Source organism: Arvicola amphibius, chromosome 5 (assembly GCF_903992535.2).
Source record: "Arvicola amphibius chromosome 5, mArvAmp1.2, whole genome shotgun sequence".
NCBI classification, from domain to species: Eukaryota; Metazoa; Chordata; class Mammalia; order Rodentia; family Cricetidae; genus Arvicola; species Arvicola amphibius.
Genome location: NC_052051.1, coordinates 99,355,723 through 99,499,901, shown reverse-complemented (window position 1 = coordinate 99,499,901; position 144,179 = coordinate 99,355,723). Strand labels below are relative to the sequence as shown.

Below are 144,179 nucleotides of genomic sequence, written 5' to 3'. Positions count from 1 at the left end.
CATACTACTCCCAAGACTTGTCCTTTTCAACTGTGTCTTGTCTTCCTTCAACATCACTCCGGCTGCCCTTGCAGCCACTTCAAAGAAGCTAGGCTATGCCATACTCACTGGAATGTGCCCGATGGCTGAAGCAATCTGTTTTCCTGGGGCCTTATTTATATTTCCATGCAAGTTCTTTCCTCTGGACTTTTGCTGTTGACTGCCAGATAGTTTTGTCTTGGCCTTGTCTGTTCGCATTTGTCTCGGGCTCAACTCTCTCAATTGTAAACTTCTCCATCAGAGAAACTGGCTGAGTAGTTTTCAGCATTAGAAAGACAGGTCAACAGCATGGTCTTTGTCAGCACTGAGAGCACTCTGTATTGCCAGTCTTAACAAATTTTTATTGTATTTTCTCTTTTGTAAATCTTCTTTCCTTCCAAAGATTCTTATTTCAAACAGCAAATTGTTGGCCAAAGTAATTTTTGTCAGGTGGGAACTAAGGAATCTGCAAAGCAGCTCAATGACTAACCGCAGACTATGTACATTTCTACTTTTCTTTTAATAAAAATATTTATTACATTTTACATCTATGTGTGGTTGTGTATGTCCACATGTGTGTAGATGCAGTCAGACACCAGAGGAGGGTGGTATAGGATCCCCTGGAGCTGGTGTTTCATACAGTTGTGAGCTGCCCAACACGCATACTGAGAACTGAATCCTGGTTCTCTGCAATAGCAGCAAGTGCTCTTACGTGTTCAGCCATCTCTCCAGCATCTCTTACAAAAAAAACTAAGATGCTTTGCATGCTCATTACTCCAGCAAACAACAAAAATATATGGTAGTTAGGTATAACTTTGTATTAGAAGTCACGACAAAGGGAAGTGCTTCTGTATCAAGGACTACGAGACTAGCAGGAGAAAGCAAACAGGCAGATGAAACAGTCTCAGTGAGATGCCCCGAGAGCCCCTAAAATACACCGATCAGACATAGATGTGTCTGCTGGCTAACTCTCGACTGTTTCCAAAGTTGAGCTGGTGACATTTAGAAAATCACAATGTGTTCGAAGGTTGCTGGCAAGCTTTCCAAAAAAGGAAGGGAAAGAGGAGGAGGAAGGACACACATCACTAGCTTCTTGGAATTTCTGGAAGACAGGACTGACCATGGTGACCAGGAGAAAACAATGAACACTCTATGCTCTGAATGTGTCTTTTGTGGGAAAGTATTTGATGATGGCATGTGTTAAATATTACACAAAGTTTTAAAACAGGTAAACTCATTAAGGTGTAGTGAAGAGGTTAGAAAATGTTGGACCGCATCTTGAAGCAAAACAGTATAAATGGGCCCATTTGCCCATTCAAAATATATGACATGTCAAGATGTCTGAAACCCTCCAAATAGAAAATGAAAACAGACACTTACTGGACACCTACTGTGTTCTAGGCATGCCACACAGTTGCTGTCATTGAATCTCCACTCAGCCCTGCAAGGCAGATATGATTGTCCTCATTTGCTATGTGAGGAGGCCGATGCTCACTGAGATTAAACAGATCGCCTCAAGTCACTCAGCTGGGAAGCAAGAAGGGGAACGAGGTTCAAACTCAGTCCATTTGCCACCAGTGCCTATGCACTCACCGTTTCAACACCAGGGCTCCTGGAGAAACTACGTCAGCTGCCTCCAGCCCTCACACCCTTCAAGCTTTCCTTCTCTGTATATGGGCCTCTACCTCCGAGCCACCTTGAAACGTCTGCCTCCCTGCTTTACAGATCCCTACAGAGCTGGTCCTGGGTTTCTTCCTTCACAGCAAGGTACCACTTTTCATGTTACCTCTTTGTAGGTATCTGGATTTCTCCCAAGTGTCCTGTCTTAAGCTGAAGGGCTTGGGTACAAGGGGAAACTCTGGAGGTTTTCCTGCTCTTTGACCCATGCCTGGCTCTGCACATAATATCCCTAGTGCATATGTACGTTTAAATATGGGTGTGCAATGAACCGTGCAGAGTTCAGCAACATCTTTTGGCTAACTAGTTGACATTTTTGGTGGTTAATAAAAGTGGTCAGAGCCTGGGGGAGTCAATTACAATAAAGGTACTGAGCTAGAACTTCACAGGAAAGGAAGAAGAAAAACAAAGCAAAACAAAAAAGAGCTGAAGGAAAAGTCGAACAAGTGCACCTCAATAATCATTAGCTCCCATCACAACTAAAGCTTTTACACCAACCTTCTGAGGTTGTAAAGTCCATATTATGACAGCTAGTATAATTTATATACCATATATAGGCGGGTGCCCCCCCACACACGTACGCATCTGAAACAAAACCATAGATTCAACGTTGATAAATACGCTTAAATAAGATTAAAGTAAATTAAAGTTACTTGACACTAAGGTTTTTATAATCATCCCTGGCAGGAGTTTTTACATCCTGAGGTATCGCAAAATCAAAGCACCTCATGCTCCAGTGCTAGAACTATTTGGGCTTTCAGAGAATAAATGACCCAAGGACTTCACCAGAGGCACTTGCCCATAGGAGAGTCACTTCCTGGGGATCCACATGAAGCCCACAGGGGATTTCCATCACCTTCCCAGAGGGATCCTGATACTCAGAACACCCTGCCAGGTTCCTATATGGCATTTATCCTACATGGGGAGACTCTGTTAAGAGAAGTTTGAGAAATCTGAATGTGTGCTTGGGATGAAGCTCAGTTTGGTGGGGTTTTTTCTAAAATACAGAAAGTGCTGGTTCAATTCCCAGCAGAGTATAAACCAGGTGTGGTGGTCACTATAATCCTAGCACCTGGGAGGTGGAACATCTTCTCCCCACCTACATAATGAGAATTGGAGGTCAGCCTGGCATATATGTACATGAGACATGAAAGGGGGGTCAAAAATGTTACAAACAGAGCCAGGCAGTTGTAGCGCACACCTTTAATCCCAGCACTCGGGAGGCAGAGGCAGGCAGATCTCTATGAGTTCAAGGCCAGCCTGGTCTACAAGAGCTAGCTCCAGGCTCCGAAGCTACAGAGAAACCCTGTCTTGAAACATTAAGAAAGAAAGAAGGAAAGAAGGAAAGAAAGAAAGAAAGAAAGAAAGAAAGAAAGAAAGAAAGAAAGAGAGAGAGAAAAAGAAAAGAAAATTTACAAACAGTCATTTTCTTGTACTCTACATTACTGCTTCTCTCTCCTTTTACTTCAAGAAACATTTACATTGAAAAGGTACAGAAAGTCTGGGGATCATGGTGAATGCCTTTAATCCCAGCACTCAGGAAAGCAAGTGGATCTCTGTGAGCTCTAAGACAACCAGTGCCACACAGTGAGACTCTGTCTTAAAAAGAAAACAAATCAAAGATGAGTGTTTCAGAGTAGTTTATTTATATACATACCGGGATTTACTAGAAATAGAAGGAAGATATTTTAAAAAATAACTTATCAATTCACTATAATAAACCTATTATATGTTAAAATAAAGTACACTTCTATGAGAGTAATTACATTACAAGAAGCAGTACATCAGAATCATGTCATTGTCTTCATCTGACTAAAGAGATGGTAACTGGACTAGATTTTCATGTCCATTTATATATTCATTTTAGTATGTTTCTGTAGTAGGAGTACATAAAGACACATAGAAATGGAACGGTCACTTTAACGGCCATGTCAGAAAATTTTAAATATCTTTTTGCTACAACTCCAAAAGTCAGTATGTTATCATCTCTTTGACATCCCACATTATGTGCAATGTGGAGTCATAGATCATAGTATTAATTAATACTTTATACTCTTATGTTAATACTTGGTCTTGCTTTTCTTGAGCCTTTTGCTCATGTGATGTGTGCATGTGTGTGTGTGTATGAGAGAGAGATAGAGAGACAGAGAGACACAGAGGGAGAGTCTGTGCCTATAAAATCAAGTATTAATTTTCAGAAAAGATTGGTCTATTATTCAGTGGTAGAGCACTTAGCCTAAGATACGTGAGTCCCCTACTATTACATGGAAGGAGAGGGAATTTCTTCACTAACCTGTGCAAAGGTCCTAAACACTGACATGTATCAATATACAACATTTAAAAAATCTACCCATTAATAATGTCCTCAATCTCATTAGAAAAATATTTAAATAAAATTCAATGTGAAATACAGGCTTTTGGGGATTCTATGTATCATTGGTAATAAAGCTGTTAGTGTCATCCTTATCATGTCAGGTTCATTTGTGGGAGGAAATATTCTCCTACACACCCATCTCTGAATAGCTCTCAGTCATAAAATCAACCAAAGTCGTTGTCTGTGAGGAGTGGTTAGTTTAGCTTGCAACTCAGCAAAGGCACAAGTACTTTTGGTTTTGTTTTTAACCAGACAACCATTCAATGCCAGTAAGCAAAAAAAAAAAAAAAAAACAACAAAAAAAAATCTTCTTATATTTTTCCACACACACAATTAAAAAGTTATATATTAAGGGTCAAAATTTATTACAGTGAATAATTACTACTTAGCTTCCTAGAGTGAGATTGAATTGCTTTACGTTGTAAATGCACAGCACAACACTCAAGAATACAATGACTTCCCACTCATTGAATCACATTGTTGTGCTTTTTTATCTAGTCTATTGCAACTTCTTTTATTGTTTTATTAAAAAAAAAACTTGATTAGGACTGGAGGGGGGTGAGGGTAGCGTGAGTGGGGAGCAGGAGGGAAATGGGAGGAGGGGAGAAGGTGGAAATTTTGAATGGTATTATTTATAAAGCACTAAAAAATATCTAAAAAATAAAAAAACTCAAATGGCTGAGAAACACAAAAACTCGAGAGTTAAATATTAGGGGTTAAACCTAAGTGATCCACGGAGCAACAGAGAAATGCTCACCTGCTCTCTTCTCCACCTCCCCTATCAAAAAGATTGTACTACTTCTTATTCCTCCTGAGTGTGCCTCTAGCTTCCTCTGAGTCAGCCAGAAAACTCTATGATCCACTGGGGCACCTTAGTGTGGACTCAACTCTCCTGCCCAAGGTCCTATTCCATGGGCAGTCTGTGAGCAGCAGCATTAACAAATCTCTGCTGCACAAGACACTAGCAATTTTACCATCATGACTTTTGCACAATCAATACCAATGTAAACACAATGAAAAGGCAAAGAAAATCCTTACATCGTTTCTAAAATGAGTTTGGTCTCATGAATCTCTGAAAAGATTTCAAGTACTTCTAGGTATCTATAGACTATGTACTGAGGTCTAGAGTCCTATATGAACAATCCCTTCTCTCTGTGGCATCAGAAACGGTAGGACTCCATAGCAAAACCCCCAACTCCCAGCATTTAAGCATTTTCTTGCTGTATCATCAGTGTTACCATGGACAAGGTATGCATACTCTCTACATGTTTTTAGGAAAGTGTGTGGCACTGCTTTGCTGGCTACTGGGCCTGCCTGGATCCAGGTCCTTAGCCAATAATTACATAAGTTCTTATCTGGCCTCTTGTGTCCAGCAAAGTTGGATTGACAAAGCAAATACTGTGTCTCATTCATCAAAATCCTATCACAGGAGACAGGGCAGGTTTAATGAAGTAAACAATAAGGGAAGTGTTGACTTTTGAAAAACTGAACTTCCAAACAAAGTTCACCTCCATTTTCTTATTGCTGTTGCTACCTTAGGGAGAATATCAGAAGCTAATGGGACAAAATCTATGACAAACAGATAGAGTTGCTTGCAGAGACCATCATCCACTTGCTTTGCTGTCTTTATTTTTCTCTTTTTTGGGGTTTTTTTTTTTTTTTGAGACAAGGTTTCTCTGTAGCTTTGGTGACTGTCCTGGAACTAGCTCTTGTAGACCAGGCTGGCCTCGAACTCACAGAGATCCGCCTGGCTCTGCCTCCCGAGTGCTGGGATTAAAGGTGTGTGCCACCACCGCCCTGCCTTTTATTTTTCTCTTTAAAGACATATTGCCATATGCCTCATATTGAGAGGCATATGGGCTGTGTGGCTCCTCTTCAAAGATAGTTCCTATTCTCTTAGTACATCAGATGTCAAGGGCTTGCCTTAGAGTCACCAGAAATCTGTATGGGACTTGCCACACACTGACTGGCAGAAGACCTGGGAATTACTTCAACCCTTGTATGTCTTCGGCAGCATGGACTAAACAAAGTCACATGATCAAACTGATTTAAATTACCTAAGCAGATGCTTACACAAGATTCTTCAACTATAAATTGGGTTTCTTTGTTTCAGGGGAAAATTAACCTATCATCCAGCATTTACGTACCTCTGAGTGTTTTATAATTTATTTTGTACATACTTTCGCTCCCTTTTATAATCATAGTAACTATTGTTTCTAGGGAACTTCTTCGCCAGTCATCAGCTGGGGAACCAACACCGTTCTGGTTGATGCTAGCAAAAATTTGTAAGCTTCATCACTCCCCACTTACAGACGATAACACTGAGGCCTAGAGGAACACGTAACTCAGCCATGTAGCAGTAAACCACAAGAGGTGGGACTTGAGCATAGTTATCTAACTCCGAAGTTTGAGTCCTTTCCACTACAGCACACTCTTGGAAATTTAATTTTTATTCTTCTTATTGAAAATACTCCAAATTCTTTATCAGAAGTTTGCCTTGAAACACTGTGGTTTGCGATTTGCTGTTTTTGGAAAGCTTACGAAAAGATTAAGAGTCTTAGGATTGATGTTATTTTTTTAAGAGTCTCAGAGCTAAAAAAAAAGTGTCATCAAACCCTGAAATATTTGATTAGAGCGGCAACCCTGAAAAATTACTCATTTAAGGCCTTTAAGAAGCCAAGCATTAAACTAGGTGATAGGCTACTGAAAGACACTTGCTTTTATTTTTCCCCATAACCCAAGAATATGTTTACTTTTATTTTAATATTCTATTTAGAATACTACTTGAAGTACACTTAGTAAACTAATGAAATCTAATATGCTGATTCATATTATAAGCATAATAAAAATGTGTTCAAGAATCTTTTAAGTAAATTTGTAAAGACTATAGCTGTATTCTTGGAAAAATCTATTCTGCCTCTGTTGATATTTAATAGTGATATAGAAAGAATATGGGCTTGTAATTGCGATCCAACAGCTCTCTGGTTTCATGCATTTTATTAAAAGTAAGACAAGTCAATCCTTGTATCTGTAAGTGTATCTGTAAGACAGTATTAACCTTTGTCAAATGTCTTGGTGACAAATTTATAGTCAGAAAGTTGAAACTCTTTTTATAAACTCCTTTTTCTGTGGAAATGAATTTGGCTTAAAACTCCTATTGATTTTATCCCCATATCATTATCAAATTACATTTAAAATGTTATTCACTTAAGCATTCATTTATTAATTATTCCTTTTGCCAACTATAGTTTTTGATGTAAGATAAGCATCAATATAGAAGAAAAGAAAACAATCATACATGATTTGTGAAGTGTTTGTGTCTGCTGCCCTACTCCTGCAATTAAACTGTATTCACTCAGATGGGATACTTGGATCTATTGCATGATCAAAGCAAGTTTTATGTGTCAGGGCTTCGAAGAGTGGAAGCAGGTATGATTATTAATGCTAAGGCTGAGTCACGATAGTAGCTTACCCAGCTATCTACAGACTAAAGATGCATGAGATAAAAGTGATATAACTAAATGTTCGATTGCCAGCATCTGCAAATCTCCTTAGTATTTCACTTGGGTGCATACATTGAGGAATATTAGCTTTCAAGCATTCTTAGTGTGCTGATGTGAAGATATGCCTGGACTCCCTCTAGAACGTTGGTTCTCGGATGTGAGCCACCATCACAGTTACCTAGACAGTTTTAAAGATGTAAACTGTTGTCCTCTTCCACCTCCTCTGAAGTTTCTAATTCAGTAGATGTGGGAGAGAGTCCAAGAATCTGCATTCCCCCAGGTTTGGGGCTGATACTATTACTGATGGTCCAGTGTGGAGGACATTTTGATCACCTAATAGAACAAAAATCATGGTAGATATTGAGTTGCAAAATTTCATAATGAATCACTTATTCAAATGAACTGTTGCCAAAACATTAATAAGTGTAGCAGTGAAGGTGCTTGTAGCTGAACCTACAGCAGAACTGGGAAAAGAAGAAAAGAGGGACAAAATCCTCTAAAAATGGCTTCAATGATGGATCAAAAATAAGAAGAGGGAGGAGAAGATCTCGCACATCAGCTCATGTGGTCAAGAGGATAAACGTCAGCATGTCATCTTTGCACAGATGACTTCACAAAATCAGATTTGTATATAGGGGAATAAAGATGCTGATGGAATAAAAGAAACGCAAGAGCTGAGGCTACATCTGAGTCTGAAGGCGCTTGCTGAATGAGCATGAGGACTGAATTCGGTTCCCCAGGAAGCCGGGTATAAAGCAGGATGCACTCGCAGGCATCTATAGATGTAGAGGCTGAGGCAAAAAGAACCCAGTGCTCACAGTCGAGCCAAGTCAGTCAGCTCCAGATTCAGCCAGAGACTGTCTCAAAAAGGGGGAGAGTGATGGAGGATGCCTCTAGCCTTCACACGTACATGTACACATATGTATGTGCATATGGGCCTGCGTATATACAGGCACATATATGTACTGCACACACAGGCACGTACACATACACATACACACACACACACATACACACACACACATACACACACACATACACACACACACATACACACACACACACACACAGAGAGAGAGAGAGAGAGAGAGAGAGAGAGAGAGAGAGAGAGAGAGAGAGAGAGAGAGATTCTCTTCTTCCCCAAGGTAAGAAGACCACTCTGGGAAAGCTCTGAAGAACTTTAAGATGCCGTGCTGCCTTCCATCCATATGTAATAGCTTAAGTCTGATAAAGGTTAGCTTTATGGCGCATGGAAGAGATCACTAAATGATCAACTGCCAGAATAAATAGTCTAGATCCTTACCTGAACATCTGTCCTTGGGGCTGCAGTCCTACCTAGATTCCTTTGTCCAACTAGTCATGCAAACACATGTTGTCTGTAGGTAATGGCAAGATGCACACCCCCTTCCTGAAACTGTAGGTGATGCCAGACGTAACTCAGATTCCTAAAACCACAGAAACTTCAAATCAATACTAGTGTTCAGACACACCTCTTACTGCCAAGTCACTAGCACCCAGGGAAAGGCAAAGTCATCTTAAACAGCCCCCAACATCCTAAACGAGCTCTCTGGATCAGTCAGAGACCTTTTTAAGTTATAGATTACAGCAAACAAGAACCAGCCTGGATAAGAAATAATATTTTCGTAAGTTTAATTTGTTGGTTAAAAGAAGTCCAATTGGGCAGTCTAGAACCAGTGCAGTGGTTTCTGAACTCATGGGGAGCCCAGATCCCTACCAGCTTCATGACTGACCATCACAACTGACCACCATGGCCCATCACAACTGGCCATCACCAACCATCACAACTGACCACCACCAACCATCACAACTGACCATCACCGACCATCACAACCAACCATCATGACTGACCATCATGACTGACCACCATGGACCATCACGACTGACCACCATGGACCATCACGACTGACCACCATAAGCCTGTCTTTGTGATCTTGAGAATCATGCTGGGCACCAGCTGATGGAAGGCACAATCTAGCCACACACTGCATGCTGGGGCAAAGGCAATGTTCCTACTCCTGTCTAAATGAGGCTTCTTAAGTCTTCCCCCAGAAGCCCTTCTTAAATCGGGCTGTCAGGAAGCTTGGTAAATAATAACTTTCAGCAAGGAACCCAAGTAAAAATTAAAATTCTGTTAGTCAAAAGAAGACACTAGTGGATGACAACAAATACAAAGAGATGAAAATTCTTATTTTCCACCATCAAAAGTAGATGAAGGGGGCCCCCCTCATCACACAGCAGCACCACCCTGCCTGAGGACCTGTGGACCACAAGAGCTACCCAGAAAGGATCAAGGCGTAGACCTGGCACCCTGAGACTCCAGTGTCACACTTCAGGTGGTGCTTGTGATTGAGGGGTTACCAAGGACCATGCTTTGAGAAGCTCTGGAGCTCTGTCACCATTTGCCAGTCGGTTTTCTGCCACTGCCTGGCATGCTGTAGACCATCCCCTATTTAAAAACAAAAAACAACAGCAACACAACAAAAACTCGCCTTCTTCCTCTTTTTAACTCTTTTATTCTCCATAATTATATCTGGCAGACGGGCACTGTCTCACTCTCTCAAATCCTTGTTTCATTGGTACAAAACAATTTTGGATCAATGATAGATGAATTTTAGGAATGTAGTTAAGTCTTTCTTTGAAGGCAGGCAACCACAAGATTCCCCAGGAGGAGGCTAAGCTGAGCTCCAGGTTGAATCCCGGCCTCCTATGGCACCAGTGGCTGGAAAAGGCCGGTCAGGCACCTCAGTCAATCTAACAGTGAGTGATTAACAGTCAAGTGCAATCTCCAGTGCTTTATTCCAGCCCCTGCTCTGCCTCCTCTTTAACACTCAGGTAAATGTCAAAAATGCACCCAGGGATTATAGCTGACAAGGGGTAAAAGCCTTCATGTTGTCCTCCAAAGGTTAGGGTTCCCAGGCCTAGTTGGAAGTCCCAATCTCCAATAACCATTAATCTACTCTCTTCCGGTGGGAGTGAGCATATTTACGGCTGCAGTCACTAAAGGATGAAATAAAGATTAGTTTTTAGTTAGGAACGCAAAGCTTTTGAGATCAATACAAACTCACTGCTGAAATCAATCTAAAGTTTGGAATTTTTAAGTAAAGATTTACTAGGCTTTCTTGTACATTTAATTTTCCAAAGGGAAAATAAGATCAGAAATGTAACATAGTAATCAAATCGAGTAAACACCAGCTGACCTGGCTTATGCACATATCAAAGAAGTGTGAAAAGCAATAAAAATGTCCATAATGCAGACTGTAAATTCTCCAATAAACAGGTAAAACCAAAACACATATATAGATTTACATAAGAATCCTAGCAGATCCACTCGTCTACTCAAATATGTAAATAATCAATACACATTAATAATGAGCTTATTCATGCATTTCCTTATTACTGTACATATTAAGGGTTTCAATTATTTGTACTTAGACAGATAAATGCATAGCCTTATTTTTTTTTACAAAAGCTTTCAAAAAGATACAGAATTTTCCTGAAAAACAAAAGCTACTGTTTGGATGAAAAAATAAGTGGACTGGAAATACATGGCTTGTTATAGTCCTCTGCCGTTCATGTTTGATGCATGTATACAATTTATTATGCAATTTCTTGAGATTTGACAAAGTAATTGTCTGGCAAACCATAGCTTTAATGACATATTTCTGTTTCATATGAAAAGACTGTAGGTATTTTAGGAAAATGCCTTAATAGATCAACGTCAATATGTACTCGTCTGCTTGGTACATATCTATAGGTTGGGAAGATTAGGAGATTTTTCAGAGGACTATGATTCCATGTAGCAAATTTATTTCTTCAACAAAGTGCATGCGGCTTACAGCAAGCTATCACTCCAGGAATTATTTAAACTACCTTTGATCCTTTAGAGCAGGACTGCACCTTTTCTCAGGAGAGCATGGAGGAGTGAGCGGCCCCACAACTTATAGAGGAGACCAGAAAAAGAGTTCATGGAAGTAGACAATACCAGAGGTGGAAGCACCCATCTCAGAAAAAAAAAAAAAAAACAACTTAGTTTTTGACTGGGCTATTGTGATAAGAGCTTTGTGCTCTCTGCAATTATTGAAGTGTAAGATTATGAAACCACTTTAATCAGCTCTACTGCCAAAATTTGTTAAGGAATATTTGCCTGGCATTGGACTAGGGGTCAAACCTTTTTGCCTACAATGTAACCGTGTATTCCGTCACTCAAAGACAAGAATTCTGTTTCTATGGATAGTTGCTGCTCTCTTTGAAATATTCAGGAGGTGTTACAACACACTGTAGATGCTTTGTGTTAGTATTGACAACTTCTACCCAATGCTACACTTTGGAAAGTTACAAAGCACTGGAGGAATGTGTGGGTGTATGTGCTTAAATAGGAGAATCTGCACAGGAGATATGTAATATTGTTTACCTCAGTAAAACTGCTACACAGTGCTAAAATTATATTTTAACTAATGTCACTCACCAAAGATGGGTAAAGTATATCTTAAGTTTTAAAAATTTTGTGTATATACATATTAATTCCATTTACTACATATATGATAATACACATGAAGTGGTCACATAAATATGTATATTTGCAATACTTGCATATATCACTATATTGTAATACATTCCTTTTTACCAGAGGATCCATGTCGACCAAGATCCACTCAGACACCCTGAGGGTTGATGTCCCAGGGCCATTGCAATAGAGCAATATGGAGTCATGAAATGAAGGTGACTGGTTGCCATTCTGTGGATTTTGGATGCCAGGTTAGGAATTCCCATAGTGGAAGAGTTTCCGGGTCTCTGTGAATCTCTGAGCCACACTGAATGATGGGTATCAGTGACTATGTCTCATAACGCCACATGTTCTTCCAGTGTACAAAACTCAAAGCACCCCTTTGAAGACTCAATCTATCATCACCTACATTATATAACAGCACACTGAATATCTTCAGTGGATGAATGTATTCGAGAATCCTGATGTGTCAGCACAATTGGAAAAGAAAATCCAATTCTCTTATCCCAGCAGTGACAGGTTCACTTCCTAAGTGGCTCCAACTAGGAAGCTGACCCTTGCAGGGCACAGCATTTTCCAGGTCAGAAAGGGAAGGAAATTAATAGAACATAGGCAAGACCCCAAGGAAGCAGAAAGCTCTGAAGGTACAGCTCCAAGAGAATCAAATTCATACCTCATAAGAGAATGTTCCTGTACTATAGAGTTCAAAAGAAAACTGACATTCAGTCCTATTTCTTTATGTATCAAAAAATTCATCTATTTCCATGGGAACTTGATAGAGACTTGGTAGGCTTCTCAAAGAAGAAAATAGCATAAGGTTAACTAGTTAGCTACCTGATACAGGTCAACAATAATTTTTTGTTTCAATTTGATTGTATCTTCGCTGATTACTTAAAACTTTGTCATGCTATTTCCCAGGATAAAATAAAACATAAACAAATTTATTTTTCTTCTAACACAATTCATCTATTTTTGGTAATACTCCAGAGCATTTTATTATTAATATTTTTATTATTAATAGTTTAGAACATATCTCTGAACATCTCATCAGTAACATGATGTATTTGAAAATACTTTCTTCCCACATGAACTGCAAGATTTCAGATTTTCAGGGCCATGGAAGCATCTTTAACACCTCGAGATTCTTCAAGGATTTCTGCAATAGCCATACACAATCTTGTCAGAACAAACAGCTTCCTGTCCCACTGTCTTATCTTGATGATGTGTGAGTCAGCAAGGCCCACACGAGTAAGTCGGAATAGATCATTTCTATGAGAGACAAATGGGAGGAAGGAGGAGAGGAACAAAGGGTGAGAAAGGAAGACGAAGAAGGGCAAGTAGGCCTCTGGCTTCATCTGACTTCTAGAAAACCACGGAAATTAACTTAAACCAGTTATTTATGTAATTGAGCTCTACACAGCATCATGACAAAATGAAAATATTCAAATTTACATTTGTCCTGTTGTATTAGCCAGGGATGAATGCTACTATGGGATTTTGAATTTTTTAAAGCAATGTTTAGGTTAATGGATTGCTTTTAACAAATCAAATGAGATACTCAAGTTAATTCTTATTAGCTCAATCCACTAATACCTAAAATGTATATATTAAAGTTTTCAGATAGTACTTCTACAGCATGACACTACTATATAAAGAAGTCAAATTGCTTAAATGAAGTATTATGAGTATGCCGTTATGAAACCAACAGTAGAATGGGGTGGAAGAGGAAGCTAAGGAAGACAGAGTGGAAAGACAAAAGAAAGCAGATTTTATGAGAATGGAAGGTAGAAGAGTTTTAAACTAACATGAAAGAAGCCATAAGCACAGACAAGAATCTAAGATATAAACAGGCATCCTTGGATCTAGCCTCGCAATGAAAGTGGTCAATCCTATAATGCAACAATATTTGATTTTTAGCCTCATAACTATTTCACTAAAAACTTAGGTGACTCTTTCCTGTGAACTACAAAGATTTTTAATGGATGTTCTGACAGAGATAAACATCTTCATTTTTTAAGAATGAGCAAAGGAGGGAACATATTGTCACAAATAAAAAGAAAAAATTTGAGGGTGGAGAAGTTGATCAGAATAATTTGCAACTTTGGGTGATAATTCTTTATGATAAAAGCATGTTGTCCTGGTTATGAGAGGAATGTTCCATGCTATTTAATGAGCATTCAGAATTTAGCATCCCTACAGTAAAATATTCTACATTCTCTGAAAACTTTTGATATATGCAAAACAAATTTGGGGAACACATGACATCTGTTTATACACTCAGAATACTCGCACATGCTTGATCTGCCATCTGTATATGACCTAATTCTAAGGTGGTGACTGGATGAATTCCTCTGACCCCCAGCCTCCACACTGAATTCGGGACTCTCTCTCAACCCAAAGTTTCAGTTCATTTTGCTAGGAAAGTTCCCAACTGACCTTTTTTTTGTTTGGTTGGTTTGTTTTGTTTTGCTACGCATCTTCAGTTTAGCCCAAGACAGCTAGTTAGAGGAAGGAAATGCTCTATGTAGCCCCGCATACAGGGGAACTGAGTGGAAAGGAAGACTGCAGTGTGTAAAGTCACAAGTGATATGGGAATCAGAAACCTTGGTCACTGGCATGAAGATGAACTGACAACAGGCTACTTTTCAGAGTCAGGAATAGGCTTAGCATCCCACCATTAATAGTAAATAGCCTTATTTTTAAAAAGATTTAATTACATAAGACAACTATGAGCCATCAATGTTGTCAAAGGTAAAGGAGTGACAGTTTTAAATATACAAAAAAAATAACACATAAAACACATAACATTAAAGATCAAAGTCAAAGAACAGTGGTACTTTTGTTAAAGGGATCAGTCACCCTTGGAATAGAATTATAAATTATTGCTACCAAATGAAAAGCAGATGTATCCTATCTTCTACCTAGTAACTGTTGAACACAAGGCAGAGAAGAAATAGAAGGAAAACTAAGACAGAGTTCCCTACCTGTGCTGAGTTTTTGTCATAGTTGCTTTGGATTTTTGTTGTTATTGTTGTTGTTTGGTTTGGTTTGGTTTGTTGTTGTTTATTTACTGAGCAATCACCCCTACAGCAGTCTCTAAGCAAGTTATTTGTTCTATATAACACATCTTTGCAAAAGTCCAACATCATAAAATTCTTTGAGGTAGGCACTGTAATAATTGGCTTCCTGAGGGTGTTTAAATGCTAAGTTATATAATGCAAAGTGTCAGACCCATGGGGGTTCCTCCCCAAACCCTCAGAACACAGCACTAAGATTTGCCTTAGCAGTTCCCTAGAATCTCAGTGTTTGCTGGGTGTCTGGAGCATTCTTGAAGGGCCCATCGAGTGCCTCTGCATGTGTTGCAAGCAAAAGTTTCCTGAGATAACAGACTTTTTTAAACTGTAAGACCCAGATCAATACAGTCAAAAGTTTGACTAATGCCACTCTGGTTAGAAGTACTAACCAAACTCTTTAACTGTAAAATGTTACACACACCCTATTTCTCTCGGATAAATTTGAAAGTTTGCTTTTAAAAATGCAGTAACATGTTTATTGGGCAACTGTTTTGCATATAATACAGAGCTTTGAACGATGGAAGCTTTTGCCAATCATGATGCCCTTTTTTGAAGATTGTAGCTTGGTTGTGATGATAAAATAGCTTCTTTAAGTAAGTAAAAAAATAAGTAAATAATAAACAGCAAAAATACACGGATAGTACTAAGAAGAAGTTAGGGGCTTTCTTTTCTTTGCTACCCTAGTTTCTTATTCATTTGTCAATTATTAAATTTAGTTATTCACTCACTGTGTCTCCTTTCTTTTCCCTGTTTTCTCTATTAGAATGTTAGCCTTTTGAGAACAAGAATAAGTTTTATTCCCTATTCTGTAATCAATATTTGGTATGTAATAAATCCTTGATACATACTTGATGGAGGAAAGACAAAAAGAAAATAAATACTGAATGTTCATGGGAGGCAGTAGTAGACTGGCTAACCTATCAAATCAGGATGGACTGGCTACAACCTCAAGTCTACCTTTGAAAATGGAAGATTCTGAAATTTTTATCTTCTTTCTCAATCTTGGATTATCATCATTAAAATAATAATAGTATCTGTTCTTATCAGCTGATCTCACTAGGAACAAATAAAATCACCTCAAATAGTAATGACTTGAAACAACATGGCTCCATTTAGCTGAGGGTTATATGGACAAACATTCCAGGCCATCCTCCATTTGTTGCTTTGCTCTGGCTCATTTTTGCATCTGTGTTCAGTTACTGGGTGAGCTGGAAAATATTTGGCTCATGTCGGGTCTCACCTTCCAACCAAGCTAGCTTGGACTTTTTCACATGGCAGCTGTTAGAGCGAAAGTGTTGAACAAGGGAGAGTTAAAAGCATACAATGTTCCTTAAGGTGGCCTAGAGTCAGCACAAAGTCACTTCTGGCACATTCGATTGGTCTAAGCAGTTAACAAAGGAATGGGAAAGAGATCCAGTCCTTGTGGAGGCAGGGACGCTTTTGCAATCTACCAAACTTATTTAGCAAGAGGACTAAAAATCCAAAACATCCAAAGGATTTATAACAGCATCCACCACATAGATCACCAACTCAATAAGCAACATTGGTTATTACTGCTTGAAGCTGCCTTCAGAAAAGAGAGCTGGTTGAGAGTTCTGCATGTAGGGCTCAAACCCTCTTCTAAGAACAAAAACTAGCCATAAGTGCTTTACACATGAGTTGGTAGCATCCAGAGAGCAGCTAGCAGTGAGCAATGTCCCCAGAGGAGCTAGAACTGCATACATACCTGGAACTAGAATGTCTAGCACCAAGTCCAAGTCCTTGGAACAATAGTAAACCCGTGGCTTTAGCGGAAATTCTAGCCAACAGCACAATTGATTTTATTGTATCTCTGAGCTCTTTGCTCTCCAATAAACCACATGGTGCTGATGACCTGGGATATCTCAGACCATGTCTAACCAAGATATACAATTTTAAAAACCTAGACAGTTATGAATTGGGTTTGGGTTTTTCTTTCTCTCATTTTGAGGAAGCTGTGTGGCTTTACTGAATTTCATTCCACCCATAACATGGAACATCATTTCCCCATATTTGCATGGCATTCCACATAGCAGCAATCTCAAGGGTCAGATCTCATGAAGCAGTATTTATTACGAGAAGAAACACAGAGGCGGCCAGGCGCTGATGTTTGATGATTCCTCAGGAATCGGAATTAGAAAAGTCAGGAGGCAGGGAAAGAGTTTCAGCATAGCAGCACCTCATGCTAGGCACCCAAACATGGCTTGAATATTTCTTGTCCATTCAGTCCAACAAGATGGCTGTGGGTAACTGGAGCTCCCCTAAGCCTGGCTCTCTGTCATCTCAGAGGCCACCCAGAGTGCTCAGAGCTCTCTTAAGAAGTCAGTGATGGTTATTTTAGGATCTTTCCACTGTACCTTATTTAATGCAGAATCTCTGATGAATAATTTTGATAATCTGCCAAAGTAGGAAAACTGCTTAGATTAGAAGGCTACGTGACTGTGTGTATGTTGTTATTATGGTTGTTTTTTCAAAGACAATCCTTGCTTCTCTTCTGCCATGCAAAATCTACCCTGCCGAGCGCTCTTGAAGAGTCACGTCCTTCCTGCCATTTTAGAAACAATCGTGGCAGAGTTGCAAGCCGCTGATAGTGCTCAGCAGGATAGATCAAACACACAGATGCAATTTCTGTATGTTGAACAATGGAGTAGAGTAAAATTCAAATACTTACAATCGCTTAGGAGCTACCATCTGATTGCTGTAAATTGAATCTTTCATAACAGGATTTATTGTAAATAGTGTCATCGTATTTGTGGGTCCAGCAACCATTGCAGTCCAAGCCTATGCAGGATTTGGAAGACACAAGGTTTATATGATATACATGTTCATTTGTGCACAGAGTACAGGGGGGAGTTTTTTGGTTTGGGCATTCTTGGTTGCTTATAGAGGAGCTGTGATTATTCTTTTCCCTCTGAAAGTTTAAATATCGTCAAATTTTGTCACTTTAAGATGCAGGAGAATATGTGCCAAACACTTCATCTCAACACCAGCTTCACACTGAGAAATCCTCACCTCTGCTTCTTCCCTCCTCCAGCTAGATATTAGATGAGCACAACCACAGATAGACACAAAAGATAGATACAGACAGATTCTTAAAATGTGTTTTGTATGCTGTTGGGATGCACAAAGACTCTAACACTCATAATTAGTGACCTATATATACAAGTAGCAAAAAGAAAAAAAAGACTTAAGAATTTCAAAATGGAATTTGATTCCTAAAAAAATACTTTAAGCCGGGCGGTGGTGGCGCACGCCTTTAATCCCAGCACTCGGGAGGCAGAGGCAGGCGGATCTCTGAGTTCGAGGCCAGCCTGGTCTACAAGAGCTAGTTCCAGGACAGGCTCTAGAAACCACAGGGAAACCCTGTCTCGAAAAAAGAAAACCAAAAAAAAAAAAAAAAAAACTTTAATTCTTTTGTGATGCAATGGGAAGAAAGCTGTAATTTATCTGTCATTATTCATTGTTGGGTTGAGTTCCAAGTACTGACTGAAGTCCATAAAAGATCAAAGGAAACATAAGGGGAGCATGCGCTCTGCATGCATGGGAGTTTGGCTAGCACTCACATACTTAGTACCTTTTATTCTTAGTGACATAGAATCCCCCAAAAGCACTGTGTCTTCCTTAGCGAGACTCAAATAAGGGAAGTTCAAAAATGAAAAGAATTTTGGAAATAGTAGGGGCAGATAACTTGAATCTGTTTTCTTTCTGTCCTTGGTCCTAAAGAACAATGGTGATGACAACAACCAAAAGAGCCTGTCTTTTGCCTTCCTATAACTCAGTCTTGTTAAGTGTGAGAGGAGAATGTAGGACCCGAGCCGGATCGGAATAAGTAAGTCCAACTCTCAGATAACCCAGGAACCTGGACAGCAAAGGGCCTTTGAAAGGGCTTTGGTTCATCCCCCTTCATTTATTTGAATAAATATTCCATATGCATGCTAATGTTATCATTCTAGCTGGGAAACCCCCTATTTCTAAGTCTCAAAAGTTTCAGCTCCCCACCCCCCACTTAGGCAGGTGTCTTTCCATCTCTCACAGATCAAAGGGGGTGTGTAAAAAAAAAACAATGCTTGGGTAATAGATTTTAACAAATTTACTACCAGAGCACATCGGAGTGAATCATAATCTGTATTTATTGACAAACTCAATTCAATTCATATCCAGTTTTCTTTGATATTCATTTTATTCAAGGGTGTACCTTTCTTTTTCTGTTGCCCCCTTCAGTGTTGTGAGGGGGTGGGTGAGTGTTTCTTGGACACCTCCAGCTCCCATTGATAACTTAAATGAGGTACTATACATATGAGATGAACCTGGAGTCTTTCTGATGCAGCTAAGGTTCTAGAAGCAGGCTGAGGTTCACTCTGAATGCTAAGCAGGGTCAACAATGTGAGCCCTATGGGATGGTCCTTATTTATCAAGTGAGCCCTGAAGTTGAAAGGTTACAACTGTGAAATTGCAGCTGGGTCCCCTAACAGTTAATACTAGCTTCTGCAAACCAAAGACTCTTAATTGAAATACAAATCTGACAATATGATAACGCTTTAATAAAAATGTGGTTTCTTTACTCTTATGTGTGAACTTCAAAGGAGGTTGTTTAACCGGACAAAAATAATAAGAGAAAAAAATATGTTTTCCAACAAGATCATAAAGCTTGAATAGAACAGAGAGAAAAATAAAAGTCCTATCCTCTGTTCTCCCAGCTGGACTCCCCCCCCCCCCCATTCCTGGTGTGTGTCCTCAGCCCTCTTAGGCGAGGACTGGAATCTTCCAAGTCAGCCCCACACCCTAGATACCAAGACAGGCTAAAGTGGCATCCTAGCATACTTGGAGATCAGACAGCTTCTGCATTTGAGAGTGTGTGGGGGCTGGGGGCGGGAGGGAAAAGCCAGCATCCCGATGTTGTGGAAGCTGCAAACAACAGCATATACACAGACACAAAAAAGTTTGCATACTGCACAGAGCGCTTGAAGATCATAAATCTATGCATGAGAAAGATGTAGTGGAAATTTTGGGGGGGATTAGAGTTTATTTTTGTCATCTCTGTGAGACAGCTACTCATTCATCCAGATCACAGCTAAGAAAAAAGCTGGTCACAGAAATTAGCAGTTTCAGCTCAGCAGCGAAGTCGCCAGCCTGTGAAGGCAGAGAGAAATTGACTAATTAGCAATGCGCACTAAAACTTGACGGTTCTTTATAGAGAGAAGAGAAGAGAGAGGGAGAGAGAGGGAGAGGGAGGGAGGGGGGGCTCGCTTTTTCCCCTTCTTTCTTCCAAAGATGTTTGAAATCGCAGTCATTTACGCTCGACAATTTTTACAATAGCCTTGAGCCATAATTTTGCGAGTCTCTCCAGCATCCATCCCCCTGTATGGTCTCTCTCTACTGGCCAAGCACGACCATTTCTCTCCCCAACCGTGGATTTCCTATTACTCTCGTTACGACTCACTGAGCCCCAGGCCCAAGGATAATGATGTGTTGTTTCTTGGTAGCATAATTTGTCACACGTACATTTTTTCTTCTTCTTCTCTTGCAGAAAGCTCTGCTCCCTCTCTCTCTCCCTCTCTCCTCTCTCTCTCTCCCTCTCTCTTTCTCTCTTTTCTCCCTCTCCTATATTTTCTTGCTGTTGCTAATTCATGGTGATCAAATGATGTACGACAAAATAAATTGTACAGAGTGACTGCCTGGAGTTGGGAGCCAGAAGGTGTGTTCCCCTCCCAAGGAGAGAGCAGACCTTTAAAAAGGAAGGACAATTGATTTTGGGGGGAGCTTAAGTGAGCCCTGACTTTGCAGCTGGCTGACAGCAGGTAAGTTTCTGGCCTTGGGTCTACCTTGCCTGTATTTTCCTTGTCTTTCGGGTTGTTGTGGGGTTGGGGGAGACTTATGGGGGGGTTGTGGCAAACGCTTATAAAGAATAAAACTCCCATTGCAAGAAATAAGCAGATGGGGGGTGGAAGGAAAGGGGGAGAACAAGAAGGCAAAAGGCTTGGAAAAGATGGGGGGGTGGCGAGACAACGAAGCGGGGAGAGCTAGAGAGAGGTATGACCGGGGCTACTTCCAGGGAAGACTCAAATGTTTCCCCACAAGCCTGAGCTCTGGGGGCGGGGGCTGCTGCCGGGGGAGGGAGGTTAGGGTCCACCTGGAACAGGATGGGAAAGTGAGTGGAGAGGCGCCAGCCGAGTCTGGTAGGAATGAGTAGCCGGCGATCCAGAAGCGGCGCCGGGCAAGGCAGAGTGAGCCGCAGCGGAAGGGGCAGGTCCGGCGGGTCCCTCGGAGCCGGGTGGCGGCGGCGGTGGTCCCGGAGGGCGCGCGGCGGGACGCGGGCAGAGGGTCCTTTCCTGTTCAGCCCTGAAAGGTGCAATTACAGATTAAGGGCTCGGCGTGTGGATTTCACCTGGCCTCCCCCTCCCCGGCCTCTTACCACCTAGAAGCGGGCGGCTCAGACTTTTTAGAGAAGTACTTCCAGGGCTGGGGGAGTGGGGGTGCCCGAGTGGGGGACCTCTGGGGCTGAACCCCGGGAGTCACAGGGATGCTATGATTACCCAAAATCCTTTTGAGTGCGGAGCAGAGGCCCCCCGCACCGGACCGCACCCCCACCCCACCCCCACTCTACCGCTGTCACCCCTCCCCCAACACCTGCCTTCTAACTTGAACTTCTCATAGTTCCTCCAGTTAAAGCCACTGCTCCTGGTCCTCGAGAGTGAGACCGGTCCACACCAACCCCTCCTGCCCTCTAGTTTCCTGCTCTAAATCCAGCCTTGCACCCCAACTTGCCCCCAGTCATCCTCGGTGCCGCCCCGCACTGGAAGGGGAACTAGATGTCTGAACTTCCGTGCTCTAAAATAGCAAAGGTGCAGGGAGAAGGGAGTCAGGGGTGGCTGGGTGGTGTGTGTTAAAGGATTCTCTGGCCAGGTTTAAAGGCTTCTCTTGAAAATTAGCAAAACGGGGTGGCGGCAAGGGAAACCAACAGTTTGCGAAGCGGGGAAGCGGGCAGGGCCGGGATGAGGGAAATGAGCTAGAATTGATAAGGACAGCTCCCGCCTCTGCCGAGTCCACTGAGCGGGTCCCCATCGCGCTCCGCTGCACTTCCCTGGGAGAAGAAAGGGCTTTATCTCCTCCCTCAGACTCTGGGTCTAGGACTTTTTCGGGGTAGCGCGGATAATCGAAGGTGTCCCCAGCTTTCAGAGAGCTAAGAATCGCCCACCCGCAAGCCTGTCTTGCCCGCCTTTTCTCACCCCACCCCCAAACTGGGCCAACTAAGAAAAGCAAAGCTTCCAGCACCAGTTGACCTGGAACCGCCGCCGTCGGTCGCCTCTGAGCTCTCGGGGCACCCCTGACTTCCCACTCTCGGCCTTTCCCTTCATCCAGCCGGGCATGGACAAGAGACCACGAGGTGTCACGGCCTCAGCCTTCACTTTTGCCGCCGTTGCTGTCACCGTTGTCGCTGCCAAGAGAGGAGCCTGGGTGTTTTTAGGAAAGTGAGGGGCGAAGTGTGTAAGAGGTAGCAGGGACGAGAGGAGGACCCTTCTGGAGGCGCTCAGGATCCCGCGCCTTCACACCTTCCCCTTAGGGTCGGGTCCTGAGCGCACGCACAGGGAGAGCCAAGCGGAGCCTTGATTGTTGTTCCTCTCTCCCCTTCCCCATCCCGGCCACACCCCACACCCCTACTCCACCCTGCTCCCCCTCCCAACCCCCACCCCTGTCTGCCAGGTTGGAGGAGGGTTTAAAGCCAGGTGCCCGGAGTCAGCTCGCCATGTCCAGATCCGGTGACAGGACCTCCACCTTCGACCCCAGCCACAGTGACAACCTGCTGCACGGCCTCAACCTGCTGTGGAGGAAGCAGCTATTTTGCGACGTGACCCTGACGGCCCAGGGCCAGCAGTTCCACTGCCACAAGGCCGTGCTGGCCTCCTGTTCGCAGTACTTCCGATCACTCTTCTCCAGCCACCCCCCTCTCGGGGGAGGGGTCGGCGGCCAGGACGGCTTGGGGGCCCCCAAGGACCAGCAGCAGCAACAGCAGCAGCCACAGCAGCAGCCTCCACAGCAGCAGCAGCCGCCGCCACAGGAGGAGCCCGGGACTCCTTCCTCCTCCCCCGACGACAAGCTGCTGACCAGTCCCCGAGCCATTAACAACCTAGTGCTGCAGGGCTGCTCGTCCATCGGGCTGCGCCTAGTGCTTGAATACCTCTACACGGCCAACGTGACCCTCTCCTTGGACACCGTGGAGGAGGTGCTGTCGGTCAGCAAGATCCTGCACATCCCTCAGGTCACCAAGCTCTGCGTTCAGTTCCTCAACGACCAGATCTCGGTGCAGAACTACAAGCAGGTGTGCAAGATTGCCGCACTGCACGGCCTGGAGGAAACCAAGAAGCTGGCCAACAAGTACCTGGTGGAGGATGTGCTGTTGCTTAACTTCGAGGAGATGCGTGCCCTGCTGGACTCGCTGCCGCCCCCCGTGGAGTCGGAGCTGGCACTTTTCCAGATGTCCGTGCTGTGGCTGGAGCACGACCGTGAGACCCGCATGCAGTACGCTCCCGACCTCATGAAGCGCCTCCGCTTCGCGCTCATCCCCGCCCCGGAGCTGGTGGAGCGGGTCCAGTCGGTGGATTTCATGCGCACCGACCCGGTCTGCCAGAAGCTGCTGCTGGACGCCATGAACTACCACCTGATGCCCTTCAGGCAGCACTGCAGGCAGAGCCTGGCCAGCAGGTAGGAGACAACAAAGAGGAAGGCGGGGTGGGATGTGGGGAGCTGGAGAGGCCGGAGGGAGGGGAGGGGGCAGGAAGGAGGGGAGAACTGGGTGGGCTGGGCGGGAGGCTCCCGCACACGGAAAAACCATCTCAAACAATTCAGTTGGCATGGGGAAAGTTGATTTCAGAGTGTCAGGAGAGGCAACAGGAACCTGGTCTAACAGCATCCCTGAGCGGTTGAATGCCCTGGTTCCCAACTCTTCAGGGCAGGAAACACGATTGGAGACTAGGGTTGAAATGGAATAAGTAGGTGGGGCCCAAAGGCCTGGGCACTTTGGAAGAGCAACTCTGGACATTTGTCGGTCAGATCTTGTTCGGCACCTCAAGGTGGTCTTGTTCAACGAGGAGGAGCCTGTGGTGTCAACCGAACTTTCTCTTTTCTGCTTTGAGCCAGGAGGGGATCCCCAGGCCCCCAGGCCTTGCCAGCAAAAGAAAATCCCATAGTCTTCCTGTCATGTACTCAAGGTTTTACTGTTTGTTTTGGTTCTCTTCTGTAACTGAGCTCTGCTCTCTTCCTAGACTGGAACTCCTAAAGGGCATTGTCTATCTCTGTTGTTAGGTCCAACGTCGGGCATCCCATGGTCAAGCAAACTTTTTTAATCCTCCACAAAGCCCTTCCTTCTTACTTTGTAAAAGAGAGCAAAGCTAACCAGTTCTGGGTGGTGCACTGAGCCTTGCTGCTAATACCCGTCCCCGAGAACAGGGAAAGGACAAGTTGGTGGTTGGGAAGGACTGGGAGCAGAGTCTGCTTCTCCAGTTTATCCCTGTGCCTAGCAGGAGTGAGTCACAGACAAGTTAGGGAACTGTTGGTGCTGCCTGCCATGCTGCGCACAGCATTTCATGTCCAAAGGGAGAGAGAAATGATGCTTTGGTACAGTGCCGCCGATGGGAAGACTGCGGAAACTGACAACCGTGTTTGATTGGCTCCACTTCTAAAACCCTTCCAAATGAGCCCTAGCCAAGGGCTCCTTTCTGTTCTTGGATAGGAGGTATCTTATCCCCCCCCCCCCCCCAGCTTTTCATGATTAAGCATCCAGGTCTCAGATGCCAGGCCATGGTCCTAGCATAAACTTTTAAGTCGTACATGACAGAAGGGCATGACTTGAAAATCTGCCAAGGCGTAGTGCCACGCAGATAGCCGCCTGGGTCAGGGGAGCACTCCAGGAAACCTTAGGAGAGAGGATGGTTGGATTGTTTTTTATCATGTTTCTACTTGTCTGAGGTGACAGAAATGTAAAGGAATACAGCGTATAACTAACTGCGTTTGTTTGGGCAGCACTACTGTTAAGTTCGTGTCAGCTGGAGGAATAAGAACTCTTGAACTTGTAACAAATGCTGTTTGCTGACTTCTTGAATAGCTGTGCGAGAAGAGTTTGTGTGTCGTGATGTCAAAAGACGTCTATACCAGAAGCAGCAAGGCAAACCTCTCATACTTCAACAATGAGTACATGAGTTCAAGTCAGAACAAAATAGAAAATGGGTTATCTTAGGTGTGTTTCATATGTCTAAAGATCCAAGTGACATGCTCACTGTGAGGGGCAAGCATGCCAAAGGGTACTGGGGAGAAACAGTCCACTGTGTGAGATTTTATTGTTTCTGAATGACCTATAACTCTATTCATTAGCGCATATTCTACACAGTCAAGAATTCAGATGACATAGTTAAACTCTTGAGATTGCCTTTTACATTAAAAAACATATATAATTTAGGATAAATCAGAAAGCCAAAGAGGATAATAAATTTAAGATTGAACTTATCCTAAGAGCAATTTGGGCAGATAAGCTTTGTGCATTAGATCTGGTAAATAATTTCTGGCATGCACAATGAATGCACTGTTGTATGTAAGTATGCCCTAGGAATCAATGCCAGGGGAGTTCACTTTTAAAAGACAAAATCTTAGTCAAAATCCTACCTTAGCCTGGAATCAGCACACCATCTGGGGCCTGCTGGCTCTGTCCTCGTGGATGGCTAAGATACCAAGCTGCCTGGCTCCGTGACAAGACCTCCCAGCTTCACTGGGCCACATCATTTGAAGGCTATGTAGTGGTGTCTGACCACTGAATGCTTACAAGTGTCACGGGTGCTTCAGGGACCTGATACTTCTGCAGTAGGAGGAAAGCTGTATCTTCCCTTAAAAGGGGAAGAGATAGAAAAGAAAATAGTTCACCAAACCTGCTGGCAACCTCAGTAACATAATTTCAACTCCATCCCGCTATCAGTAGCTGTGGCATTTTCCATTTTAGGGAACAAACACATTATTATAATTTTAATTCACTGAAGAATAGAAAATTTTAACTTGAGTGTAGGCAAAAAATGTTCATAAGCTAAAACCCTTTAGAATTCCATGACCCCTGCGTTATAGCCAGTATGATAGAAAACTGTTTTCTCAGCCTTGCGCAGAGGTCAACGGGAGGTTAGATATGTACTGTACTGTTTCTGAGATCACACCACTTTTGCTGAAGGCAGCTGAACAGAAGGGCACTTTGTCTATTACTTTTCCTCTATCTGTAATTTTTAGATCCCAAATATGAAGACATGCCTCAAACTTAGAGAGAAAAAGGGGTAATTGAAATTGACCAGCTGATCATAATGAATGTAAAATACAAGTAAATAGAGTAGGTGAAAAAAATTCACGTGTTTAAAATATACATTGTATCTGTGGAAGGTAAAGAATTTGATATAATAAAATAAAACATGACTTTAAACATGATTAAGTAATTCTGAATTTGTATTATCTGGAAAAATGAGCAGTCAAGGAAGACTATATAGAAAAAATGGAATCAACTCTGTATCTTTCTCTAGTTGCTCAATTTTTCTGAGTATGTCATTTGAACTCCGGTTCATATTCTGTTTTAATAAAGTAAGCATTAGTACATTAAATGAAATAAGAAGCTTGCGGCCCCATCTTCAAGTAATTGGTAATTTAAAATGACAAGACTTGACAAAAGATATGAAATTTTAGACAAGAGGAATAAGTCTGAGTGGTTTATTGTATGGCACAGTTAATAAAAACGTATTGCTAAATTAGGTTAGAGAGCTTAACATTCTCATAAAAAATGAGAGGTAGTCAAATAATAAATGCATTACATAGCCTAACTTAATCTTGGTCCATTATATACATATATCAAAATATCAAAATATGACCCAAGATAGACATCTTTATCATTTTTATCACTGTTTTTTCTTTTAAATTTTGAAGGCGACAGGACTTGAATACCCATAAAACATTTTGAAATATGATTTCTTGGCTGTTGTCTTTAGGTTTGGTAAGAGATGTGAATATTTTTCTTCATTTCAAGAAAAGTATGAATTAAGCTCTGGGAAAGTTGCTGGGGAAGTCACTACTACAGTGCGAAGTTCTCACAGAAAGAAGTGAGCACGGAAGAGTAGCTAGCTGAAGATGTGTAGTGGAAAAGAAACTGAGTCGCATGTCCACTTACAGTCCTGAAGACCTCGGCCTAATTAGCTTGAATAACCAAAAATTTCTTTTTTTTCTTTGTATTTTTTTAATTTTAATGCACAATTTAGTAATAATTTCAGATTGGACTGCAGTAGTTAACTTTTGTCTGTATTTTCATTGCAGCTTCGACATCTAAGTTAAATGAAGGTTATGCTTACTGACAGCTGAATGAACTGAGATTGTGAAATAAGAAAGGAGATGTGCCACACTTCACTTGTGTGTTGGCCAGGCTATAGTTCCTGTGGACACAACACAGGAAGCACCTATAGTGGAAAACCTGCTTGAAGATAATAATGCACCTAACATATTGTCCTTTATAAAGCCCCGTATTGAAATGTATCTTCAAGCAATTATATCGCGTTTTTAGACAGAGAGCAACCCTATGAAGCTTTTACTTTTCACCTAGCATAGTCTATTTAAAGATTATGTATTAGTTAATGTTAGAATCTATTTAGACGTTAAGGGTTCTAAGCATCTGATTCCTGAAATGCCTTCCACTGAGGAAAGGCGGTGGCTAATATGCAAGGGTAGTTCCCGGCCCTGATGCCTACAAGCTGACTGCAGGACAGTGGCTTTATTGGCTCTCTTTCTGAGAACAGTGTGACAGACTCTGCAAAGCAACCAATCTGCATTCTCTAAATTGTTGTTTCCCTTTATGCCAATTTGATACCCCCAGATTAGAAGTCGTTAGGTAGTTAGATTTTGTATCAGAAGTTACTCAACCATTTACAATACAATTTGTTTATTATCTGAAACAGGGTCATTGATTGCAAAATTATATCACAGGTATGGGAGGCCAACAGTTCTCTCCTACAATCCAAAGGCAATTAAAAACATACTGATGTATTTTCTACACATAGATGACTTGCTGACAAAAATGGACATTTTCAAATTTTATTTCATGCTTGGATTTCCTCCTGTGTACAAGCATATTGAGGTTCACTCATTTACTTGGCTAATTTATTAAGTATCTAAAATTTCTTAACAGAAAAACACAGTCAAAATTGTGTTGCTGTAATTAAGTGTGGCAGCTCATGCCTGTAATCACAAACACTTGGGAAGCAGAGGCAGGAGGATGATGAGTTTAAGGCCAGCTTGAGCTACACAGTAAGACCTCACCTCAAAACAAACAAACAAACAAATAAATAAATAAATGACTGTAGCTACTTATACCATGTGCTGTTTAAAATACTTTATAAACATTAACTTTTATATTCTTATCATTAGCCTGATTTTAAAGATGAAATAGTTGATGTTCAGAGACATTAAGCTTAGTGGCCAAGCTTGCACAACAAGGTTAAACAACCACATAGCATGGCAGCTGGGTCTGTCTTCTTCTATACACTGTGCACTTCTTACTATAACCACCTCTACCCCAGGCTGCTATTCTGTGACTGACCTTGAACTCACATCTAGACTTAAAGCTTTCCTTTTGGGAAAGGTCAAACAGCAATGCACCTGACTTTAAAAATAATTAGGAAGGACTAAGGAGGTAGCTTGCAGCACACACGTGAATATCTGAGTTTGATTCCCAACACCCACATAAAAGCTGAATGGGACAGTGAGTGTTTATAATCCTAAAACCAGAAAGTCAGAGAAAGAGAGAGACAAACAGACAGAGAGAGTGTGTATGAAGTGGCTTTTTGCTGCCCAGTCAGGCTATCTGAATTGGTGAGCTGGAAGTTCAGTGAGAGATATTGTCTTAAAAAAGCAAAAAAAAAAAAAAATGACTAAGGAAGACACCTGACATTGGCCCCTGGCCTGCACATGTATGTGCATACAATACACACATGAACACATATGGGCACAAATATGCACACACGCATAGAACACACATATATATACACACACAAGCACGAACTCAAAGAAAAGTATCCTTCCTATTGTCAGCAACCCTTTTTTTAATAAAAAGCAAAAGAGTAGATTTTTTGGCTTTGTGGTCACCAGCCCACTGTTCCAATAATCCTGCTCTCACAGTACAAGAGTCGCACAGATGGTGAATCAGTGACTAAGTACAGGTATGCTGCAATAAAACTGCCTTTGGAGATAATGAATGTTCATTCATTCTCATGCCATTATTTTTGATCACTTAGAAACATGCGAAGTATCCTCAGGTTTGGAGCTTCACAAAACTAGGAGGTAGGCCACTTTACTCTTTGGGCTATGGTTTGCCAGCCTCTGTTATAGACACTTTCATTGTATCATTGAACAAAATGAACAAAAACTAACAGACATGGTAACACATTCCTGTGATCCTAACATTCAGAGGACTGAAGCAGGAGGTTTGCTACCTGTTTTAGGCCAATCTGGTGGAGTAGAGAGCACCAAGATAACCAGGACCATATAGTAAGACCCTGTCCCAACAACACAAAACAAAACAAATAAAACAAACAAATCACCTTAGTCTAATGAAAAGATTCCCTATTAGTCTAACTCTGCCTTCCATTTAGAAAGGTTTCATGACTAATTCTATCATTCCAGGTTAGAATTTCATGTTTTCACAGCAAAACTTAAGAACCTAGTAGCAATCCTAGACAGCTATAGCATGAGCAATCCAAAAAAAAAAAAAAGAAGAAAAAGAAAAAGAGTGAATTAGATGCTCCTCTTTTTCTAGCATATAAGATCCAGAACCTGCAAATGGCGAGCTTTCCCTCCTTCTCTCCCTCTCTACATTTCTCTCTGTCTGTCTGTCTCTCGTCCACCCCACCACCAGCTCATCTATTGTTTGTGGTAACTACCACCAATTAAACAACTACTAGACCTCTCACATAATACTTCTATTGTTCACATGTAAAAAACTCTTTCAGGAAATAGATATATTATTTGTCAATCATCTGAACAATATTGATCTGTAAATATTCAATATGGGGACAATACCAAGTCACTGTGAGTGTGTATTGCCCACATGGCTAAAATCAAATGCTGATCTTTACCTTCTACACATTGGCTTCACCTCACCACAACAGTGATTAAAGTTTACAATCTTATAACCCTTACAGCTGTCCAGTCAAGGGAAAAGAAAGAAAATTCACTAGGAAGCCGGAATCCCAGCCTACTGGTCTACCACATTTTAACTCTAAGTCCTGAGTATGGAGCTAGAAAATAGATGAGCCATTGCATTTCAAACACACAGGAAAACTTTCAGTCTAAGTATGAAAAATAATAATAAAAATACAGCCAAAGTCTGGCTGTGGTAGACCATTCCTTCAACCCCAGCAGTTGGGAGGCAGAGTCAGGCACAGATCTCTGTGAATTCAAGGACAGACTGGTGTACAGTCTACAGAACAAGTTCCAGGACAGCCAGAGCTACACAGAGAAACACTGTCTCCTGTCTCAGAAACAAACAAACAAATAAAGAAAGAAAATACAACAAAACTGCACAGTTCAAGCTTGAATAACAAATCACCTTCTCAGAATGCTTTGGACTAGAACACTCGTGTGTCAGCCCTGGTTTTTTGCTGAGGGGCCAGCAACAAAATTTTATTCATGTGAATAATTCCTAAAGGAGTTGTTTTCACCAGGCACAACAAGCCAGAACTATAAAAATGCCCACACACTTTAACAATGTAAAACAAGATTAACCCCTTGGAAGTGCTTTCTGACTATATTTTGTTTCAAGAAAATCATTTTATTAAATGTCTGTCATAATTGTTTATGCTTTTCATCATTCTAGAATCTCAAGAAACATTCATTTCCTATGCCCTTTGTATTAACTTCCAAGACATTTCATGATACTTAAATTACCAGTGATGATACCTTTATCTTTCAAAAAAAAAAAAAGAAAGAAAGAAAGGAAAAGAAATCAGTGGTATGCCGATATAAAATAAGTAGGAAGAACTGTTGGTTTTACTATATATAACATATAGGATATAGTTTCCTTTTTACTGAAAATATCAGAGGATTTTATCTGTTCACAAATGACGGGAATGGCTTCAAATGGTTTGCAGTATTAGAAGGAAAACAAATAAAGACAGAAAGTTGACAGCAGAGGGAATATAGAAGTCATGGGAAAGGGTGAAAGAATAAGAAGTAATAAGAAAAGTGCAGAGAAACAGAAGTCATTAAGAGACAAACTATGCAAAGAAGAAAGAAATGAGAATCAATAATATAGGAAGGTGGGCAAGGAGACTCGAGAGATTAAGGATTTGGCTTTAGTCAGGTAAATACAACTCAAGAAACATTTGAGTCCCCACACACTCAGCCTTACATACTTTAAAGTTATCAACAGAATCCACTGCAAAGCAAGGAACTGCTATTCCTTAAAATAACAAAAAGATAATGTTTACAAAGGAAAGTCACGCTATCTTATCCTCTGTGATTTGATTCAGCTCAATAATTATAGCTGTCTAATAGGTGTTATGTCATTAAAAGACTAAACGACTAAGATATGTCATTTTTAAAAAAGCAAACCTTTATTCTTTTGCTTCATCTGTGCTTCAGATGACCTGTGTAGTCATTTTAGAAGTGTCAGAGATCAAAGGTGACAGACAGCTTTGTCAAACATAGATGAAAAGTGTATTTTATGCAAAACTGTCTCAGTGCCCAGCATCCTTTGAGTTGAAAAGCAAGGTGACATTTGCTACCTTGGGTGGCTTCTCTAAATCTGCATGCATGAGTGGCTCACACCCACAAAGAGAATTTGGGGTGAGGCACTGTAAACTATCACTAAGAAAAAGCTGTGCTGTGGAATATCAGTTCATTTGTTGTGGACATAGGCAGGGCCCAACTCCATGCTGAGCTTCAACGCACAGAGCTGGACAAGATGGATACATGCCTCAGCTTTTGTAGCTTACAGGAAAAAGAAACAAGAGAAAGAGGGAGTCAGGGGACAAAGGTTAATCAAACTAGTGCTAGATAAGCACGTAGCAAATGCTTTTTTTTGTGAGGACATCGTGGAATAGAGGGTCATTACCGTGTCTGGCTAGTCAAAGAAGGCTTTCTATATAGAGAAGGTTGAAGATGAGGCTTGAATGATGAGCTCTCCAGGGTGACCTGGTAACAGGTATAGGGGAAGCTGGGAATGTGGGTAAGGTGAAGCCAGGCAAGCATGGGCAAAGCCCCCAGCAGAAGAGATGGGCATTTTCCAGGAACCAAAAGAGATAACCTATGTCCAGAGGCTGCAGAAGAGATTTCTCATCACAGAGAAAGATGCAGCCCCTGTGTAGGAACAGCTACCACGGAGGCTCATTCTACAGTGGAAAGTCAGTGTGCTTTTTAGCTGAACTGTGAAACTAAGCAAACAGTTATGCAAATGTTGTTGTTTTTGAATCCACAGAGCTAAATTACTGTCTTTGCTCCACTTTCGCAGAGTTCTACATCCAGAAAATGGGCTTGTAATATAGTTTGATTTCCCAGTGTTCTGGTTTAGAGCAACTAGTTAATAAAAATACAGAGCAGCAACACATAAAGAAAGAAAAGAAAAGAGGAGAAAAGGAAGGAAAATAAGACATACACACAAAATGCTACTTAGAATGATCTCCAGAGCAAGTTCCAGGACAGCCAGAGCTGATACACAGAGATTTCCTGTCTCAAAAAACAAACAGACAAAAGTATTTATAACTAATTTTAAAGCCACAAGAACCCAAATTTTTCCAAATACACGTTAGCCTATCAAAACAACTCTAGGAGGCATTTGTAATTTTATCTACAACACAAAATTTTCAGACCAGGAGAAGGAAGTAGAAGAGACCCAAAGGTGAAAGCAAGGACATGAGCAGGTAACAGGGTTAGAATTCCCGGTGGTTTCAACAACTGTCTTCAATCCATTAGAGAGGAATGTGACTTCTGAGATACTAGAGTTTCATAGGAAAGAGTTCTCTTTTTCTAGTCTCCTACACTTCAACTGCAGACTCCATCCACATCCTCAAGTCCGGCTCCTCTCCTCCCAGAGCGCCTCTGAGCAGGGCTGGCAAATTGCACCTGTGCAGGCACTCTCAGCTTCTCAGAGCTCAGCTGGGCCACCGTCTGGAGCCTGGCTCACTGGAGGCTGCAGAGAAGTGAACTGAAGAATTACAGTCGGTTTCACTTCCCTGCCTTATGTCCCTTCAGGTGCCTCGGAAGACAGGCCAGGCCAGTGAGATGGGGAGGTGGGGAAGTCAGAAAGCATCAGCATCCAAAAAGGAGGCCTTGAAAACAGAACCGTGGAAAAATGTGGACTGCTGGACGCGTGCATGTGTCTGTCTGAGCCCACAGCTAGTGTTGTTTGGTGGCTTCTGGTTTCCAGACAGTAACTTCTGTGACATTTTAAGAAAATCAAATGGATGTTTGTGTTGGAAATGAGGTGCTGGTCCACTCTTAGTCTGGCATGGAGTCGGGGAATTCTCGAATTGGGAGGGTCAACTTATTGCCCAAAAGAAAATAGCCCTATTTACAAACTCCCACTTAGAACAAAGCAACAGACTGTAATTTAGCCCTGATGTTCAGCATCTCTTAAAACCAAGTACCACAAACATATTGTGCAAAATGAAAGGACTGCAAGACAGGAGATAAAATATGGAGTCGGGAGGGGAAACTTGGGAAGGAGCACTCATGCTGCACACACGCGGTTGGCCCTCGGCTCATTCTCTTTCCCATGCTTTCCCAGGGGTTGGCTGGGGCCGTGAAGCATCCTAGTCAGCACCGGAGTATTGAAGAGGCAGAAGTCTGTGCCTACTAGCACAGACCAGTTTGGTAGATTGGTTACTATAGCAACTGTACCATCCCTGTCAGTGGCAATTTCTGTAATCTCTCTCTTTTAAGGCTTTCTCGGGCATCTGTTCCAAAATGACAAAATGGAGAAACAGAGGGATGACACAGAGACACAAGAAAGGTCAGGTTTATAGTGTAATTATCCTAAACAGTTTGTTGCATACTCCATGAGACCTAAACATCAGAGAGACATGGGTTCAAATCACACCTCAATCTTGTATATGCTTGGGTAATTTATTTAACCTATTTTGAGCTTTTATTTCTACCTAAAAAGCACAGATAATACTAGCTATTTTGCTTCAAGGCTGAATGTTTGGACCCTGAATATACAACATAGGTATCTTGGCCTATGAAGCCTGGCCAAGAAGTCTTGAGTCTTCAGTGGGCTTTATCTTATGGAAGAAGCTTTAGATGCGCACACTATTTATTTAGTTGTGGTTCTTTTCCCTTTTAGGTAGGACACATAACCTATCTAGCACAGAAACCATATCCTCGGTCCCATCACTGTGCTGCCAGCAAGATGCCTCTGCAGAGCATTGCCTGTAGTTCCCACTGTCTCTGGATTTATATTATCTTCGTTTTATCCACCTTTAAGTTGCCAGAAGTGCCCTGGTTCATCCCACAGTCAATTCTGTCCTCTTGATGTATGTCGACAGTCAGAAAAACCGGACAAACCATGGCAGCGTCATAGATAACAGGTTTATTAAGTTATAACCTACACAGTGTATGTACAATTTGCCCATCCAAAGTCGATCCTTTGATGGGTGTTAGAAGTCATCACTGCAGCTAACTTAAGCACAATTTAATCACTCTTCTCACTCCTTGAAGACTCCCATACCTGTTTGCCATTGGTCCTCATTGCTCACGAGCACTGTCTCCCCACCCACAGCAACGTGAGCATCCAAATACTATATGACTATCCCCTGGAAAACCTGGCCGTGAATCTTTACAGTGCCTAACCACCAATCTCACTTTGGTTTTCATAGATTTGTCAGTTCTGACATTTCACTGAAGAAAAATGGGAAAATACATAGTCTTTGATGGGCTTATTTAATGTGGCACAGCATATACATATATCTGCACTGTAACACGCAGTGTATGTTACTTTGTATGTTATAATGTACAACTGTAACACATTAGTCCTTTTTATACCTGAGCTGTTGCAAGCATATGCCAGGCTGTGTTTTAGGCTAGTTGACAGACATTTGGCCTGTGCAATTACAAATTACACTGCTATACATTCCCATCTACACATTTTTATGGAGCTACGTTGTTGGGTTTTTTTTTTTTGCTTTGCTTTTAATATTTCTTTTACTTTATGTGCGTGCATATGTGTCTGAATGTACGCATGTGCATCGCATGCGTGCCTGTGATTATCACGAGAGGCACAGAGTTCCCTGGAAATGGAGTTAACAGAGACAACGAGCTGCCAGGTGGGGGAAACTGAGTACTCCGAAAGAGCAGCAAGTGCTCTTGACCATTGTGCTCCAGGCCCTGGACTTGTCTATGTTTTTATTCAGCTGTGAGGAGATTGGCTTCTGTCTCATCGAGTACCTCAGCTGCTACAACAAGGTGAGCCTTTGGAGGGCCTGTGTGCGATTTTGCATGTGTTCAGCAGCGTGTGGAGTTGTAGTTTGTCCACGGCCTCAGCCACACTTGGCGTCTTTTGCTATGGACGCCCCTGCGAGAGTGAAATGCTGAGTCACCGTGGTTGGTATTTCCTTAGAGGCCAACACACTGAACGCCTTTCATTTGCATGCTGCTCACATAGTCCTTCTGAGAAACGTCTGTCCGGGTCCTTTGGTCATTGTCTGGCTGTGGTAGTTGTCTTGTTAATACTGAGCTCCCGGGGGTCCTCACTTAGAGACCCCGAAGTCGCAGCTGAGGCAGCTTTCTGCAGAAATTGGGGCTTATCGCTGACAAAAGTTGCAAAGAAAATTCATGTAGAAGTGCTGTGGACGCTGTCCTATGGGCTCCTCTTCGGCACAGGTAACTCTATCAAAAATATTCGTGTTCAATGTGACCACAAAAACTATTCATGACTGATGTTGGTATTGTTTGTTCTGGCTTTGGTGATTCGGCCATTGTATTTCTCAAGTGCTAGTCTTAGCTAACTTAGCAAAGCTTTCATTGAAAAATAAATTATTTATCACACAAATCATTTACTTAAATGCCCTTAAAAACACACAAGTATTTATTCCAACAGTATTTGTGGAATCATTATTCTAGAGAAATGAAGTGCATTTCTTTGACCGCTGAGACTTATGAGACACACTCCAGGTTAAGAAGAAATAATATCAAAAGAAAGCAAAATTAAATCCAGATTTTCTGAGTTTAACAGAGATGCAGAAACATTCCTTGTGGGTATCAACAAAGAAAGGCAAAACTCTAAGCTTTTAGTGGTGGTCGACCCACCCCCCACTCCCCACAGTCTACCAAGGCACATGCTGAGCTGGAAGTTCACCAAAAGAATAGCTTGGCAGCTTCCTCTTTGGTACAGTCTCTGCAGGTTCCTTGGTCTCTCCCTCAGAACAAAAGAATCTGTAGATTTTTAAAAGAAATGACTTTTACTGCTCTTGCTACCTGAGGTACTGTTTTAACACTGTGACTGGAGTCTGTGAGAATATCAGGGCAAGGCATTTTATGAGGCTTAGGAGGTTTAATGCTAATATTTCTAGACAGAGCAATTTCTGTTTTAATGATGAATTGTTATGGACAAATAAATTTTGTTTTCTGTTAAAATGCACACTCTAACATTAGAAGAATAAGATGTTGATCAGTTTGTAGAGTACATGTCTACCATTCACGGGTTTGGCCCCCAGAGCCACACACATCAGGCATGATCCCCCACATCTGTAATCCCAGAACTTGAGAAGTAAAGGCAGGAAGATCAGAAGTTCAAGGTCATCCTTTGCTACCTACAAAAATAAAATGTCAAGGCTAGCCTGGGCTATATGAAACCCTGACTCAAGATAGATAGATAGATAGATAGATGATAGATAGATAGATAGATAGATAGATAGATAGATAGATGATAGATAGATAGATAGTTAGATAGATGATAGATGATAGATAGATAGATAGATAGATAGATAGATGATAGATAGATAGTTAGATAGATGATAGATTAGAATAGATAGATAGATAGATAGATAGATAGATGATAGATAGATTAGATTTGATAGATAAGATAGATAGATAGATAGATAGATTAGATACGGATAATGATAGATAGATAGATAGATGATAGATTAGATTAGATAGATAGATGATAGATAGATAGATAGATAGATTGATAGATAAGATAGATGATAGATAGATAGTAAGATAGATGATAGATTAGATAGATAGATAGATAGATAGATAGATAGATAGATAGATAGATAGATAGATAGATGATAGTGCTAGCTCGCTCGCTCGCTCTGCTCGCTCGCTCGCTGCGCTCGCTCGCTCGCTCGCTCGCTCGCTCGCTCGATGATAGAATTTTTAAAGAAATAGGTACTGTAGGCTACTTTCATAGTTCTGAGTTTGAGATGTTGGGAAATTACAATTTAGATAAAGAATTCTTTATCTGGAAATTGAAGGGAATAAAGTATTCATTAAAAGTAAATGATGACAGTTTTTTTATAGTACCTACATTTGCTAAGGAAGTAACTAATCTGTAAATAAGTCAGGTTTTGCTATTGTAATGGTTTTGTGGTTGGTTTGAGGGGTGGGGTTAGTTGTTTATTCAGTCTATAGGGAACAGTGGTCCAGCCTGGACAGAGGCTGTAGAGGAGTTGCCCAATTCCAGAGAGAATGCCTAGAATCATGAAAAGCCCTAACCCGGCACTCAGGCCTTCAAGGAGTGCAAACCAAAGATAGGAGAAAGCAAATGCTACAAAACTAAAATGTTTAAACCCCATTTTTAATGCCCTGGAAGAAATTCAGGGCTGGGATTTCTCTAGAACTAGGGAGTGGCAGGCAGAGGTAGGAGGAGGAAGATTAATGAAACGGGATTCCTAGGAAGGCGGAACTCCCTGTGCAGCAAAGAACCCTGCTCATAGGGGCTCACAGAGACTGAAGTGGCAATCTCAGAGCCTGCGTGACTGTGTGCTAAGTATCTGCAAATATGATATGGTTGTTTAGCTTGCTGCTTTTGTGGGTCTCCTAACAGTGGGAGTGGGGGTGTCTCCGAATCGTGTCTCTCTTGGGAACCTTTTCCTCCTACTGAGATGCCTAACCTAGTCTTGTTACGAGGGTTGGTGCCTAGTCTTACTGTAACTTGTTATGTTGTGTTCAGTCGATATCCTTGGTAGGCCTGCTCTTTTCTAAAGAGAAATGGAGGAGAAGTGGATTTGGGGGAGGGAATGGGCCTGGGAGGAATGGAGAGAAGGGAAACTACAGTTAGGATGTGTATGAGAGAATAATAATAATAATAATAATAAATATAAAAAAGAAAAGAGCCCTGGCACTTTCCATCAGGGCAACCAAACTATAGTCCAAGGGCCAGAAATCAATAGGGTCCTATAAAGAATCTTCTAGACTATTATAGAAAGAACTTTTTTAGAGAATGCTTAGATTTTTTTTTCAAGGAAATTTTAGCGACAGTTAGGGTTTAAGAATCATTTAAAATTTCTGAAATCTCAAAGAAATTCATGTGTATACTTTTAAAGGTACTAAGATTCTACCACAAAAGCTTCTATCTGTTTCCCCAGCTTTCCTCTCCTTCCTCACAACATCACCATGGAAACTCACGCACACACAGCTTCAGGACCTTTGCATGGTCTAGGTGCTCCCTGTAGCGTGGGTGTCAGGACACAGGGCTGTCACGTGGAATAGTCATATGTGAAATCAGTCATACGTGTTTCATCTGGAGGGACCTTTTCATAAGTCTGTTCCCAAAACTGAGGATGGGACTCATTCACTGGTCCTTGTCAGCCCTTTGTGTGGATGGACGGTTCCTCCAGGGAGAGTTGTATTAGCCAGTTTGGTCTGCCATAACTTAGCACCACGGACTGGGCAATTGGAAGCTGCATGCTCAGAGTCAAGTACCACCAGGGCTAGTTTGGGGTGAGCCTCCCTTCCTAATTGGAAATCTCCTCTGTTTCTTATGTGATCCTTCCTATGTGTTTCATAAAGTCTCATCTCATTTTTCTTATCAAAAAGTAGTTCTGATAGATCAGGGCTTCCCCTTAAGAAGGCATTCAACATGACTGCTTCCTGCAAGACAGATGAGTGAGTCACATTTGGGTTTAGGATTAGGATGTCTGAATTTGAAGAAGACACAATTCAGTTCATCACAAATGCCAAAACTAAGACACAGAATTTAAAAACAGGAGAGAAAATAAGCTGGCTCAGCAGCAATTCCCCCAAAGTCTCCTACCACCTCCCATAATGCAACACTAGAAAGGGAGAAAATGCAGCTTCCTTCATCCACCACAGAAAACCCAGTACAAACCAGTCATTCCCTTAAGCAGCAACCCAAAACTTCCCGTAATAAAATACATCTTCTCTAATCCCACTCGAGAGTCCAAACAAATTATCACCTGGAATGGGGACCTTTAATGAAAACCTCCAGCGATTTTTGCTGCCAGTAGAATGAATCACACTGAAAAACCACAGGGCTGAAATAATTTGTGGCTCTTTTCCATCTCTCTGTAGAAGAAAGGAATGATAGTAATTTATTGAAAGGTGGGTGGGGGACAAATCTGTATGGAATTTGTGTCTTAAAATTCTGACTTATTAACATGAGAAAAAATGGAATTAGTCCTAGAGAAAGTTTTGAAATTATTAGTCCTTAGGGAATTCACTGCCTAGTGATGAAATTTCAGTACCTGCTGCCCTCAAACATTTGGGGATAATTCAAGCCTCACAGCAGAGTGTCCACAATTCAGTTTTAGGATCTATAGTAAACTTTGTCAGTATAATTTGTTTCCACGAGACAGGGATCCGATGGTTGGGACTCAGAGGCCCTTGGGAATGTCCTTCCAAAAGGGCTCATGGGAGGTCTCCTAGATAGCAGTCTTCCAGCTAGGGTTCTCTTTGGCACCCCCCACCCTTCTGGGGTTAGTGAAACATCAAAGAACTGGCTCCCTATAGGGAAAGAAAGGAAAAGGGGAAGATAAGAGATTGCTATTTCACTCAGAGCAGCAGGGTGTCCCTGAGCTGGATCCCAGGAGCCACACCTCATTGTGTCTGCAGCACACCCACCAGCTCCGCTCACTCCCTGGTGACAGATCTTCCTCAAATAAGAACATCATCTTCCTTTGCTTTAGCCCTAGGATGGTTTCAGAGAATCACCTCCCCGCCCTGCAAACACCCTGGGCCTCTTTAGACAATGCCAGTCCAACTCACAGACATCTCTGCCTTGTGAATTCCAGGGAAAGCCTGGAGTCAACATAGCCAGTTACTAACTAACTTTCCTTGCTGTCTCCCTGCACGGCTACTCCACCAGTGATTCTCCAGCTGGAAAGAGCTGCGTGGTAGGAGGCTGCTTAGGAGGCTGCTGGCTCCAGTGTCTCTCAGCCAGCTTCAGGGTCTCCCACCAGGAAGGTCTCTCTGGAGTTACAGTCATGGAGGAAATTGGGCTTCAGATCACAGTGAGACCCAACCATATCATTTTGTTAAAACATTAATTTTGACTAAGACTCCCAGAGACATCGTGTTAGTTGGATATACTCAATCCTGACCTTGACTTCTCCTTATCATTCCATAATCTTGCGTCTTTCTGCACCTTTTCGTGTGCACTGGATACCAAACTTTCTTCAGGCCAGAACGTCCCTCATGTTTCTTTTGAAGACAGACAGACAGGAGCAAGAGAGCACAAGAGAAGTCTCAGTAGCAAGATTTGTTCTTGGGAGGACACATAGTCTAATCACTGAACTTTCTTTGAGTTTTAAATCCAGGCATGAGTAGTGCATCGCTGGGGTGAGAGCCAAGTTCATCTCCTTTTGTCTGTAAACTTCAAAGACCTTGAAGGCTCCTTCACGAGTCTGTGTAGAATCTCTTCTCTCAGACAAGACCCTTCTTTTCTTGCATAAGAACTGAATGTTAGTAGTAAGTTGTGTGCCAATGAGTAGTGAGATCTTGCCTTGTAAATAGGAGGGTGAAGCTGAGAGCAAATACTTGCCATGCAGCTTCCTACCAGAGATGTGGGGAGGATTAGTGGGATTTTTTTTTCTGTTGCAACTGGGGCACTAAGCATGAGGTACTGGAATTCAGAGAATACAGTTAACCAAGCTAAGGAGCTGCTTCCGGTTCACAAAAGGCTGAGAGGATGGTTCAGCTGGTACAAGTTTGCCTTACAAACCTTGGGACCTGAGCCTGATCCCCAAATCCAGAACCCACCTAAGAATGCTCTACTTGGTGGCATGCTTGTAATCACAGCACTGAGGAGGTAGAGACAGGAGGTTCTCTGAGGCTTGCGGACTAGCAATTAGCTTAGTTGGTGAGCTTCAAGCCAATGAGAAACACTGTCTCACAGGAGGTGAACCATGCTCTGTCAGGTGACACCAAAAGTTGTCTTCCAGCCTCCACAGTCAGGAACACACACACACACACACACACACACACACACACACACCAATTAAAACTAAACCAATCAGTAAAAGACAAAATACAAAAATAAAACAAGGGTATTTGGGGGGGAAGAGGGAGGAGGGTCCAAATGTATAAGAAAGTGGTTTGCTGAGCCGGGCGGTGGTGGCGCACGCCTTTAATCCCAGCACTCTGGAGGCAGAGGCAGGCGGATCTCTGTGAGTTCGAGGCCAGCCTGGTCTACAAGAGCTAGTTCCAGGACAGGCTCTAAAAAAGCTGCAGAGAAACCCTGTCTCGAAAAACCAAAAGAAAAAAGAAAAAAAAAGAAAGAAAGTGGTTTGCTGGAAGTTGGAGAGAGCTGGGGATCTGAGGCTCTCTCCAGGTGGACCTGCCCTGACCTTGAGGACTGGGATTAAGTCAGGAGAGGGACTGCACTTCACAGGCTCAGATGAAGGCCTTAAGTCTGTCCCATCCCATCTGCCTCCGCTGTCATCAGCCAGCATGCAGGTTTGGCATGCATGTTGAAGGACACAGTCCTTCTGTGATGAGTATGTGTCAGGGACAGTGGTGGCAATGCCTGTGAGCTAAAGGGAGCCAAAGGGAAGAGTCAAAGAACATGGGGTGGGGGGGGGGTCAGCCACATATGCAATGTGCACAGCTATAACCAGTAAGGAGATGATATAAGTCAGGTACACCTATAACCCCAGCTCTTGGGGCTGAGGCAAGATCAGAATTTGAGACCAGTTTAAGCTATATTGGGAGACCCTATCAAAAACAAACAAACAAACAAATACCTATGGTACGTGCCTTGCAGGCATACAGCCCTGGGTTCAGTCCCCACTGTTGCATAAATCTAAGCATGATAGTGCAAGCCTATAAACCCAGCAGTAGGGTTGTGGAAGTAGGAGGATCAGGTCAAATTCATCCTCAGCTCTATAGCAACTATGAGTCGAGCCTGGGCTACATGAGACCCTGTCTCAAAAAAGAAACAACAAAACCCTAAAGGTAGTGGTGGTCTCATGATTGCACCAGTTGAAAGTGCAGAGTTGGAACAATGACCAGGTTTCAGAACTCTGTTTTTAATGTCCTGGCTTCTAGTTCTTATCCTGCTGCTGTTGAGAAGTGAGATGATTCTGGGTGGTATTTGAGAAAACTTTTAACACAATAGATGTGTACTGATGTTCTTTGACATCAAAGCATGTGATCTTATAAACACAACTGCCCAAAACAATACTTCTTACTGCTGCTTATATAGCAGGATCACCCAGGAAAATATTTTCTTATAGAAACAAACACCAACAATGACAAAATGACATTGGGTCCTACCTTAGCTCATCATAGCAGGAATGAGATGCCCCTACCTTAGCTGTTTTCTAAAAGTTTTAACCTTCACTGGGAAGGATTATGGTAGGCTAGGAGGATGGTTTTACAGTATTGTTTAGATGAACCACTATAAATAAATACTATAATATATATATGACTTAAATATATCGTATATATCATATGTGCATCCTATGTGATGCTGATAACTGAAATTTGCTTGGTCTCACACTGTCATGAGTAACTCCCATTTTGTGATACAAAACTGAACCAAAGTAAAGAAAAGAAATTACAGGGGCAATGGTCCATGCTTGTTATCCAGTACCAGGATGTAAAGGGAGGAGGATCAGGCATGCAAGGCTATTCTTGTCTCAATAACAACTTTGAGGCTAACCTGGGCTATATTTTGAATGTCAAGAAACAAAACCACCACCACCACCAACAACAAAATCTCAGCAAAACTCAAAGATAAAAAACACTGGAGAGAAAGGCAAATGTTTAAAAACAAACAAACAAGCAAGCAAGCAAAAACTTATAAGATGTGGTCATGACAACAGCAACTGTTTGCTCCTTCACTAGTAGGAATAAAATTATTATTTTATTTTATTCACTTTATGGAAGTGCCTAATAAGGGACTGAAGTGGAATCAGGAATCAGTCAATGTGACTGCTGGTTTCTGCTGAGACAGGCAACTTAAAAACAAGAAAACTCAGTAGGCTTCAGCCATCCAGACGTGTGTTGTTTTCCTCTGGAAGGCTGCCCTTTGTAACCAGAAGCACATGTCACATGTCCAAAGCAATTGATTGCCTAGTAAAACAGGAAGAAGGCAGTGTCTTATGTTCCAAGCCAACACAAAACCACAATGACCTAAAACCTCCCACTAAGCCCCACCTCCAGGAGATTCTAAAACTCTCCAACAGCTCCTAGCAAAGGATCGAGTGTTTGGCACTTGGGCCTCTGAACCTACATTTCACATGCAAACTGTTCTTTCTTCACCCTGATTTCCTTCCTGCCACTTGCCCGTTAGATATCCTCCTCCCTTGCCTTCCATTCAGTCGATACTAAAACAGGTGAAAAGCCAAAGATATAATCAACCTAATGTGCTTCTGACTTAAATGTACAGGGGACTTCTGTTTGCCCCATTCATTCCTGTATCCATCACAGTGTAGCTGCAGGCGCACAACGGCATCTCTGGAACACCTTCTGTGCGCTGTATCCTCTGCTTTTGAGCGTAGCCGGCAATGTTCTCAGCCCTCACACTTCCTTACATCCTAAGAAGTCTAGATCATGCACAGTACTAAGGCTTCTCCGGCAAGGGTGACTCTAAAGCAGAGGGTGGGAAGCCAAGACACGGCTGTCACACCAGAGTCACAGGAGAGCATTGGGAGAAAACCCTGGGGACATGCATGCCGATGTGAGATGGGACACGGAAAAGGTGCCCACACCCCTTCCTCTATTCTTCGGTCTGTTAAATGGGGATAATGGCACTGTGTTCGCCTACCTTAGAGAGACATTACCAGCTCTATTTAAAGGCTCTTCCCATGAAAGCTGCTGTGTAATTACCAAGAGCAGCTATGATAAAGAAACCTAAATACAACGGCGAATCAGCTGGAACCAATTCTCAGGGGAGTTTACTTCTCTGGAAATTTTTAAGAAAAGTGTAGCAGCTGCTCTTTGGGGAGTGCTGAGCCCCCATTCCAGGTTTATGTTTCTGGAAAGCTAGCCAATTTTTGAAGCTTCCTCCTGTCCAAGGACTCAGGGTCTTCCTTTGCCTGCCTTCCCTTATAGGCCTAAGTGATTTCCATCTGAAGTTACCTTTTCACTTCTGATTTTATATTTTTTCACATCGTGACTCACAACATCTCTTGCAAAGAAAATGGATTTCAAGCAAGGCATTCACCTACAGGATAGGAAAAGAGAGAAAACATAGATATTCCAACCCAATGGGGAAATACGCACCTCAGAGATGGCGGATGATGGTCATCTATGATAGCTCTGAAGAGGATTGAGGACTGGGACAGTGGCTGGTGGGTAAAACACTTGCTGACCAATTGAGGACCCGATTCTAATCATAAAACACCCGTTAAAAGCCAGACAGAGTGGCATTGTTGGTAATCCTAGCATCCCTATGGTAAGATGCGAGCCAGAAAACACCAACGAGACCCTGTTCTGAAGGAGGGGGAAGGAGAGGACTGATGCACAGATGGCCTTCCAAGATTTGCACACCTTCACACACCAGCTGTGCCGTGCACACACCTGCACACACAAAACCACAAACATACATACACACACACCGCACACACAACTTTAAAAGAAGAGGGCTGAAGTAATCGATCATTCATGTCAAGCTGTGCCAAGATTCACTGACAAACTATGGATCACATGGTGTCCGAAGGGCAAAAACAAGGACCCTGCTCTGACTTGCCAGAGAGAACTACTCCAATAGGAAGAAGTTGGTGGAGTTCACTGGAAGGAAGGGGTACAGAGCTGGTGAGATCACTCAGGAGCTGGCAGCTACTGCTGTCAAGCTCAAGAATGATGACCTGAGTTGGATCCCTACTGGTAGAAGGAGATAACATATTCCTACGAGGGCACACCATCACACAGGCATCCCCACGCATACACATGCAAAGTAAATAAATGAATGTCATTTAAAAAATCAAAAGAAACGACAGATGCAAAACCCAAAGAATATGGTAAGTGGGTAGAAGAGCCACGGGCAAATTAAAACTTGGTGACTTAGCTCTCCTGAGTTCATGGACTGCCATTGCAGAAAGGCCTGCCTACTAAAGAAGTGGGCAAATTGGATATATGTATAATATCTAGGTCAGCATCACTGTTAGAAGCTCATTGGTTTTATATTTTTGTTAATCTTGCATATGGATTATTAACTATTCTGGTTATTTCTAAATAGTGCAATATATAGTATATGAAAGCAATAAAAACTCCAGGATTCAGATGTTGTTTTCACATTAGAGCTCTGTTAGGTTAAAAATTATGCATAATAATAATAGCCATCATTTATCAATTGATCACTATGGGAGCTACATGAATTTTTTTGTATATAATCTAGATGTCAACTAAGAGGCTTCCCAGGTCTGGTAAGATTGCTATAAACCTCATCCAATCTCATGACTTGTAGAAACGGATTAGATGGATTAAATGTTTGTGTCCCTGTACCTTCAAAATTCCTATGTGAAACTTTATCTCCCATCATGACTGTCCTTCGGGTATGGGGTCTGTGAGTTGAGTCATTAGGATGTGCATGTGTGATGTAATTAGTGGACTCTAAAGAGGAGACAGGAAAAAGAATGCTTTTTCCTCCCATCCCCAAGTCCTACCACTTCCTGAGAAACAAGCAAAAGGTTGGCCACATCAGCTAACGTTTTCAACTTCTTAGTCTCCAGGCTGAAACATAAAGATCTGGTTTTCATCCGGAGGTGATTTTGTTACACATCCTGAACTAATTCTCATCCCTGTGGATTTTGGAGCCAGTGTTTTCCTGCCCCCACCAGGTCCTCCCACACATTGCTGCCATATTTACAGACAAAAACTGCTTTAAGAAAACCCCCAGCCTCAGTGGGCGTGGTCAGGACCACTGGAATTTGAAGATCATGGAAAAATGTCACAAATCCTTTCCATCTTTTCCAACCTCTCATTACTGGGTTTGTTTTCTCCCCTCACAAGGACAGTGTCATTCACTAAGGGACCGGCTTTAGTTACAAGTAATGACCATTTACTGTCTCATCACACCTGGATGGCTTCTCTGACCCTTGTAACATTGTTGTAAGCAGACAGGAGGCATCCAAGACCAGGAGTCAGTCTAGAGCTAGAAACCTCACACTAGGCAGAAAGAGAACCCTCGTGTGGCTTTGACTGATTCTTCACTCAAACTTAATTCTACCTTTTAAAGATGGGATAGCAACTATCTCATCTCATTTAGACTTCCCCTCCAAAATGTCTTGCTTTTTCTATCAACACTTTATCTAAGAAAAGAAAAAAAAAAACCTATATACCTCTCAATATTATATGTAGGGAATTACAAAGCAAACTTCTCAATGATATATAACATTCCAGAAGGCATAGTAGAATAATTTAATAGTAGTTCATTAGTAGTAATATTTTCTAATAATTAAAATAATCCAAACAGGGCTGAGGCCGGGCGGTGGTGGCGCATGCCTTTAATCCCAGCACTCGGGAGGCAGAGGCAGGAGGATCTCTGAGTTCGAGGCCAGCCTGGTCTACAAGAGCTAGTTCCAGGACAGGCTCTAGAAACTACAGGGAAACCCTGTCTCGAAAAACAAAACAAAACAAAACAAAACAAAACAAAACAAATAAACAGGGCTGAGGCAGTAATGTACTGAGTTCAAATCCCCAGAACCCATGTAAAGCCAAGGTACAGTAGTGTGTCCGTGTAATCCCAGTGTTTCTGTGGCAAAACTGGAAGCAGAGAGCGCACAGTCCATAAAAGCTTGAAGATCAGCAGTGAACAGCAAAGACACCTGAGACCCTGACTAAAATGAGCTAGAAGACAAAGACTGACAGACAGTGACCTCCAGGGGAGTGCGAGGCTCTGTCACTTCTAGTGGTCTGATTCGGTGGAGATGTCAACCACACAAATGACACACAGGGATTGTGTATATTGATGATGACAAAGACACAAAACGCTGCTTTGAGTAAATACTCCTTACAGCTAGGTATCCTGGTGTACACCGTTAATTCCAGCACTCCAGAGGCAGAAACAGGCAGATCTCTGTGAGTCTGAGCTCAGAGTCTGTTCTACAGAGAGAGTTTCAGCACAGGTATGGCTATGTAGAGAGGCCCGTCTTTAAAAGCCTAAATAAATAAAGTTTTAGTACAAATGGAAGAAGTAAGTTTGGCGCCATTCCATTAATTGTTGAAAATTCTATCCAAGCCTAAATTCATTTAACGGATTTATGTATGAATCTCAAGCTAGCAACCCAAACAGCAATTTTCAACATCAAATACTCCAACACAATCCAATCCAAAGGTATACCAATTAGAAAGTCTATGTTTTCCATTATTAAGTCATAAAATTTCTATAAAAACATAAAAATTTACCTATAGAGAAAATGCCATAGTTCTTAATACTCAGTAGCCATCTCTGAGCTGAGGCGTGCAGGCAGGTGTTGTGTAGCATGATAACATACACAGTACAAAGTGCACACATCCTGTGTTCAGAACGAGGGTTGCGGCGAGGTCACTCAATGCAACATGGGCGAACACTGCCTAAAACACCAGGGATTCTTTACAAATTTGATTTTGAATTAATTTTTGGTCATTGTAGACTCAGAAATCTTTTACTGTTGCCAAATTTTTAAAAAGAAGTTGTACTCTAGAACGTCTATGAGGGTTATTCAACATGGAGGATGTGTAAAATTAATGTTCCCACTACTTTCAACAAGACAGTGGATTGAAAAGTAAGGTCTATTTTGTTATAAATTTCTAAACAGCTAAAAAAATCATGTATTAAAAAAATAAGGGTTGGAGAGATGGCTCTAACAGTTCAGTGAGCTTACTATTTTTGCAGGGGATCAGGGACTGACTGTTGGCATACACATAGGGCAGCTCACAACTGCTAGTAACTAGATCCCAAAGAATCTGACACTCTCTTCTAAATTCTGCAGGCACCAAGAGCCCACGTGATACACATATGCAAACATTTAGGCAAAATATCACATACACATAAAATAGAAATGAACAATTTTTTTAAAAAGTACATTTCTGCATCATGTTGAGAGCCAAACCAAATCAGTAGCTTTGAGTCTGGATGTGTAGGTGTTAAGATCTTCACAAAGTCTGATGTCTTAGTTACTTTGCTGTTGCTCTGAAGAGACACCATGACCAAGGAAAACAATAAAAAGAAAAGTTGTATTGGGGACATCATGATGGGGACCATGACAGCAAGCAGGCAGACGTGGTGCTGGAGCAGTCACTGAGCTTCCATGTTGAGACAACAAGCACCAGGCAGAGAGAGAACCAAATGAAATGCTTTGGGCTTTTGAAATCTTCAAAGTCCATCCCCAGTGTCACACCTCCTTCAACAAGGCCACACCTCCTCTTCCTTCCCAAATAGTTCTACCAACTAGAGCCCAAGCATTCTAATATATGGGCCTATGAAGGTCATGTGCATTCAAACCACCACAACTGAGAAACACTATTGATTTTTTTATATGTATGAGTATATGCCTGTGTGTGCATGTGTGTGCATGTGCGTGTGTGTGTGTATGTGTGTTTGTGTGTATGTGTGTATGCATGCGTGCGTGTGCACTACACACATGTCTGGTGCCCTGTGAGGCCAGAAGAAGCCATTGGGTCCTCTGGAGTTATAGACAATTGTAAACCAACATGTGAGCACTGGGACCTGAACCTGAATCTTTTGGAAGAGTAGCAAGTGCTTTTAACTTCTGAGCAATCTACCCAGGTCCATATTACTGTATTTTAAAAATACACTCTAAGATTGCAAACTGAGAATTTCTACTATGAAGCTAAGATATTTAAGCCCCTCGGGTAATCCTGAGAACCTGTTAAACTTGGGTATCACTAAACATATATCCTCTATGTTTTTTTCCGATTTCATGATTTAATCACTTGTATGACCCTGCATAATGCCTTGTTTTACAAACATGAAAACTATAGAGCATCTATGAAAAAAAATTGTCCAAATGCCTATAAAACTGCTGAATTTTTTTTTTACAGATTAAAATTCTTCTTGTAATCTTAGGAACTTTTATCCATGTATCCTGAACCAGATCATTTTATCTGGCCTGTTTCCCAATTATGAAAGTTCCAAATCACTGAAATATAAATAAATGAGACTTTCCCACACTCAGAACACAAGTATAATGAAAAATCTGTTTACAGCAGGAGGTTCTAGGTCATCTTTCAATCATTCATCCCCTGAACCAAAGTGGGTATGCAGGAGAGTGCACACGCGCACGCACACCCAGACGTGACACATGGTAAATGTTGTGTGGTCACTGAGCCAGAATGAAGGAGACCTTCAAATTCCACCTCCTTCTTCACCGTATATTTTTGGCTACAAGAATCAAAGGCATCCAAATACTGTTGGAAGGTTCTGCCCAAGCTTTCTGTTTATATTTCTCTCATTTCGTATCTTTTAAATACTATATTTTGATCCTGGTGATGTTAAAGAGGGTAATAAAAGAAATATTTTTAAATAATAAAATCTATAAACTGAAAGTGTTAATGAAAACTACACTAAAGAGCTAAAACGTAAACTTGCCCTATTACGATGTCCCAATTTTTGCAGTAAAACAACACTTTTAGATTTTGCCTGATCAATTTGAACTGCTAGAGTTGTTCAGAAAAAAAGAACAAATCATTGAAATTATTAATACTGGGCAGGACAACTGAGTTAAAAAAGGTTTAGAAATGAACTGAATGAACATATAATATGAATATAAATGAATATAAACACAATGGTACAAAAGGTTTGAAAGGTGTCTGTGTCATGGAAGAAAGCTCTACATGACAAACGCAAGTCCTGCCCTCTGGTGGAAAATATGTAGCCGCTGGAGAAAATGGGGAGTCTTTTCTCCTGCGTAATTCTCCACTGCATTTCCCTCGAAGACTTGGTTGGGTGTGGGGATTTGTCTCATGTTAGGTGGAGTCTTTCAATGTTACTGGCTGCTAGCCCTTCGGTTGTTTCTTTGTTGACAAGGCTGGAGGCTTTGACTCTTCGTCAGCTGTTCAAGACCCCCAGTAGTGAAAGAAAATCTGGTTCTTAGAGAACCAAAGCACCTTGGATGCTTTGAGAAGATGCCTCAGAGACTCCAGGCACTCTTCTCATCCTTAGTTATGAACCAAAGGCAATGCCACTGTGGAAAACACTAGCGAGATTGGTCCGGAGAAACTGACCTGACCAGGGAATAAGATGACTTTAACAAACATACATGAGCCAAGCATGTAGCTCATTTGTTCATTTATTGATCTTATTTTAAAACAACACTTTAAAACATAAATATAAGATATACAAGCTGGGTGTGGTGGCACACGCCTTTAACCCCAGCACTTGGGAAGCAGAGGCAGACTTCTGTGAGTTTGAGGCTATCCTGTTCTACAAAGTGAGTTCCAGGATAGTCAAGGCTGGCACACAAAGAAACCCTGTCTTGAAAATGTGTGTGTGTGTATATACATATATACATATATATATATATACATATATATGATGTATAAATATAATATGTACTATATATAACAAATATATTGAGCCTTACTAATTTTTTTTAGCAAACCCTGATTTCCAGAGCTCTTTCTTCCATGTCAGCATGTGTAAAGTGGTCCTATATGGACTCTGGCAGCATGTATGCAGATGATACTAAGACAGCCACACAGTGTGACTTCCACTGACCAGACTGCCTTCATGAATTTACATGCGCCAAACTGCTTTCGTCATGACTTCTCTCACACAAATAGAATGCTTGGTCATTTAAGCCTCAAGTAGAAGATTAAAGAAGATAAAAAAGATCCATCTATCAATTTTGTGACCATGCATTTATGAAACTAAATGGCACAGGAATTACATGTGTATTACATGCAAATAAAAAAGAAGGATGTTGATGCAGATATTCGTTTGTCTCACAAGTCACTGATGACTGAAATTCCTAATGTAGGTCATCTTAGTTATTGTCCTCTAGTTATTTGTGTGTTCCAGCTAGCTATCTAGAAGACATCAGGGTATAGTCTGAATGTGTATTCACTTTGAAGAAATTGACTCCGTGTGTTTTTAATTTTGTTTAACTATATCCTCAAGATGGAAAAAAAGGAGTGTTTCGAGCTGCCAAATGTGTGGCTCATTTATCTGTTGGTACAGCTCCCTCTGTCGATGGCTAGCGGTGTAGTTCCTCCGAGAGGTGCCATCCCTGCTGAGGCATACATACTCAGTGCACTCAATTCATCCAAAGGCACCAGAGTTTCATTAAAGGAATTCTCTTGTTCCCTTCCTTCATATGGAAATGTCATTAACCGTATTAAGTTAACTCTCTGAGTATTAGGTTTCTAACCGACACAGAGAGCTTCTGCCCGGGGCCTATTTCACCAGGCCTCACAGATTCTGAGTCATGTCATTGGTTGCGTTTAGATTTAAGAGGAACTCCTTTGTATCTGTTGACTTTCTTCTTCAATCATGGCTGTTCCATTTCTTTCACAGCCAACCACCTTGAGTCTTTCAGGTAAATGAAAAGTTCAATTATATGTAAAGTGAGTGTTAAATCAGCAGGCCCCTTGTGGGGGTCTGGGCATGCTCTCCCTGCTTCAGTGGCAAGTGTGCTCAATCCATTACTGTTCCCGAGGATTGTACATCCATCAGGTCATGTGGGCCGGCCAGGGTGCATCTTAGAGCTTTTACTGCATATGAGACATTGCAGGCCTGTTCTCAGGAACTGCCAGGCAGACTGGGAATCACAGTCACAGTTAATAGCAGCGAATTGCCAGCTCTTGATGGGTGGGTAGTCACTCCTTTCAGTGGTTGCCCCCTGGGGGAGAAGGTAGAAAAACAGAGGGAGGGAATTAGACTGACTTTGCACAGTCGAGCAGGTTCATGCCGCTGGATCAGTGGCAAGCATTGGCAGGGCTCCACTCTGGGGAGGCTCACGACGACATCACAGTCTCATTTTTACGAATTGGTGCTGCTGTATTACCAGTGGAGCACAGGGGGAGCGCAGAGGGGAGGGTGAGCTGAAGTGGGGGGGGGGGGAGATGGGATGGAGGCAGAAGTCTAGGCTAAATTAAACAAACAAACAAAACAAAAATGCGTGCTCAGACGGGTCCACAGACCCCAGTTAGCCCCATGTTAATTGTAGAAAACTGGTATTTGAAGTTCCCTGGGTGATTAAAGGGTAGACTCCCAAACTCTCTGCATAACCTTAATTTTTTCAAGGTTCTTTGAGTGGAGAATGGCTTATAATAATGATTTTGACTAATACATTTTTTGACATGCAACTTTAATGCTTAGCCCGAGTACAACTCTAGAGCATTTCATGTGTACTCAGCTGTAAAGAGCGATGATTTAAAGGGCTAATATAAGGGAAAGGTCGTTCTAGAATGAACCTCTAACAAATTGCATAAAGGAAGCTTATTATTCCATGAGTATAGGGATATGAAGCTCTTCCGATCATTTTTCTGCTTGATTCAAAAAGAATTGTTGAGATACGAATGGGAGAAGAAGGGAAAATGAAACAGAAAATGCGCAAGCAAGGAACATTCTTTTGATGGTTATGATTCTGTTGCCACCTAAAAGACTCTACAATAATGTGCTTATTCATCTCCTCTTTTGTTTTGGGTGAAGAATTCGCTCTAACAAGAAAATGCTGCTGTTGGTTGGAGGGTTGCCTCCCGGACCGGACCGGCTCCCCAGCAATCTGGTCCAGTATTACGATGACGAAAAGAAGACGTGGAAAATACTCACAAGTGAGTGCCCTCATTTATTTCCTTGCCTGTTTATCTCAGGCTAGAGTTGTCTTGGTGAATTAAAAAACTGCGGTTAATCAAATCAGACACTGTATTGATCTTCTACCCTTTGGTGGTTTGTTTGTATATCATGGGAGATTCAGAGTAAAAGACTGAATTAACATTGCCTAGGTGGCCAATTTGGTAGTTGAACAGGCCCAAATTAAAGTTGGCCTGGTTTGTGTTTCTCTGTGTGTTGGGATGGGTGGGGGGGGGGGCAGACAGCAGAAATCTTCCCCCAGAAATGCTTCAGCTAGAGTTTCTGTTGTCATTGACATGAAATGGAAAGGTTGTTTCGTCTAAACACCAGTACGTTTTCTCATGTCAAAATGGTAGGTATTTTAGTTCATTATCTCTGTAACCAACATCCATTTGCTTTTTAAGTATCCTTGCCCAGCTTTAGTCTGGAGGACCAGGAATTTCCAGAAATGGCCTCCTTAGGCTGTGCCAGAGCTTGATAGACAGATATATTCATGGCTTCCCCCAGCTGCATTAAACTGTGCTTGCGAACGTCCAGGCAAGGCTCTCCTCTCCTTAAAGGGTGATTGTGTTTTACAGCAGAACTCTTGCCTTGGGCGCTGAGATTTGGAACATATTGTTGTATCGGTTTCGATGCCTGATCTGATGCAGTCATGGAGTCTGAAGTCATCGTTTCTGGAGTGCAGCAGGCGGCTCACACCAGTCCCCTCGTGGGCACAGTGGCTGCACTGGTCAATAAAACTAAATTTTAACTGTCAAAATTGCCCAGAGCTGTATAGATAAAATAATAAATGAACAATTTTGATCCATGAATCAAAGCCATACATTTAAAACCAACAAAAGTGAAAGTTAGCTTCCCTGTTGTGTATGGCTTTCAAGCATTTGTGTATTTTAGCAGATTGTTCTTGTAAAATCGCTTCCTTGGCTCTTCCTTGAAGCCCCTTCAAATAAGAGAAGAAGGAAAAGAGTTTCCTTTAAGAGCAGAATGAGAGTGAAGGCATATGAGGTGGAGCTAGAAACAATATACTTAGGAGCTGTCCTCCCCCTCCCCCAAACCTGCAGCAGCATGGTGCGGGCACTGCTTCGAGAAGGCTCCCTGGGTGGGTGCCACTGTACTATGGGTGTCTTAAGGAAGTAGCTGACAAGAAACAGCAAGATTAAGCAGGAAGAGGAAAAAATAAGTTAATGAAGTCTTAAAAATGCTTTGATTCTCCTTGGGTGAAAATACCATCTACCATGGGTTAGAGATCTTAGTGAGGGAGCCAGCTGTATTCTAAAGGCATGGGAAACTAAAGCTAGGCTGAATTCAGAGAAGCAGGGCTTTGACAGCACCTTTTCTGGTCAACAGAGAACTGGACAGGTGGCATGCCAACTCAAAGGGTAGATGGGGAAAGGACAAAAGATTTGCAGAGAGACAACCCTAAACACAGCATAAGATCTGAGACACTAAGATCTTTAACTTCACTAAGAAAAGCTAGTCGTTGACAAACCCATCTGCTTTCCCAACTACTTCACACTGCACCCAAAAGGGGATTTATTGAGACCCTCCATGCCAGGGAAAAGGATCTCAAACAGCATCTCCAGAAGGTCTTATGCTTGAACTTTTACATATATTTACTTGTTTGGTGCATGCATGCATGTGTTCGTGTGGTGTGTGTGTGTGTGTGCGTGTGTGTGGCGCGTGTGTGTGCATATACCACAGTGTGCATGTGGAAGTCAGCAGATAACCTGAAGGAATTAGTTTTCTCCTTTGATCATGTGCGTTCTGGGGCTCATCAGGCTTGGCAGCACGTGCCTTTATCCTCTGAGCAATTTCATCAGTCCCTTGTCTTTATTTTAAGCTATGCTCAGAGATTGTCAGGTTTCTTACCCAAACTGGGACAGTTTTCATATTCAAAAATTTGAAAGGTGATCTACTAATTATGCCTAACAGTAGCCATAGGCTGTAACATACAGTCGTCTCCTGATTTAAAACTTTCATATTGCCCACGGGACTCTACATTCGTGGCTGAAAAGCATGAACTTTCACATCTGGATTTAAACACAGATATCTCACTTTGACCATGTCCTACAAACATTCTGGATCAGTTTCTCATTTGTCAGTCATTGAGTGTTTTAAGGTAGCTTTGCACACATGCATCATCTAGCATGCAGCATGTACTGGATACATTGCAAGTGCTATCACTAGCTATTGTTAATGTTACTGCCAACGGAAGCACAAGACTTTTGTCTGTTTACTGGAAGTATGTCAATCTCTGCCATTTCTCCATGCAGAGTAGAAAAATAAAAATTCACTGCACTCCTCCAGAGAAGGAAGCCTGTTGTCCATAACTTTCATTGTGAGAAAGAATAATCCGCAGACTAAGAAATAATATTGGATGGCTCCCTCTCAACTCAACTCATCTGAATGAGATAAAGATACACACATTCTGACATAAACAAATTCCCACAGCGAGAACATGTGTAAGGACTTTGAGCCTTCCTTCTATCCAGAGGCGCACTCAGCTCTGAAATAAAAATATACTTTCCTTACTCTTCATGTTCCTGGGATTTGCGCATTAAAAATATACTCTATTCCCTGCCAGTCTGGGACCCTGTGGCCCCAAGTGACAGCATGGTTTTCACACTTGTTAAAGAAATGATGGCACTTTAATAATGGATAATTTCTGTTAGTTTGTATTTTTGAACTAAATTTGAAGTTCCTACAAATCAGAAAAATAAGTTATTGGCAGTACAGGGTTCCATGTTATCTTGGAATATGAAATTATAAATGGGGGAAAAAGTGTTTCTCTAGTAAACAAAAATATTCAGATTCTCCCCAAATCCGATGAAGCACGAGGGACTGTAGAACTTCCCACTGCCATTTTTTTTTGACCTAGAAGGGCTAATCTAGTTCTCAGAGAGGGCCTGATGGCAGTTGAGGGTGGTAACAGGGTCCCAGCTCAGGGTCTGTTTGTGATTGGAAAGACTGTTCCCATACAGACTAACAGTTTATCAGCCAACAAGCTCCTGATACCTGGGATTAGCTGGAGTTTTGGAGCCTTGGAGTATTTTTTCCACTTAGCTGGAGCAAGTTTTATGTTACTCTACAGCTACCCAGCCAGTAAAACACACAACACACACCACCACACACACACTCTGCCTGTGGAAGCTACACCATTTACATATGTTATATAACAGAGGAAATAAAAGGACTTAGGGACCATTACCTAAAAAATAGCAAGGGTTGTAGGTGTGTCTCAGTGATAGAGCATTTGCCTAGAAGGCAGAAGCCCCTAAATTCCGACCCTCGTATTACAAAATCAACCAACAAATAGGAGACTACGGTCTTGAGCCCCCCAAACAGCAACGGGGACAGTTGCTTTCCCCAAAAGACTGCCTTGCTCACAGGCTAATGGAGACCGACTGCTCTTTTATTCTGATTTAAAACAATCATTTATTATAACATTTTAGAGCTGAGGTCTAAGAACACTGACGGAGCTCTCCCGCCTCTGTCCCCAGTGCACTAGAAAGAACATCTGCAACTGACCGTGCAGCCCTTGGAACTGTGGCATGTTGGGAGTAGAAATAAAACTGGGAATCGTTGGTTCTTTTGCCCTTTGAGAACAAAAGGGAGATATCAGAGAGGTACCGCAGGTAAAGCACTGGCAGCTCTTCCAAAGGACCCAGGTTCCATTCCCAGTGTCCACATGGTGGCTCACATATCACTCCAGTTACAGAGGATCTGATGCCTTCTTTTGGCCTCCATGGGCACCGGACACACATGTGGTGAACAGACATACATGCAGGGCAAAACATACATGCAAAGTAAGTAACTCTTTAAAAATGAAATCAATTAGTAAAATTTAAAAAATAAAAGAACAAAAGAGAAGGAGAAATGCACTTTTATTCATTTCTATCTTGAGGAGTTCTTTCTTTGGTCTCTTACTCCTGTGTGCAACTTCCCATTTCCCTCGTAGTTTCTTAGAAAGCAGTATAGGGGTGAATACTGAAATAACCAGTGTAGGGAAAGCAGGCCTCCTGCCCTGCAAACCCTCAGTCTTTGGCACAAAGATCAAACCAACAAATTACCTTGACCACAGTGTCCCTAAGCTGACACAAAGTTCACACATGAAAGACCCTTAGCATTTCCAAGGGACCATGCTGAAAGGCTGGGGATCCGTTCATCTTCCCAGCAGGCTGGTTTGGAACTGACAGCTGGAGGGACTGCCCAGGAGCAAACCCTCTTTTACCAACAAGAGCTCTTCTTTATTATGTTTTTTTTATTGCTTCCTTTGAGGAATTACAGAAAAATGATATCTGGGTAAAGATTTACGCTGGCAGGAAACAGTTGAGTTTCCTTTCGGTAACACAAGGATAAAAATGATGGAGTTGACTTAGCTTGTTCCTTCTTTTCATAATTTTTAAATTTTAAGTTAATTTTACCTCAGCATTCAAAGTAATGCTTTTATTGTGGGCATGTTCACACATACATCCCATTACACTCTGTTCTTATTCATCTCCCTCCCCCACTGCTCTTCCCTCCTCCCACCTTCCTCGTCTCTGCTTGTTGGACCCTTCCCTTCTCCAAACAGCCACTACTGCTTCCCTGTCATAGTAACTCCATTACCCGCCTTTCCTCCTTCTCCTTCTTTCTCCCTCCCTCCCTCCCTCCCTTCCTCCCTCCTTCCCTCCCTCCGTCCCTCCCTCTCTCCCTCCCTCCCTCCCTCCCTCCCTCCCTCCCTCTCTGAAATGGCTTTTTCCATTTTCATCTCTCTCTCTCTCTCTCTCTCTCTCTCTCTCTCACACACACACACACACACACACACACACACACACACTTTTTCTAAGTAGCAAATAAGTAGTAATGAGAAAAAATAACTATATAGAAGATACTGATCCCAGCAGTGGTGGCACATGCCTTTAATCCCGCACTTAGGAGGCAGAGACAGGAGGATCCCTTCAAGTTGAAGGCCAGCCTGGTCTACAGAGTGAGTTCCAGGACAGCCAAGCTGTTATACAAAGAAATCCTGTCTCAAAAAAAAACTAAAAACAAAACCAACCGAACAAAAAGACAATAAACTTTGGTTCCCATAGATAAATATGTTTGATTATATTTTAATGTTCTACAATGAGGATGATGGAGATTGGTGTACATGCTGCTTTTTAGGGGGAACACCAACCTCGTGTACCAACACATTCAGTGTGGCTTCTTCCCTTGATTCCGTTTCTTGAGTCCAGTCAGCTTTTATCCTTTGAGTATATTGGGAATAAAGTTGGTCATAAAGCTAATAATAATTTCTTTAAAAAAATTTTAGATTTTCTCTGTTTATCGTGTGTGTGTGTGTGTGTGTGTGTGTGTGTCTGTGTGTGTACATCTGAGCATGTGTGATCAGAGTACACCTTGTGGGAGCCAGCTCTTTGTGTCATGTGCATCCCAAGAATCCAGCTCAGGTTGTCAGGCTTGTCACCAAGCACCTTTACCTGCTCAGCCATTTCAACAACCCCAAGAATTTTGTTTTGTTTTGTTTTGTTTTTGAGTTTTCGAGACATGATTTCTTTGTGTAGCCCTGACTGTTTTGGAACCCTCTATAGACTAGGCTGGCCTTGACTCACAGAGATCCATTTGCTTCTTGCCTCCCAACTGCTGGAATTAAAGATGTGTACCACCACTGTTCGCGAATGATGGTTTCTTATGATTACCGATTTTCAAGGAAAATAAGTAGTTCAGTTGTTTTATTGTGTTGTGTTTTTTGTATTTGTGTTTCCTTTTATTCATGATATCTTTCTTACCAGAAAACCAAACCACAAGTTATTTAAAAATAATCAAAACCCTAAGTAGGAAGATAATCCATGGATAGTGAATACTGCATTTTAGTAGAAAATAAGAAATCAATCATGGAGGTGCTTCCAGAATCTTTTGAGAAATGCCCAGCAAGAATGTAGACCTACTAACAGCCCTCACCAAACCACATAGCAAGGAGTTACTGAGTATCCACCTTGTTGGATGACCCTGCAAAACATGTATGCAATCTCAAAAACCTAAGGGGTCACTACAAATATACAGTGAACCAAAGAATGGATTAGAAAATACCAGGTTGCTGTGGGAATATAAAGTGGGAACCCCCCACCTAGACAGAGCCATAATGGAAGCTGTTTAAGGTGACCCTTAATTTTGAGGAAGATGATTGAAAAGTTAACGAGGCAAGAGGTGAATGGGAAAGAGTTTTGGCCTCAGGAAGGGTGTTTGTCTAGCATGCCCTTGGGTTCCCAGCTCCACAGGGAGAAATGAAATTAATAATTTGAATATGGCTACTTTTCTAAATTTTGATTTGGGTGTTGGTGAAAACATAAACATCAAAGGATTTTATATTGTGGCATGGCAGTTGTCTCACAGCTTGGAATTTGGATATCATGAAGCAATTGTTCCCATGGCTTTGGGCAAAAAGAGAAGGAGGAGAAATTTGTGCCTGGACATTTTAGATATGTGACCATCTAATTTTACCTTCAATGAGCTCATTCTAATTTGAAATACATGGCTGGCGCATTGCTATGTATCTTGAATCATTTGCTGGGTGAAGATTCACGCGCCAATGCATTAGTGGATTTCTCATAGATTTTTTAAAAAAATGTATGTGTGGTGGTCACTTCCTCCAACACTGTGTTTCAAGTAAGCTGGGTGTTTTAAAAAGCCAGTAGCTTGATTTGATCCCCTTGTTTATTCTTGGCTTATACTGCCTTTAATATAGTAATTGCTTTTCTTTTCTCCAAGAGTAGCATGTGTACAAATATTCCAACGCCTTCTCACACACAGGCTGTGGCATTGTGCTTTTGAGTGTTGGGTTAGAGGCATGAGTCATAAGGGCTCCTTAAATGTGCCTGTATCATTTGTAAGTGAACTATAGACCAAATCTAGGAACCTCTTAATGTAAGCACTGGTACACTCAAGCCTTCACACCCAACCAATTTATTCCCTACCCCAAAGAATTGTATTTTCTCTGCTACATTTGAGCCAAGACAAGATTGCCAAGCCCTTACCAAAATTTAGGACTTTCATGGGCACAACTAGCATTAACCAAGGGTATCATTTGTGTCCTAACAAAGCATGACAGAGATTAGAGGAGTGGCTAGAATGAGACAATTGCAGGATGGAGGCAATGGTGGTTCAATTTGGGGAGTTGTTGAGAATATCACTATGGAAAAGGCATTTGAACCGAGAGTTTAGAGGCAGGCAGAGGTTCAGGTAAAGATGATGGGGAAATAGATTGCTCATATAGTTAATAGTAAGCACAGGAGAGACCTTCAAGACAGAGATTCTAAAGCTGGGGGATGTTTCAGGTCAGTACAGCACTCACTTGCAGCCCGGAAGACCAGACTTCCACCTGAGCACTGAGTCAAAATAGATGTATAAATGGTTGACATTGTAATCTCATCACTGAGACAGAAGGGTCCCTGAGACACACTGACCAACCAGCTAAACCTAAAAGTGGTAAGGCCCGAGTCCCAGTGAGATATCCTGCCTCCAAAAGGTAGATAGGAGAAAAGACACCTGAAGTTAATCTCTGGCCACCATGTGCCTGCACATACATGTCAACACCTACCAGCAAACATGTGTTACCAGCACAAACACACATCTGCACCCATGCACACACACACACATGAATAACATTTGGAAAAGAAGATGCATAGATAAACTTAGAGAGTAAGCTGAGGGACTAGGAAAGATCCAGTTAAAGACCTTAGCAGATTCCAGCCACGCAGGAACTTCTATGACAGGCTCACAGTTTGAGTCTTTAAGTCACATGTAGAGGGGAGGTGTCATGCATAGAGTCACATATTCACTGTAGAGCACAAATAAGAACAATGCTCTCTAGGTCTCCAACAAACCATGGTACATCAGCCCATCTGACCACAAAGTGCAATTAGTCACCCAAGTTCAAGCACATGAGATTTAATCTCTGCTGAACCTCATGGATCCAATGTTCCTGGCATAGCACCATGTTTGTAAAATAGAACTAATACAGGCTAAATGAACCAAATCAATTGACACCTAGGAGTTTGGAATATAATCTAGTCTTATGAAGTAAATTGCACATTCTGATGTGTGAGTCACACCACACACCATGCCATGATTACATACCTGATTTCTGGCAAGTTCTATTCAGTGCAATTTGCCTGTATCTTGGAAGTTATGCACACACATGTGAACACTCATAGATGTGCACACATAGATGCGCACAGATTAACTCTCGAGAAGCAGGTAGATCTAAAGGGAAACACATCTCTGGCAGATGTTGCCTGCAACATGGTTTCTTACTCCTTGATCGTTTTTTTTTCTCATTGCAAAATGAAGCCAATTATACTCACTTCACAGAATTCTTACTAGAATCAAACTATCCAAATACATCTCCAGGTTCAATGTGTAGAGAGTGCAGCTGTTCCAATCAATTATATTAGTTTAGTTTAATTTATATTCTTTTAAGTTTAAAAAATTATATATGAGTGTTTTGTCTGTATGTGGGTCTGGGTGCTATGTGTGTGCCTGATACTCATAGATGTCAGAAGAGTGACATTGGATCCCCGGGATTGGAGATACAGATATGAGATGTCATATGTATTTTGGGAATCAACCCAAGACTTTTTGGATGAGCAGCCAATGCTCTACTAGTGAATCATCTCTCCAGACCAATTTGTATTCTTTCGTTGTTGTTGTTGTTGTGTTTGTTTTTGTTTTTTTAATTGATTTTTATTGAGCTCTACATTTTTCTCTGCTCCCCTCCCTGCTTTTTCCATCCCCTTCAACCCTCTCCTAAGGTCCCCATCTCCCAATTTACTTAGGAGATCGTGTCTTTTTCTACTTCCCCCCCAATTTATATACTTAATAACAAAATAGAGAAATTAAAAGTCGGACTCTTGTGCTCACAAAGGTTGGGAAGTAAGACACACCATAGCTGGTTCCTTGAAATGCTGTATCTCTTGTGTGGACCTTGATGGCACTCTGGTGAGAAAGACTAACATTTCGGAGACTGGAAATGACAAAACATTAATTTCTCACTTGACTACACATCCAGCACAGCCTGGCTCGGAGCCTCTGCCCCACAGGGTCAGTTTAGGGTCCAGCACATGGGTTCCAGAGAAGAATATGGGTACTGAGACCTCTGAGACCTCTTCTGGAACAGAGGTGGGTTTTGTCAACTCTGCTCCACCACTTGACTACCCCCCTTCAAGGCACTGAGATTCTCAGAAGGTTTGGGGAAGGAAAAGAGCCAGAGAGTTGGATAAACTAGCCACTGTCCTTACCTGTGAGGCCTCCCTACAATTACCCAGAGCCCCTCCCATGCTATGCTCAGAGCAGCCTGACCTAAGTCCTTGGCTCTCAGAGGGGCATCACCACAGTCCTCCAGTCTCCGCATGTGGGAGTGCTCTGGGTGATGCTTGATCAACTCACCTGTCCCTTCCTGCTTATTTGCAATTCTTCGTGATCTGAACATAAAAGGAAAGACGCGGAGAGCTTTGAAGACCACCCGTCAAGGGATGACTGCATTCTTCCACACTGGGCTGCCTCAGCTCGGCTCTAACCCTCATGCCCTGTAGTCCTTGGATTTACTCCATGAGATCATTGTTCCCGTTCCTTCCTTGGTCAGTCCTCAAGTGAGGCTGAGAGATGTGCTTTTCCTGGAAGCAAAATAAATTCCTAGGTACATTTAACACCAATAAACAATCAGGGCACTTGGCACAGTGACTCAAACCTTTATCTCAGCAATTGGAAGTCAGAGGCAGGTGGGTCTCTGTGAGTTCAAGCCAGTCTAACCTACTTGGTGAGTTTTCAGAGCAGACCAGGGGGTAGAAGAGAGACTCTGTCTTAAAGCACCAAAACAAACAAAACCAACCAAACAAATAGATATATAGGAATAGTTGTGGTTTTAAATATGTAATTCTTGCAGCTTCTTTGGACCATGTTGTGGTTAGGGGGAATTTAGGCCCTTTAGAAAATGCAGGGCTGCCATATGTTTTCATCCATTCCATGACTTACAACAGTGTCCACATTCTTTTCCTCATATATTTTAAGGTTACCTTTTTTTTTCCTTTCTTTTTTGCCCCGTTTACCTCCTTTTCTCACAATGATACACACGTGTGTGTGCGCACACACCCTCTACCAATGCCCTCTAATGCTCTCTGTGTGTGTCTGTTTCTTTTTCACTCCGTTTCTTGAGGAGAAGTTACTGGGTATCTCACTCTTAATTGGAACTTTCTTTTTAATGTTTTTTAAAAATATTGTATGTGTATGTTTGCATGTGTTGGAGGTAGTGTAAGTGTAGGGTATGTATGTCACAGCGAATGTGTGGAGGTCAGAGAACAACACTGGGATTTAGTTGTGCCTTGCACCATAGGGTCCAGTGATCAAAATCAGATTGCTGCAAGATCCTGTACCTCCTGAGTCATCTTGTCAGACCCTTAATTGAAACTTATCCCCTGACAACCAAATTCAATGAAATTACTGTAGAATATATACTTTTAATTTTGCATTTCTCATGAATCAACCTTTAGATTTCAACTGTTTGCTTAAAATTTTTTTCAATTTCATCTTTTACCAGATGGGGGACACTCAAAGCTGTGTTCATGAATACCCACACATAAACACACACACACACACACACACACACACACACACACACACACACACACATATATATATATATATATATATATATATATATATAGAGAGAGAGAGAGAGAGAGAGAGAGAGAGAGAGAAAGATTGATTTCCGGGTTCTGTTTCCTTTCAATCCTGTTTAGAAATGAACAAATTATTTCCTGAGATTTTTTTTCCCAACAAGCTTTTTAAGTTCAGCTGACAGCAACCAATAGATGTTACCAACATTGTGGTTTTTCAACCTCTACCTTAAAGGTAGAAGTTTGTTTTAAAAAAGAACTGATTAGCCTTCCAAAAAAGAGGAGATTTCACCAAGTGATCCTTCTACCACCCCACACCAACAACCTTAGCAGGGAAGTGGGCCCTCTTGGTATCCATGCCTGCACCTGTCAATTAAGTGTTCATAACCACAAAAGTGTAGTAAGTCATGTACATAAAGATTTATTTCTTTACTTATCTTACATTTATGGCAGGTAAAGTGGGGGCTTGTTCTACATATTATTTTTATGCTCAGATTGCTAGAAACCCCACATCACAATTAGCATTCGGGAAAGAAGAAAATCTCACATTTATTCTTAAAGGTTCTCCCCCCCCCCCCAATATCAGAGTGTTACTTCCAAATTCCAAGGCCACATCTAACTCTAAAATTCATGGAGAAGGATTGTCCTCCCAAGTGTCAGAAAGATGGAAATGTTTGTTTGTGGTCTTGTTTCTGTTGCAGTCACTCTAGTTTCCAGGGAATCCACCCTCTAGTCAAGATAGTCTCTCACAGATGTGTCCAGAGGTTCTTCTCCTAGGTTACTCCAGATCCTATCAAATTGACAATTAATATTCTTTCTCACACCTCCTCACTATACAACTTAGATCTAATTTGGTTCATTCATTCATTCATTTATTAATTCATTTTTGTGGCTGTTTGCTTGTTCTGTAGTGCTAGAGATCAAACACACATGGTGCTTTGCATACCGATGTAAGCACATCTCTCCTGGGCTATATCTGTAGTCCCATAATATTTAATACCCTATCTTACTCTATGTTTTATTGCTAAGAACTCAATACTTGAGACTGGGTAAGTTCTGAAGAGGTGGAGTGTAGCACACTTTGTATCCAAGGACAGAGGACTGATCTTGGTAGTGGACTTCTTGCTGGCAGAGTCCCATAGAAATGCAAAGCATCATCACAAATGTGCTCTAGCCCCTTCATCCTCTGCAGAGTCACCAGGGGGCTCCATCTCAGACATCTTATCCCAACCCTAATGACTTCCAAACATTCTCCCCCTGATGATCCACGGTAGGACTCAGTTTCTACACTTTTGGTATCCCACAATGGGGGTTAACTTGCAATGTGAACCTTGGAGGAAGCAACCCATCTTCAAACTCTGGTCCTTATGACACAGCATCTCATGTTCTATGAATACTGGGCTCACTCTTCTTGTCAGCTGCAAAATATTCTTACTCATTCAGTGAAAACTTCTTAGTCAAAGCAGGTAGCTATCTCATGCTCTTTCTGCATTTTCTGACTAAGAATGACTGTTGTCAGGACTGGTGCCTTTGGCCCCCAAATCAGATGCCTCTCTAGTAAAGAAAAAGTTTAGATGTACATTTCAAATATTATTTTATTATTATATGTTGGGGACTAGCTTTTCAAATATTTGCTCCCTTCTAATAATTTAAATGTGTTTGAGTTTCTACAGTGTCCCCTAGTTTTACTGTTTATTATGTCTAACTATGCATCTATAATATAGCCCCACAAATATATACAAATGTAGATACAAATTACACAGTTATGCACAATTATCAAAGAAGCAGAAAGGTCTCATTCAAACAAAATAAGAGTCAGGCATGGTGATATACATCAGTAACTCCAGCATTCAATAGGCCGAAGAAGGAAGATTAAGAGTTTGGAGTCAGCATGGGCCACAAACTGAAACACTGTACATATTCCACCCCCAAACAAAGTAAGAATGGAAATAACTTTAACAACAACCACTCAGAGCAATAAAAAGCTGGTTCTGATGATAAATGAATATTTCATGCAGTATCTCCATAAAAAAGGTAGAAGTGAAAAACATAATGCATTTGGCAGGTGGAGGCAAGAGAATTGCATGGGTCCAAGGACAGCCAGGGCTACAACTGAGAGGAAATAAAAGTGGGCAGGCTGAGGCAGGAGGATTGCATGGGTCCAAGGACAGCCAGGGCTACAACTGAGAGGAAATAAAAGTGGGCAGGCTGAGGCAGGAGGATTGCATGGGTCCAAGGACAGCCAGGGCTACAACTGAGAGGAAATAAAAGTGGGCAGGCTGAGGCAGGAGGATTGCATGGGTCCAAGGACAGCCAGGGCTACAACTGAGAGGAAATAAAAGTGGGCAGGCTGAGGCAGGAGGATTGTATGGGTCCAAGGACAGCCAGGGCTGCACAGTGAGAAACAATGAAAGCAAAGGGCATAGAGGGAGGTTGCTGCTTCTGAAATCTATTAGATGACCCTGTGACAATGTAATTTATTAAACGTATCTGTTATAAAAACCCAAGTGGTTAGAATTTGAGGTTTTGTGTTTCATAGGCAGACTGGCTCCTATTCCTGGAAATGTATGGCCACTCTGTCACCTGTCACTTCCGTCCTCATTAAGTGTGTTGAATGATATGAACTCCTGCGATACTGCAAGAGCCATAAGAATCATCTGTGTCTATATAATTTGTATCTATGATAATACACACTGTTTGCCTGTAAAATATATGTGTGAAGATTGATAAGAATAAAGGCTGTTTGCATGAAAAGAGGGACAGACAGACATATCCTTACATCTATGCCTAGCAAAGCAAGGCAGTATACTGTTCCTCACCGGGTATTCTAATTCTTAATCCCTGCCTGATCATTAAAGTCTTAATTTATTAAAGAAGAAATTTAGGATTGGATTCTAGTTATTTGACTAGAATGAAAACCGTCGTGAGCTCCAAAGATGAAAGTGTTGCCAGGTTTCTGTGAGGCGCGCCGCTAAAGCTCTCTCAGAAAGCCTACTGCTAAGGCAATGATGTATCACTTTTACTTTCATTATATGTTTTTAATCAGAGCGTGACTTCACACTAGACAAAGCGATGCTTTATGCATGGGCTCACTTGTTTTTGCTAAAATCTTCTGACATGATTAATTTTCCTTTAATGCTTTTGTCTTGTTGTAATGGTAAGGATGATGGGTATAAACCAGGCACAAATACATGCTTTTCCATTATAATGCCTTTGAGCATTAAAAATATCTTAGATGAAAGGGAAAAAAATCACAGGAGACTGGTCTGACTGGAATTAAATTTCTTGCTACCTGAACACACAGTGCATGAGATTAAAAAAAAATGATTCAGTCATTGTTTTTAGTTTTATTTTGGGTATTTTTATAGCAATTTATTCATCTGTATGATGAGATCTGAGGAGGGAGAGAGATCGGAGTGCATGGATTTCTTGATCGCATTTGTGGCTCTGCAACAATCCTTCCTTCATAGAGTAAAGAGACCGCACTGTTAACCCATTCTGTGCCAGGAGTGTATGTCACCAGGCCAAAGGACATCAGGATATGGAATCTCCAAGACTTAGACATACATGGGCTAATTTCTGCTCATATGAATTTTCCATCAAAAATGACTATATAAAATAGATATTATTTGTCCAATTACACAAAGCAAGGACATAGACGATTTGCAGAAGGAAACAGTTTAATAAGTGGGACCGTTGAGGGATGGGTTCCACCACAGTCATATTTTCCTCTCTCCCTAATAAATGGTGGAGATATGTCTGTAGTATGGGCGTGGCAATCCTTCCTTCTACACATCCCGTATGCTTGTTTTATACCAAGTAAATCCTGTTCCAAGGAGAACATCATCCAGCACTATCAGGTGCACTCAATACAGTCCTGGAAATTTCCTCCACCTATGCAGTCCCATGGGGGAACTACTACCCACAGCTGGCTTCTGGATGCTTCTGTGAGGCTAATATGACTGGAAAGCTGATTTCCTCTTTCCATTTTACCATACGACGTCACTCTTTCAGAGCAAGTGGCCTCTGTATCAATAGCACAGCCCTGGGTAGTGAAAGCCGGGTGGTGGCGCTGTCCACCACCTCAATCCAATCTAGTCCCCTATAGGGGAAAAGTGTCTGTCGTTTTTATCTTTGTTGCTATGAAAAGAATGTTCTGACAGAATGCCATTGAGGGAGGAAAGGGTTTGTCTGGCTTTTAATTACAGGTAACAGGTCTTTGTTTTGGGGAGGTCAATACAGAAATATCACATCCACTGACAAGAGCAAGAGAAAACAAACGTACCCTTGTTTGCTCTCACCCAGCTTTCTTTACTCAAGTACGGTTCAAGGCCAAGACCATAAGAGGGTCCTGCCCGTACTGGGCTGGGTCAGCCAATCAGCAATCAAGGCTGCCTCCCAGGCATTCAACAGACCAAACTGATCTAGACAGTTCTTAGTCGATGCTCCCTTCCTAGGTGATTGTTTTGTGGGATGGTGACATTTTAAAACTAACCATCCCCAGTGAGCTCCATGTATATATATATATATATACTATATATATTATATATATATTATATATATAATCTAAACTGAAAAGCACAAATAACCCCGTGTGGCCCATGGTCTTGTGCTAGGACTTCACCTTTTGGCTTCTCAGAATACTTTCACCAACCCTGTGTTTTCATCTGAGTTACCTGATACATTCATTCCCAAAGCTATGATGTTATTGTACTGGGTCCCTTCAGACAACACCAAAAAGCCTACAGCCAAGTTCATGGGAGTTCACAAAAATGGACTAAGAAGCAGAGTGACAAGGAAGAAAGTGGTTTGCCTTAGAGCATCTCCTAGCGCTATGACCCCTTAATCCAGTCCTTATGCTGCGGTGACCCCAACCATAAAATTAGTTTCATTGCTACTTTGTAACTCTAATTTTGTCATTGTTATGACTCATAAAGTAAATATCCGAAATGCAGGATATCTGATGTGCGACCCCTGTGAAAGGGTCTTTCATTCCCGAAAGTCATGATTCACAGATTGAGAACCACATCCTTAGAGCTTTGGATCTTAGTTTGGGAAGTAGGCTGTGAAAATGTTTCCAAGGGCCGCTGACGTGACAATGCGCTAAGTACCTAAGACAACAAAAATATTTTCCCACTGTTTGGAAGCCAGAAGTTTCAGAGTATATCAGAGCCGTGCTAGAATCCAAAGACCTAAGGCAGAATCAATTCTCCCTTACCCCTGGTAAAGTGCCTCGCTTCTGGTAGTTCTTGTAACGCTTGATCCTCTGTAGCTTAGAGCCTCGCCATCCAGTGTCTGTCGGTCTTCTTCCATGGCATTCCTGGGTCCCTCCTATATAGCTCACGTTTACTCATTTCTCTTATAAAACATAGCTGCCTTTGTGTTTAGGACCTTACCCTAGCCCAGTATGGCCTCGTCTTCCTGGATCTTTATCTTTAGGAGATGCCGTTTCCAAATCAGGTCACATTTACCGCTTCCAGGTGTAAGAATTTGACCTTTCTTTTCTTGGAGACACAATTAACTTCCTGCCCCAAGATACATGATAACACACAGGGAGAGCAAAAAGTCGCTAGTCACTTCACTCATAGTTATCCATTGACTCTCACAATAACCCTCTGCTGCAATAGGCAATTAGTTTTATTTATACTTCGGATGTCTATGCGGAGGCACAGAGACGTGAGCGATTTGCTCAAGGTCACACAGATGGTAAATGGCAAAGCCAGAATGTATACCAAATAAAGCCCCAGAGCCCGCCCCCTTGCTGCTCCTCATTACTCTGGTAATAGCAGAGCACATGCTGCAAGAGAATTAGAGCTAGGACGACAGTCGACAGGCTCTTGATCATTTCCTGCAGAAGAAAAAAAAAAACCCAATATGCCCTGCACAGAGTACGCCGCATCGTAGACATGCTCCCTTGCTGAACCTTCCATGCTAACCTTTGTTTGTAACTGAAGACCGAAGAAAGACTACAGACAATGAATTCTAGCAACACCCTTTTTCTTATCTTCTGACTTGGTCATCTATTGGATGACATCTATGGTAATGTTCTGAATTATTCTGCTAATGCTGTGCGCTACTTCAGTTATGTGAACCTATTATAATTTCATTGCCTCCCTATAATAAGTTAAATCATAAAATATCTTTAAAAGAAAGAGAAGGGAAGAAAAGGAAGGCTTTGGGTTATTTTCTGGTGAAAGTACTTTTAGCAAAATATGTTCCTTTTTCCCAGAACACTGGATGCTTCCCAACATCCTTTCTTTGTGGACTTCCTCCCTTTTAAAAAAATCATAACTGCAAGGTCTTTGTACCAAGACTTTAAAGGATAATATTCCTCAGTCTAGTGTGGTGTGCACACATTAATCTTGGGCACTTGAGAAGCAAGAAGCAAGCAAATAATTTCCAGGCCCAGCTTGTCTGCATATGAGTTCCAGGACAGGCCTTGTCTAACATATGAGTTCCAGGACAGCCTTGTCTACATATGAGTTCTAGGACAGCCTTGTCTATGTATGAGTTTCTAGAACAGCTTTGTCTACCTATGAGTTCCAGGACAGCCTTGTCTACATGTGAGTTCCAGGACAGCTTGTCTACATATGTGTTCCAGGACAGCCTTGTCTACGTATGAGTTCTAGGACAGCCAGGTTATATAGTGTTATCCTGTGTTACAAAAGAATGAAAAAGACAAATCTACCTAATGAGGTACTAATGATGTATTGGTACTCTTTAACTGTGAAATATTAGCAGACTTCAGGCCTGTGCTTTCTGTTCATTCACAAATTTGTCTGAAGTCTTTTTCATTACTACGACCATTAACTTTACCAAGTATCAGAGTCTTCTTTTATGTGTGCATAAATATCTCATGGGATAAATTTTTTTCTTCCATTTTAGAGTCTTTGGGCATTTTGAAATAATAAGGACATTCTTTTATTCTTTATCCTTGTGAAAAACTCTAGTCATCTCCTCACCTGAGCAATAATCAAAAGATAGAGCAGGTGATAATTAAGGAGAAGTGTAATGGTTGTTGCTTTTCAATTAGATCATGAAATTTACAGGGGTTTGATATGCCATATTGTGACTGTCACAATACATGCAAATGGGTTTTCTAAATATAATCCAGGCAACAGTCCAGGCTGGCTGTCATAATTGACTGGAATCTCTAATGTCCAGCTCAGTTGTGAAGCCAGTATTGCAGCCTCATTCCCCAGGCTTTCCTTTCCCTAAGCTTAAAAGTATCCGTAGACACGGGTATAATGCACAGTCAAAAGGCGAGAACTACTGAGCCCCTTTTCTACACTTATTAACCTTTGTTGACATTTAGAAATATTTAGATTTCCTATACTCTAATTTTAAAAATGGAGTTAAAATGGGGTGTGATGAGATAATCATATTGACTAAATTAAGTCCATCTCAGAAAGGGAATATTGTGTGTCTTCTTTCACTTGTGGGGCAGGTTTTGAGTATTGGAGAGGACAAAGAGTTATTGAGGGAATCATGCTCAAAGTACATTGCATACATGCATGAAAATCAATTTATGGAAATCAATGAAATAAAAAATGTAAAATAAAAAACAGAAACAGTGCATATTTTAAAGAAGAGGCTTTTTGTTCCTAGTACTGCCTATAATTTAGTAATTGGCAAATAGGATTGCTTATTGCCTGATTCTCTCATGTACTACATAAAGCCAGGCATGAGAGTCCAGTTCTTTTTTTCAGCTCAGCTGGCTTCCTACAGAGGAAAAAAGCCCTGCAAAGCCATGGGCTGTGTGTACCCTAGCCAGCTCCTAATACATAGATGTGGCTGTCAAGATGCTGTAGTCTACCAAGAGGCAGACAGAATGGCACACAATCCATTAATGCCCCTGGAAAATAACAGGCGGATTGCTCTTCTGGTGACAGTGGCTCCCTAGCATCGTCCTCATGCATGCTAATGTCGTTAAGCAGAACTGATGGGGACAGCGAAATTCCAGAGCTCTGTGAGGGCATCTGTTTTCCTTGTTTGCAGAATGCACTATGTCAATTGAAAGAATGCAAATAGCAAATACATGCATATAAACATATTTCCCAGGACAAATAATTCCCCTGCCAACTTTCCTTCTGAGAAAAACGTGTTAGTAGTCACTGTTTATTCAGTTGTCAGCAAAGATTTTTCTGTAAAGAGCCATCTATAAATATTTGGGGCTTTGCAGCCATAAGGTCCCTGTTGCAACTACTCAACTTCATCCTTGTAGCAACAAAACAAGCTATGAACAATCAGTGAATAAGCATGGCTGTTGTTCAGTAAAACTTTATCAACAAAACAGAGTAAGGGCAGGATTACGGAGCAGGTTGGAGCTTGCCACTCCTACTTTAGACTAAGGATCTAGCAATTATTCACAAATTATACCTTTTGATAATGAAACAATTGATTATTGTAATATATTAAAATTATTATTTATTAGACTGCCCAAGTTCTTTGCATGTATTAGTTCATCTAGTGCTCACACCATACTCTGATGTCACTCTATGACCCCCCCACTGCCAGGAGGGAAGACTCCAGGGCAAAGAGCAGTCAAATAACTTGTCCAGCGCCATGAGTCAGAAGCACGGCCATAATGTTCCAGAGTTCAACCCATAAACCACACAGGGCCAGTGACTCTGAAGGAATCTTTTTGACCTTCATCTTTAACTTCAAAGGCAAACACTATTCTGAATACAAACAAAGGCTTTCTTTGCCAGCAACATGAGGGTAGATACTATGTCTTTCGCTGGGTGACTTCACATCCCATGCCTGGCTGGCACACACTGGTTGTTGAATGAAAGGGTCAGACCTTATGCTGAGGCCAGGGCTATAAGAAGTACTAAAAGCAAGCAAACACAGGTTCATAATGCCTTGGAGTCCTCTAGTAGGGAAATACAGGATTGCGATGAGGCTCCAACCTTCAAACAGTATTGTAGCATCTCAGTGGATGGAGTACTTTATGCTAACACATATTATGCCTTTGAGGACTCGCCAAATATCTGCTACATAACCAAACCTATTTGAAGATTATGTATGCAAAAGAAGGGATGAAAAATCGAGGAAGAAGAATTTTATTTAGCAATACCAAAATGGTAATGAACATTTAATTGACCAGTTATGTGTCCAGCATTGTGTTAAACACATAGCAAACATCTTCCTATTACTGTTCATAAGGCCAGATATATGTGAGAAAAACATATACATAGAGACACCCCAATAAACTGTCCAGACCTAGAATGTAGGATTTATGTCCTGGGATGGCATAAAAACCCATGTTCAGTTCTTCTACAACAACACTCTTCCGGGGGTGCACTCTCCTTCCAGGGCCTCTCGGTAATGCAGGCAGAAAACTTGTTCTATGCACGACCTTGTGCTTGCTGCCTCTGTGTGTTGTCTGACCAAGTACTCAGAGCAACTGTGGGCTCAGTATCATGACTCTTCCATCTTTCTGATGGGAAAATGAGGGTCCAGTCACACAGGCCCCACTGTTTCATGATGAGCTAGCTGGGAAGTCCAGGCAGCTGGGGTCCAGAGTCTGTCTCAGTCCTACACACCTTTACATTGAATTTACGATTTTAAGACTTTGAAAATGCTATTTGTTATTTTTGTAATGCTTGTGTGTATGTGCACACATGTATACATATTCATTTCCTCACATGCTCCAGTACTGTGTGGAGGTCAGAGGACAACCTAAGGGAGTCAGTCAGTTCTCTCCCTCCATCATGTGGTCCTAGGGAGCAGGTTGAACTTGGAGCATCAGATTCAGCCACCAGAGGCTTTGTTCGCTGAACCGTCTCACCAGATCCTCTTATGATTTTAATGGTGAGGGTAGACAGGTATTGAGGGCCCTCTGGCAGTATCCATGTTTATTTATTGGGTGAAGTTAATCTTCATAAGAACTCTAGGCAATGTTGCTATGTCGTGTCAGGTGCAAAACACTTTCAGGGCTATTATTCCATGGGTACCCCCTAAGACAGCCCATGAGATAAACAGGTCACCATTTATTACCCTTATGTGACATTTGTGGAAACGAAAGTTCAGGGCGGTTAAGTGACTTGCCAAGGTCACAGAATAATTGATGAATCTGTGGCTCAAGTCCTTGGCTTCTGACCTAATTTGGTTCAGTGTTCTTTCTATTAAGCCCAGTTCTGTAAAACCTTATTAGGAATCCTTTGACCTGTAACTGACACCGTTTGATCTCTTTCTAACATGAATTCTCCCCAACCAGATTATTTAGAAAACTATATCAATAGCAGAACTTTAAACTCACTATATCCAGGCCAGGTATGTGGTGCAAACTGGTAATCCTAGCTCTGGGGAGGCAGGGACAGGGGAGATCCCTACAGGATCAAGAGCAGACTGGTTACTTAGGTAGTGAGTTCCAGTCCAGCCAGACTCTGTCTCCAAAACACTGTAAGACAAAATAACCCCCATAGGCATTGCGAATGGGAAATAATTTTCAGCTTGCAAATAGAAAGGTGAACATGAAATTGCTATATTAAAATTCAGGCACCCTAGTGGTTTATGATTCAGGTTCCAACAGGAAACAGACAATATCCTGCAGTAGAAAGAGAACGACATAGAGAGTTGCTACCACCTCACCCCCAAACCCCCCTCCCCGCATCCAAGGCTGGTACCTCAGGGCCCTGCTACCACCACCATTCTAAAAGGCTAGTGAAGAGCGGAGCTTCCAGACTAAAGACCTGGGACAAGGGCCCACTCACACAAATGAGGGCCGCCTACAGAAGAGCCCCAGGAGATAGAAGACTCTGCCACCGTTCTCCCATCCCTCCATCAGCTTAAGAATGCACCTAGCCGTAAGCTAACAGCCACAAGACCCAAATGTACTCAGTTCCACTGGAGCCTAGAAGTGCAGAGTCAGGACCCAGAGGAGAGTGGTGGCTCTAATGGGGGCAATCAGAAGACAGCCCCGTACCGTTTGTAACAACTACCCTGTGTCACAGGCCCAAATCGGCAAATGAGAGTGTCAAAATGCAGGTGTATTTTTCAGTTCTTGCACGCTGTGTCATCCAGTTTGGCTCACTTAAGCTCCTGAAAATCTTAGCAGCTTTAGTCTATGGTATTTGGGGCCAGCTGTCCCAATTACAAACTGGAATTGAAGGTGGATGAACGAGTCATAAGAAAGACTGCACAAGAGACTGTGTCCACAAAAAGATGGGTGTCCTCTCTGTCCTGTGCCCATCCTCTGTAGCAAGAACGACCACCAGTGTTGGATGGGCTTTTCCCCTTCGGCCATGGTTTTTTTTTGTTTGTTTGTTTGTTTTTTCTAAAATGGCACTCAGAGTTCAAGCATGCGCTTCGCTCACGTTAAAGACTATGGACTGAAAGCTCCGTGGGTCACTTCTATTCTACAGTGTGCACACATATCACTCACCCCATTCAGACTACGTCATGGTGTCTACAGTGAGCCCGATGCCCCTGGGTCTACAGCACACACGGATGTTGGCCTCCCTCATCTCTTTACTTCTCAGCGCACAGCATATGGCTCCATTGGCCCAGCTTCTCTCCTCATTGTTTTAACTCTAGGCTGTTTCTGACCAAAGAGAGGCAGCCTAGCTGGGGGATGGCACAGGCTGGAGCAGGGAGCTAGTGATAACTCTCAAATACTGAGGGAAAGACGAGGGCATCAGGCCATTCCCAGAGAGAGGCACAGGACCTGCGTTTTTGGTCACATGCGTATTTGTGGATGTCCACAGGTCAGCAACCAGTTCTCTGGTTGTTATCTGAAGGTGGGGAGATTTGGAGCCACGTTGCCCCAAACTTGTTTACCTAGAGAATTGAGAATTGAGAACCTTTTTTTCCACATAGAGATTTTCCAATTGGTAACTGAGGAAACGCAGTCATGTGAAAAAGAAGATCTTGAAAAAAAAAAGCATGATTAATTAGCCATTCAAATAAATGGTGTCAACAGCATTAGTAAAGGCCTGCTAAAGGGAAGCTACTTAGTTCTGGGAAAGAGGATGAAATCTCTGGCCTGGATGGAAACTTAGCATTCTAATTGGCCACAACCATAAGCATTAGTCCAGTAGAGCTGATCAATCACCTACCTAAGGGACCACCCTTCAGGAAGGAGGGACTGCCACCATGAAAGCAGGCTTGCATGAAGCCAAGGCTAAAGAAGAAGGCATAATAATTATCCCCTTAATGAGATAATGTTCTTTTCCATCCCAGAATTCCATGCTCTTTAGGATAGTCCCTACAAGTCACCTTGAGGTTTGCAGGGTCAGACTCACAAACGTACAATCTCTCTCTCTCTCTCTCTCTCCTCTCTCTCTCTCTCTCCTCTCTCTCTCTCTCTCTCTCTCTCTCTCTCTCTCTCTCATTCTGGACAGAGCATAAGCATGCTTCTCTGGTACTTCTGGTTTCCTTTCTCCTTTTCTGTCTTATGTTAGAAGACATTGCTGATTGATCAGAGGTCGCAGTTCCTCCCCAGGGTCTGGCAGCTTATCTCAATATCTCAGCAACAGGGAGCACCCTCCCTCCAGCACAGTTTCCTGTCCCTACTTAGCCTCCTGGGGAGGGTGTTCCTGGACAGACCTTATCTGAAAACTGTCTCTAATGACGCCTGCTTTGCCTTTGGCATAGATCTCTGCGAGGAAGACTGGCTCTAGGAGCACTACTACTGCCACATACTTAGCCATGCCATAGGAGCTAGCTTCTTAATGCAAATTACGGCTTGTTCCTAGGCTCCCCAGTCCTATATATTACTTATACTTTGATAGAATTGAGTTGATGCGCCAAAGTCTGTCTCCCTGAGGACTGTCTCCACTGGTACTCATGGCCTACATCCAAAACTTTCTGTTGCCCTGTCTGTCTCTTTGTCCTCTCTGCCTGGGGCTTAGAAGGAAAGAGGACCCTATAGTCTTGGTTACTGTTCTGTTGCTGTGAGGAGATACCATGACCAAGGTGATTCTTTTTTTAAAATTTTTATTATTAAAAATTTAATGCCTCCTCCCCACCTCCCATTTTCCCCCTCTCCCCACTCCCCTCCCTTTCCCTCTCCAGTCCAAAGAGCAGTCAGGGTTCCCTGCCCTGTGGGAAGTCCAAGGTCCTCCCCGCTCCATCCAGGTCCAGGAAGGTGAGCATCTAAACAGACTAGGCTCCCTCAAAGCTAGTACATGCAGTAGGATCAAACCCAGTGCCATTGTCCTTGGCTTCTCAGTCAGCCCTCATTGTCCGCCACATTCAGAGAGTCCAGTTTGATCCCATGCTTTTTCAGTCCCAGTCCAGCTGGCCTTGGTGAGCTCCCATTAGATCAGCCCCACCGTCTCAGTGGGTGGGTGCACCCCTCACAGTCCTGACTTCCTTGCTCATGGTCTCCCTCCTTCAGCTCCTCATTTGGGCCTTGGGAGCTCAGTCCAGTACTCTAATGTGGGTCTCTGTCTCTATCTCCATCCATTGCCAGATGAAGCTTCTATGGTGATATGCAAGATATTCATCAGTATGGCTATAAGAAAGGGCCATTTCAGGGTCTCTTTCCTCAGCTGCCCAAGGAACTAGCTGGGGACATCTCCATGGATGCCTGGGAACCCCTCTAGAGTCAAGTCTCTTGCCAACCCTAAAATGGCTCCCTTAATTAAGATATATGCTTCCCTGCTCCCCTATCCACCCTTCCTCCATCCCAACCATCCCATTCCCCAGGGTCTCCCCATCCTCCCCTCCTCACTTTTCTCTCCCCATCTCCCCATCTCCCCTTACCCCCACCCCATCCCCACCCCCCAGTTTCCAATTTTTGCCTGGAAATCTTGTCTTCTTCCAATATCCAGGAGGATAACTATATGTTTTTCTTTGGGTTCACCTTCTTATTTAGCTTCTCTAGGATCACGAATTATAGGCTCACTGACCTTTATTTATGTCTAGAATCCACTTATGAGTGAGTACATACCAAATTCATTTTTGGGGTCTGGGTTACCTCACTCAGAATAGTGTTTTCTATTTCCATCCATTTGCATGCAAAGTTCAAGATATCACTGTTTTTTACCGCTGAGTAGTACTCTAATGTGTATATATTCCACACTTTCTTTATCCATTCTTCCATTGAAGGGCATCTAGGTTGTTTCCAGGTTCTAGCTATTACAAATAATGCTGCTATGAACATAATTGAACAAATGCTTTTGTAGTATGATAGAGCATCTCTTGGGTATATTCCCAAGAGTTGAATTGCTGGATCCTGGGGTAGGTTGATCCCAAATTTCCTGAGAAACCGCCACACTGATTTCCAAAGTAGTTGCACAAGTTTGTATTCCCACCAGCAATGGATGAGTGTACCCCTTACTCCACAACCTCTCCAGTAAAGGCTGGAGAGAGAGAGAGAGAGAGAGAGAGAGAGAGAGAGAGAGAGAGAGAGAGAGAGAGAGAGAGAGAGAGAGAGAGAGAGACTGGGCCTGGCTTGGGTTTTTGAAACCTCGAAGCTGACCCTCAGTGACAGAGCTCCCTCCAATAAGGCCACACCTCCCAAGCCTTCTAATTTTTCTCACACATTTTCAGTCCCTGGACTAAGTATTCAAACATGTAATTTTATGGGGGCCATCCTTCTTCAAACCAGCACATCCCCTAAGTCTTCCCTCTCCATCACATTCCCCATCCCGTCTAAATCTTGTGTGGCTGACCCCCTACTGCTTTAACTCATGCTCATAACTACTCCCTTCTTTGTCCTCTTTGTTCTCCTCCCCTGGGCAGTTTGCTTACCCTGGAATCTTTCTTTTAAGCTCAATAACATTGTCCTCCAATGTTTGAGCCCACTCTTAGATTCTTTTATTATGAGACTAAGAACGCCAAGAGAGGGACTCCAATTTCCCTGGTACCATACGGTACCCCAAACAGGACTCTGGCTCTCGATCCCCCGACTCCTTCTCAAGAGGTGGGCTTCTTCTCTCCTTACTTTCCCTCTGAATGAATTTTGGCTTTGTTTGACTTTTGAAAAGAAATGAAGCAAGGTTACAAAAAGGGTTACCTCCCTTGCAAAAACAGAACACAAATGCCCAGATGTCGAGGTTTGTCAACACTCATATGAATTGCTTTGACATACATATTATCTTCAATAAAATCCAATATCAAAGTCATCATCTGACACTTTGTCTCGTTATATAGGTCAGGATGCCTTGGAAATTGCTATGTAGCCCAGGCTGGTCTCAAACAAATGATTGTCTTGGCCCAGCCTCTCTCATGCTGAGATCATAAGCACGCAACACTACACATGCTTCTGAAAGTCATTCTTTTCCCCATTAAATAGATGGCTCCCATCAGATATCTTTACCGTTGCCAGTTACGCTTTCTTCTGATGCCAGGCACTCAGGCATCTGGGAAGCCCTTCCACAGGATGCCAGCTGATCTCACACTGTCCACAGGCAATGCCGCTCTTCATTCAACCATAAACACCCAGGATTCCTCTGGGCAGGATTCCTCTGGGCAGGATTTCAGTGGTGGATATTGTTACTTTGTCATCCTCTGCCTGCCTGTGTAATTTAAGTGCACAGAGACTTGGGAACAATGATACTGCTGTCTGGGAGGTTCAAAAGCAGTCAACCTTTGAGCGCCAGTGCATCCTCCCTCACAAGGCGGAAGGCCTCACTCTCCTGAACCCCCTTTGCTTATGCTGGCATTTCCCGACCCGCCATCTTGTCAGTGCCCACATGTCCAGTCTCAAATTCCTCATGCTTCCAGAGGACAAAATGAAGAATATGAGGAAAAGAAATATAACAGCCATTTGGAACATATGTAAGAAAACATGGTGGGCCTGGAAGCCAGGAGGAGCACTGTGGCAGGTGGCCGTAACTTCTGGTCCAGAGAGAACCTATTATGCGCTGTTTTAGGACTGGTTGTGCATCCTTCATCCTGGTGACAGTCATTAATTGGAAGACAGACCTGGGAAAACTGCTTTCTTGAGTATCATTCTGGTATCTTTTCCGACTTAGAGTTCCTGTGTTTAACAAAATGCCGTCCCCCATCTTCTCTTCCCTCTGCGTACTCTGCCAGTGCCCAGGTAACGTCATAGCCAGGGATGATTTTGCCGTCAAGTTCCTGCCTCTTGAGACACACTGCTACATTTCTACTGAACATTTCCATTTGGCCTGGATATTGGTACCAAGACTTCAGACCCACTCTGTCTTTGTTGTTGTCTATCAAAGAAAGGGCATCTTCTTCTCCCCATCAAGAAAGTTTGTGTCCTGAAGCCCCCTCTTTTCCAACTCTTTCTGCAGGGAATCAACAGGTGCTTAATGGTATCTTCCATATCCATTCTGACCCGCTGTCTCAGCTCCATTTACACTGTCAAATCCATCAGCAGACTCTGTCAGTGAATCCTCAACTCACTCAAGGTGAAGCCCACCTCCTTATCTGGGCGGCACAAACAACTCCTCGGATTTTCTACCATTTCTACTCTTTCACACACTTCCCTTCAGTTTCCCCAAACTGATTCCTGCAGATCACTGCAACAGAGCCCTCCCGATACCCTGGAGCACTGCTCATACCTTCTTCTCAGTGTAGAACATTCTATCTGTTTAGTTTCGGATTAAGATCTCTACAGTTTTCACAAACATCTTGCTTTCTAGAACACCAAGATAAAAGTAAGGACAGGGTGTTAGCTCATGAGTCCCATTTCATTCTGCCTAGATACCAGGCACTCTGACTTCTGACCTCATTTCCTCTGACCTCTGACCTCATTTCCACCTCTTCAGCTTTGCCACACACCCTCCCTGTGCTTCCCTCAGAAGGATTATTGTTTGCTGCCACAGTCACTTGAATGTCTGCCTCCCTTCCTGTGAAAGCAAGGACACTGTGCCTTTTTTCTTCTTTAGCCATTCTGTGCCAGGTGCATGCAGTAATTATTGAAAATTTGAACAAACAGTCCCTAAGCAATTAAGTCACCCTCGCAATCAATAAACTGACATCCAAGTCATCTCACCTCTGCATCTTATTTATACAGAGCCGAATGTGTATGAGCATTACATCCAATGGTCTCATCTATATAAAATGCAATATAGAGAGGCTCAAAATATTGTTAGCAGTGAGATAAATGTCAGAAGTTCTTTCTGATCTTTGGCTCATTGGGGGATTCGTGAGCTATGGACGTACTCGTTGTTGAAGCTTGAAACTTGTAGATAGCTTTGAAATGTCCCTGTAGACCCTTCATGAGGGTCTTACCATCATTTCACAGAGCAGGCACTGAACAGCTGTTGAAAGTACATGCTTCCATCAAATTATAGTGCCATATATGATGCATTTTGAAATTAGTGGGTACTATTTTTATAAAATATTTTGAAATCTAGATTGGGCCACTATTTTCAGCAGATCACTATTAAACTGTAAAAACTGGATGGAGATTATCACATAGGCTATGAATGAAACATATTTCAAACTCTTTTTATAAATCATGAAAGTATGTGACTTTAAAATTGGTTGTCTGTATAAAAGAATCCCTTAGATTAAAATATGCAATATTAAATTTTGATAGAAACCTGTGGTCTGAGTTAATTTTCTCTGTCCCCATCTGATGGTCATGGTGGTGGTAATAATGGTGATAGTTTGGTTTGGTCTGGTTGATTGCTGCTGCCCACTGGTGTTTAGTCTCTGGGCTTTCCTGCTAATTATCCATGTGATTAGCTTGCTAGGTAGGTCACCCGCATATTCAGAGCCCCATGCATTCTGTCAGCATTGAATTCTGAGGGAGAAAGGGTCCCACAAGGGCGATGCATTCCTACTGTACCTGGCAAAGAGAGGACAACCCAAACAGAGTCAGGTTGTGACACTGAATTTCCAATCTAGGAAATGGCAGAGTTGGGAGCTGTTAAAAGGTGAGCTGAGATCAAGTATAATGGATTATATGAAAACCATTTGGATCTTTTACTGCAGTCAGTAGGGAGCCGCCAAATATCTTTGAGCAGGAAAATAATATAATTAAGTTTGTGTTTAAGAAGCTAATTTGGGATGAATTGGAAGAGGAGCAATTGGAGCCAGGAAAACCATTTATTGCATAACCCAGGCAGGTGTTAATAAGGGCCTGATTTACAGTGATAGCCACGGAAACTAAGACTAGAGAATCTGAAGCTAATTTCATGAGTGGAAGCATCACTTACTAACTGCTAGACAGTAAGAGATAAGAAGCTTTGGTTGACCAGATGGAGCTCATACCATTGGGCCAAAAAGCAAACCAAGGTGTGGCAAAGAATGGGCTTGGTATTGGAATTGTTATATGTATACATACATATATGTATGTATATATACTATATGTATGTGTATATGTATATGTATATATTACAATCAGCCTTGTATCTGGAACTTTGAGAGCAAGTCTATAAATATTTTGTTCACATAAAAGAAGAGAGAAATAGTGACTAAATTATGGGGAGGAAGTTTTCCCAATAGGTCTTAAAAATATGTTTATTCAACAAAGAAAAAAAGGCAAGAAACATAAATTCTGAAGTCAGCATATGAGCAGACAACACCACTGGGGTCTGGAAGAAAGAACTGGGTAAGAGGAGAGCTAATGACTCACCTCTAAGAAAACAGGATTGTGCATGGCTATTGTTTGGTGTACAGAGTGGATACATACATTCTCTGATTACAAGAATGAAAGAATGAGTGAATACTAAATTTTGAAAGTAGATAATGAAATGAAGTAAATGGAGATTAAAACAAAATAACCAGAATTTGTAACATTTTTAACCTGAATCATCATTCTTTCTGCATACAAAATGAAAAGCAACATTTTGTCATAGCTGATACCTGACCAAGCTATTCACATTAACCACTGCCCTCTGCCTCTGTCCACTCTCTGAAGAATTAGATTCCCATAGAATAAGGTAGAAGGAGGCAGCATAAATGAGGATGAATGAATGATGAATAGATGAAGCAGGCCGCTGGTCGGTCATCGAATCATCATAAGTTGACTGTATTTGTAAAACACACTCATCATTCATCATTATCCCATAAGAAATCCTGTTTCCCAGTTAATGAAAGCGTTCCCCTTAAAACGATGTCTAAATGTCAGATGAATGCAATTTAGAGGATGAAAACATAAAATTAGTGTCTGCTTTCAGAAGTACCATTGCGGCCTTTTTAGTAATTTTGCTGACTTTTCAGATCTTTGAAATTGAAGGTCCATCTGCAGGCAGCACATCTCGTCTCATCAGCATTCACTGAAGATGTACCTGGAGCATCTCTTGGCAGCCACATGCTCTGATTGACTTGAGAATAAATTTTTAACATGAAGAATAAGCACACAGGTTTGCCATAGTCATCTCTGACCATTAAAGGCTCAAAAAAATTACTGTGGCTTCAGATAGGAGATATAACCCATAAAGGATCTAGGCTGAGATGACAATAAAAAATAAAATATACATTTCAATTATTTAATTTAAAAAAATATTAATATTGTAGAGGTTTCTCAGTGGTTAAGAGCATTTGTTGCTGTTTCAGATTACTGGAGTACAGTTCCCAGCCCCCAAGTGGGATGGCTCACAAGCACCTGCAACTCCAGCTCCAGACCTGAAACCCTCCATCAGTTCCAGCACATGTGTGCACACACGTGCCTGTGAACACATGGACACAAACACGCACACATGCATACACATACACACACTCACATATATGCATAAAAAATAAAAGGAGATCTTAAATGATATCATGTTTGAGTATATGTGAACTGTCAAAAATTATGGGATGATGATTTTAGATAAAGAAGAAAACATGGCCAATTTAAATGCCTAAACACTGTAATTTACCATATAAAAAAGTGAAGTCAGTAAAAAATAAATGATATTCTGAGGTTACTAAAAACATAGCATCTATAGGTAAATATCTGTGCATGTATAAAATCACAGGAGATGCTTCAAGGCAAGAAATAGTTCTTTGTTCTGTCAATTTTCTAAAATGTTGATTTCTCTATTTTTGCATCTTAGTTTTTATTTTTAACATCCTTTTCTATTTATTCTTTATGTCTTTCACATTACACGTCCCAATCTCACCCATCCCCCATCTCCTTGCATTCACCTTCTGCTCTTGACACATCCCCCCTCCCCAAATAAAAAAAAATTAACATAAAAAAGCGGGAAAGGAAGAAAGGGAAAATATCCTCACGGAAGCTGCTGTGTGATGCAGTGAGTCTCACAGTAAACCCCTTTATCCACACATCATTGAAAGCAGGCGTTCATTGCAAAGAATCATTGGTCTGGTTCAAGGCCCCTGGTCTCTGCTACACTGGGCCCTCACTGGGACTCTTCCAGAACCAGCCCATTGCTGCCCCGTGTCGTGACGATCGAGCTGTCATTTTAAAAAATAGATTTAAAGATTCAAAAATAGATTTAAATACCTTTAAATATTTTAAATACTTGATAGAATTATTATCTAAGAAAGCAAATAAACAAACAACTGATTTAAAGGCAACAAAAGAATCTTTGTTCAGACCATTACATACCAATGCAGAAAAGCAAATTTATATTGAAACATGGATCAAAGTCGCTTATAGACTTGATGTCAGCATTAAATTCTAGCTTATGTCACCTTTGCAATGTAGATATCATAGGACTCAATCTTAAGATCTTTTAAGATCTACATATTGAGAAATGCAGTCTATTTTTTATAATCTGTCCCTAACAATTTAACATGGGGCACCCATGCTAAGGATCAATCCATATAAGCTTTTGAAAAAAAATAACTTTCTTATGTCTCTTTTAGAACGATGGTATTAAAAAACAGGTTGCTGTGAATATCTAAAGAATCAGAGATGGATTTTGTTCCTATTAAAATATTTGAAACTATTTAGGAAGAAAAATAATCTTCAACAGTATTCTTCAACTCAGCGTAATACATATGAAAATGAGCAAACATGAGAATTTCTAATATACCTCCTCAGTTTTGCCTTACTGAGGGAATTTCACCCTTTTTGTTGGTTGTGGTCTTGGAGTCTGAACACAGTTCTTGATGCCGCTTCCTGGGGGGCAAGTGAAGAGCAACGTCCGCCATCTAGTGGTTCAGATAGGAACTGCAGTAAGAAAGTGTGAACAGGAAGCAGCAATGGGTGTGTGCAGGGCTGGTGGTTACTTCAGCAAGTCTCCTGGTACCTGAGAAAAGCTAAAAAGGTTGCCATGATTTCTAGAACATCAGAAAGATGAAATATAGGAAGTGAAGTTAAAAATCCCTCTTCATTCCCACCGTGGATCTATAATTACCCTGCTCTAATGAGAACCTTTTACAAGTCTGCTAGCAACAAAATTAATGCTACCACTATAGCACTTTGCTGTGTCATGCAGTGAGGAACTTGGAGAAAAAAAGACAATAGGTTTCTCTTGTGATCACATGCTGAGTGGGTTATTTCTATGAATGCTCACCACAAAAGCAGTGGCTGCCTATCTGTAAGATCCTACAGGATATGGGACAAACACAGCCAGTTCCCTTAGCTCCACAAGCTCGGGATACACGCTGTATAGACTGAATGTATAATGTCTACACATAAGCTGGACTCCGGCTAGCTGTTTAGAATGCAATTAGTAAGACACCAGTTCTAAAACATCTATAATTGATTTGCTGTATAATTTTCACCAACGAATATTAATTAGTCTATCTTCCTGGAATGTGCAAAAATGTATTGATCTATATTATTTAAGCATGTATGTTATACATAACAGCAGTGTGTTTCAAAGCATGCAATGGTCTTGGTGGTCTTGATTTCTTTAACCCAACTTTGAGATATTACTGGAGAAATAATTACTCACATAGCACAAGATAATCCCCTCATTTTATTGTTAACTGCAAGATTTTGGCCCTAACTTTTTTGGCTATCATGAAACTACTGAATAAGTATAAGTTTAGCCAAAACAGGTAGCCTCACTCTGTCCAAAGCTAATGAAGTTCTATATTTATTAAAATAAAAGTTCACCATGTATCCATGGTGACAAAAAACAAAAGCATAGATAGCATGATCCATTTTAGGTATTTTTGAGTAGGCACAAAAAGGCTAAAGTGGCTTATTATATTAGAAGAGCATCTGAATGAGAACCCCAGGGCATGTCTGAGGATGATGTGCTGGAGCGTCCTACATTAGCTGGTGGCCAACATTATCTGCATTGACTTTTTTTTTTATGCCATGTGGCCAGAAGATCACTGAAGACCCTAGGGTATGGATGGAGAAAAGCAGTCTTAAAAGCAAGCCAGAGTTCAGTAACTCAGAATACAAAAGTACTCAGCAATGTGTAAAGTGGGGGTGGAGAGTCAGCACGATGTCTCAGTGGGTAAAGGCACTTGTTGCCATGCCTGATGACCTGAGCTCAGTCCCTGTGATGGTAGAAGGAGATAGCCAACTCCTACAGCTTGTCTTCTGACCTCCACACACATATCAGGGCATGTGTACCTACATATTACACACACATACACACAATAAACAAACAATTGCAACTTAAAGAATTTAAAGACAACCCAGGCAGTGGTGGTGCACGCCTTTAAACCCAGTATGCAAGAGGCAGAGGTAGGCAAATCTTTGAGTTCAAGTTCAGCCTGGTCTACAGAGTGAGTTCCAGAAGAGCCAGGGCTACACAGAGAAACCCTTTCCCTAACACACACATACACACAGAAAATTTAAAGACATAGCACAGAGAACACCTATTGGGTAGAAAGAAAATCCAGAGAAAGTCCAAAGGAAGAGCCAGCTATGTCTGGGGCTTCAGATCCCATAAGCTGGTCACAGGAAATTTAGAAACCTGGAGGTTAATGTAACAGCAAGTGTTTCAGGAGAATGATGGCACTAAGCATCTCATTAGAAAGGGTTGGAAAGGGGAGAAATTGGATGCTCTGGATATAGACAACTTTTGTGATTTACACAACAAAGAGAAGGGGAAAGGAATTGGTAGGGAGAGGAGAGTATTGGTTGAGGAATGTCCTTCTTTGGGGTGAGATGTGGCAGCATGCTTCTGTGCTGCTAGGGGAGAGCTGATAAAGAGGGAGAAGTTAATGATGCAAAACATGATAAAAACTGGTGGGAAAAATACCCTTGAGTGGCTGAGAAGACATGGGCTGGGTACACAGTGGAAGGCTTGACTTTGGGGGTAAACTTGGACAGTCCATCCACAGTAATAAAAGACAAGGCAGTGCGTAACCACCCTGGTAAGGTTGCAAGTGTAAGGCTGGGAACCTGTGCCATTGCGTTTCTAAATGTTGTCTATCTCCTTTACTAAAGCAGAGGGCAAGGTTTTCCGAGGAAAGTAAGCCTGGCAGCAGACGTTACAGAGTTGCAGAAAGCGAACAGATATGAAAGAGTAAGCAGGTGAAAGGGAACAAACTTGTTTTGTAAAGAAAAAAAAGACGTTGTGAGATACTAGGTCTGCATGGAAATTATTCAGTGCTGCCACGGTAGCGCAAAGACACTCATAGGCTACAAAAGCCATGGGCTGTGACTATTAGCAAAGAAAGTTTTATTTATGACAACTGGTAGTGGTTCACCTCACCTGAACATAGTTGTTAGTCATTCACACGTGTTTGTTTTTCATCTCTGTGACGGAAGCCTCAACGAAATCAGCTTGTGATAAAAAGGTTCATTTAGGCTCACAGTTTCAGAAGTTTCAGCCTGGCACGGCAGGGCATGATGGAGCAAAGACCTTCGGGCACCCGGGAAGCAAGAGCATAGTGCCTGAGCTTCTCTTATTCCTCTCTCCCCTCCGCCCCGCCTGTGGGATGGTCCAGTCCTACCTACACCTCCAGCCTATGGGGTGGTACAGTCCACATTTAAGGTGGTCTTTAGCTTCTCAGTCAGTCCACTCTGGAAACAGTCTCGCCGATATACTGAGCACCAGGCTTTAATAGTACCCTAGGAACCTCTGAACCCAATCAACTTGACCATCAAGACTAACAATCACAGCAGTGCAACCTTCTCCAGACACCTGGAGCTGTGCGGGAACAGACATGTGATTTCCTTTTGTCACGCAGCCATGTAGAGCCTGGCAAGAGACACGAGGGTGAAGTGTGTGCACAGAAAATTACTCTAAAGAAAAGCTATGCAATCTAAGCTGAGTTGTGAGGCAAAAAAGGGCACGAGGGGTAATTCAGCTGCGAGCAACAGCACAAAGGAGCCAGGCCTGAAAGATCCGAGCTTCACTGCCGTCTTGATGCTTAGATGCTTCACAGGGGAAAGGGAAAGCTCATTAGTTGTAGTAACGTAAGTGCTAAGTAGCAATTCATACATTGTCGGGTGGCAATGCGTATAGCAGAGGAGACACGGTGTAACTCCTCATTTGTTAGTGCAAGACTCCGGATGGAGTTGCAAATGATGTCTGGATGACATTATTTACTGTAATATCTGGTTCTCTAGTTATCAGCAAGACTTTTTTATTGCCTGAAATTTTTTGCTTGTTACTTCTCTTGAAATAGTACACATACCCATTCTTATGTGTTAATGTTATCTAGCTAGCTAGCTAGCTATCTGTCTACCTACTTACCTATCGCCTATCTCTATCCATCCATCTATTTATCTAACTATCTATCAACTGTCTATTTATCTATCTATCATCTATTGGTCTATCATCTATATATCATCTATTTATTTATTTATCTAACATCTATCTATCTATCTATCTATCTATCGGTCTGTCTATCATCTATCTATCATCTATCACCTATTTATTTATTTATCTATCATCTATCTATTGGTCTATCTATCATCTATTTATCTATATATCATCTATCTATCATCTATATCTATCTATCTATCTATCTATCTATCGGTCTGTCTATCATCTATCTATCATCTATCACCTATTTATTTATTTATCTATCATCTATCTATTGGTCTATCTATCATCTATTTATCTATATATCATCTATCTATCATCTATATCTATCTATCTATCTATCTATCTATCTATCTATCTATCTATCTATCATCTAGCTCAGTCTCTCATTTCTTCACCTCTTAGAGTTTGCATGTGGCTGTATTTTTTTCCAGGCCAACATCTAAAGTTTTTTTTATACTCTTTATCCTTTTCCTCATAGAGACCTTTTTCTCTTTTGCTGGATTTCTGCATTATAAAATAATGACTCTTATTTTAGCAGAAGCACGTCCAAGTGATAGAAGAATGTTAGCAAGATCTAAGGAAAGTGCCCAGCCCCGTTTACATGGCTGTGCTTACTCCACCTCCACCCCTCCATGCTTTCCAGACCAGCCTACTGAGAGCAGTCGAGTGTGTGTGCTCAGGAGCCTCCACCACTTGCCTGTTGCTACTTTCTTTCTTGCATTCCACTGCTCTTCAAACCACCGTTTGTCCTCCAGCCCTGAAAAGCTAGCTAGCACTTCCTGGGCACAAAGCCTTCAGGCGCACTCACAGCTACCAGAATCACTCAAGTCCCTGTCTGTCACATGCTACTCTCCCTTCAAGGACCCAACACTAATCCACCTTAGCCATTGTTTTTCAAGATAACTACTTATCCAATGCTGTAATAGAACACCTTTACCAAGGCAACTTTTAGAAAGAGGTGTTTCTGTGGGCTTACAGCTCCAGGGAGATAAAATTCATTACCATCATGGCAGGGAAGCGTGGCAGCAGGCAGGCATGGTGACTGGAGCAGCAAGCTGAGAGCTCATATCTTAAACATCAGAGAGAAAGCAGAGAAAGCTCAGCTGGGAATGGCACGGGATTTTGGAGCCTCAAATCCTGCCCCCAGTGACATACTTCCTCCAACCATGTGATTCTTTCAAAGCTTCCACAAACTTTACCACCAACTGGGGACTGGAGAATATGGGGATGTCTCATTCGAACCACCACAGTAACTAAGTCCTGTCCCTCATCTTTCTCTGTACATTGGCTTTTGATAGTATTAATGTCACTTGCAGTATCCCTCTACCAGATGTGAGACTGCAATAGTCAGGTACCACACATGGACCCTCTTCTGTTTCGTATACGACACCTAGTCAATGTCTGATATGCTTTAGTTAGATGAAATCCCTGTTCTTCTATTGTGATGCACATTTAGAGGCGAATTTAAACCACTGTATATTGACATTGTCAATATAACTCTGGAAGATTTAAGAATCTGTGTCATTCATTCCACCCACGTATCTGAATGTAACCCCCTGGAAACTCTGCTTGCACCAATATGTAAATAGTGTATTTTGTTCAGTTCTGCTCCAAACCTGTGGTTAAATATCAAATCTACTGTTGAATAACTGTGTATCTTTAGTATGTATTAAATATCATAAGTACAATATTCTTGCTTGTTTGGAGTTTTTTCCCTTATAAAACTAAACAAGGTAAAAGTATTTGGTGGAGGAACTAGAGACAGAGGACAACTGAGGGGCTGCTTTTTATGCTTTGTCTGTAATGAGCCTTGTGCTTTATATAAGTTGCCCAATTTAATTGAATTCTCACAATAGCCTCATGAGGTGGATATTATAATCAGCATTTTACTGATGAAGAGAATAAAGACTCCTAAACTCACAGTTAAAGTATATAAAACGTGATCTTGGAGGGAAGCCTACCTCAGTGTGTGCTTAGCATGTTTAAGGTCTTGAGTTTAATGTTCAACATACAAAACAAACAAACAAACACACACACACCTCCATTATTAAAAGCAAGAAATTCACACGTATTTATTATTGAGCCACAAATGCTAAAGTTGTGTATTTAGCAAATGACTATTTCATTTGCTTTATTTGAAACTCTAACTCACTGGTTCTGCGTAAGAAGACTCTACTCAGTATACTAAAACTATTGTGTCCTTAGCTAATCAGGTGTTCACTGAGGGCCCCCAAAGAGCCAAGCATTTTCCAAGGCACCAGCGATTGAGCAGTAAGCAAGACAACTCCATTCTACCCACACTGCTAACAAGCTGGCGGTTTGAAGGAGATGACCATAAATGTCAGTGTTTGAACACTCAGTTCCCAGCTGGCCGTACAGTTCAGGTAGGTTTAGAACACATGGTCTTCCTGGAAAAAGTATGCCTATCACCGAGGTGGACTTTGAGGTTTTAAAGCCACACACCCGCCACAGTTTGTTCCTACTTGGTGCTTACAGTTCAATATGTGAGCCTTCAGCTTCCTATTCCTGCCACCATGCCTTTGCTCAGGGGTCTAAAACTCAGAAGCTATAGGCTCAAAAAAAACTTCTCCTTCCATAAGTTGCTTTGTCATAGTGTTTTATTACAACAATAGAAAAAATTAATGTGTAGGCTAATATGGAAATTGATTATAGAAGAAGCACCTGTATAATTATGGGTGTCATTAAGCATCATTAAGAGAACACAAAGCAACAATGATAAGGGCCTTCTAGATGGCCAGTCCCTTTCTAGCAGAAAGTTGGATTAAGGGATAGAGCAAACTTTTGGGGTACACAAGGAAAGCAGTTACCAAGTCTCTGAAATAGGAAGTCATCTGGGGATTGGCAAGAAATATAGAACCCAAAAAAACTGAACTTGAGAAGCCAAGGGTGGTACACAGTGGGTAGGAAAGATAAGCCATATGTCCACTCACAGCATTCTAAAACTTTAACATGTACGCTAGAGTCACAAGGAGCAAGGAATAGAATTGCTTGTCACCAACTCACTCAGGTTAAGTGTACAGAAAACCCAAGAAATCAAATAATCCAGACAATAAATGTGTTAATGAAGTGAGCAGAAAGTCCTCAAAAGACAAAGAATAGCCAAGCCAGTAAACGAATCCAAAACTGTCCAACTTCACTAGCAATCTTATAAATGCAAAATGAAACAACAGAGATTCCACCTTATGCCAATTGGTGCTCTAGTCATTCATAAACCAAGTAAAAACAAATATCTGTGGGGATAAAGATAAAGGAGAACCGTTACACACTGAGGATGCAGAGAGAAGGACCCTCACACACTGAGGATACAGAGAGAAGGGAACCCTCACACACTGAGGATGCAGGGAGAAAGGCACTCTCACATGTAAATGAGTTCAGAACTATGGTTAAAAAAGCTTCCTTAAAATTTTAAGAATAACTCTACTGTTACACAGATGTCCACTCCTGCATATTTACCCACAGGAGCTCTTGCCAACACACAACAGAGAAGTGTACACTTCAGTGTCTTCTGTAGCACTCTCCGCCCGAGGTAAATTAAGGAACCCAGCTAAGGGGTCCATTAGGCTACACAAGAAAATGAAGTTTATATACACATGGGATTTTTTGATCCTAAAGATGAGGACTAACAGAGGGGCTGAGAGAGAGGGAAAGGCAGACAGTCCAGGGGAAATCAAAAGGAATTCTATTCTAGTGTGGAAGCACCTGTGTGTAGCCGAGTGCAGCGTACAGGTATATGAATGAAAAAGGAAACCAGAGGACCTCTCTGAGTACTTCATGGAGAATAAGACCAAAGCAGCATGAAAGGAAGGAAAGCAGAGAGGGCTGCAGCCGAAGTCAGGAAGAAGCAGAAAAGGAAAGGGTGGGGCCGTACTGGTCTTTACAAACTGACATTTCAATCTTCCACCAGGACTTTCTCTCTGTGGGTCTCACTGTCCCTCCCATCAGGAGCATCTTCTTTGTTCAGGTCATTGTCAAGACATAGCCAGGGCATAGGACAGAAAAGTAAAGAAAAGAGGAAAACAAAGAGAGAGGAAGGGAGGGAGGGGAGAGGAGGGGAGGGGAGGGAAAGAGAAAGCCTTCTTTCATCACTGGCATGGCAACATCATAGAAGGGCCTGCTGGATAATGGCCCTGTCCCTACTCCCTACAGCTACTGCTCACTGTGTCTACTGCTGTGTATGTAGGTTCCATTTTGGGTTTCTGGACATGGGACACTCTAGCATCTGATAGAAAGGACGGCAGAAGAGAAGAAGTTTTTCATTTTGTTTTGTTTTTAAAACTAAAGCAATGGACCCAGTGAGGGCAGCTGAAGTAAGTAATGGCTGGGGACAGAGAGAAGATGGCATATCGCTGCCTAAGCCACGCACCAATGGCTTCCCTTTCCTCTAGACGTCTCTGACATGAAGCCCCTGGCGCCATTGCGCTGCTATATCCAAATACTCCTGTATATGTCTATAGCAGTGTTTCAGATAGAGAAGTAAGTTTCCCAGGGAAATAAAAAAGCTGTGGTGATATTATTCTGACAAATCTCACAGCGTCAGGAACCTCTAAGACAACTGCCAGGTCCTATGGCGATCTTAGCCCACGGGAAGGTCGCAGGTACCGTCACTCTTGAACACAGATGTCAAGGCCACTTCAGCCCCAGTCCTTTCACACTCCCACCACGGTTGGTTCCCACTACTCTCTTACCTCCACATCTCCCCCTCATGCCTGCCTCTCAACTCCCAGGAAGCATGAGAACATCTGGCCCAATAGATACCTGCTTCAATAGTGGATGAAGGATGGGGAAAGCATTCTCTTTTCTTCTTGTGGGAAAAAAAATCAGTGTTCCTACATCACACAGCTACGCTCTTAAAGAAAGTCGAATTAATTGTCTTTAATAGCATTATATATAATACACTCATAATACAGTGCCAGTCAAAGCCAGTTTAGGGGACACTTCTAGCAAGAAAGAGAGTTTGGTACATATCTTATGAATTAGGGTTTTTGTCTGTGTTTTAAGACTGGAGAATTACAAAGTATGTGTTGACCTTCATGACTATATTCATAAACAAGTATCGCTTAATATGTGATAGATATCTAGTTTTGCCAGTAAAAAGAAAGAATGCCAAAACGGAGAACAGGGATTCATTATACTGCCTCCGTACTCCTGACCTCTGACCTGTACACAGACACAGTCACAAAGGCAGCACTGTGTCACGTACCACAGCCATGACCAGCACCTGGAGCTCATGTCCCTTGTGTGGAACAAGGCATTGACTCAGCATATGAACACGTGCACCCCATGACATTACCAAGAGGACTGTGGGATCAATCCTACTGGAGCCTTGCAGTAAAATTTCTTGAGAATAAAAAATTGCAAAGTCACCAAGAACACACTGAATCAGAATGAAATGCACGTGACAGGTAAACCAGAAGGAAAAAAACTGTTCCTTCTCGTTTCTGTGATGGCACCAAGTGTGTCTGCAGGAACACAGTGACTCTGCATGTCAAGACAGGGTGCAGAGGCCACGACTATGGGGCTGTTCCATAAGAGAATCTGAGTAGGGTAGAAGAACTGCTCTCTTCAAAGACAGCCCAGACAAAGGCCATCTCTTTAATTTGCCCTTTCTCCAAACACATTTTCCTACCCCTCCACAAAAGTTAATATTATAATTGCATTATTACTATCGCAGAAGAAGACTATGACTACAATAGGATAATGTTTTAATGAATTTCACTTTAATCACGAATTTTTTTAGAAGTGACCCAATTAAAATCAAAATCACATGATACAGCTTAGCCCAAGCCTGGTAGATGGTAAGAGCACAATAAATTAATAGTTGTTGGAGCAGTGTCACCTGTCCTAATAATGACTTTTTCTTCTACCACTGTCTGGAATAATCTCTATGACTTGGCTTAAAGTCACTTTCTCTCTGGACATTTCTTCACTTCTTCCTCTAAGTATACATGCATATATTACCCCTCTCTTTCTTGGCTTATACTCTCTCTCTCCCTCCCTCCCTCCCTTCCTCCCTCCCTCCCTCCCTCTCTCTCCCTCTCCCTCTCCCTCTCCCTCTTGCTCACAGCTTTGAAGTACAGGAATGGTGTCCAATTAATATCAATTCAGAGCTCAGCACAATAATCAATAGTTAATAATACTTTTGAGTATGATGAATGAATGAAAGGCCAGCTGATACGTCATGGGTTTCCAAATGAACCACTGGTGCCCACTTTCCAACACTGTGATCATCAGATGTCACCACAAGCCCCTGTTGTATGGACTGGCCCCTTCCCTACCTCTTGCCTCAGTAAGAGAATTTAAATAGTCATTTTTGCTATCCTGTTGCTATGCTATCCATAATGAAAAATACCTATTCTCTTGATTTTTGTCAAGTGCTTTTGCTCCAAACATTTAAATAGTATGTTGCTACTTAATTCATAGACACTTTACTAATTTTATTTAAGTAGAGAAAATAAAGCTGCCATTTCTGACTCCTCCGGGAAGATGTGGCCAACAAGTATTCTGGGGAAAACACAGGCATTCAAGCACTAACTGTTTCTTCAACAAGTTTCTGAAAATGCAATGAGGGATGCAGAGCAAAACAAAAATAAGACTTATCATTAAAAATGATGTCTGCTTTCCTTCTCAGGGATCTGTTTTTACCTCTAAATGTAAAAACAAAACCATAGGGCTGAAGAGTTGGGTCAAAGGTTAAGAGTACTTCCTGCTCTTCCAGAGAACCCAGGTTCAATCCCCAGCACCCATGTGGTAGCTAACAACCACCTGTAACTCCAGGTCCAGGGGATCTGATACCCCCCTGACCTCTACAGATATGCACATGGTTCAGACATACATGCAGGCAAAACAGCTATACACATAAAAAATGAAGCAAATAAATTATTAAGCAAATATATATTTAAGTCATAATTAGCATAGCAAGATATATCAAAGTAAAATAGCTGATATTGTATTTGATATTGATATTGTATTGATATTGATAGCAACTAAAATGTGGGAGCATATTAATGTTAGTGTTCTAACTAAAACATAAATAGGACTCCAGAAGCCAGATTTGCTTAAACAAAATCCTACTTTAAATTACTGGGAATGTAGCTCACTGATAGAGCGCTTGCCCCAAATGCATGAGATCCTAAGTTCAATCCTCAATAGTGACAAAATAAAGTAAGAAGCCCTATTTTCCTGTTTGAAGTTGCTATAGTATTATGGCTATTAGGACTTCCCCAACATTAGTAATCAGAATAAAATGAGGATATATTAAAAACCTCCAACCTTGGAATAAGTAGGTGCCATGATAGTTCTTGGAAGAAATCTATGACCAACCCTTGAAGAATTTAGGAACTGCCTTTGCTAAAAAGGATATTTGTGTTCCTCCTGATGATGTTTACCTTAGAAATCATAGGCTGCGGTCTAAGACATGTCTTTTGCCTTTGTCTGCTCTTTTCTTCCTTCAAGACCTCTGAGATGCATTCCCTTTTTACTTGTTTTTAATTATGTGCATGTGTCAGTATGTGTGTATGTACACTTGAGTACAGGTGTCAGTGGAGACTGGCCAATAGAGAGACTTAGATCCCTTGGACCTGTAGTTACAAGTGGGCACATGTCACTCTAAGGTTCGGGGAAAGAACTCAGGTCTTTTGGAAGATCAGCAAGCATTCCACTGAGCCATCTCTTCAGCAAAGACTATATAATTTCCAAAAAAGTAAGTCACACAGTCTTTATCCCAAACATTCACTTATTCTTGCCACTGGTATTTATTGATTCATTAATATTCTGAATATTTTGTCAAGTGTAGCAGCTAAAGGGATTCCAGAGGTTTATCCAGTACATCTCGTGGTTCTGTGCTAATCATGAAGTTACTAAGGTGACACAGTCTGGCTCCGAGGAGTCAAGAGATCCTTTGACAAGCGAAAGACAGCTAAACTTCATATGCTCTATCATCATGCAGGAATTACTACAGTGATGGCATGCATTTATGACGATAGTCAGAAGATGGGAACCATAACACAATCCCCAGAGTCAGGAAGATGCCCTTAGACATAGCCTTAAACTGTGAAAGAGAACAAAATTCTCTTGGTTCTCATGTGCCCCTAAACCTAACATGTGCTTTTTTTAAATTTATGCATCTTGAAGCCACTTAAATAAAACTCTAATAAGTGATATCCCAGATCACTATATGAAAAACAAATTGGGCTTTAGAGAGAAGGTGTTGGCAAATTTTGGGCTAATTAGAGAACCTCTCGAGTATTTTCCAGATTCATATCATATAGATCTTCTAGAAGGCTGGCTTTGCAGACTGTCCATAATAATTAAAATACCTATAAATATATAAAATTCTTCCACTTAGTCACAGTTTTCAGATGTAGCACAACCTGAACACAACATAATAAAAAGTAGAAGGCTTGGCTGGGGCCATGATTCAGTATATAAAGAGCTTTCTGTGCAAACAACAGTGCCTGAGTTCAGATCCCCACACCCAGAGTAAGAGCCAGATGTGGTGTTGTTGGTATACACCTGTAACCCAGATGTGGTGGTGTTGGTATACACCTATAATCCAGATGTGGTGGTATTGGTATACACCTGAAATCCAGATGTGGTGGTACTGGTATACACCTGTAATCCTGGTGTTGGAAGACAGAGACTAGAGGATGAAGGGACTTGCCAGGCCAGTCAGTCTAGCCAAACATGAGTGCCAGGTTCTAGGAGAGAGCCCTTGCTTTAAAGAACAAAGGGACAATGTTTGAGTACCACACCCAACATTCACCTCTGACCCCCCCCACACACCCCACATTTTAAGATATATGAATAATTACATATTAATCACTCAACAATATGTACAAAATATCTGTGAAAGGATGACCTGTTTTGCTATGCATACATTCTACTTCCTGAAACACTGACCAAGTTGCTAGACCTTTTCAGGAAGGTTGAATAGTATGTTGAAACTAACAAGCAAACTTTAGAACATTTGTTTTTCAATTGTGTTTACCATAAAATTGAAGAAATGAGTTTTTTAAGCCCTTTAGGATCTGACGACAAAGATTACTCATTCGGTATTGTGAAGGTAAGGCGTCTTCCTTTCAAGTTACATTTGTTTTCAGCAGCATGTAATTGCTATTTGAATTTGCTTCAATGAGTAAATATTTTACAATACATATTTTACAAATACTGTGCTTCCAAAATATCATTTATTTTTTTTCCTGTTTAGATAACTCCCTAGGGAAAATGACACCTTAAAAACAAAAATCATGTATTTATATAGAAAACAAAATGTATCAGGGAATCTAAAGCCAATAGAGGAATGTATAGAATACAAATGGTTTTTAAATGTGTGATAATATTCTCTTTCTCTGCCTTTAAAATGAATGCCAATTTGAATTTTAACTAGATACCAAATGCTCACTATCATTTAACTGGTCATGTAGAGTGGATAGTGACAGGCTTGTCAACATGTAAAAGGCACGCGTTCTTTGCTTAAAAGTTTCATTTGGAGGAGTTTATCCCTACATATAGACTCTCGTGTGTGTGTGTGTGTGTGTGTGTGTGTGTGTGTGTGTGTGTGTGTGTCAGGCCCTCAACACAATACCACACAAAATACACAATGCAATAATAGCAGCAAATACATGTATAGATACACACACATATTTGCTGCTATAACAAATACACATACATGTGTATGTAATATATACCACAACTATCATGGAGTAGCTATGTTGTTTTATTTGGTGTACTAGAGAAATATATAAAATTACATAAGAAAGCCAAGAAATATAAAAGCAGTTCCCAAACCAATATGGTATAATAACAGGAGAACAGACAGAAGCATGGCACTCACAGATTCACCCCTTCTGAGGTAGGGTCTCCTGCACTTTTCATGACTTCTTTTGACCTTTTTCTCTTTCTGAAACATGCACAGCAGCATTGTGCTGATGCTCAAACTCAGCCAGGATCAATGACCTTATTTTTAAATTAGAAAAGACCATAGTTCTTTCCTTCAAGGTCCTTGTAGTTTGAAGTGAACTAAAACTGCTAGTCAAAGATTGCAGTGAGTGTGATTAAAGATGCAGTGAGTGTGATTAAAGATTGCAGTGAGTGTGATTAAAGATGCAGTGAGTGTGATTAAAGATTGCAGTGAGTGTGATTAAAGATTGCAGTGAGTGTGATTAAAGATTGCAGTGAGTGTGATTAAAGATTGCAGTGAGTGTGATTAAAGATTGCAGTGAGTGTGATTACAACTTCTGCGCTGGGTTTTGACCTTTTCCCCCAGGCCCTGGAAAGTTATGGTTCTTGTCCCTTCATCAGTTTTCAGCAGTTATCAACACAGATCCCTTCTCCACATCCACGGTCATGTCTCCATCACCATTCGCCTGGGCCATGGAAGATTTTCCTCTTCTGTTCTTTCTAATCAGGAATAACCTAAGTGATACTTTAGAACCTAAATGATGTGTCATCCTTCCTCTGACATTCCTCAAATATCTTTCTATTGTGCTTAGAACAAGATAACTCATTAGGACCCCCATGCCAGTCTCCAAATGACTGTTGACATCACCCCTTCCCCTAGCTACTCCCTACCCATAGTTCTCTCTGTTTTTCTCACCCATTCATCTCATCCTATGTCTGAATTTCTGCAAGTCCCTACCCCTTGCATTTGGGCAGATAGCCTCTTCCCTCTCTTTAAATTAAACTTTAAATATCACTCCCTAGAAAAACCTTCATCTGCCCTCCTTGTCTTGATTATCTCCATTAGTTTGTGTTCTTTTTCCTTATAAGATAGGGATGATGTGCTTCTGAGAGCAGGGGCATTTTGACCTTCACTCTTCGCCACATTATTGGTAGAAAAGCATCTGCATGTAAAGAATATTTAGTAAATGTTTGCTGAAGACATTAATAAACAGCCGTCAGTGATGAACAAGATCAGTGACAGAGCTCGCACCTGTGTGATGCAGGGAAGACAGCATAGGGTTGTCTTCTGGCAGTGTCCTCCAGCATCCTGTGGGCTGCTCTGCATCCACTTCCCAAACCTGGCCTCACCTTCCACTGCGCTAATGCTCTGAAGACATCCCTAGCCAGTGCCCTGAGGCCTCTGCACTGGCCGTTCTTGCTACTGCTCCCTGCATGGTGTCCTCACTCATTGCAGTCTCTTCTCTTCTTGGAGGTCATCCACTTGGCCATTCAGAAAATAAAGGCATCTTCCACCCTCTGTCAGAACTCATCACCTTCATAATCCCCTCACCCCAGGCTTCATTTCCTTACCTTCATTGAACTTAACTTTTGAGACAAAAAGCAAGTTTTATTGTCTGTGGTGCGTGTTCTCTGAGTAAGCAGCTTCTGTTCCTAGGACTCCTGGCAGGCACAGCTCTGCGTGGTGTGTAGTAGACACGCAGCAGATGCTAAAGAGTGAATCTTGGGTTATTGCTTCTGTTTGTTTTAGTGAAAATGCCCCCAGACACAGACCTGTCATTCAGCGACTGGAGACACAGTGGCAGGAAAGAAACAAGCTTAAGGCCAGTTTGGGAAACTTAGTGAAACCCTGCCTAAACACAAAAGTAAGAACTAGAAAATGGCTTGGATGCGGTTTGGTGGTAGAATGCACCCTGTCCTAGGTGCAATGATAAGTAGCCCTAAAATATGTAAATAAATAAGCCTAATATGTGCAATCTTTCTGAAAGAAAAGCCAAGGACACAGTTCCAGTAATGCCCTCCATGACGGAAACCCAAATGCATACTTTTTAAATATGTAGATGCCTATTTAACATATTATATTAAATATAATTTAATATATATAATTTAGCTATTTAAAAATATATGTGCTAATGCATAATTTTATTTACCATATGTATGTATGTATATATATATATACATATATATATACACAAACATATGGTAAGCAAAATTACATATGTATTAGTACATAACTGATTTTTCAAAAACTTAAAATATGCCATTTTGGACAAGTTTGTAATTTTACTTATCTGAAGCCAAAAGGAAGTCAAGGCCCCCATAACTGTTACATCTAAACAAACAAACCTTCAATTCCCATTTTTTGGCAATCGCACATTCTTGGTGTGGCTCCAAGCAACTTCTCACTGGATAGTCATGAGTGTCGTGAGTTCTGAATGGTGTCTGTGCTCTCTACTAGAAGGTGCCTGTATTCCCTGGATCTAGAACATGGGAGGAGACAGATTAATATGCATCTTTAGGAGAATAAGGCATTCATAGACAAAAGCAAGTACTCGAGCACTTGCTATGCTAGAGAGGGTCCCTGTGCCCCTGGTACTCAAGAATCTACATCCAAGGTGGAAACAGGTACAACTTGTTTAAAAATATTCATAACCTATTGTCTGTAGACTCTAACTATCATCACGGGCAAGTATGTTTTTTCCCCTGACTCCATGAAGCAAACCTACTCCATCTTAGTAAGCAAATGAATTGAAAAGCTATTTTTAAAATGTTAAAACTTTAGCCATTGGGGAAATGCAAGTCAGAATGAAAGTGGAATTGTGGCTTGCTCCAGTAAGAGTGGCTGTCATCAAATAAACAAGGAGCAACACATGTTGATGAGGGAGCTAGGAGTAAGGGACGGGGATGAGGGAGGGATAACCATATCCCACTATAAGAATGTGGCTGAGGCCGGGCGGCGGTGGCGCACGCCTTTAATCCCAGCACTCGGGAGGCAGAGGCAGGCGGATCTCTGTGAGTTCGGGACCAGCCTGGTCTACAAGAGCTAGTTCCAGGACAGGCTCCAAAGCTACAGAGAAACCCTGTCTCGAAAAACCAAAAAAAAAAAAAAAAAAAAAAAAAAAAAAAATGTGGCTGAGTTCAGCCACTATGAACTCAGTAGAGAGTCTTCATTCACAAAATGTCCAGAAGATCCAACTCCTTACAGACATTCACCCTCAAATCATCAAAGGAAGCATGGAATAAAGACTCATGTACCAGTCGTATTTGTTGAGGCAGTGATAGCCAAGTCATAGAATCTCCTGGGTGCACAACAGCAGACAACGGATAAAGAAAATATAGTATATATACATAGTGGAGTCTCATTCATTCAAACAGAACAAATCCTGTCACCTGTTGGAAAAAGAAAAAAACATAGAATATGGGATGACTATGTTAGGGGAAAGAGGCTAGACTCAAAAACAGCTGCCATGTGTTTCCTCTCATATGTGGAAGACAGGGAGGGTAGAGAAGAATTAACATTAAAGTAAGAAGTGAGTCATTTAAGATACACATATGGAGCTAAGCAGTGGTGGCACATATCTTTAATCCCAGCACTCAAGAGGCCGAGGCAGGTAGATCTCTGTGAGTTCGAGGCCAGCCTGGTCTACAAGAGCTACTTCCAGGGCAGGCCCCAAAGCTACAGAGAAATCCTGTCTCAAAAAACCAAAAAATAAAAAAATAAAAAAGACATACTTATGGAAAAAGGAAAAGAGGGAAGGTAGAAAAGAAAATAAAACAGGACATGAACACGATCAAAATACACTATATGCATTGATTAACCATCAAACTGAAACCCTTTACTTTGTACAGTTAGTACGTGCTAATAAAAAATCTTACTTTGGACCTTGGACTCAACATAGTGTAGAGAACCCTGATGGCTGTTTGGCCTCAAGAGGGAGGGAGTGGGGGTGTGGGTGGAGGGGAGGGGAGGGAAGGGGGAGGAGGAAGGGAGGAGATGGCAATTTTTAATAAAAAATAAATAAACTGGAAAAAAAACATAAAAAAAGAAAGAAAACAAGTCTCTTTAATATTTGTATGTATGGAAAAATTTAAAGGAGCACTTGCATTTTAAATATGTAAGTAATAAGCACATTTAAAGTATGATGCAGTATTAAAATTATATATGAATTTCAGGGACACTATCATTGAACACTCAGGGACTCGGTAATTATTTTCTGGTTGGCTGAACACACCTATTGAAAGTCAGTAGAGTGAAATGCAGAAGAGCGTAGGTCCGGGTCCAGACATTCCCATGTTTGAAGTAGAGTTGTGCTATTCATTAGCTGAGTGTGACCTTCAACAAGTGACGTAACCTCCCAAGGCCTCAGTATTTCTCTTAGAAATAAGGGGGCTGAGCAACGTCTGATCCACACACAGATAAACATATAAAATGAAGCATGCAAATAAATATAGGTAGAGACATCATCTGTTTTACTGTACACTTTTATCATGCATTGTAGTATCATTAATTGATCAACACATTTGATTTTTCTCTTTACCTAAATGGGAACGAATGAATAGCAAGAGCTAAACACACATATTTTCAGAGATATAATGCCAGTAAACACAGAAACATAATTATATATTCAATTTAACATGGTCAGTGGTAAACGGTGGCTATTATCACAAAAAGCAACACTTTACACAAGGAGAATCCAATGCCTACTTCTCAATCAACTACAGTTTTGTGCACAGCATCCTGAATCATTCTATTGAAGTGGTTCAGGGAGGGGGTGGAAGACTGTGTGGCTGAGATTTATATGGCTTTAAAATCGTGGGAAAACAATTAACAGGTAGAGAGTTCATTGTAGCAGAGACCCAGCTTGTAGCAATTGCTGACATCTGTTTTATGTGTGATCAGTCATTCTGCAGGGTCAATACTGTGACTAGCTCTCTCCGAGTTTACAAGTTCATAGTATCATCCCACTGCTTTCTACTTGTTTAATTTAAAATATTAAATATCAGCAGATGTTTTATTGAATTCCTCAATTCAGAATAAAACTTCAGGTGCTTGGCATGGGAAAAGCAAAAAATGGTATAAACTGCTTTAGACTTAGAGACCCGTAGAAGTGCTCCCTCGGGTGACCAGAGGATTTTGTTCTATGATTTTCTGGCTTCTACCCCATTTTTCCTTCTAGCATGACTCGTTTGTGTGAGATGAAGCTAAGACTCCTCGTGAAGGGCCCTATAAACATGTGTTCTTCGATTTTAAATCTGATTCGAAGGCGCCTCTCTTCTGCTCCCTGAGAGTAAAGTGACCTTTTTAAATGGAGGGAAGTGGCTTCCGATGACAGGCTTGATAAATGCGGTCGTGCTCACTCAATAAAATAAGGCCCAGTGCATTTGAGGATAAATCAGTGGAATGTGCAGCCCCACCTGTCTGTCCCCATCATTCATTTCCACTGTCACTTTCACAGTGGCTGATGGATCACAGTTGCTGTAAAATTAGACAGCCTTTAATCTCATTTCATCCTGATTAGCTCCTCTGCCCCTTTCCCTCTAAGTCACTGACTGACACGCTAAAAACTCAGGGCGGGCTGTGCACCAACATGGAGGACCCACCTCCTCCGCCACCTGCTTGTGCACACACACACAGGTGTCCACCACTAGGGTAGTCTGGGAAGGAGAAGGGGTTGGCCTTGGGGTGACTTAAAAGAGAACGGGTATGTGCCAGGTACGCTGGATCACTGGCTCTTATTCCTTGTCCTATTGACTTGTGCTTTCCTTTGGGTTTAATCAGAAGTCAAGGGAGTTAGAGTTCTTTCGAAATTGAAACATTGATCAAATATTTTATTTATAATAAACTTGGAAGCATTTTACATTCAGTGATGATCTCAAGAGTCATTTGTGTCTATTTATAGCCTTCTATTTCACAGCAAGAACAGAGAAAGGGTAATAATTCAAGAATGCGAATGCTGAAATGCCCAACCAAAAAATATAATATGCAAGATTATCAAACAAAAATAAAAACGTGGAGAAAAAAAGAAGACCAGCACAAGCCCATTCCATCAGGACTTTAAAGAACTTCTTTGCCCTGATTTTCCGGGAGCTCAGTAGTTAGCATAAAGCAATAGCTTCATTTGTTTGCACAAAGCGTAACAATAGAGGTAGTCAAATGAGAAAGAGGCTTAAGAGGAAATCGTGTATTATTTCCTTCACTTAACTTTTGCCTGAATGGAAACAAACGCACGGCAGGGGCAAACACAAGTACTGCTGCATTTTCAGAGGTTTTGTTTTATTATAAGGCTGGCCCATGGTTAAAGAGAAGAAAATATCAATTTTTCGTTTTTGTAAAAAGATTTGGACACTGGGATAATTAAAATTTTAAAGTAAAGTATATGGGGCATGATGGCTGACCACGGAGTGGGTTAACCCAGCTGCTGGCTTCTATTTCTGCACAGTGTCACCTGTAACTGGCTGCATGCAAGGGCAGGTGGTGCTGTGTGAGTTCACACAGGTCAGGGGACACTATGTCAAGCTGGAGCAGCCAGTCACAGCACATGATGGGGTAATCCAGGCCCCTTTCTGGTTTAGTGCAAAAGGTATCTTCATTCAAAGTGCAGCGGTTTTATTTATTTGACTTTTAAGATACAGCTTCAAAACATAAGCAAATTTGGTTGTTCAGTGAACCTAATAGCTAGACCTACACCAAAGAATTCGAGTCATGGCTCAACAAGATTTATCAGTAGAGATCTTTCTCCAAAGATTAAAGTGAGGACTGGGAGGTCTAAGGACATCTTTAAGATGCCAAAGTCCCTGATGTGACTCCTAGATTCCACAAGCCACTTTAAGAACCCTTTTCTTTAACCCCTAGATCAGGTTTATACATATGAATGCTTTTTGTTTCATGGCTATAACTTCAGAGAAAATGCATATTCACAGTAAATATTAATTAACTAATGAATCAGAATTCCTACATCCTCTTTGTAGTTTAGTAAGAAGCTTAAAGGCTGCACTTAGAGAACTTTTCCCCAAGTTCTCATCTGAAAGCCATGCCTGGTTCTTACTGTTTTTATTTATGTACATTAGCCAGTATAAGTCATCTCTGAGCGAGCTAGGAGATAATTAAAGCAAAATGACATGCGGGATGTGTGCATAACCCTCAAAATAAATCAGGTATAAGATAAGTTCTTGTTCTCCCACAGGTATACAATAAGTTCTTTCTCTCCCTTTCTCTCTCTCCCTCACTCTCCTTCTCTCTCTCTCTCTCTCTCTCTCTCTCTCTCTCCTTCTCTCCTCTCCTCTCTCTCTCTCTCTCTCTCCGCTCCCGTCCCTCCCTCCCTCCCTCCCTCTCTCTCTCTCTCTCTCTCATCTCTCCTCTCTCATGCTCTGTCTTCCCTCTCTCCATCCTGCCCCCTCCCTCCCTCCTTCCCTCCCGCCCCTAACCCCTCCCTACACCCCTCCCTTCCGGCTCTCTGCTCGTGGCCAGTGCTCGTCTCTCTTCTCTCCCCTCTCTCAGTCTCTCTCTCTCTCTCTCTCTCTCTCTGTCTCACTCCCATCCCCGCACATTGGCAAAGGAGCTCAGAGTAAGAATTGGCCGGGATTCATATTGATTTCCCACTGCACTGGTTTCTTAAGTGCTCTGTTGATCCGTGTCAAGCAATAAGTTCCCTGCCTGAACAGGCACTTCACCTCCCCATTTGTCCTCACCTAGATTTAAGGTGCCCATATGATGAGCTGAACAAGGACATCATTTTTCCTACTGGTGTCACTGGGCCCAAACCACTGCGTGTCATATGATAGCTCATGCCGCAAACGTCTACAATCACCCTGTGATATTATCCCAGCAGAGACCAACGCTGCACAACACCAAAGGTGACAGCAGCAGCCTGCTCTATACCTCGTAATTTTCCAAGGAGATGCAAATGAAAGAGAAACCTGGCTTTGGTGGGTTTGGGAATGAGACCCTGCTTCACAGCCTCTACAGCTGGGTGCAGACAAAGAGTGGAGGAGAATGGATAGACGTGACACCCCTGACAGCTTTCATCTTTGTTCCACAAGAGCTCTGATGCAGATAGATGGAAAACGTGTGATTGTGCTGCTAATGGCATTGTACAGGAAATTAAGCATATACATTTGGAGGAGGCATTAAATCAGCAGGACCTTAATTTAAAAACTTAAAACTGTATGGAAATTCAGCCTGCTCAATGCTGTGGAGTAGAAAGCCATGCAGCACCCTGGTCTGTTTGTGGAAAGATTGCCAGCAAATGGTTCTACATTATTCAGAGTTACTTCTCTCAGGAAGTAGCTGCCAGCCCTGACCATTTGGGAGTGTCAGCCATTGCCATAGAAACCTATCCCCCCACCATCGGGCAGATGAGGAGAGCTCCAGGATGGAACGCAGCGTGCAGGCTGCTCTTGACTAATTTGTGGAATAACACAATGCAAAATTAATCAAAAGAGGTTGGGCTTGAAACTGCCAGGAACACACCACTGAGCCAGGGTGTGTGACTCATAGGAGCTGTGGGTAGCCATGCTGTTGCCTGTTGACTGAGTCTCATGTTTTATACACGTTGGTGAAGTATGTAGCTGGTAAGCTGAGGTACTGGAAAGTTTTACATGTCCTTTTCTCTTGATTCCAGTTATGCCTTACAACAGTGCCCACCACTGTGTTGTCGAGGTAGAAAACTTCCTGTTCGTGTTGGGTGGAGAGGACCAGTGGAATCCAAATGGTAACTATTGAATGGTTTTGATTGTAGCTGCTTTGTTCAACTGAGCTTTGGGTTACTACAACAAAATGTCTGAGGCCACTAACTTTAAAGAGAAACGGTTCATTGAGGTCATAGTTTGGAAGGCACTGTGTGTACTTCAGTTCCGACGGGAGCAGAGGATGGTGGCCCTCTATGACAGAGTGAGCGAAGAATCGTTATACCATCATGGCGGCAGAGAAAGAGAGGGGATAAGCAGGGTCTCACAACACCTAAAGACATGGCTCCAACGAACTTAGGACCTCCCATCCAGTCTACCTCCTAAACTTCCCATCTGTGAATACTGTCGTCTTGTGATACAAACCTTTACCATGCAGATGAGCTTTGGGTGAACCACTCAAATATACCACAGCAGCGTTGAACAAGTACACACTGTAAAGTGATGACTGTCCATTTCTTTTATACTTAGTGTTGAAAATACATTTCTGTGCAACACGGGCAAATGAAAGGTCATGGGGTTGGCTGACAGAGGGCGGGAGGATACTCAAGGAGCTAGTTGAGGACATATGTAACAGAGCATTCAAGTGCCAGTTCTCAGGGGACTTAGCTTCACAGTGATACCCAGCCCTTGTCCTTATCCATCCCCGGGGAAATGCCACCAGCAGAAGCAAGGACTCCCAGGGGAAGGTTGAGTTAGTTGCAGCTGTTCAGATCTTCACCCATTACTCTCCTCCCACTCTGTCTATATGAGAACAAGGTTGCAATAAGCATTCTCTCCCTCATGCAGCACGGAACCCTGCTTCAAGTTCTTTTGCAGTAAGTAGGACCAAAAACTTAGTGCACCTACTGTCTTCTTGGCAGTTTTTATAAGTGTGTCTTCCATAGGTTACCTGCCATCTTTCCTATAACTGTGATGCCTTCCTAAATGAAAGGAAACCTTTTGGTACACATCCCAAATCGAATATGAAAACACTGTGTCTCACAGAATATGCAAAATGATTGTGATTTGTTTTAGAAAGCTTCCAAGTGAGGGAAGAGCCACAGTTGTAGCCTTCTGTGTTACAGTGATAATTATGACTAAGATGCCATAAACCAGCTTGCAGGTACACATTTTTACTTTAAAACCCCAGAACATCACACTGAAATTAAATATACTGTGTCTATTTTACTGTGAATGTTCTCTTTCAGCATCTGCACCAAGGCAAATTGTATAAAAATCACAACATCTGCTCCCTCTAGAAAATCATAAAAGAAAACAAGCCAGACTGCCCCTTATTAAAAAAGAAGGAGACCACTCAGTCAATTAAGTGTTCGTCATGTCAACACGAGAACCTGATTCAATCTCCAGAAACTAGATTTAAAAAGAAAGAAAGAGAGAAAGGAAGGAAGGAAGGAAGGAAGGAAGGAAGGAAGGAAGGAAGGAAGGAAGGTGGGAATTCTGTAATCCCGGCACCAAGGATAAAGAGACAGGGGGATTCCTAGGGGTTCCTGGCTAGTCTGTCTAGCCTACCTGGTAAGGTTAAGGTGGACAGTACCAGAGGAATAACACTTGAGGCTGTCATTTGATATCCACATACAAGTGCACAAACATGCAACCCCCCCCCCACACACACACATACATACAAGATCCCTTATGCAAAGGAGATACTTTCGGGCTCTATATCTTTGTTGTAAGCCAGTATTAGAAGTATATAGAGTGCACAAGTAATCACATCACAAGCCACTGGATTTATATCACAAATGAATCTGCAAAATATTCTTGGGAGGGTCAGATTAAAGCTACAACCCAAAACTCACAAGACGACTTAGCCAGGAAAGCTTTTGGCCAAGCATGATAATCTGAGTTCAGTCCCTAGGACCTACAGGATAGAAGGAGAAAACTGACTCCCACAGGTTTCCCTGACTTCTGTAAGTGTACCATGGCATGCACACAACACCCCTAACACACACACACACACACACACACACACACACACACAAAATTAATCAATCAATCAAATAAATGTATTTTAAAAATTTAAAACATGAAAAGAAAAATTTAAGAAGTCCTATTTCTGACCACAATGTACTTCCTGGACACTCTCTGCAGGCCTCTGTTAAAATAATCAATCCTCCCCACCACAGCTTGGCTTTCAAAAGCAAAACGAAAAAAAAAAAAAAACTTATGAGTCTACACATATGAGTCTTCCTTTTAATAATAATAATAAAAAAAAACCGCCTCACTATGCAGCCCAGGCTGTCCTCAAACTCATGAATTCCCTGCCTCAATTTCCCAAGTGCTGGGATTACAGGCATGAGCTATGACACCTGTCTTTTTTTTTAATTTTATTTTCAGTGCTGAGGCTTAACCCTAGGGCTTTGTTGATGCAGTGAAAATACTTTACCACAGTGCTAGCATAGCCAGTCCAAGTGTTACCCTCCCCCAAAACTGATGAAAATAGCTCCTGGAGTTGCTCCGCATGATGGCCTGGTTGATCAAGTGTTTGCTGTACAAGCCTGAGGACTCGGGTTTGACCCTCAGGACACATGTAAAAGGCTAGGCCTGGTGGTATATGTTTTTAATTCTAGTGCCGGGGTTGGGTTGGAGACAGGTGGGTCTCTGGAGCTCGCGACCAACAAGCCTAACCTGTTCAAGGCCAGGTTAGTAAATAAATCTGTCAGAAAAAGGGGAAGGGCATTGGGGAAACAATACCTAAGCTTGACCTCTGGCTTCTGCACATATGTGTGTGCAACATGCATGTGCACGTGCACATACACACACACACACACACACACACATACCACATCTGCTCCATAAGCATAGGTCACAAAGCATAACTTCTTATCTGTTTGCTTTTCAACTTGGAATCAAAAATATCTCCAAGAGAACTAGGCTGGAAGTTGGGGAGAATTTAGAGGATATTCCTTTCAATAGTCAAGAAGATCAAGATTTTGTCTTTGAATTAACTGAGAGACCCATACTTCACCATTGGAATTTGCTGATTTCACTCTACCTACACCTGAAACAAACAGCAGCCAGGATTAAAATCCTGCATGAACATGCTCTGGCAGAAAGACTTATTAATCCACAGTCACACTTTGAGCTGGAGCCGCTCACTGGAACCTCAGTGCACATCATAGGAGACACCCCATGTCAGCCCAGAGTGCCGGGGCATGGGGTGCGTGTGATCAGCATCACTGATCACCCAGTCAATGTCCCGTCTCCGACTTAGCTGCTAGGAAGCTCAGAAGGAAGTTTTAGCAGAGCTTGTGTGTTGCATGTTAATTTCAGTGTTACCCCAGTTACAGACCTGGCATCTCACACTATCCGTAAAATTCCTTTTTAGAATCTTGGAAACTTCCAGATGGAAATTTGGCTTCTTTAAATAGAAGGGAACTGGATATACCAGCGGCAAGTAAGCTAGCCTTTGGTTGCCCTTGTCAATTAGGAATGTATTACAACTAAAAAGCACTCTAACGAGTCATTGGCTGGCACCTTCCCCAAGTGGAAGGTACGAGCAGCAGGCAAGGCAGCCTATTCAGCGAGAGCTGTATCTGTGGCCATGATCTGCCAACATTACAACTAAGACGTGGCTGCATCTATTTCTAAGGGACCTGGGCTATTTGCTCTTAATGTCTACCACATTTCCATAAATACTTTCCACGTACCTACACATTCTTCCCATCCAGCCACAGTAGACTCTGCTAGTATTAGCAGCGATAGTTGATAAGCACTCAGTATTTCAGTCAGAAAAAAAATGCTGAAATTTCAATGAATCCTCAGAAGCACCTGTGAGTCAGAATCTATGATAGCCTGAGTTTTTCTATGTACAGAGTGAGCCTGAAGAGTATCCTTGTAGGGAAACACTGCTCATGACAGGAAAGGAACTGATTCCATGATAGGTTTGTCTAAGTATTTCTCACCCTTAGTCTCACGAAGCACTGCATCAGCGGGAAGAGTCTCCAGCTTGTTTACAAAGAGCTCCAGTCATTTCACATCTGAAAACACTGAAGGACTTGAACCTCTCAGAAATGTGCGATTTTCATATCACCATGCCCTGTGCAACTAAAACCAACGCAGAGAATAAATACCTGATGCTAATATAAAATATTCACATGTAATAACTATATGAGAGAACAGTTAAATATATGGCTCAAATATTAGATACATATATATCTGTCTAAAGATGAGAACTCAGGTTCAATGTCCATTCCTATGAAAATGGATCATGAGAGGTGTATCTTGAAGAAATACAAAATTTTGAATTCCAGATCATGCTCATAAAACATAAGGATGCTCTTCATTGAGCAGAAATTCACAATTCTATGTATTGGTGGTCTTGCTTTCAAGACCAAAAATGGAGGTCAGAAAACATAAATTGCTGGACCAACTAGCAGTATACAAACAAAGTCTTCTACTAAGCTACTTTGTAAATGTTACTTCCTGTCAACTTGCTTCACATCCTAGCAATAGGAATGTATTTAATATACATATGTGCTATCAGAATACAGATAGATAGATAGATAGATAGATAGATAGATAGATAGATAGACAGACAGACAGATACTTGATTTACATTTACCACTTTAACTTCCAAACAACTCAAAGGGGATTTTCCTCCCCAAGTCTGTTCCTCCATACCATTGACTGAAAACTGTCGCATTTCCTCAATTATTAATAATCATCACTGGTGTCTGGTGATGGGGCATCTTCACAAGACGAGAAGTGAAGGAAGAGTCAGAAAGAAAATGAAGACCTCGATGTGGTAGGGCAAGCTTGTAAACCCAGCACTAAGAGAGAGGGGTAAGAAGGATGCAGGGTTTGAGGCCAGTCTAGACTGCTCCTGAGATCCTTCTGGAATAGAAGATGAAGGGAAAGGGGGAGGGGAGGGGAGGGAAAGGAAAGAAAATGGGAATGATGGAGGAAAAAAAAAAGAGTAGAAAGACCGGAGAAGATGGGAAGAAAGGGGTGGGGAAGAAAAAGGAAGGAGGAAATGGTAGGGAGAGACAGAGAAGACAGGAGAGAGGAAGAGAGGAGAGGAAACAAGGATGATTAATTATAGGAAAGGATGGAAGAGGGGAGGAAGAAGATAGAGTGTGGAGAAGAGGAAAGGGGAGTTAAAATAAAATTCCTCATATGTAGCCACCCCCTCAAGCCCTGATAAGAGTCTCAACTGTAAGCCCCACAAAAGTAAATAGCTAGCCCACTTTTTTACTTTTATAAGGCTCGTTATCTCCCCTGCCAACCTCAGAACTCTATTCTGCTTATCTTCCCAGTCCTCCACCTGTACCTCTTTCACGTCACCATCCCTGCCTCTGGAGATGCTCTCTAAACTCATACCCTTTCAAACAAGACTTTCCTGAGCCTTTCCTGGGAGTCAAGTTCACTTCCACTCTCCCAGAAATGAAGATTTCTGGATTATGCCACTGCTTCCCAGCATGCAAAGTCACTTCTCTGACCCATTAACAGACATGGCAGACCCTTTGTTCTAACCAGAAATTCTGAACCAAACTTCATAGAGAAACAGTCTTACCCACGGTAGGTGGGTTCTAACTGCTGTGAGCATTTCTAGTCTTCAGATGCAGTTTGGAATTAGCCCTGATACTGGAGCACCAAAGATAATACATTTACCTACAGGAAAATTATGACAAATTTACACTCCCTTCAAAAAATATCACTCAAAATTCAGCTCTGGATAGTTTTTACTTGAATTGGAGCCTCCCTATTTGCAATGTCTGGGTCATCCTTACCATCTTTATCTTTCTGTGGGTCACCAGCTAAAGTTCAGTTATCATTAGTTGTCCTGAACTGCCAACACTTCCTCATGGGAAGGAACTCCTGACCACATCCACACAACCCCTAAAATCCTTTGAGTGGTTTTATCAGTTTCTTGTCTGCTCAAAACCAGGGCATCTTTTTTTTTTTTTTTTTAAACTAGGTCAAAACTACTTTTATTAAGATGTGTATATGGCAAAAACCCACCAGTCTTGGCAGTTGGAAACTCAGGCTTTAATCCTGGCTACGTGATTCTCCCCCTCAGTTGATTCTTGTCTATTTGTTTTTTTTTTTTTAAATTTCCATCTCCTTCCCTCCTCCTCCCCCTCCTCCCCTCCTTCCCCCCCCTCTCTCCCCTCCCTCTCCCCCCCTCCCTCCCCTCCCCTCCATCCACACCTCCCCTCCCTCCCTCCCAAGGCCAAGGAGCCATCAGGGTTCCCCACTCTATGCCAAGACCAAGGTCCTCCCAACTCCCCCCAGGTCCAGGAAGGTGATCGACCAAGCTGAGAAGGCTCCCACAGAGCCCGTCCATGAAGAACAATCAGAGCCCAGAGCCATTGTCCTTTGCTTCTCAGTCCGCCCCCGCCGTTGGCCACACTCAGAGAGACGGGTTTGGTCGCATGATCCATCAGTCCCATTCCAACTGGAGTTGGCGATCTCCCATTAGTTCTGTCCCACCATTTCCATGAGTGAACGCACCCCTCTCGCTCCTGACCCTCTCCCTCATGTTCTCGCTCCTTCCGCTCCTCATCGGGACCTTGGGAGCTCAGTCCAGTCAGGGCATCTTTTGAAAAGACTACTTTCCCAGCCAGCGACCCTTTCTAGAAAGGACCTGGCTTCTCCCTTCCACAAACTACTAGCTGATTCAGTGATGAACTTGTTACTAGATTAATCCATTGATTTCATTAGCACCCTTGAGATCCAGTCTTCTCCCAGCAACACTGCCCACTGGGCGCCAAACAGGAACCAAGCCTTCAACACATCAACACCTGAGGATAAGTCAGATTCTCACTGTGATGCTGCAGAACCCTTTTTCTCCTTGATGCTCTTTCTATACAAATCTAAGGTCTGTACCTTGGTCCTGCTTGCCAGCTCAAGAACTTTACAGGATTTTTGATCTTAAAACATTAAAAAATAACCTCCAAAACACCCCCCTTTTGTTTTGTTTCAAGATAGGATGTCTCTGTGTAGCACTGGCTGTCCTGGAATTCTCTCTGTAGACTAAGCTGACCTTAAACTTAGTGATCCCCCTGCCTTTGCCTCCAGAATTCTAGGATTAAAAGCATGCACCACCACCACCTGGCAGCCAAAACACTCCCTTGATGCCATGTCTTCTAGGTTAGTCTTCCATTGTCTTCAGAAGTCCTAGCAAGCATTATGCATCTCTTACCTCTGTGTCCTTATGTATGAGTCTCTCCTGAGTGGTTCCCACTGGCTTTCCCTCGCACCAGTTCACAGAAACAACACTTGTCAAGACCGTGTCCACTCACTGTCTCAGCTACTTCCTTCCTTCTTTCACAAACCCTACTTGGCTTTCAAAATACCATGCTTTCTTTTGTTGTTTTATTGTTTTTTCCACCCCAGAAGTCACTCTTAAGACTCCTTACCTTCCAGTTCCATCCTCTTTTCTTAAATGCTTCCATCTAGTCCTGTGCATTTAAATAGTAACTCTGAGCTAAAGGCTTCCAAAATTTGCAGTGGTAACATTATCCAGCCACTAGATTAGCAGTTGCTTTGTTTTGATATCCTATAGGCTTCTCTGGGTTAAGAACAAAGATGACTTCATAACGTCTCACCTTAGTTTCTAGTTAACCCTGGCTAGGCCTTTGTCAGTTCAACAAATTGTGTGACTTACCAGCTAGTCCCTCAGGCTAAATTCAGCCAGCCATCCTTAGTAACACACTCTCTCTTGTACAAAAGGAGATGGTATTTGGCCTAGCACGTAAAATAGATTTCAAACTTGACCATATCTCAACCATATGAGCACACACATGTGTATGCTCTGCTTATTTCTGGGGTGGCATCTGGTACCCAGTACCTAGTTACAAGCCATGTGCAAAGGCAACATTTAAGGTTGAGGCCTCAGGTGTGAATCGGTTACCACCTCTAACACTACATGAAAAGCATAATATACTCTTTCACTTCCATTTCTTGCTTTGATGTCAATATGTATGCAAAAGAAGATCCATTTTAATACCTTAGAAGAGCTAATGTGCTTTTTAAGCTCAACAGAGGGGATAAGCTGGCTCAGCAGCTCAGAAGACTCACGCTTGCTCCAGTTCCAGCAAATGCACTTGTGTTTACGTCACAGCAATGGTGCATCCCCTAAATGCACGCGCAGAGCTCCTGTGATAAGCGTGACACAAGACTGATTATCATGACGGATGTTATTTCCATGAGGGGACAAAAGTCTCGACTACAGTAGGGTTTTGGGGTCAGTAAAAATAACTGTTAATAATGGAGAATTAGGCATGCATGTTTATTTTCTCTTGTTTGTTGTTATCATTACTTTTCTAGAAAATAGGTTTTAATAATTTTAGAAAGAAAATTTATTTAAAAAAAACTATCCAGAGATATCATACAAGGAATTCTCTAAACAAAGAAATTTTAGGCAATGGCTTCTTGTTTTTAAAACATAAAAATATCAAGATACAGGAAAAATTATACTAATATGCTGATTAAAAGGAGTACTTTATGAAGCTTACTTGGTTTTGGTATGGTTGATTGTGTTGAGTCTTTCCACAACAATAAGAGAATGGGGAAAAGGAAACACATTTGAGGAAGTGCCTCCCTGACTCTCATGCTGTGCTACAGAGTCCCTTGACTTAATAAGTGCTTGTTAAATCTGACAACAGAGGTTTTAAACATGGGTAAGTGTCCAAATCAAGAAAAGGGTCTAGGTTTTAAATGCTAATGCTTCAAATGTATTTTTACAGGAAAACATAGCACAAATTTTGTCAGCCGCTATGATCCCCGATTTAATAGTTGGATCCAACTTCCACCCATGCAAGAAAGGTAAGTGCTTATTTCTTCTGTTGGAGACTTGTAGGAATGCTGCACAGAATCGTGGGTAAGGAACACTGGACAGAGTCCATGAAAGACACAAGGCAAAGTACCAACCTTGGTACCCAAGTTACATTGCTAACATTATCAATGCAAATAAAAAAAGAATGTCATTTTTCTGTCCTAACACAGGGAGAGAAATTATGCAGCCTAACTTCTTTGACCTTAATGATCACATTTTGGAAAAGACTGCCTAACCACCGGTTGTATGGTTATTATCAATAGTAATACATGTGAGTCCTCAAAACACAGAATGCCACCCTCACAGTAGTCTGCATGTCAATGCAAAAGCTTTTATATTAAATATTGAAGTATTCAATATTAGCTTTAGTATGTAACATTAAAACTTGAGGTTTAACATTTAAATATATCTTTAAGTTTAATATTGCAAGAATTTAGGTCATTTATATGTGCCTCTTCAAAAACAGGTCATTTATTAGCTTTAAAAAATAGTCCTAGCCAGCCATGGAAGATGAAGGCAAGAAGATCAGGAAGCTCAAGGCCTATCTGAGTCACATGAGACCCTGTCCCCCAAAACAAAACAAAAAACTGCCATCCCATTTTTTTCATACATAGTCTGTTTGCTCGAGTCTCTTAGCTACCAAAGGGCAATATGGGTAGTGCATAGATAGATATTTTCTTTTTTTCTAGCTGTATTCAATCATAATGCCACCATGTTTTTGTACACATATGATAATGTATGTGTATGTAAGATGACTCCTTTGACATCCTTTTAAGTAAATTGTCCATTAAGATATCAATAAACTACAACTTACATCCTCCTCATCATCAAGAATTAGAGAAGAAGCCATCGGCTGTGTTTTTCTTCCCTGTTCAGAAAATGAACTCCCTTCACATCTGTTTTATTATTCAAGCAGATTGCAGTGAGATCAAATTAGATCCTTAGCATAAATGTCATATTAAAAGAAATCATCATGAAATAGCATATATTCTAAAATGGGATTTCTACAGCAAGACAGTATAAATCTATTTTAAATGTATTAAGAAGATCAATATCTTCCCACCCCACATACATGAATTAAAACTCTCTTAGATGGGCACAGAAGCATGTGTTTACAATCCCAGCACTCAGAAGCCGGATGCAGGAGGATCACAACTTGGAGGCCAGCCTGGACTGCCCTGTGAGACCCTGTCTCCAATAAGTAAATAATCCTCTAAAATAATAAGATAAAAATGAGACTCTTTGAGGAGACTTCACATTATAAATTTAAAATATCTAGACAGTATGTCAAACACCATGGGCTCATTTAAGAAAATCTCTCACTCTCTCCACTGTACCTCAAGAAATATTACCAAGTCAGTCCACAACCTAACAAACTTCCTGAGCCACAAGCCTCCTGCTGTCTTTCTCCAGAACACTCCATCCCTTTTTTTGGGGGTGAGTTTCTGGTGACTGTTACTGAAACTGTCTTACTTTGCCCTTAAAAAAAAAACATTTTCTAAAAAGTTTTATTTACAAAAGAATTGTCACCACATGTTTGAGATGTCATTCTCTCGTCACCACCATCCCGTTTACTGGGGGCTATACACCATGATAATTAACCTTCATGCCTTCAGCTTGGGAAGCATAGCTCACGTCGCGGTCAATTATCTCACCATAGAGCCCCTAAGGATGGAAAGTATTGCTACAAAACCTAATTAGTAATTTTTTTTAGAATGTGTATTGTTTACTTGATAGTCCATAATGACTTCCTCTGAGGCAGGGTGGCCTATCATGGCACGGTCCTACTTAGATAATTTTTAGCAGCTCATTGGCCTGACAAAAAGACCTGCCATGGTCTGTCGCCGCCTGGCAGCCACCGTTGACAGGACGGACTGTTTAGTGTTTCTCACGAAGTCATTATGGTATATCATGTCATGTCCTCGGTAAAAGAAGTTTTCTTTCTTTTTTTTTTCTTTCTTCCTTTTTTATTTTAAGACGTAGAACAATCAACCCAATACAACAAATAACTCCCTTCCAAGCAGAGTGGGAAAAAGCAGACCTCACCCAGTGGCCTTCTAGCACGTTTCTACTGTAGGATGACTGACCCAGGCAGCCATCCTCCACCCAAATGAGCGTGCCTTCTTTCAGTGCCAGGCTTCCATTCAGAACACCAATGGGCACTGGTGCTCTGAGTGATGGTTAAACATAGGAGGAAGAAACCCAAGATAGATGAGAAACTCAAGACCAGAGATACTTATTGAAACATTTAAGTTAATTTTATAAGACATAGATCATGAATCAAGCCAGCAGTTCCTCGTCTACCTGTTCCTATTATTTCTCTGCCAAACTGCTGAGACATTCTTATACTGAGAAGTTACCAGACTGATTGAGAATAAGAGAAATGTGTTGTAAGTCATCTCAGGGGTTAATCACCCTTACAGATCTGGGAACAGATTCCTAGGTTCTTTTACCTAATCAGATCTTCCAGCGGAGCCTACTAAAGCTGCTGAGTGCCCTTTCTGTTCAGCAGGGAGTTGGACATATAACCTCTAGGCTTATTCAACCATGGGTGAGCTCATAAATTCCATGATTTCCAGCTATGAATTTACAAACAAAATATTGAATGGAAATACAATTTTAAATGTACACAATGGAAGTCAATGACTGCTTTCCCCCCAGAATCCTCTAATAGCCAATAGTTCAGCAAGGAAGAATAAAACCCTATAAGCCCCTTCATCTTCATGTTTTGCTGATGACAGGTCCACTGGGGTACCCACAAGTGAGCCCACTAGGCTCCAGTGAGCAGCTACAAACCCAAGCTCACATGGAGAGCCCTGGTTAAACCCAGTGAGTCACAAAACAACACAAAAGGATGTGAAGCTAGGAAAGGGATTTTACAGAGGAGGGTGTTGAGGATGGGAGATTGGTGAGGGGAGGGGTAAGAGAAACCCAAAGCATGGAATTACACATGCATGGAATTGTCAATGGATACATTTAATAAGAAATATAGTAATAACAATGGATGCTGGTTGTAACTGGACGTTTCTTGATCTGCCTGGTCCCACAGCCGCTTTTAAAATAACCACTCAGAGGCTCAATATTAATTATGTAGTATTTGGCCTATTATCTCATGCTTATTTTTAACTAGCTCTTACAACTTAAATTAACCCATTTCTATTAGCTTATATTTTATCGCAAGGCTCATGGTTTGTTACCTCATATCTTGCTTCTCCAGCATCTGCTGGTGTCTCCCTTGATTCTGCCTTCTTTCTCCCTATATTCAATTTATCTTTCCTGCCAAGCTATATTCTGCCCTCTCTGAAATCCTAGTATAAATGGGAGTGGTTCTGTCTCTAGGAATCCTCAGACTGAATGGAGTCTCTACAAAACCACAGACGAATGCTGAGCTACTGTCTCTTCTCGTCCTGTATTCCTTTCTCCACCCAGCTATATCACTTCCTATCTCCACCTCCCTAGTGCTGGGGTTAAAAGTGTGCACTACCACCACTTGGCTCTGTTTCTCTTTTAGACTGATTTAATTTTGTGTAGCCCAGGGTGGCCTTGAACTCAAAGAGATCCATCTACCTCTGTCTTCCGAGTCATGGGATTAAAGCTGTGTACCATCACTGCCTCGCTTCTATGGCTAATTAGTGTGGCAAGCTCCTCAATCTGGTCTTCAGGCAACCTTTATTTGTTAAAGCACAAACAAAATATCATCATACCTGATGAACTATTTTGGTTTTATGATTTAAGATTTGATTCTGCAGCAAGAGAGGAAAGAATTGAAAACTTTAGAACAAGAAAAATGCTTTGATAACTTCTGTCTTTAAAGTAAAATAGCCACTTCATATTTTGTAATAAAGAAGCATTTTTACCCCTTAGCCAGTCTAAAATATGAGGACAAAAGTTTTGGGAGCAACAACAGCCCTCTGTTTCATTGGCTGAGAAGCTAGAAGCTAACATGCCCAAAATATTCCCCAACTTAAGTACTATCAGAGAATCTGTGGGAGACAATATTCAGCTTGAAAAAAATCTGGTTTTTAACTTGATGATGTAAGTCAGCAATTCAAACTAGGTTAAGGTTACAGCAAGTTAGTAGTACACTTCAGAATAAATACAATTTAATGCAGCTAGATGATCGATATGTAGATATATAAATAAGTGGATGATAAATAAGTGATAGAAAAATGATAGATGACCGATATATAAGTGATATAGCTGGAGATAGATAGATAGATAGATAGATAGATAGATAGATAGATGATAGACAGACAGATAGACAGAGAGACAGAGAGACAATATATAAATAGATAGAGATGGGGTATTGATAGATTACCCTGAAAGTTAAAACGACTTTTAAAGATCTTACAATAAGCAGGGTTTAAAGTGTATTTGTAAAAGTTAGTAGTTAGCTTTTGTAATCTTATCTCAAAAAATTTGCTAATTATTGCTCCTGGCAGTGAGAGCAAGGAGAAGTGAGAGGAGGAAGAAATGAACAATTTTAACTTACAACAAAGTGATTCCACTAAGGAATGTTTAGTAGTCTTAATTTACTCCCCCACAGCCCCTCCCCAAAAAGGATCACAAGCCAAGTGTGTCTTTCTATGGAGAGGCGGGGAAAGTCTAGTCTGGTAAACTTTGAGCCTGTTGCAGGTATTCAGTGTGGACAGACCACCAAGCCCTTGTTCTGTGATGCATTTCACGGACACACAAGTTGGCCATAAGAGGGGATCTGGGGTGACTCACCGTCATGGCAGAAGGGATTTCTACCTAAAAACAGCATTTTGAATAAAGAGGTGAAACCTGCTGTTTTTTCCAATTTAGACCCTAAATCCAGGGTGTGGGGGGTGTTGGGAGTACAGGTGGATCATCAGAGAGGGTCTTACTACCTGAAACAAACCAGTTCTGACAGGTTGACTTGGTGTCAGAGGGCAAGGACCCAGATCAGAGAAAAAGAAGAAAACTGCAATGGAAACTAGAGAAGTGTTCAGACTGCCAAAAGAAGTGTCCTTGTTCTTCACACTCTCGACATTCTTCGTGACTCATGTCATCTTCTGGATCAGTACCGAGAACTCATGGTCTCACCTTCCACTCTGTGGTCCAACTCTACACCGACTCTTTACTGCAATTAGTGGTTGGGGACTAGTAACTTAAGATGTACTACATTTGTTTGATTAAATAAAATTAACCTGGAGTCAGGAGTCTGAGTCAGCAACGAGTTGACAGGAAGTAGTAGGGAGGAGCCGTGTGTAGCTAGGGTTCTCAAGTGGGGGCAGAGCAGAAGAGCATGCTGCTTTGGGGGAGCCTTGAACAAGGAGAGAAGGGGCAAGAAAAGAAGGGGCCGGCTACACAGCCACACAGTCAGACACAGAGGAAGAGTGAAAGTCAGATCACAGAAGTAAGAAATGGAGAAAGCCCAGAAACAAAAGGTGGACGGGATAATTTAAGTTAAGAAAAGCTGGCTAGAAATAAGCCAAGTTAAGGCCAGGCATTTATAAGAAGTAATGTCTCCATGCGTATTTATTTGGGAGCTGGGTAGCAAAGAGTAAAGAGAGGAAAACAACCAACTGCAATCAGTAAATGATCCTTCAGAGAGCTCCAAACCCGTCTCAGAACCATCTGAAAGAAGCACACTGACCTTTCTGTGTCCATGATTAAATGAGATGTGTGCCTTCTAAAGACCTGTGTCATTCTTTTCAACAAAACATTTTCAATTGCAAAGAAAAGAACATCAAATGATTTTGACAGATCATATTCATTAGAAAGCAATTGGAATCTGTTTATTCAAGTGGAAGGAGTCAGTGGACCAACTCTGTGAACCTTATTTTGCAACTTTTAAAATTTTAATTTTTACTTAGATGAGATTCTCTCTCTCTCTCTCTCTCTCTCTCTCTCTCTCTCTCTCTCTCTCTCTCTCTCTCTCTCTCTCTCTCTCTCTCTCTCACACACACACACACACACACACACAGTATTAAGGTTTCAGAATCCAAAAGGTAGCCTTCACTTTGGCTACCTTTAATTTTTTTGTTCCACTTTTCTCCTTCTAATTCCTCCCATTGCTACTGTTTTTCATGACCTTCCACAGCATGTGCATCTTTCAAAAATCTGGATGAGATGTAGAAAAGAGAACATGGTCAAAATATCAGCCTAAAATGATCAATAATGGCTATCAGGATGATGTAAGTCTGTCCCAAAAGTTGAACACAGTATCATCTCCGAACAACATTACAGTTAAATAGTGGTGAATCATCTGAGCAAATGTGACACTTTGGCCATCACTTCAGTATCACAAGCTGAGCTTCTGTAATCTGAAATTCATCCAATGTGATTGACATGTGACTTCAGATGACACGTTTACAGCAGAAAGAGAGAGACAGACAGACACACAGACACACAGACACACAGACAGACAGAGACAGAGAGACAGAGAGAAAGCACATTGAAAGCATTGTATAAAATCACCAGTATGGACATTCATAACCGGTAGAAGTGCTAAGAATCAATAACTGTGAGTGCCCAGCCATATAAATGACATCAGTAGCAACCTCCCACCCATCAGGGCTCAGGAAATACTGTTAAAGGCGGGGGACGGAGAAGACTGAGAACTGGAGGATGGGGAAGAGTACTGTGAAAATGCCTACCTTCTGAACATGGGGTGGCTGTTGCACATGCAAACTCACAGTAGCTGTAGTTATCTACTCAAGATCTGTACAAGATCAAGCCAGGTAAAATTCTAGTATGGATGGAGAGGGATTTCAAAGCCCAACCCTAGCTGAAGAGCTATTGGTAGTTGTCAGCTGGGAGAAGAGTCACTTTTTGTAGGCATGTATCCCATAGTCCAATGGATGGCCCCATACTCCTGCACTAATTCAATTCAGTAGATACTATAAAAAAGGATACTTTGTGCATGTAAGTACTTGCTTAAATATTGAATAAAAAGTAAGTGTATAAAGTTCATATAAAACGGAAATATATTTTGTGTTTATCTGGGTTCCTTTCCCATCTTCTCTGTATATTTTTAAATATGAAGATTCCTGATGTCCAAAACATTTCTGGTCCTAAACACTAATATTAGAACCTCAGATAATATTAGGAAGAGTTCATGAGAGCCAACTTTTAAAAACTTCTTATCCGGATAAAGATCACCTGACAGTTTCTGAGAACAAATAGTGGATGCTGATACAAGCTCATGAACATATCTGCACACACCCTATGCGAAGGTTCTCTTACTGTCCCCGTGTTACTGGAGAACAGTCTGAGGCTGATGGAAGATATGTGCCATGTCAAAGGTCACACACCTAGTAAATCACACCAGACAGTTGAGTTTTGTAAGTCACATCGTACGTCAAGATGTCATGCACTTTCCCCCAGGTTTTTCAGTACTGAATACACACAACCTTGTAAATTCCCAAATAATACAGAGGACCTGATAAAAATGTTTACCACTGTCCATATCATATTTGACACTGCACAAAAATCTTAGCGTCAATTTTTATAGAGTCTATTGATTAATCCAGTCTAAGTCGTGTCCTTCAGGGCCTTGACACTTAGCAATGATATTGATTCCATACTGGACTACATGGGTGCCATCCTGGTCATCATAGGTCTGTCCATCAAAACTCTGAATGTCTTAGACCTCTGAGCCTTTCATCTTTCTTACTTCTCACCTCTGACTAGTTTTATGTCTTCCATCTTCTTCCATTAACACAGTTTTTATCTCACTTCTTTTTATTTCTTCTCCTGAAAGTATATCTCCTTCCTAGATCACAGCCTACCTCACAGCAGGTCACCTATCCTTCCAGTGAATTCCATACACCTTGCCTTTGAAAGTATAGTGTGCAAACACTGTCAGCAGCCTTTCTTGAACAGAGAACTAGAAGCATTCAGAGGTCTTTTTAGAATCAATAACACAAGCTCCCTGGATGAAACTCCTGTAATCGCTGTTAGAAGAGTCAAATATATATGTTAAAAATCAAATATATAGAAACACTATACAAAGTTCACAAAAGTTATTCTATTTGCAGTTGTACTAGGAGGGGAAAAATGATAATTGAAGAGAAATTTTGATGATGCAGTTTTCTAATAAATTGGGAACAATGACCCTTGAAGGACCATAAAGAAAGTGAATGTCAAGATAATTTATTATTGTTACATTATCTACCTCATTTTTCACTGTGTCTTACTGAACTATGATATCCTTAGAAAGCACCAAATATCCCCAGCATTAATGAACATTTTATCAGTGTATCAAAAGCAAGAAGAGAAGAGCAGGCACAAAGCACTAGTGACTGTCTCCTTTCTTAGTATTTCAACATCAAAGGTGCTAACCTGGTGGAAAATGACTAGGCTTGCTGTGTAGGTTCTTGGATTTAGAAGGCAGATCAGTAATGGTCAAAGGTTTGCAGCCGTCTCTGGAGACACTCCCCCCTTTCACGGGCTGACTGAGTATCCCTTACCCATTGCAAAAGTGGTGTTCCATAGATTTACTGAGAGCTGTTCCTTCATTGTAGAAGAGCCAGTTTCTACGCATGCCGCTTGGACAAGCATTTATACGTGATTGGCGGGAGGAATGAAACCGGCTACCTGTCCAGTGTGGAGTGCTACAACCTCGACACCAACGAGTGGCGCTATGTGTCCTCTTTGCCTCAGCCTCTGGCAGCCCATGCAGGAGCAGTACACAATGGGAAAATATATATTTCAGGCAAGCCATTTCTCTATTTTTCTTTACAAAGCCATCATGCAAGGCACTTCCTTGACTCCGATGTGTCTGTCTTTCACAGGGGGTGTGCACAATGGAGAGTACGTGCCATGGTTGTATTGTTATGACCCCGTCATGGATGTCTGGGCCCGGAAACAAGACATGAACACAAAACGTGCCATCCACACATTGGCTGTGATGAATGACCGCTTATACGCAATTGGAGGGAATCATTTGAAAGGTGTTTTCTTGTTTGTTTGTTTGTTTGTTTGTTTGTTTGTTGGGGTTTTGTTTGGTTCTGTTCCTATTCCAGTAACATTTGCATCACACACTCTTTGCTTCAGGATTTCTTGTTAGATCATCATAGCTAACTATGTAAAAAACATGTTGACCAATTACAATCTACTGTGTGCAAATTAACAGTACCCTGGAGCGAGCATTTATTGTGTTTTAATTCTGCAGCTAGGATTATGTTTAAGTTACCATACGCATTAAAGAAATGAATAATGATGTCTAAGGGGAAGAAATGAGACCATTAATATCTGAAAAAGCACAATTTGTCGTAACAGGGAAACCAGTGAAATAAATTATCCCTTATCTCCAAAGTTGTAGTAATGAATTGTCCTCCAGAAAATTGTTTTTTGCTGCAATCATAAAGAACTGTTCTCACAGGTTCAGAGAGCTAATGTATGGATTTTTTTTTCTTAAAGCAAAAATGTGGTATCTAAATTTAGAATTATTTCTTTTAAGTATTGAATATCAAATGATCTACAATTCTCAAATGGAATTGCTTTTTTTATATAATTTAAGGCACTTTAAAACCTGTTCTTAGCTGCTTTCCTTCCCTGGATACGTTTATAACTGAGACCTTTTATGATGCACACAGAAGCATGGACAGACATGCATCAGAAGCAGGGGGTCGAGGTTGTAGTTCAGTTAGTAGTGTTTGCCTAGTATTCATAAGGCCCTGGGCTCAATCTTGCGGGTGTGTATGGCACTGCCTTTGGTGGGAAGCAGATTTGCCTCACCTGCTTTGGACCTCAGTTTCCTTGTCTCAAAAATTAAGAAACTGCTCTGAATTGTACTCTACAATCTCCGCCAGCTCCTGAGTGTGACAGAAGCAGGCATACCTGTGGCATCAATAGGAAAATCAGTGTGCTCACTTATCTGACTGCAGTATATGAATCCAAAAGTAGGTTAGACATGGGAAGTTTTTCTAATCCGTATTTACATATACATTTAATGCAAATCGCACAGGCTAACTTTGATATCTATATTTCAAATTCAACGTTCAGCCAAAAAAATAATGACCTAGTGTGGGCTTCCTGCTCCTCTTCGTGCCCCTCGCCCCCACAATAGCAGAGGACTCTGTCTCCCTCTGCACATGGTTCTTTTCTTTTTGCTCCTTTCAATTTCAATGCCCTTTTTATTCCCTCACCTCAGTGTTCTCGACTAATTTTGTGGCTCTCAAAATAAAGCAAGTTTCATTTCATTCTCATAAGACTTTATCTATGTCTTAATGACTCTTATATTCCAGATTATATTTGGACAGGGAGATTGCACACTAACAGTCTAAGTAAGAAAAAGTGTGACTGTGCACGCATGAGCATGGGCAGACATGCATCAGAAGCATGTGACTGTGCACACAGAAGCATGGACAGACATGCATCAGAAGCAGGGGGCCGAGGTTGTAGTTCAGTTGGTAGTGTTTGCCTAGTATTCATAAGGCCCTGGGCTCAAGGGCTAGCATCCCAGAAAATGGGCATGGGATTTGATTTACACCTATAATCTCAGCACTGAGTAGGCAGAGGCAGAGGAATCAGAAGGTTAGGATCATCCTTAACTACACACCAAGTTTGAGGCCAGTCTGGTCTACATGAGACCCTGTGTTTATTGTATTATTTAAATATAAATAACAATTATATGTGTATATAGTTTCAGGAGTCATAAAGACAAAGGAAGGTTATAGTTTGAGTCCTGCTTTAAAATAAATGAAATGCTGTGTCATCCCGCTCAACACATACACTACATCATATCTGTAAAGGAGGGGTACTGACCTGGTCATTTGTAAGACTTGTACTCCGCATCTATAGTACGTATGGAAGGAGGGACAGAGAAGGCACACATGCCCCTGGCATTGCCTTAGAACCTCAGAATCTAAAGTCCTTCCCATATGCTCATTTTAACCAGAGGGAGAATTGGCAGTGGGCATGTTGCTCTACTGTAAGACACCAATATGCGTCATTGTGTATAAGCAGCAAGTGGCCTGAAACGGCCTGTCTGCTTTCTCAGGAAGGAAACTTGCTCCTTGGAACTTGTCTTCCTAACTATGACTGAAGAATCTGGATATTAGTTAATGTATGCCTATCATTAGTTAATGTATGTCTATGAGCTAGAAAACAGCCATAGCATGCATTTAAGTAAACAAAGTATCATTTGAACAGCCCCCTCTTTCTTCTATGTAGCCCAGGCTGGCTTTGAAACCACGATTCCCCACCCCCATCTCAGTTTCATGAATGATGAGGTTACAGCCATGTGCTCCCCCCTTCTACCTCTCAGATTTTTTTCACAGTTGGGTTTGTAACAAGGTCGCCAAGAACAATGTAGGTTCTGGACTCTTCTGAAGGAGCCCTGCCTTTAGTACAGGGATTAAAAAGCCTCAGTGGAACCTTCATGGTCACCTAGCAGATCCTGTCTCAAAAGACAAAGTGGGTAGGACCTGAAGAATATTATCTGAGGTTAACTCCTAGCCAACACAGACTCTCTCTTTCTCTCTCTGTCTTTCTTTCCTTCTTTCTTTCCTTCTTCCTTTCTATCTTTCTTTCTTTCTTTCTTTCTTTCTTTCGTTCGTTTGTTCTTTCTCTCTCACACACACACTCACATACATACACACACATATAAACATACATATACACACATACATGCTCTCTCACACACATAAACATACATGCACACACATTCTCATATACACACATATACATACACACACAAACATACATACACACGCATACTCATGTACACATACACACACACTCACACAAACATACATACATACACATTCACACATATACACACAAACATACATACACACATTCATACACACACACACACACACACACACACACACACAGGAGAGCAGAGAGGCAGCAGAGAGGAAGAAGACTCTCAAAGCTTAGAGCCCCAACTCCAAACCTTGACCCTTGAAAAAGTCTCTGCTCATCATTGAAGTTGTTTATATGTATTCAAATTCTAGGAAAGGCTTAAGATCCCAAACAATGAATTTTAGTTGACTGAACCATTTTGAGAGAGTTAAATATTCAAGAAAAGCAATATGGTTCGGCCTATAGATGTCTGAGTTCTGATGCCCATTCCTCTGTATGCTGATGCCACCTTCAAAACAAAACAAACAGACATGGGTGCTTGTAAAGCTAGTTGTGCTGACCGTTGTTGTCTTAAATCTTTCAAATCAATGTATAATAAATCATTTTAATAGGGTCTGCCCCCATGCAATCAACCTTGTGATACCTACTTGAGCATTCTTGATTGAGCTAATTCCAAACACCAAAAGTCTGTTGGAGTCTTTGGATTTTTTTTGTTTGTTTGTTTTTGTTTTTATAGAAATTTCTGACATGTCTCCCAATTTCACTAATAAAATTATGCATTTGTGTCTTCAAAGACACAACAGTTGACTTCTTAGCTGCAGCCCTCCTCGTTTTAAAAGGACTGTGGGAGTCACTCTTTTCCTCCATGCTTGCCTTTGCCTGTCACCTAGGTTTCTCCCACCTTGACGTCATGCTTGTGGAGTGCTATGACCCAAAAGGTGACCAGTGGAACATTCTCCAGACCCCCATCTTGGAGGGTCGCAGTGGCCCCGGCTGTGCGGTGCTTGATGACAGTATTTATCTGGTGGGGGGCTACAGCTGGAGTATGGTACGTGTCTGTGTGTCTCTCCTCCCCCTGTGTGTGCTCGTTTCTGCTAGTTTCCCCCAGCTGTGTTATCACCCTGCATGTTCCCTTTAGGAATATCAGGTCTGTGTGCAGCCGCAAACTCTGTAAGCAGGAAGACAGAACTGGTAGGGTGCAGTAGAAATGACTTGTTAGCCCATCCACTGTCCCCAACAGGTCTTCCATCTCCAGCTTACTCTTATACCCATGTGTTTGTAATTCTGCTTTCCAACTCCAAGTCAAAGTGAAATTATTTTTCAAATGTCCTGTAGACATTCAATAAGACAATCTGAAAAGCTTCTGACCAGAAGGAGCAAAACATGGAAATTAATTCTTCAGTGTCTGTAAGGGGGCATTAATTTGCTTTTCACTCATGAAAATTTCCAAACATAAGCAAAAATTAAAATGATGGGCGACCTTTCTTTCCCCATCATCAGTGCCACGATCCATCAATAGACTTTTCCTTTTAAGTTTAACTGAAAAAAATTGAAGCAAATACTAAATGTCATATTTCTAAAGGTCTCAATATTTATCTTTCAAAAAAGTTATTCTTTTATACTATCATTTTATCACGCACTGCATGTCCGATTCAAACTCAAAATTTCCCTATTGGTTTACAAAAAAAAGTTGTATTTTTCCAATCAAAACAGATTAAGATACAGTAAGTCTGACACATATTTGGTTGTTGTGTCCTGTAGAGCACTCTCGTCTAGAACATTTCCTCTGCCCCACTTTGTGTTCCCTGACTTGTTGACAAGTCACTTCATTGTTAACCAGAATATCCTACATTGTGGGACTAACAAGCTCCTTGTGTTGTCATTTAGAACAGTTCCTCAGACTAGACTTAGTCAGGAGTTGATTAGGCTCAAGCTTTTTATTATTTATTCACTTTTTTATTTTGGGTTTATGCTAATTTGTCAATAAAAGGAAGAAAAGAAAGTTCAGTATTGCAAAGTAGACTATGTGTTTAGATTATGTCAAATCAGGAGAGACCTAGGGCCTAGGAGTCAGTTTCATTACACTCACAGTGGATGACTGTTTCTGTATTGCCTTATTGATCTATGCTAGCTTTATAAGATCAACTTGGAGTTTTAATAACTTTTTTATTTATTTTGCATCCAACAGGCTTATGATACAAAGTTTTGAGGAACTTTTTAAAAATAATTATATAATTATTAGTATAATTATATATAATTATTAATATAATCATATATTAATATAATTATTGAAGGCAACTATGAGTTGATGCATAAACCTAGACTTTCACACATGTGCCTGTTGTCTGGAGCCAATTGTTGACTACAAGTGTAGAGATGCAGTCAAGCAGACCTTAAGAATGTACATTCAGAAAATACCACGAGTTTTGTTGGGGTTTTTGATGTGTTTCCTATGATTTAATTAGGCAAGGAAATTTTCACTCAAGCATTAGCCTTAAAGTTGACAAAGGCACCAAAATTAAAGTCGTTGTCCATTTTCTGTGTGGCCTCTTGAAAATAAATGAGCCAATGTGCAAAGATGTTTTCAGCCTACTTTAAAATGCTTTGCTACCTTGGCTTACATTCTCCACAGTAAAAAATAAAAATAAAAACAAAGAAATGAAGCCACAGGCTAACATTGATTGACTTCGACTATTTAAATAATAATGTATATCTTTTTTTTTCTTTAATTCAAACCTACTGGAAAATTCCTATTTTGGAGCCAATTATTAGAAGTGATCATTGAGCACTAAAGATGTTCTAGGTATTTATTTGAGTTTGATCACTACCTGTCACTAGGTAGATAGCTTAGACAGTAAGGTCCCATTTTGTCTGCATCAAGATCTCAGCTTAATCTCCAGAACCCTCATAAAAACAAAAACTCTAGATGTGATGACTTGTGATTTTAGTTTAAGCATTGGGAAGATAGTCAAAGCAGACATCAACCTACTTGACAAGTTCCAAACTCAGGAGAGATCCTGTCTTGAAAAGTGGATACTTGAGCGAAGAAACACCGGAGTTTGTCTCTGTCCTCCGCTAACACATGCTCACTAGCACACACATACATGCTCCTGAACACACGCGCGCGCGCGCGCGCGCGCGCGCGCACACACACACACACACACCTACACGATTTTGAAATATCAGCTTCAAATATTTCCTTGGAACACAACAGTTTAAAACCCATTGAGATCATTTGAAATGCTTTAGGCTGAGCAGAGAGTTGGCCTTCCCAGTAAAGCTGTGAAGAATGGCATAGCAATCACTGCTCTAGTGCCTCCCCTAAGTACTCCCTGCTCTGCCGTTCCAGGGTGCCTACAAGTCGTCTACAATCTGCTACTGTCCAGAAAAGGGAACCTGGACTGAACTAGAAGGCGATGTGGCTGAACCCCTGGCAGGCCCAGCCTGTGCAACAGTCATCTTACCAGCCTGTGTACCCTATAACAAATAACAGCAGGAAATCCTGGCACAATGCCACATCTAGGATGCAGCGGCAGGTGACGCTGCTGCCCCTCGGGAACCATGCATTCCAATGGTACAACTGCCAAAAGCCACCTTTGCTTTCTGAATGACAAGTCACTAAGGGAGAAAGAGACCTGTTCTTGAACAGACTGTGGTCTGCAAATCAGTTTGTTGCAGTGACAACCTCTTCCATATCAGACTGGTTTCCATTTGTCCCACCTCTACACAAACTCCCGTGGAGCTAAACTTTCAAAGAGAAAGAAACCACAGAAGACTGGCCCCAGAGATCTAAGATCCGTATTGTGCATTGTGTCCTAACTGCATGTGATAGGCGTGGACATTTGGAGGATATTTTGTACATGAATGATTCAAAATCTGACCCACCAGAATGCTTACCCTGCATTCCAGAAATTGCCACTTAATTCTGCACTTGTAACGCTTGGCTTCTTCACCCACTCCATAGGTAACACAGCAACCGAGAACCCCAGAAGATGGAAGCTGGGCATCTTTGTTTCTACACAATCATAGTTTGTATTCCTTATAGCTCCTTAGGAGATCAGGGAAAAGTCAGCTGTTGGTCTCATTAGCAATTGTTCTCTGCCAGAGTCTTAATTTCATGACTTTTATTGTCCTTGAAAATGAAAACAAAGCACATTCAGTTGTTTTTCAGCTCCCAGAATCTTGTGATTCCTCATTTCTTACAGCATTTTATGTAGTGAACATAAGGACAATTTGCCTCAAAAGATAAGACCAACAAACTCCATCATAGAATATTTCAGAAATTCTGTTGCATAACAAGTTGTCCCAAATTTATTCCTTAATAAAAGCTGACAAATCACTTTCAGGAATTCAGGCATACAAGAAAAACTTTCTCTTGAGAAAGATCCCAATTATCTTTCTGAATCTTAAAATACATGACCTTCAGCTGAAGAGATTGCTCAGTGGTTAAGAGCACTTACTTCCCAGGCAGAGGACCTGGGTTTGGTTCCCAGCACCCACACAGTGGCTTACAACCATCCATAACTCCAGTTCCAGGGCAGCATCGCACCAGGTATGCATGCAGCACACTTACATACTTATAAACAAAACACTTGTACATGTGAAATAAAAATAAATGAATATTTTAAAATAATTATTAAAAAAACCTTGCAAACTCACAATACCTGACAGTACATTTCCTTACCTTTGGCTGGCTTCAGATACTCAGTTCTCATTATTCCTCAGTTCGTCAGCAGAGATGCCTGCACTGGGTTCAGTGAGAATTGATGCTTGTCTTTAGGAACTCAAAAAGATCAAGAGAGCATGACACGGTCTCTTTGTGGCCAATCAGAGAAGCAAAACTAGCAGAAACATGAATTTGACTTTCAAGCTCATCTGAGTTTGAGCAACAACTGGCGCTGACAAGCGCCTAAATATTTTTTTAATCACAAAGAAGTGTTGGACCCCTTCAACAAGTGTGATATTCAAAATGCCAAGTAAAGGAAACCACAGATGAGAACAAATGCCCTCACGGTAGCTTTCATGAGCACCTCAACATGGCTGGGCACGCCAGAATCCAACAATGTTTCTACAGAAAAGTGCAATCTTTGTTGTTTTTGTATTTATTTGTATGTTCAGATCCAAAGGATCCGTTGTAAAAATATATATGTGAATATATATATATACATAACTAGTGCAATCAGCTTTCTTTTTTTTCCTTGAAAACATACGAATACATAAGGAAAGACAGTAAGAGCGTGGGAAACACCCACCAGCATCCTGAAGAGCACGTGCCATTTCAGAAACTGTATTCTCAACCATCGTTGTATCTTCCAAACATCATTTCTACAAGGGTTTCAGCTTTCCTTAGGTTTCTTCTTCACTTTATTTTTTTCACTAGCTGATTTAAATAAAAGCATTTATGAAAACTCTATGTAATGCTTTCTCTGTATTTCAGAGAGATACAAACTTCCAGAAGTGAAAAGTGAATAAAGTCACAAAGAATGTAAATTTTGTACAGCACTAGAATGTAAATGACGCTTGCTTGGAAGGGGAAAGTTTAAATAAAACTTTATGTACAATTTCTCTGTCTCACATACACCTCCTTATACAGCATATATATCAACTGGATTGTTTCAAGGTTTATAATATGTAAACGCCTAAATATTTTTATTCTACAGATAGTCTTTGCAGGTCGGTTTCACTTTCTCATAGTATGTAAAAACATGCCATAGACAACATGAAAACATTATGAAATGGTTCTAGAAAAATGGCTGTGAACTGAAAATTCTATAAGTGAATCTAAGTTTTCTATCACAAGTACATTACATTAAGGCAGAAATTATTCAAGACTGAATAACTAAATGTATATGGGAATTTTTATAAACACCTTAGTAACCAGCAGAAACAGCTGTATTCCTAAAGAATAGCAGGAGCCCATATTTAATTAAATCAGTTATAGAAATGCAAAGTGGTTGATTTCCCTTTAAAGCAAGTCTAAAAAAGAAGTTGTGCACAGAAATTAGAGCATCCGTGGGTAAGAGAGAGGGAAGTGAGACCTGCAGCTAAGAGGAGCAACAGGATCGTGATCCTAGTGTGTTTCCTATTGCTATGACAAACACTGACCAAAAGCAACTTGGGGAGAATGGAGTTCATTTGGCTTCCTCTCCCACATCACAGAGAAGTCAGGGGAGGAAATTAAGGTAGGAACCTGGGGGCAGAAACTGAGGCCATGGAGTAGTGCTATTTTACTGGCTTGTTCCTTGTGTCTTCTATAACCCAGAACCACCTGTCCAGGGGCAGTACTGCTCATAGTGGACTGGGCCCTCCTGCATCAATCGTTAATCAAGAAATTGCCCAACGGAGTTACCCATGGACCTCTTTTGGAGGCATTCTCTCAGTTAAGACAGCTTCTTTGCCGCTATGTCTAGGTTTGTTTCAAGCTGACACAACCCAGCTATCTAGTACAGCCACCTCCTGGCAAAGAATGATGCAAAATCGGGACCTAGCATCTGAAGCCTGCAAGCTGGGAAGAACTGACTCTTGACATTTTCCAGACCATTGTTCAAACCAGTAAATTCCCGAAAGACTCACGACCTTCCATAGTGGTTCCTGAAAACAAGAGCAATGGACTTCTACTTCCTTCCCCTGCATCTTCTCCCCGTATACTGAAAACAAAAATCCCTCTTGAATGCAGCTTCCAATGGCATCTTGCAAGCCAAGCAGAAAAGTGGGGCTTCTTCCAAATACAGGGAGACCAACTTTCACCAGCAGTTGAGGGCATGCTTGTCTTTTTCATAACCTTAAGGAACCAATGAGTTTGAGTCTACATGTAGATTGCATCGTTTAACTCTGACATGTAGTTATCCAATACTTGATCACATCTGAGGTAAGAAAAGAAGACTTTCTGAAGAAAAAAATACATCCTTTCCAGGACATTCTCCTAACTGGTAAAAGTTAGTGGGATAGGATCAGGGAGTGCATTTCTCACTGAGTAAGCTGTCTGTCACCTTAAAGTCGGGATTTGTTCTCTCCAGAATGATCTTTCCCCAGTTGTCTGACCCTTGTCAATATGGTGAGTATTAGTATGTACTATTGATATCCCAGACGGCATTATTGGGAATGTCACACTTCCAATTGAACTGTATTCTTTATGTCAAAATATAGGTGCTTCTCAGGTGACAGTGTGCTCATGTTCTGCCAAAGATTGTAGGTTGAAAATATTGTAAATTGAAAGTGTGTCTCATTTACCTTACTGCATATCCTAGTAATACAATGCATTGTTAGAAAATCACCTAAATGACCATGGCTCACTACCAGTACCCAGCATCATTTTAAAAAGTTTTACTATGTATCACTAATATGAAGAAAAGATCAAAAGTCAAAATTTGAAGTATAGTTTGTTTGCTTTCTGAACACATCTTGCCTTTACACTACCTCAAATCAAAAGCCAGAGACATCTGTATTTGCAAACTGAGCACACAGACATGCGTGCACAAATAAGACTAGCACAGCATACCAACACCAGCTAGCAAAGCGTGAACCCTGAGTGGAAACCGAAGTGAGAAGAAGCTAATGGTAAGTCTGAGAACATCCTCAGCTCGATAGTATGAACCGTGTAGCCACAGCTATAGCGTGAGGGCGTGAGCAACACAACCAAGAGGCACTGGTTACTGGCTGAGGTTTCTTCATGGATATTTAGTCCATGTAGTGTTGCTGTAAAAGGTCACAATGAGCAGACTCAGTGACTGTGGTGGCTTTATTTTCAAATTGACTGGATTTAGAATCACCTAGGAGACACACTTCTGGGCATGTCTGTGAATGTGTTTCCAGAAAAGTCTAATAAGGAAAGGATGTCGATCTGGCATGTGAGTGACACTTTCGCATTGGGTGGGTTCAAGACTGAGTGCAAATGAAGGAAAGGAGAAGGTCAGGTGAGTATCGGTGCCCCTCTGTTTACGCTTTCAAAACAAGCCGCTTTCCCTCATTGTTCCTTAATGCCTTCCCATGACAATGGACTGTATCCCCTCACACCAAAGCAAACCTTCCATCCTCAAGGTGGCTTTGTTGGGAGTCTTGTCACATTAATGAGAAAAGTCATTAGTACAGCTGCTCACACATCTCCAGGTGAGACGTCTGATATCACAGAGGCGGCATCTGGAAAAAGCCTTCTTTTCTTCCTGCTCCATCATCTGACCTATGGAAAGTAAGAACACTTGTGCCCACACATCTCGATAAGACTAAACATCTGGTGAAGGGCAGAGCTTGGATTAATAGCAAGATTTTGAGGTCGTTTTCTAACCACCAGCTGCCTACAAGAAATGTCTTCTACCAGTCCCCTGATTTGATAGAATTTGGTTAGGAGCGGTTTTGGGTTTTTCGTTCACATAAATACTATGTGCTGTAGAATAAAGTGGGCAGTTATGACACACATAGCAAGGCCTATGGTGGTCTGAGCAAACATCAGGGAAGTTTAATGGCAGAGAAGGCACTGGCTTTGTGACCTTGGAAGGTTAAGTTTTCTCAGTCTCATCTCTATCATTCATATATAAGTGATAATGTGTTTCTGAAAACACACCATTAAGAGGAACAGATATAAAGAACCTTGTATGATGTGTCCCCCAGCTATTCCGTGCTGTAGCCTAGCACACCATCTAGCCTAGCAGGCGAGAGCCTCCCTGTCTGTCCCTCAGCTTCACTTTCTTGTTTCCCTTTTTTTTTTTTTTTTTTTGGTTTTTCGAGACAGGGTTTCTCTGTGGCTTTGGAGCCTGTCCTGGAACTAGCTCTTGTAGACCAGGCTGGTCTCGAACTCACAGATATCTGCCTGCCTCTGCCTCCCAAGTGCTGGGATTAAAGGCGTGTGCCACCACCGCCCGGCCTTGTTTCCCTTTTTATGGTGTGAATTTGGACTGCTCCACAAATACAGCTATATTCCTCTACCTTTCCCTGTACTTGTAAATTTTCTCCAGAAAGGACATCATTTCCTGCCCAACGTAATCTATAAAAAGTCTGTCCTTCAGCCGGGCCCTGGTGGCACACACCTTTAATCCCAGCACTCGGGAGGCAGAGGCAGGCAGATCTCTGAGTTCGAGGCCAGCCTGGTCTACAAGAGCTAGTTCCAGGACAGGCTCTAGAAACTACAGGGAAACCCTGTCTCGAAAAAATAAAAAAAAAAAAGGTCTGTCCTTCAAGATCCAGTTCTGCTACTCCTTTCAGTAAACTCTTGCAAGCACAACACTTACGTGAATATTTTTCATTTTCCTTTCTTTTAACCAAAGGCTCTCTGACTTTCTCAATCCTATGCTATTTACAAGGTCTAATATGACTGACCTTCTTAGAGTTCTTTGAAATTATTAATAAAGCATAATAGGTGTATGATCCCCAGATATTTGTTAAATGAAAGTGAAATTTTAGTAATTATTAATATGCCTTAATGTCAAAGTGTGGGCAAGAACAAGTAGAAAAAATAAAATTAACTATAATACACTATCCAAAATAGCTCTTTCTGTTTGGAGTCTTGGCTCTCCCCAGTCTTTTGCATTTATATATTTATGCAATCTATAACAACTAAATATAAACTTTTTACAAAAACTTTATCTTTAAAAATTATATCATTATCTCCTTTTTTCCTCCCTCAAACTCCTCCCATGCAACTCTTTTGTTCTCTCTCAAAATCATGGTCTCTTTTTAATTAATTGCTGTAACATACATCTTATATACATTGCTTAAATATATACTCCTACATACATAAATACAACCTACTCAGTGCATATAATGTTACTTATATGTAGATGATCTTAGGGCTTGACAATTGGTATTGAATAACCACTTGGGCAGATCTGCACTGAAGGAGACAATTTCTCCCACTCCACCATTCTCAAGTTGTTTAGAGCGCTGTTTCTAAACTCGTGGGACTGTTGAGCCACATCAGTGTTCCCCTTCTACGGTAGCAGGTCCATTGCTGTTATCCTTGTTTGAGTCTTGCTTAGGCAGCCATATTGATCAGACTTTGTGGGTGTAGATTCTCTAACATTTCAAGGAGAAACAATCTCATGGCAAGTTTTTGTTCCACTGGCTTGTATATCTTTCTGTCCCTCCTTCTGCAAAGATCCTTGAGCCTTAGGTGTGACAGCTGTGTTGTATGTCTATCATTTGAGACTGAGCAGGCCATATCCTCATGTTATCTGCATTTTAATGTGTTCTGGTTTTCTGAAGTGGCCCATGTCTATTGCAGAGAGAAGTTTTGTTGAAGCGATGTAAAAACTACACTAGTGTGTGTATAAGAATAAATACTTATAACATAACTAGGCATTACACTGTAGATTATCTTCCAGAATCTATGACTTCACTATCCCTGGCTAGTAAGCTGGGTTTCCTGTACCAGGCATAGTTCTATCATATTGAGTGGGTCTTTAGTCCAATTATAGAGCTGTTGGTTACCATCAAGCTATTGCACCCTTAGTGTTATCGTGCCCTGCTGATCAGTGGTGGTGGTGGTGGTGGTCAATGCCCTAACACCAGGCATGAGAATTGTTTTGAGTTATCAGTCAGGGTTGTTCAAGAAACTCCCCAAATACTGTAGGCTATTGCTGTTCCACCCAGAAGTGGTAGGTATTGCCGAAGACACCATGCTCTTCTGACACAGGACCCAAGGAACCCAAGCTGGATCTGAGATGAAAACCTCCTTCCTGAGGGCTAGCTTTCATGATACCAGAAGGCACCATGAAAACTTCTAAAGAAAGAGGCAAGCAACTGCCCTACTAGCTATGAACACATGCTTTATATTTTAATAAGTTTTGCTACATGACTCCATGTGGTGAGGGGAGTATATGGTGATTTTTAACAGTTCCCTGTCACACTGAATGAATGCACACTAACAAATTCTGAAGGTTACACTCATGTCACAGATAGTTCTCAAACAGCTCTCTGGTGTGCTCTTTGCGAGTCCTATCTGTTCATGCCTACCAGTTACCAGTACTGTGACACCATTACATTTACATACAGGTACCAAGTCTATTTCTCCAATGACATGGTTCATTCAGTATATCTGTGACCTTCTCCTCATTTAACATTTCTGGTGAGACATGTGCCCACCGTTCCCCTACTCCTAGGCCTTCCCAGAATTGCTGTCCTAAGCTGTGCTTTCCCTCTGAATAGACCTAGATCAAGCACAGGAACTTCTTTACTCATTTTACAAGTAATTCTTTACTTTTCCTTAAAAGCAACTCAGATTATTAAAGCCATCTGAAATGAGATGCTTTATTAAATTAATCCATGTCTCTTTCAGGATGAGTGGCTATATTAATCTAACACACAGGAAAAAAGAAGACATTAAAATCAAAGTCCCCTGGGGGACAAATGAGATACATGAGGTCCAAAGACAAGCTAGAATTCAGGCCTCAGGCTAGACCACCCCTAGGATGGTCATCTTCTCAAATTATTAGAATGTTTGATACCTGTACTATACAGCTTCTCAAAGATACTTCCTTATGTAGATGATAACACACATCTATATATAGTTTTATTGTCATATATACGTAAATCCATATATGTAATTATATGCTTTGTTTCAACTAGGCTCCATGATGTAGAACAGGCAATGCCTGAAATACATTTTCTCACAGGTTCTTGTACACAGTATCACAAAATATAGGGGAGTAGCTGAGGGATTAGAATCCCTTGTTATAGTAGAAACATTTCTGACTCTAAAATGTTGTTCGTACCATCTTGAAAACATAGGCTGTACATGGATTTTCTCAGTTGTGATTGCCACAACAATTCCTATTGTAGTTTTGATACAAAGCTGAAACCTAGTTGCCTCTGTCATATTCACTGCTTTTCTACTCTTTGACAGTCCTGAGAATGAGAATTTTAACCTTTCTGTGAAGTCTCCCTCCGGTACACAAATAGAATAGCACCAGTGTGGTTCTGGTCCTACCTCAGAAAATGTTGTTCGAGATGTTCTCTTTGCAAACAGTGAGGGTGGGTCTGAACTTAAACTCTTGGTATCCCCAGTATTAGGTTGACAGTCTATTTATTCCTTCTGCCCACTGTGCACAGAGCTCTTTGATGTATACTGTGAAGAATGTGAATATGCATGAGTAACCATATACATGATCTGTGTGCAGAAAAACATACAAATAGGTGCTGTGGGTGTTCCAGACAGAAAGGATTTAAAACAGAGGGAAAGAGGTCTCTGTAACATCAGTTCAGAAAAAAAAAATGTAAGAAAACATTGAGGTTTTTTTCTATTAATGTTTGTAAGATAGTTCTTGAAAAGATATTAAATAGCAATATTAACCAAGACATCTTCATATACGAAAGCACAAGAACAAAGATCTATTATAACAGCTAGCTCCAGATTAATGCATGGAGTAATGACATAATACATGAAGAAACCATGGAGACCAAGAGAAATTGTATGGCCCACAGCAGACCAACAATACCACACGGCCTTACTAGAGAGTTATGAAAATAATTAGAATGAGGCTTATTAAATTCTTTACAGGGACAACATTCCAATGCGAGCAAATATTTTAATCTCTGAGGTCATTTTCCAGTTCTGCTCCCAAATTGTTTCAGGACAAAGACTAATGACATGGTGAAGGGAAAGCAGAATCCTAGTAGCTATCACAGAAACCGAATGATAAAATTAGATTCTAGAGAGCCTTGAACACGGAACCTTAATAACATAATCTTCTCAAAAGAAACCTGGAGTTTGGGGCTACAGAGGTCCTCAAGAAGATGAAGACCTAAACCAAAAACTTCTAGAAAGCAGAGGAACCAAACTACAGTGTCAAGGTGTTTAAGCCTTTTGAGTGAGCACTGCTGTGGGACAATGATCTTGTAACCAGACCCTGTAAAAATGTGTCAGTTGTATTGCTTTAATAAAATGCTGATTGGCCAGTAGCCAGGCAGGAAGTATAAGTGGGCAACTAGAACGGGAGAATTCTGGAAAGAGGAAAGAGTCAGTCTGCAGTCATCACAGAGAAAGTCAAACACAGAGAGAGCAAGATGAGAATGCCTCATTGATAAAAAAAAAAAAAAAAAGGTACCAAGCCACGTGGCTAACACAGACAACAATTATGGGTTAATTCAGGATGTAAGAGTTAATAAGAAGCCTGAGCTAAGAGACCAACATGTTTATGAATAATGTTGACCTCCGTGTATTTCTTTGGGACTGAATGACTGCGGGACTGGGAGGGACAGAAACCTCTGTCAACAGAGCACAGTCACCCACTGTCTCAAGACGTGGAAATTTGGGGTTGGAGATACTTACTGCTTAGTGAGTGGTCAAGCACCTGCTTGTCAATTATGATATTTTGCATTCAAGCCTAAGTACCACCAAACCAAACAAGCAAACAAAGGCATGTATATTTTAAAGCCCTCTGAGATAAAATATTGAGTTAAACATTTCTGAAGAGAAAAATCTGAAGTTCTTGTAAATTTGAGGGCTGAGGAGATGAGGATCAAACACAGTAGAAACCCTAAGGACTTGACCTCAGGAAAGGTTCAATCTAAACACGGACTGAGTAGACCTACCGGACCAAGTCCTTGAATGACTTCCAACTAAGATGTTTGCTTTCTATTCGACCTTCATAATAGAAAGTCAAATCATAAAACCCCAAAGCATTCCATGAAACCAACATGCATTATAGTTTAGAAAAATTAATTTCATGATTTAGAGTCATCAGAGTAAGACAGGAAATAAAAAGAGACTCACTCCTGATATGGACTTTGAAGTAAAGAAATAAATAAATGTGATAGATACGTTATTAAAATGCAGAGAAAGTGAACAAAATAAATTTAAAAAGTACAATTGTGTTGTAGCATTGGCATCTAGTTTATTAGCATTAGTATTGTACAGCTACAAATGTAACATCTTAAATGGTCAGTATGAGACCGCAAAGGTCACTTTCCTTGTTGCTGCAATGAAATACCTCACAAAGACAAGCTTACAGTTAGAAAGTAGGGGAGTCATGAAGAAGCTTCAGGTATCTGGTCCCATTGCATCCACAGTCAGGGACAGAAAACAATCAGAGCTGGTGCTTAGCTTGTCCTCTCGTTGTTCCCTAGTCTGGAACTCAGCCCATTGAATGGCACCATCCACATCCAGGGTGTGTATTCCCACCTGGAGGAATCTGATCTAGAAACAGCTCACAGGTATGCGCAAGGATATGCCTCCTATGTGAATCTACACCATGTCAACTTGACAACCAAGATTAATAACCATCAACAACACAAACAACAAGTCAGATCCAGCAGAGATGCCTGAAGAGACAAGCTGGAAAAGAGAGTAAGAGAGAAGATGGAAACTGAGATGCAGAGAGAACAAATATGCATTAAAGGGAAGGAGAGTTGTGAAACCTGGTCAAAGGGTTTCATTTCACTCTAAAAGAGAAGAGAGGCAACAGGGAAGGAGAGTTCTGAAAGAGAAGAAAGGCAACAGGGAAGGAGTATCCCACTCTTGACCGGAGCCAAAAGGCTGAGATCAGATAATACAGAGGCACTCTTAGAATGGTGAGAATTTACCAAGCCAACCAAAATCAAGGCAAGTTTGAGAAGTTTGAAGCAGGATAAAGACAATGCCACACAACCCTGTCCTAAATGGCAATGTGTTAAGAGTAGTTAAATTCCCTCAAACAGAAGAAACAAAGCTTAAAAATAGAAAAGAAGAAAACACATCACAGTATTGTCAAAGGAAAGGCAATGTGGCTTTCAGCTTAGTTCTTGAAAGAAATAACAAAAGCCAGACACACCATGATCCTATTGTGAAAGTGGAAGAAAAAAGAGGCCATCCTGGAACCGTACATCTGGTGAGAATCTATTCCTATAGCTAAAATAAAAAGGACAGAGAAACAGAAGCTAAGGGGCTTTGTTAGCCAGTGGTCTACACTCAAAGAAATCACAAAGGGAGAATTTCAGACAAACCAAAATGATCCCATGAGGAACATAACACTGGGGAATGAAGAACAAAGGAAGAAATACTGCGTGTGCAACCAAAAATGAGTATGGGACAGATAATTGTGAGTTTTTCTAACACTTAAAACACATCAACTAAATGTATGAGTCATCCAAAAGGCTAGAAAGAGTAATAAATGGTGAATAAATTTCTAGAAATAAACTAATGGTGTGCCATGTACCAAAAAATATTAGAGAGGCTAAATTAATCATTTGTAACATCAAAGATATACATTGTAATTCCTAGGTTAATCATTAATAAAATAATAACATGAAGAATTAATAAATTAATAATAATAAAAAAAAATAATGAAAATAGAAAAGTCCAGTTAGTTAATTGCTTAAGAAAAAAGAAACAAGAAATACCTTAAATAGGAAACAAATGGCAAGATGGAGGTATACAGACAGACACAATGTTAATTTCATTAAAGACAAATGTCTTAAATTTTCCAAGTAAAAACTATTGGATGCTCACAGGAGACAGATAGTAACATGTCAATGACAGCTGATGTAGTCATACCATCGGTCATTACATGAAGTCAAGACAGGGTTTGTCAAGATAAGTGTGAATCTGTCCTCCATTGATAGCCTCTGGATGGACTTTTAAAATATATTATGACCCTCATAGGAATATAACATGATATTTCAGCATTGCTAGATGCTGTTCTACTTATTATACACCACTTGCAGTTAACCAATGCTTTTTTAAAAATACAATTTTAGCTAAAACTTATCTGATTATGAGGCTTGACACATTGCTCAGTAGTGAAAGGCACACGCTGCTCTTGCACGGGACCCGTGTCACGTGGTTTACACTGCCAGTTATTCTAGCTCCAAAGAGTCCAACACCTTCCTCTGACCTCCATCAGCACCACCACTGACATTCAAATGCCCACACAGAGGCACGCGCATGCATGTAAGTAAAATTAAATAAATATTTTTAAAATAAAGTATTGATCAGAAAGCAAAAAGGAAAGAAAAAAAACAGATGCAGGAGTCTGTATGTATGCATATATATGTATCTATACATACCAGAATCTCTATCATGTTCTTAGCCCTTTAGGCCATTTTGCATGGTACTTTTTAAAAAGCACACATGGTCAAAGCACGCAGGAATTATACCTTGAGTAACACCCAGTGTCTACCCTCCATACAATGCATCTTTCTCAGCATCCTTGAGAAAAGCAGCAACAGTTCACAGAACTCCAAAAGTCAGTCAGCGTGAGAATGAACTGATTTGGGTGACACACACATGCACTCTGAGATTGAAAAGGTGGGGCCCTGACTGTAGAAAAAGAAGTGTGGTTTCTTTTTTAAAAAATTTCAAAACATGGGCTTGTTGCAGGGAAAAGGTTAAGAAACGTATTGCTTGAACTGTCCGCTAGACTTTCATATTCAAGGTTGACCCTTTCGGTGCCAGCAGAGCGGATCAAATGAACTAAGTGGGAGATGAGAGGTTAATACGGAAGCAGAGAGAACTAATAAGCTCCAAGGCGCCTGTCTCACCAAGACTTTGTTAATCTGCAGCGGCCTCGCTCATTCTCTGAGTGTCAGTGTTCCACACCAATTACAGATTTCTGAAGGGCCACCCAAGCAAAACTGTGCCCTTAATATGTAAGCCGACACTGCTGTAACTAAGATTGCTATTGGACTGCAACAAATCTCCATGATCTTGATATTTGAAAATCCAAATAGATGGTTTCCATAGAAATGAATAAAAACATTTCCAAATTACTTATTCAGGATTAATCCACTGTAGCTCTGCAAAGCAAATGCATTTGATGAGGCTCAGTAAAGCAGCCAATGAAAAATAAACTAAGATTGTCCAATAAGGTGATTCCAATCACTAATAGAAAATATCTAGGCACAGTTAAATATGGGTTTAGACAAAGTGTTATTTTTTAATTCCAAGTGTATAGATCCATAAAATTAATTATTGGAAATGCTGTAAAGATTACTGG

At 41.4% G+C, this 144,179-nt stretch overlaps 1 protein-coding gene across 1 annotated transcript; it reads left to right on the top strand.

The window, feature by feature from the left end:
• The first annotated feature begins 22,933 nt into the window (after window positions 1-22,933).
• Klhl14 (kelch like family member 14) lies at window positions 22,934-130,768 on the top strand. The gene is made up of 8 exons (XM_038332116.1): window positions 22,934-23,889; window positions 53,246-53,367; window positions 106,871-106,960; window positions 115,628-115,706; window positions 124,209-124,399; window positions 124,479-124,637; window positions 128,169-128,326; window positions 130,628-130,768. Exons 1-8 carry the CDS (start codon window positions 22,934-22,936, stop codon window positions 130,766-130,768), a joined length of 1,896 nt encoding a protein of 631 aa, XP_038188044.1.
• Window positions 130,769-144,179: the final 13,411 nt, after the last annotated feature.

What these genes read in the sequence shown, in the direction of transcription:
- Klhl14 (XM_038332116.1), top strand. Translation starts at nt 22,934, where the DNA reads ATGTCCAGATCCGGTGACAGGACCTCCACCTTCGACCCCAGCCACAGT. An exon ending in GGACCAGTGGAATCCAAATG is followed by an intron (nt 106,961 to 115,627) that starts GTAACTATTGAA and finishes GTATTTTTACAG; the next exon opens with GAAAACATAGCACAAATTTT. An exon ending in TGGAGGGAATCATTTGAAAG is followed by an intron (nt 124,638 to 128,168) that starts GTGTTTTCTTGT and finishes CCTGTCACCTAG; the next exon opens with GTTTCTCCCACCTTGACGTC.